General features: G+C 39.4%; 4 protein-coding genes across 12 annotated transcripts; 3 read left to right on the top strand and 1 right to left on the bottom strand.

Moving 5' to 3' along the window:
• The first annotated feature begins 20344 nt into the window (after window positions 1-20344).
• LOC102303333 (arfaptin-2) lies at window positions 20345-29332 on the top strand. 7 transcript variants are annotated; one of them, XM_005926471.3, is made up of 10 exons: window positions 20345-20672; window positions 20823-20931; window positions 21595-21703; window positions 22140-22202; window positions 23142-23228; window positions 23369-23469; window positions 23601-23822; window positions 23896-24053; window positions 24142-24316; window positions 27899-29332. In XM_005926471.3, exons 2-10 carry the CDS (start codon window positions 20833-20835, stop codon window positions 28052-28054), a joined length of 1170 nt encoding a protein of 389 aa, XP_005926533.1. In that variant the 5' UTR covers window positions 20345-20672; window positions 20823-20832; the 3' UTR covers window positions 28055-29332. The 7 variants fall into 7 exon arrangements, with proteins under 7 accessions (XP_005926533.1, XP_014190398.1, XP_014190397.1 ...); XM_014334912.2 differs by having other exon boundaries at window positions 20347-20476; XM_014334911.2 differs by having other exon boundaries at window positions 20348-20647.
• A 2896-nt stretch (window positions 29333-32228) lies between these two features.
• fhdc4 (FH2 domain containing 4) lies at window positions 32229-40501 on the top strand. Its single transcript, XM_005926469.3, has 12 exons — window positions 32229-32387; window positions 32787-33321; window positions 34206-34267; window positions 34950-35052; window positions 35169-35254; window positions 35336-35436; window positions 35535-35605; window positions 35697-35804; window positions 35900-35970; window positions 36082-36199; window positions 36284-36448; window positions 36540-40501. The coding sequence occupies exons 2-12, from the start codon at window positions 32980-32982 to the stop codon at window positions 37776-37778; spliced, it is 2466 nt and encodes an 821-aa protein (XP_005926531.1). The 5' UTR covers window positions 32229-32387; window positions 32787-32979; the 3' UTR covers window positions 37779-40501.
• Window positions 40502-41460: 959 nt separating this feature from the next.
• On the top strand, window positions 41461-59398 carry LOC102302341 (tripartite motif-containing protein 3). 2 transcript variants are annotated; one of them, XM_005926467.3, is made up of 13 exons: window positions 41461-41610; window positions 50229-50401; window positions 50907-51147; window positions 51344-51495; window positions 51618-51798; window positions 51896-52625; window positions 52816-52919; window positions 52995-53162; window positions 53261-53429; window positions 54306-54365; window positions 54593-54663; window positions 56685-56825; window positions 56916-59398. In XM_005926467.3, the coding sequence occupies exons 2-13, from the start codon at window positions 50256-50258 to the stop codon at window positions 57066-57068; spliced, it is 2316 nt and encodes a 771-aa protein (XP_005926529.1). In that variant the 5' UTR covers window positions 41461-41610; window positions 50229-50255; the 3' UTR covers window positions 57069-59398. The 2 variants fall into 2 exon arrangements, with proteins under 2 accessions (XP_005926529.1, XP_005926530.1); XM_005926468.3 differs by lacking the exon at window positions 54306-54365.
• A 245-nt stretch (window positions 59399-59643) lies between these two features.
• On the bottom strand, window positions 59644-109067 carry frem2b (FRAS1 related extracellular matrix 2b). Of its 2 annotated transcripts, none has more exons than XM_042219663.1 (24): window positions 103866-109067; window positions 102676-102765; window positions 85752-85898; window positions 82196-82426; window positions 80063-80188; window positions 79312-79563; window positions 71640-71789; window positions 70530-70739; window positions 70248-70445; window positions 69906-70070; window positions 69532-69714; window positions 69306-69436; window positions 69027-69185; window positions 68474-68777; window positions 68210-68341; window positions 67701-68032; window positions 65928-66120; window positions 65699-65803; window positions 65341-65468; window positions 65111-65245; window positions 63666-63792; window positions 62880-63067; window positions 62643-62789; window positions 59644-61818 (listed from the first exon to the last, which is right to left on the bottom strand). In XM_042219663.1, exons 1-24 carry the CDS (start codon window positions 108874-108876, stop codon window positions 61321-61323), a joined length of 9342 nt encoding a protein of 3113 aa, XP_042075597.1. In that variant the 5' UTR covers window positions 108877-109067; the 3' UTR covers window positions 59644-61320. The 2 variants fall into 2 exon arrangements, with proteins under 2 accessions (XP_042075597.1, XP_005926527.1); XM_005926465.3 differs by having other exon boundaries at window positions 69027-69182.
• Between the last annotated feature and the right edge of the window lie 6639 nt (window positions 109068-115706).

Genomic DNA, 115706 nt, shown 5'->3' with positions numbered 1-115706 from the left:
ACTGGACTAATGCTGTTTGCCCGCACCAAGGCCTGCCTCTTGACTGGTTATTGAGCTGAAACCCAAACCTGAGAAATTACAAATGCATCCACAGAGGTGAATTCGTGTGTGTACGGGCAGCACACTGGTGACACGCCCAGCACGAGTGTCATAGTGGACTCGGATTATGAGATGAAGTCTGTGCCCCAAACCGAGCACCTTGGATCAACGGCCAGTGTATACAAAACAGAACTCAGATGATATGAGTGAGAGGGCAAAAGGCGAGTCATTACTCAAAGCTTAAATTAAAGGCTCTGCATAAACCAAATGAAATCTATCATTTTCCCGTCAACACAAAGTGAATATACAGGAGACTGCTCTGTTAACATGCAATCTTCAGTGCCAGCCTGCCTTTTTTCCTTCACTGACTTCATCTCTTACAGGGATGTCAGTGCTGTCATGCTTGTATGATACTGAATATGGTAGCTCTTTTAGTGTCCTTTTATTTATTTAAGTTGTATAAAACGTAGAGTGTTAACCCAGACGATATTCCCATATTTTTGTCTGTTATGATTATTCATGCCAACATTGACCCAACTGTATGTATTTCCCCTGCCTGGGATCAGGCAAGCTTTAGTCAAGTACATAGACAAATTAGCAACATCTGGGATCACTGTCTATTAAAACAGAACAAAAAAACCCACAAAACACAAAGAAAAACTATGATGACTAACGGATGCATAATTCTGTTTTCTTTATTTACATTATACTAGGCTTTTGTGCAGCTCCTCAGGTCATCCAGTCTGAAGCAAGTTGTTTTAACTCCTCCCTCTTGAAGAGAACTTTTGTCTGATGGCTACCGCTCACTAACAAAAGGTGGGGTGTCTGTTCACAGCCACATCTGCGGAGCTAATACGACTATATCAATGGTATCAGCTCCCTTTTGGGTCATACAGATCCAAGAGTAACAAAAACGTATATGAAATGGTTTAGAGCTCACGGGGACTACTTGGACATACGCTAGCCTCACTGTTTGAAACTTTGGCCATGTTGAGCACCCACGTTTGCAACAGTAGACATGTGATAATCAGGAAATGACAAAAAACATAATAGATCTCCTCAGGTGCATGATAAAGTAAACCACCACCTAATACCAGTGCAAAAACATACATCTGTCTGCAGGACGACCCGGATGTGCATCTGTTGAGCTCCTGAGAAATATTTCCTGTGTGATACTTGTGATCTGACAATTATTAATACATTTTTTCAAAAATCTTTTGCCCATTTAACATCATCCTTTCCACTCAAATTTGCCAACTCTGTGCAATGAAGGTTGTTATGACTGATTGTCAACAAGGGACAAAAACATCAGAGTAACAACCAGGTTCACAATTACCATAAATTCTCTCTAAAATCTGATTTATATTTTCCTTCAGTGTTTGCGGTAAGCTGCTTGTGTTCATAATGTCGATGCTCAACAGTGCTTCTTCATAGAGAAAACAGCCAACCTTTGAAAGTTGCTGGAGTGCCAGCGTGTTATTATTCATATTGGTCACTTCTTCACTTTGATCAAAGACCATGCTAAATGACTAATTTCATGCGCTGTGGATTTTTTTCCTTTTGTTACACTGAATAGATGGGATATTTCCTTCTCTTGCAACATAATAAAAGAAGAAACGATTACTGCTTTATTAGAATTGTAGTCATTAATTACAGTTATAAATATGTAAACGATTTTGAGCTTCTTGTTTCAGTTGTACTGTGTAAGTAACACTGTAAAAAAAAAAAGAGCACAAGTCGCATATGGACGTGATTATCTTTTCTGATGGTGTCCCATGGGTAAACATCTGATAGTCTCGTTTATTTTTATCTTTCTCATTCAAGTTTCAAAGTCTATGTCTCTGAAAAAAAAAACAGCTTATGCCTGTCTGGAAAGGTTTTTTCTTCTTTTAGATGGAAGAACTTATTGCATACTATTTATTATGTAAAACCTCAAAAAACGTTCAGAATATTTGATTGGCAGTGGCTTTTTAGTTGCAGTTATGTCTACCTCCTCTGGTGTAAATCATCAGCTGGTGCTGGTTACTTTACTGTTAGTAAATACTTAGTACATGAAATGTGACACTATTTGCGTCAATCCTTTTCTACTCAAAGAACCTGAATTTTTCCTGACATCTGTGAGCTCAACATGATTATATTTCATGATTAACTGAAAAGCGTGCCATTTCATTGTCACGCTGGATTTCACTGGGTTTCTTTCCACCACTTTAAAATGGATGATGTGGCTCTAAAGAAATACTGGAAAAAAAACTTTCTTACTTACAAAGACTTATTCACTTTCAGTATGTTTTCTTTCAGAACAGATATTAGCAGGCGAGTAAAACAAATGCAAAATGTCACATTTTTAAATAATCTAAAAAATACCCACCTGTAATCATTTAGGTCTTGCAAAACAGTTCATTTTGTATCATTGTCCTCTGCAAAGTGGCAAACATCAAGAAATAATTAAAACAATGATGAAATTCTGGAAATTCTGACATTAAAACTCATGTATGTAGATGGGAAAGTTACTTTCTGCTTTGATGTGAAAAAAAAAGGATTACACAAAACATTCATATTTTCTTGATACGTTTAAAGTGAGAGCAAAGTAAAAGTGGATCTCAATACAGACTTGACCTTACATAAAGATGGGTATTAAGTGTTGAGGAATGCTAGAAAAAATCCCTCTGTGAAGCTGCTCAATGAAAAAGGCAGTGAAGCACAGAATGGGGACCACAGTATGACAGATTTTGGGGGGACCAGAGCTCTTTTAGCTTGCCTACCTTTTTCTATTGCCAAATTTAACCCTTACTCAGATGTTCCAAATAACCTCCATGCTCTTTAGCAGCAAAGGGCTAATGTTGCCTTGAAAGCATAATTACTATAACGACTGGAGGACATAATGGTTTTAGCATGGCTCCTGCAGAAGAGCTTTTGCTGTGGGCCCTTCTCGCTGTCTTATGTTCAAAAGCATTTTCTATAATGAAGCTCAAAAAACAGGCAGCCTTTCAAATATAACGCGTACTAGCCAGTGATCTCATCTTGATGACATAGTATATGATGTGGCAGATAAAAAGATGAATACCATCTGCAGAGAACAGGCAGTTGTGAAGTGAATCGCAGTAAAGGATATGGGCTTATAAGGAATGGGGACCTTTGCATTTGAGTGTGAAGTGCTTTGTGTGTAGGTCCTTTTGTAAGGATCAAACTCGTCCATGAAGGAGCCGAGGCTTCCTTCCAGTTAAAATGAGGCCAGAGCAGAGAGACGTCTCTCTGCTCATGCTTGGATTACCCATAAACCCCTCATACCTGGATCTTGCACGGAAGTCTCTGCTCCTTGTTCACTCAGCAAAAGTCCAGGCTCCAGGGATGCTCCATCCTCAGCTTACCATGATCTGTTCTCCAAACACACCAAAAAGACTTTTTTCTCCCCCTCCCATATGATCCTCTTGTCTATTTCAAATTCTGTTTTTCCCCCTGCTCACTCTTCAAGGTCTTGCCAGGCTACTTGCGTGACTAGAGGGAGTGGAAAAAAAGGTTTCAAAACCCATTGGCACGCGAGCCCCAAATCTATTTTTGGAGAGCGTTCTTTTTTTCTTTGAAAACAAAAAAGCCACAGGGAGAAATAGGCAATACTGGGGTGAAAGGGGTCTGTTTCTTATTTGGCCAGGCCTGCCTTCTGTCCTGCCCCGCCAGCGTCATAACCACAGCACTATGGGGAAAGAGGGTGGCTCAGACGAGGGAGGAGAAGTGTTTTTCCTGCAAAACCGCGGCCAAAACTATGGACCCTCTTCTTAGCCCTTGTCACTTAGCAACCAGCCCAACCTGCTTCCCATTACTAGTCCATCTGCTTGTGTTTCAGACTTTACTTTGTTTTGATTTGTTTCAACTCTCTCTAACTTTTGTCTTAAACTCGCCGTGATTAAATTACTCCATTTAAATTCGTCTTTCATTGTTAATTCATTTTCATCAGGCGCTGTTCAGGAGGCCTGCTGCAGAAGCATTTACTCCAATGCATCCCATAGTTTAATTCTATTCTGCCTCTGTGATTTGTTGCACTTATTGCATTTGTGGAGGAAGCAGAATAGGAATTGAATAAATTATGCATGAGGCGATTATTGTTTGACAAATGTGCAAATATTCTTCGCTGTTTTTGGCTTGTTTGTAGTGCATTATATGTAAAATACATGGTTACAGCAGCTCTGGCTTTTATGCCTTTAACTGGATTCAGTGCTTTGAAGTAACACTGAAATTTCCCATCTATTCCTTTGAAGCATTTGTTACAACCCCAAAACAATGATGGCACTGGATGACAACAAAATCAAGAGCTTTGCAGAACAAGCCCGGGGAGAAAAAAAAACAAAACACCCAGTCCCCTAATTTATTTGACAGTGTCACAATTAACATTATTCTGGCATCAATTTACAGCTGGCGCACATTTCCCGATTATTCATTGAAATCTTGTTTATGTCGATTTAAGATTTCTTTGTTTTGCTAAAAAGAGGCTTGAAAATGACACGGTATCGTGCCTGATTAATGCTGTAATTACTGCTGAAAAAATATGATGACATAACAGTTTTCACGACTTTCATGTAGGGATATCGGGGCTGACAACCAATCTTAGTTTATTATGGCAACAGCTGTAATTATGCCATTTTGAGCAAAGGATGCTGCAGTCTCTCAGGGCGAGGGGCCAAAATATGATGGCACCAATGAAAATAGAGAGTACTGCGGTTGTAGAGTAATGACTCATAACAGCGTGCTGCCATACTGATGACAAAGTATTTCCAATTACTGATTCTGTAGATGCTGTAATTTCTTAGGATAACAACCTTGAAACGATTCACTCAAACAAATGTATCTTTTCCGAGTTCTTTGTATTTTTACATTCTCGACAGTAGCATAGAATTACCTTAGTGTGTAAGAGGTTTACAATGCCTAAGCTCAGTACATGAAGTCCTATATCCCTTAAGAAATCTATCTGAATGTTAATGTCAAAAGTGATAGAGTGAGCGTAATTTCTGCTATTCCACATTAGCTTACATTTAGTCAAAATTTCAAATTTATGTATGTTCCAACAGTTAGAATTTTATTAATGTTTGAATTGATTTAACTGACTCCTGACCTTTGCAGTGCACTTTGTGTTTTCTTGTGAACCGGTAAATGAAATATTCATTTCAGTGTTGGGGTCATTATTCAAAAGAAGCAATGTATTAAGCATAACACTTAACTACTCCCGGGAACGCTACTTAACTACTCCCAGGAAAAAGTAATTTGTTTTACTACTCATTGTATTATTTTCATGTTTCTCCATAAAATTAACGGAAAAGGATTTTCTCATAATTACCAGTTAACTATAGAATCTTGTAGGCTACAATCCCACACATCAAGACAAATCCTTATGTAAATGAGGACACGCATATGAGCTTTCTCTTAGTATTTAGGAAGGAAAACAAAGCTGATGGCACAGAGCAAAGATGAAAACCAGCACAAAGTGACTTTAAAAGCAATCGCCACAGCAATTCTACCTTAGAGACATGAACAGGTAGAAAGTGTTTGCAGTCATGCAAGGCTGCAGCCTGCCTGCTCATCATGCTTTTTTACCTTTTGAAGATCAGGGTCTGGCTACTGGGCTGAGGTTGGCATTTACTCACCTTTAACATCACTCTGGGTTCTTGGCTAGCTTAATGTTAACATGTGTTAGGGTGTTTGCAAAGGTCCAAAGTTGTGTTACTGTAGCAGCAGTTCTCATCGCTACTAAAGATAGAATTTAAACTTGGTTCTTTGTTAAGCTGTTTGTCATGGGTAGACACAACACTGGTCCATTCCTTTCCAGGTGTATTTTTAATGCTTGAATGATTCATAGGTCAGTGTTAAATGGCTTAAGAAACCAAAAAGCATTCCTCTGAAAATGGCCGAAAATCAATGAAAATGTCCATTGAGAAACTTCGAAAGATCTTCAGAAAGCCTGCAGCACTGTTGCTCAAGACCACTTTAAAATGTTCCAATCTGTCTGGCTCCTGAGAAGGGAAATATGAAGACATGAGGGGCAGCTCAAGAGTTTTGCACAGCACTGTGAATCATTTAATGTAGTCTAAAATATTTTATAACAAATTGTTTTGTTGTCCTTGTTTTTGCTTGGGAACTTGGCGCGCAGACCTAAACTTGTCAGTTAGAGTTGGAAATGTTTTCTTTAGTTTCACATCTGTATACGAGTCTGGCTCAGTACTGGACAAACCTTTGGATAGCCAGATTTACTAAATGCAAACAGATCCCAGCTCCATTCTTGTTAGTGAATCAAATACACACTTGTAGTGCTCCTCACTTGCAGGCAGTTTCAGAGAAGAATGTTTAATATGAAGTTTCCCCGTACAATGGTCCGACAATCTGTATCTCCTGCAAAGTATACAGGTGGGCAGGGAGATTATATATATATGCATCCAAGGGGAAAGTAGTTTCGTAGAGGCACATAAACATATTTTTTAGACAGATTTGGTCAGATAAACCAACACTGACGTCCAACGGTTGTAACTGAAGAACTCAGCACTCAACACCTGTTTTAACAGACATCTTTACCTTCCAACAGATCCATCTTGGGGACATAAATCAGTGACTATGAAAATATGTGCGGACAGGTATAAATAAAAAGACCAGAATAAGGCTGAGTTATTTTCCTCTGTCTTCTTATTAAACCTTAAATTAAACCATATATAAAATAGTGCATGCTTTACTTTGGAAAATATTTGATACATCCAGTTTAACAAAGTTCTGACAACAAAAACATATGTCAGCTGAAAACTTGGTAATCATGCATGAAGCTTACTAATTATAAAGAATATGGAGATCCTGTTATGATCCTGGACATGTAGGATAGATGCATATCAGATTACACCAAATATGTACACTATATTAATTTGTGGCTCTAAATCTGAAAACACAAAACTCAAATAGTTTGAGTGGAAATCTGTTTTTAAAATCTGTTCCAAATGTAGCTTTCATCATGCTTTTATCAACAGACTCTCCAGACTTGCTTGGTTTCCAGCTGTAGAGATGTTAAATGTTTGACTCTGCTTTTTCACAGAGCTGTCTGAAAAGAACTTTTTGAAATCTTGAAAACCCCCCAAGATTTTCATCTCTCTTTAAAACTTTTAGTATAGTGTTTTCCCACAAGATTACTCTTTTTTTTAGACTGATTAACCCATTTGTTAGTGATCCCGCTACTGACCTTCCACAGACACAGAAAACAAGAGGACATTTTAACGTAAACTGCCTTTCTGACAATAAGCTTACTAACTTTTTAAAGTTGCAAACACTTTTCCAGTAAACCACCTGAATAAGAACATGGAGAAATATTTAATCCCTGCTACTAATTAACCTTCTGACATCAAAATGTACGAGGGCCAGGAAGGCCTTCCAGGCAATTTGGATTTAAAAGTAAGTAAGTAGCAGACTGATAAACAGATTTCCGCATCTTTATTAAGACCAACTGCTTTTTGGGTTGGCTTTTGATAACTATGTTTGTCTATGCTGATGGCATGTAACACAATAATATAATGCAATATTTGTGTTTTCTTTAGTCCCACAAAACATGAGCTTAGCCTTCATAGAGATTTGAACAGTGCAGTGACTTAATTAACCTTATCAGACAGTGTACACGTTATCTTCTTTGTATATGACAATTTGCAGTGGCAATAAGGTGGGGAATAATATTGAAGCTGCAGCTGAAGGGGGAATAATGACTTATGATGTATTTATAAATTGCGTTTATATCGAATGCTCATATGTTCTATTGAATGCTTTGAGGATTTATTATGATACACATAATCAGCCAATAACATATGGCAGTGCTTAGCTGGCAAGTGTTTTTTTTCACCCAAGGCTCAGCTCAGCTCAATGAAGAGAAGTAAGATTGCCAAATCTGAATGAATATGTTACCACTAAGTTTCTTGTTGCTCTGCACGCTCCCAGGGGAGTTGGTGATTAGAGTGGTTTCCTTAGCTAAAGCGCTTAAATTTCCCATTTTGTCATAATCATTTGTATTCAGTGCACACCAACGGACACCACATTTTAACTTTCACATAATGGCATAGTTATTCGAGGTAGTAGTTTGATAGCAGTTTGGCAATGTTTCTTCATTCTCTCGGACCCGGGGACTTTGTTGATTTTTACTCTAATCAAGAACTATTGTCGTTATCAACCATTTCCAATTCAATACACGGCGGATAACTGCTGAAGACTACTGTTCTCCCTCAACCAATCTGATTCCATTCAGATTGTTTGTGCGGTTTCTTTACAACACTACAAATAAAGAATGCACAGGGACACCTTGGAATTACTCTCTTAAATCCCCTCTGAGAAAATGTAAAACAACTTGCTTTATTTAGCTATCTAATTATTTGTTTCGAAGGCCACATAGTGCTTGCTAAGACTTACATCTAAGAGCAATGCATTTACTGATGTACCTTTTGACGAATTGGTTCCGATGTGTATGCAATGATTTTTTCACCTTTTGTTTGTGACTAACTGCTTCTAGTTAATTTATTTGCTTCTGTTTTAATTAGCAAACTTTAATGTCATCAGAAGATCAAGAACTTTCCTAGTTTGGAAAAACGAATCCAAAAGATGGTTATGATGACAATTAAAGCCACATAACAACATATTGTGAATAATTTGTTTTAAATTTGCTGCTTGTTTAAATAGAAGCTACCATGGGAAATTTTGCATGATTCTTGATGTTGTGCTTTTTTTATAAAAAATTAAAGAGCTGTGTGTTGTCCCAGTGTTTCGCTTGGTATTATTCAGTGATATAACAATCAAGTTTGAACACCACCAATCCTTTTAAAAAAGCTATTGAATTAGTAAATGCTGTGACATATGACACAGTACAACAAAAGGAAAAATAATACTGAATAATAATTAGAATGATTTCGAGTGAAGTCATCTAATTATCAGTGCACTGGCACAATTATCTGGCACAAAATAAAAAACGAGCCTCAGCAAACTCATTTTGAGGTTAGGTCAGGAGCATTGATCTCTTTTTTGCTAGTTGTTTACATGTGGGTGTCTCGCACAGGCGTGAAAGAGCCTTTCCAATTTTCCACTTCCCATTATACAATTATGTACCATGTGCTTTGTGTACTTAATTTACTTGTGAGCAGCTTGGAGATTTAAAGGTATACAGTGTTTAACTGTAGTGCAGTTAATGGGGGAAGATTGAAATATAACATTGTGCTTTGATGCAAAAAAAAGCAGCTGAAAAGAACCAAATTCACATAACTCTCATAAACCTAATTAGACAGAATAAGCAAAAACACCTGTGTTAGTGTGCAGTGTCGTAAATGTAGCTACACAGAACAAATGGTGCACATGTATAACAGCAGAAGTGGGGAAAAAAAAAGTACAACACACTTATTGGAAGCCTCCCAATAAGTGCATTATTTCTGACTTGACAATCAAGAACAAATATGCTATGAAGACTAAAACAAATACAACCTGAAGAAAACCTGAAAATAAAACATAGCCTATGAGTTTTTAATTATCCTAATTGTGTAAATGTGGTAATAAAATGATGTATGAACACCGGAAGGTTCTCTGTTTTGGACCTGGGATATGTCGAGCTGCATTTTGTACGTCATGTTTTCATAAGGAAAAGAACTACTAAGAAATCTCTTTAAAGATGGAAGAATCAGCTGAAACACAGTGCCAGAATGGTGGTGTATGCTGGGATAATACAGTTTTTAATAACTTCAAATGTAAGTGATGTATTGCATAGCGGTGTACTCACTTTTGATGTATACTGCAATGTGTATGAGATGTTATTTTCACACTGCTTTAGCTCTGGCTGAGGTAATTACTCTTTTATTATGCTAAATGGCCTTCTTGATGAGTGTTCCTCTCTCCTTTTCAGTTGTAGCAGCCATATATGTTTACAATATGGCAATTTTTTTGACTACTCACATAAATACACATTTGTATCTGGATTCTTGGGTTACCATTCTTCATCTCTACCCTGGGAAATGGACTTTTGTTGTAAAGGCTCTACCCAAGACAACGTGGTGAAAGCAGTGGGAGCCTTGTAGTTTGAACTTCACGTCTCCTGCCTGGTTTCTGGAATAAGCCCAGCTACTGAGAGCGCTATGAACAAGAGTGGCCTACTTTAAGTGGAAAGTATTTTACCCTCCAGTAACATCTGCTTTCACTTTGATTCCACATCTAAATAGATACTGTCTGTGTTTGAATGATTATGTATTTTACACTGCAATTCACTTCAAAAATATTGATGTTAAGGAGATTTTCTCTCATCATTATAATTTGTTCACTATACACAGTCTGCTTGGATGTTGGAGTACCACACTCAGCATCTCATAAAAGTTATGGCTCATAATTTCAAAACTTTTTACTACTCATAGGAAACCGAAACTTTAAGTTCAGACAAGAATGTAACTGATATCCTGAGAAATTGACTGCTTGTTCCTTTGAGTCCCCTACATTAAAAAAAAAATCTATTTTAGTGTTACCAAAAGAAAAATAAATAACCCACGCCATAAATACACTTTTATCTCATACAGAATTTATGTGTGTCTATTATGGTGCAGTATGGTTGCTGCATAGTACCACAAAGCTCATGCAGACATTCAAGAGCTAATGCACATTAATAAACAATAATTATTAACCAATAGTTTCAGTGTTAAATTTCTTTCTGTCTCCGTGGTGGGAGGTCATATGTGTTATCAGTTATCAGGTATCACTACCTGGCTTGGTTAACAAGTTGCTAGCCTAAACACACACACCTGCCAATTAGTGCTGAGTAACAGACTAATAAAATCCCAGAATTCCACTCACCGAAACTGAAGCACAAACTTCATTGAACAAGCTGTGAACTCAGCAAGCCATAATATGTACCAGAGAATTCTAATAAAAATCTTTCACAAGTTGCCAGCAACACAAATTCAATGAAGAGTTTTAGATCAATGATACCACTTAGTGCTGGTGAGGCCGAGCACATTGTCGCTCCAGTGGCCAGGCCCCATAATTTTATTATAAAAAAATCATATTAGATAAACCGAGTAAATATGACTTCATTTATTGGGGAACAAAAGCTGTCCAAAGCTACCCGGTCCTGTGTGAAAAAGCAATCCCCCTATTTGCCTAACATTGATGTTGTTACTGTAAACCATAATCTGATCAGTTAACAGAAAATTATTAATTACCTGGCATAAAGTATTTGATTATCTGAACATTTCTTTTTCTTTTCACACATTCTAATCATTTATACGTTTTTGGGGTTTTTTGTTTTACGTAATAGCACAAACGTTTAAAGGTCAAAACTCACAGCCATTTAATTGATTTTGAAAGAAGAAGGGGTATCTTTTCTCTCTGTCACGTTAGAAGCAATGTCAGAAAAAATGCTTTTGAAATAATTTTATCCATCCGCTTCGTCTTCTCCTTTTCAGGGTCGCTGGAGCTTATTCCAGCTGTCATACACTGAAAAAAGGACCATGTTGGATTTACTTAATTCAGTAATGGACATTGGTTGCACACAACTGTTTTGCTTTGGCAGAAACTTAAACAACTTAGTTAAATCAACACAACTTATTCATATTCAATAAACCTGTGCATTTTGTGTTGATGAAATGTGACTGAAACATGTTTAGATGAAGTAAGTTGAACTCTTGGATTATTTTAATCGTTCACGATTTTGTCATTTTATTCCAAAACTATTCAATAGCTTTTACCCTGATACTACTTGGTCACTTAAATACTACATGTTATCTTCATATTACATACTGTTCAACAAAGTCTAGAGTCTGGTTAACATAAAAAGTAAATGGATTTACAACAACAACTATCCTTCTATCTTTATCCGAGTTGCGGGGGGGCATAACCCTGAAGTTATAGATTTAAGAGGCAGGGTACACCCTGGACAGCTCATCACATAGAGACAAACAACCATTTGCATTCACATTCATGGGAATCACCAATTAACCTAACCTAACTAATAACTGCATGATTTTTAACTGTGGGAGGAAACCACAATACCCAGAGAGAACCCAGTGCAAATTAGCCAGGCTGCAGATTCGAACCCAGGACCTTCTCTGGACAGGTCGCCAGTCTGTCGCAGGGCTAACACACAGAGACAGACAACCATTTGTGCTCACATTCACACCTATGGGTAATTTGGATTAACAAACTGCATGTCTTTGGATGGTGGGAGGAAGCCAGAGTGCCCGGAGGGAACCCACGCAAACACAGGTAGAACATGCAAACTCCACACAGAAAGACCCCGGCCTGATGGTGGAATTGAACTCAGGACCTTCTTGCTGCTGCCCTGAAATTATTTTATATTTTCCAAAAATCTTTAAGTAGCCCTTTGTCAGTCTGAAAGAAAACCCATGCCGGAATGCAACAAAATGTGAAACTGTGCAATAACAGAGTCGTATACATACTTTGATCCTGTATTAATTTGCAAAATAAGAGTTGAACTTTCTAAAGTTGCTAAACGCCACAGTTATCCTCTCATGGATTGTGCTGATGAGAAAGTGATGCTCTGCTTTGCAAATTTGTTCTGAAACTTCAAAGAGCATTGTTTAGTATTCAGAGAGTAGGTGGTGAGATGTGATTCAGCCCTTATAGCTCAGGAAAGTAAAATAGGATCAGTTTTCTCTTACAAATAATGCGCTTGGTTCCAAAGGTTAGCACCTTATCTTTGTCATCTAATGCATCTTTACAGAGTTTTAAATGCCTGAATAAACAAAGCTCCTCAATGCATCCAATGTGATTCAAAACACATGCTAGAAACACTTTGTTTAAACCACAACTGTCTAATTTACACTGTCAGTCAGATTTAATTATTATTTGGAAAAAACAAAACAACCAAACAGAAAAACAAAAAAAAACTTTTCCACAAATGTACTCCTGCTGCATGGTGAATTCCTCATTTGTGACATGGTTTTTGCCCTTTCAAATAGTGTTGTGTGGGTAAAAAATATAAAATACACATAATCGGGTGGTTAGCATGCTCGGATACAGCTCAACATGAAAGAATGGAAAGACATACGTGGAGCTTTCACATGTTTGTTTTTGCTTCTGTGGGTTTTAGGAATCAGTGGGGAGCCCACAATCAACTCAGTATTTTTTTTATTATCTCTTATAGTGCCCAGTTGTGATTTCTACTTATCTCCTTTTGAAATGTCTTCTCTTCAGAAGATACACAAAATATTTCAGGCACAAGTCTCACCACATTTACATATCACTTTGAAGTCTGCGCGACACTCAAAATGTACTCCGCCTCATGAAAAGTGTATAAACCTTGCATAAGGTGCTGAGTTGAGCCATTAACCACTGTGGCCACATCTGTGAAGCAGCTTATACCTTAATGAGTGACAGAGTTACAGTAATATTTAGTGTGTAGCTTTGGAAATTATACCAGTTTCAGGGGACTCTGGGGTTTAAACTCAAGGTGACAGAGGGTAAAACTGTTGTTAACTCACAAATGTCACTTGGCTGCATGTCTGTTTTACCATATCTCGCCTGCTGCTGTGATTTAATACGCAAGACACATGCAGGTGTTGTTCCACTTACTGCATGCCAGAGGAATCATGTCCCGAGCGATAAGCAAAAGGAGAAAAAAACATGTTAGATACACAGCGGGCTTCTTTATGTGATGTTTACAGAAGATATTTTATTCAATATGCATAAGGAAAATTTCATTGATTAGTTTCTTTATGTCTGTCAGCAAAAAAAAAAAAAAAAAAAAGGCTAATGTGACCATGGGAGTCAGCCTTAGCAGGACTAAAGGCAGTTTATTAGGTACACCTGTTTAACTGCTCATAAAAGCAATCATCTATTCTGTCAATCTCATGGTAGCAGCTCAGCACAATTAGGAAATGGTCAAGACGGCCTGATGAAGTTCACACTGAGCATCAGAATGGGGAAGAAAGGTGATTTAAATGATTCTGAACATGGCATTGTTGTTATTGTCAAACGGGCTAGTGTGAGTATTTCAGAAACTGTTTATCTATTTGGATTTTCCCACACAAATATCTCTAGAGAATGGTCCAAAAATGAGAAAATATCCAGTGAGTGTCAGGAAACTGAGGCTACAATTCACACAGACTGACCAAAAAATTTGTCAATAAAAGATTGGAAAAATGTTGCCTAGACTGATGAGTCTTGATTTCTGCTGCAACTTTCAGATGGTAGGGTCAGAATTTGGCATAAAAAAAAGAAATCATGGATTGATCCTGCCTTGTTTCAAGGTTTTAGGCTGGTAATACTACTGCAGCGGTGAAGAGGATATTTTTCTGTCACACTTTGGGCCCAACTGAACATTATTTGATTGTCACAGCTTACCTGAATATTCTTGCCGACCATGTCGATCCCTTTATGAGCACAGTGCACTCATGGCTACTTCCAGTAGGAGTTCTTTATATTTCATTGGTCTCCAGTCCAATAGAGCACCTTGGAGATAAAGTTGAACGAAAGATTTGTATCACGGATGTGCAGCCCACAAATTTGCAACTGCATAAAAATATGTACCAATATCTCCAGCATCTTGTTGTATCTTAGCCATGAAGAATTTAGGCAATTCTGAAGGGGTCCCACCTGGTACTAGGATGATGTATATATTAAAGTTTCTTGTGAATGTATATAAGAGTAAGATATATTCTTATTTGGAGAAAAAACATGAAGCTACAGAAAGAAAAATGAGTCAAAATTGGAAGTCTGCAACAGAAAATAGCATGACAAAGTAAGTAAACAGTATAAAGAAACCAAACATGGCCTTTCGTGCATTTTCTAACCACAGCTTCTGTATACTAACCAAAGGTAGCATTCGGGAAAACAAATAACTACTTTAACACTTCAGTGAAAATGCCAACAAGCCCTTGTGGGATTTACGATTCTTAAATTGCCCTCTCGGTTTATTTGCGGCCTCTGACTGGTTGTCCCTCTGATTATGCAGGTGAATATAATTAAAAACATCAGAGCAATAGCTAACCCTGTATTTTACAGGGACCATCGCTCTCACGCCTCACACTCATGTCAAGTAGCAAATTGCCAGAGAATGGTTATAGAGAAGAAAAACTATGCCTTGAAAGACTGAATATAGCCTTTTAAAATCCTACTTTTAAAATCTTCTAGATGTCAAAGTAAATAATTCAATTAAGCTTGTTTTTGTCATGTGCTAAAATATGACTTTCTTCAGTTGTTTGGGAAATGAATAATATTTTCAAAAATGCTCTTGACAGCTCTGTGTTTATTCTTACATGAAAGCCTTCAAAAACAGGAGGCAGGAGGAACAAAGAGTCTTTCAGTAATAATTCATGTAAAAACATCTGTCAGTCAAAATAATGTTTCTCGTCTTTAGAAATTGGACGTATCGCTCTAAAACATATTCACACGGAACCATATCTGTTTTTCTTTGTAACCGAAACCTTTTCAAAGCATAAATTTATAATTACTCTGAGCGCAATATTCAGTAAAGTGAAAGCATATAAATATTTATTGTTCTTGATTATGTGTTGCCTTCTCAGACAATCTATAACTGACATTTACAGCATCCAAGGACCCATTACGATGATGAATTGCTCTGTCTCTGAGAGAGCATTGACTGAATCGCCAGTTGGGAAAGAGGTTGATAGACTGTTTGAAATGGCACATTAAATACACTATAAAAATCACTTCCATATGTTCTATAATGTAAGAATTGAGCAATGTTTGTAATTCCCATGAATTAAAGATGCAGGCAGCACTACTTTCCGTTGTTTTCTTGGATCTCCTGTATCACTCTGCTCTTGTTTTCTGCTGTAGAGCACAGGAGACTGTGTGAGGATGAATTTCCCTACCAACATCTGGAAGCATGCTTAATGATCATTAAAAACAAGATGAACTATTCTCTAAAATGACAGGGGGAGGGGTGCACTGTGGTTTAGGTCTCACGCTCTCCTCACATACATAAGCTGCCTTTGTGACATGCTCTACCGTCTCAGTGGGAACCCCGCCTGAGACCTTTAAAATTTAATTTGGCCTTGTTCTAAATTTATAGGCGACACTAAATTTACATTCACGTCTGTGAGAATTCGGTGTTCTGAAATTTCTATCCAAGGAAGGGTTTGAGTATAGATGGAAGTCTGACAACTGGTATAAACCCCCCACTGCTGCCTTGTTAAAATGTAAAACTCTCACGAAGCTACATCTGTGGAGTTTATAACATTAAAATGCTGAAACGTGAGAGAATTTGTGATTAAACTCTGCTTTAATTTGCCTTAATTACATCTCAAAATGACTAACTGCTGCACCTAATCTCTTTTACTTCCACTCAAAAAACAAAACAACTCATTTTAAAAGTCAAGTTTCAGCAACCGCACACTGTTTGTGGCCCATGAATAATGTGCAGGTCAAAGGTACCTATGCTAAAGGATGTTGAGTCAGTCACTCTTTTCAAATGGGAAGCCAAAACATACCCATTCAATTATTCACTCAAACTAAAAGAAAGGAAAGGAAAAAAAAGAAAAAAAAATAGTAGCTGGCTAACCATGAAAATGTTTAGCAGTGTACCTTTCGTTAAAAATAATACATTTATCTCTTATAGGTACTGACCTACAAGACACGTGTATATTTGTAGTTTTATGACTCAAAACATGCAGTTGTATTGGGTCACCATGTCAACAGTATGTACTGTAGATCTGTTAAGCTGCTGTCAATTAATCTTTGCTTTCCATCTTTCAGTGGCTTCACCAGATAAAGTAACGTTCTCAACAGAAGATATGAAGACATGTTGTCCTGAGGCGTATGCCAGGAATAAACACATTTGACACAGCTATGCTTCTCGACCAAACCTAAAGCTCCAGTTGGAGATAACGGGTATCGTGACGGTGGTTATCAACTGTCTCCATTAAGCTGGGCTCTCTGCATCAGCACGTTCATATAAAAAGGGTGGTTTCACGGGTCAGATGGCAAAATGATCTGCCTGAGTGCTGCCTACCCCAATCAAAGACATCCTTGGATGATTATGATGATAAAACAGTGATTAAAAATCTATAAAGAAGATTTAAAAAAAAGATAACATTAAAATGCAACACTGTTGTAAAAATGACAAGAGATTAATGCTACAGAAAATCCTTAATCTGTTAGTGCACAGAGCGGTAAAATAAACATTTTAATTACAGGTAATCATTTTATTGCTGAGTGGGCTCCTGTTTATTTCTAAGGTGTGGCTGCACATTAGAGCTCTGAAATTTTAAACTGGAGAAATTCAGACGTTAAAGGTTAATGTCCCGTAGCCTGATAAAGGATATTACTTTAGTTAGTCAGCAGATCAAAGGGAAATTAATTTTTTGGTTGACCAGGCAGATTGGTGACCTGTCCAGGGTGTCCCCTGCCACTCTCCCTATGGCAGCTGGGATCGGCTCCAGCTGGATTTGGATCAACAGAAGAGGATGTGCCTTATGTACAATTCCAGCAATGTAACACAGACTAAGCAGCAGATTATAATAAGTATAAATACATTTGTACATTTTCTGCTTCACCAAATTAATACATGAAAACGACCCATGACAATGCCACACACAGTTTGTGCATCATTCAGCGGCTTTAATGATTTGACAACGAATTTCACTTAAAACATGCTTTAAATGAAAGGATCAGCGAAAATCTGGTGCTTCCAGCCAATCTTAAAACAAAATTCTGAACATAACCTTCTCCTGACCAGGTTATATGGTCAGAGTAAGTTACCATGGTGATTCAGCCAGGTAAAAAGAGAGGCACTTTCATGACACAGATCCCTGTGGCTTTCAGCTTGACATAGCTTGCTAACCCACTAATCTCATTTGGTAGCACGCCCCTCTAGTGTGAAAGGAAGACAAAAAACATTTGTAATTTTTCTTTTACAAAGTATCTAAAACTATAAACATAGTATTCTTATTATACTTAGAACAGCTAAGTATACTATAGAGAGGGACTATGAGAGTTGTGAAAAGGATCCAAATATAGAACACCGATAACTGGCTTGCAAATGATTGGACAAAGACAAGTGATATTGCAGTGAGACAATACTGGGAATAAGGCACAGGTAAGACAATCAACAATAGTTGAAAACAATGAGGGTGGGGCCAACAATCACAGGAAAGACAAGGACAGGAAATAAAACTAGGGCAAAATACATGATAACCCTTACAGTAAAACATGAGGCATGAGGACTAACACTTAACAAGAGCTGCAAAAGAATAATACATTTGGTTTAGGAGGGTTCCTAACTCAGTAGGACCCAGCCAGAAGTAATTGTCTGTCAGCCATAATAAATGAAGGTCTTTAAATGCTAAGGAAAGGTGCTTTAATGCTTCCTATATTACCCCCTTTGAGAAAAGGACACACTGGCCCATCCTTTACGAATGGAAAGGAAATAAATTTCTTTCTTTTTTGTGTGCTTTTCATTTATATCACCTGCATGAAACAACTGTGTAAGAACATACTGGTGTGAAGTCGGATTTTGTAGTCTTTAATTAATATGACAGACATCAGCTGTCACATCATTAATGAGTATAGTGTAACAACAGTTGGATTCTCTGCATAACACCCTTATTTTTCCTAAGTCTTCATGAATTCTCTTCCACATTCCTCCTAGACCTCACTGATGTTTTCCATCAGGTCTAGGTTAAGGAAAAGCAGGTAGGAGGTAAGTCGAACGTACCCATGTTGTTAAAGAGGAGAACGCAGGAAGACAAAAGCACTAACAGAGAGATGAGACACAATGAGACAAGAGAAGGAAACACTGAGGGCTCTGCAAACACAAAAAAGCCATAACAATAACAAATGAAAGCTGGAACCAAAACTGAGCATTATCACAAGAACTGAAACTCCTCCTATGACTATGACACATTCATTTTTCCATTTCTGGAAGACACACTGGTCTGAGCTCACCTTCTTTTCCCAACTGTGACTATACAGATGCAATAGGCAGAAACACTGATATGCTTTGTTTGGAGTCGAGGTTTAGTTAGTTTGATCATTATGTTCAGTTTATTATTGCACTACTGCAACCTGGAGCACATCCCTTCGTTCAAAGCCACTATTTAAAGTTTGTGATAACTCTGCTCAATGTGTATTTATGATGCACATCAGAAAAGTGACTTCCGGTTTCAGGACCGCATGCAGGGCAGTTTTGCTGAATGCATGATTAATGGGACCACATCAAAAACTGTCTTAACTTTTCACACATGGCTGACTGCAATGTGGCATGGTCATGCTTGACAGATTGTCAGTTTTTGAAATACAAAAGTTTATGTAGGCAGAATTTCAACTGCAGTTTTGTGTATCTGGGATAAAAGGCTCACCTATACCGTTTGACCATCTTGACCTCGAGATTCCACCATGGTTCTACATACATCTAGTTCGTTTTGGACATGGGATGACATAATTGAGAATGTTTGAGGAAACAAGAAAATATACTTGGTGCAGCACGCAGTAGTCCAAGATGGTGCTAAAATAATATTAATTTGGAAGGAGAATCAAAGGCGGAGCACATACCCATGCCAGTCAAATCACTGCTGACAAGTGGATTGTTGATTAGGGGGGGGAAACATGCATAACCTACATGATTTGCCATTTTGCCTGCTTTGATCCTAGAAATGCGCTTGTCAAATTCATGCTGTGTAGAATACTGAAATTGAAGGAGGAGATTTTTAGAAGTCTGGAAAATATGTCACTTGTAGGTAATCAGTGCATGGAGGAAAATTAACCATTAGGAATTTGTGGGCGTGTGTGAAGGGTTGGTGCTCTGCTTCGAGCCGGAATAATTAGAGAAAAACTTCTACATTTGGAGGCCATGTGCACTTTGCTTGCGTCCCTGATTGAAATAAATGAGGCAAATAATTGGAAGTGCGGCCAGTTTGCTAGGGTGAGGTCTATCTCAAAGCCTTTCACAACTCAAAACAAACGACTGTATTTATACAGTTTGATTTCAGGAGATATTGCAATCAATGGAACGATTAAGATGTAACAACCTAGGCTTTAATGATTAATACTCACAACATTTGAGGGACCAGAGCCATACTACTGATTGAGTTACTCTAGATGTGCCATGTTCTAGTTTCTCTCTACTGGGCCGTGAAGTGCTACTGACATCTTCAGGAGAAATCAGGTACTGCAGGTCAGAGGAAAACGCTACGTCAGCACCGTACGACGTGGAAGATGGGGGAGGCTTGACGACGATGATACGTTATTATTCTTCAAAATAAGAGCATCAAATTACAGTATCCCTCTCAGCCTGCTTTTTGACACATAAAGTACATTTAAAAAACAGACATTGTGCATTTCACTTGAAGCACAGTGCTTTTAAATGGAACCTAATGTGACGCACAACAAAAATAAAAATCACGAAAACCTTTATTCCGAAGTCGTACTATTAAAGCTGCGACCTGGCTGGATGCAGGGATTTTCTGTCTGAATTCTATGGAAGCAGGTAGATGATCATGTGAACGATTCAGGATGAGTAATCATGGATGTAGTATGGGATACTAAGTAAAAACAGCGGTGCCTCCGTTTAATTTATGTTATATTTCAAGGCTACTGCCCGCGCGACTTGTTTAGTCTTTCTGGCGACTGAAACTTGGCTCCAGTCTCAGCTACAGTGGTGAGGATTTGAAGCTAGCTGTCAGGTAGTAGCCCACTAGCAAGCCACATCAGCACCGTTGCTATTGGTCAATCACGTTAGCATCAGTGTAAGCCAGCTGTTATTCTGTGTCGATGTAGGCTAGCATTGTTCTGTTTTTCTCCCCCAGCTTTATGTGCTATTGTCTTTCTTGCAGAGATTTCATTATGGCAGACAGTATCATGAGCAAGGCTGCAACCATGGAGATCCCCATTAACAGCAATGGAGACACAGGCACTCTCCCAGAGGATGACAGTCTGGAGCAGGTCAGTGATGCTTCATCTCACTTCACTCACTGTGGAAATGAATAATGCTATTTTGCTTATAACAGTATCTAGTTTCCCTAAATTTTGCGTGATTGTACAGTTCATGGCTGGTTAGGCCAAATGTTGCCCTACCATGTAAAGGCCTGTAGCTAGGGACAGTAGATGTGTACCTCCAACCCGATAGCGTTGAATCGTTCAGAGCACCTACAGGAGGAAACTGTGACATAAATGAGCGTTTGCATGACAAACTGTCAGTAAAATTAAAAGGTTGGTGCACCATTTGTAAAGCCCATTGGGATTAAGAAAGCTACACCAGCAATGACATTAGTAGCATTATAATAAGCAATACTGAGGCCTCTATAATGAAATGTATGACTACTACAAGTAATATTATTATTTTTAGCTCATAATCAAATGTTTTGTATGTTATCTGTCTGCAGGTCAGCTTTACAAAAAATAGATTCTGTTCATTTTAACTAAAAGTTATGGATGACATACATTTATGTTTATGTTTAAGATTACAGCTTTGTGGGTCTGACCAAGTTAAATAAAATTACATTGTTTCATAAAATTATCAAGTGTGCTCAGCATTTTTGTGCACCTTAACATCCATGCAGATACTTTGAAAAAGCTAATAAATTGTGTTTATCTGTTTTAACTCAGGATCTGCAGCAGGTGATGGTGTCTGGACCCAACCTGAATGAAACCAGTATTGTCTCTGGAGGTTATGGAGGACCTGCAGGGGGCATCATCCCAACCAGCAGTATCAAAGGTACTTTTAGCAAACCATGCTTCCATTCTCTGCAGGTATTGCTTTGTTGTTTATTCTTCTAAGTAATATCTGCAGGGATATTACAAATTTAAAGGTGCATTAAGTACAAGTTGCTGTTCAGTAAGTAATTTTCATGCTAAAACGCACACATCAGTTGAACAGGATTTTTAATAAGTACAGTTGACCCGGCAACTCCTTTTCCAGGGGCTGACAGACACAAATACCCTTAAAGATATTTTGTTTCACGATGTTCTGGCTGTTGTTAGATAAAGGCTGTGTCAGAGACCAGTGCTTGTACTGTCTTTCAGTTACTGAAAGAGGTTGATACTTAGTGCATCTTTTAAGAAACAATAGCAGGAGCTTTTCTTTGTGTGTCACAAGAGAGCTGCTGACCTGCAGTCTCCTGGTTTATGTCACAAACATCCATATTCCTTAGGACCCGCAGTTTACTTCAACCCTGAGTATCTGGACAGAAGACAAGCCCCTGCACCAGGACCAGGTGGCTGTGTATTCTAATAACCCCTTTCTTTCTTATTTAACCTTGATATGTTGGTCTTATTTGCCCCCTTGTAAGAGGTTTTGAGGCTTGATGAGCGGACTTGTATGTAACCTTGCTTGTACCTACCGAACTCTGCCACTGAACAGCTTCAGCAAGAAGTAATGTTTTGGCATCTTTCAAAAATAGGAATGAACTAACCAGATATTACAGGGCTGTCACATTCAATGTTGTGTTGATGTCTAAAAAAAATCTGTTCTGTTCTGTACTTTGAAATGCACTTTGACCATTTTGCCAGTATTTGGTACTTGCATCTCATCCCATGAATTCCATTTTCATCTTCTTTTTTTAATGCTTTTATTGTGCATGTGAAGCCTGCCTGGTGGATTATTATTTACTTCAAAACCCCTCTAACCCTGCTCTTTATGTGTCCTCCACTGCAGAGCATAACAGTTTTTAAGCTCCTTTTGGACTTTCACTCCTTTTCCGTGGGTGGCTTCATGTCTGAATGCACAGCGTATAGCAGCGCACTTTCTCCATGATCATTTACAAATCAAAGAAAGTGCACACATTTACACATGTTGTGTGAATGCAGTATGTCACATTTCATGACTTAAGTACCACTGACACAGGATTGATCTGGATATAAGAGCATTGTGTAACATAATATCCAGTCCAGTTACCATGGTTATTTCTACAAATATTGTGGGAATGCTTGAAGATTCACACAGAAGCTACCTGTGTCTGAATGACTGAATTACTTCAACAGATTAATGAAGCCAGCAATTGTACAAATCCCATGTCAGAAAGGGGCTTCGGTCTTCATGCTCTGCTGTTCTGCGGCATATCTCACTCCCAAGCTGCTCTGGCATGTTTCACTACAGTCATTTTTACATGTCTTCCTCTCATTCTTACTCTATATCACTGGCATGTTCATTTCAGACATTCGCATGAAATCCAGGGGTGTTAACTTGCCTAAAAGTCAATCTGCAGCAAGTCGACTTGCCCACCACACAGAGCAGCATCCAGGTATCACCATGCTCATCACCCTGTCCACACTGTCCTCACTTATTTTCCGTAAACCACTGCCTTAAAAACTTCTCCTCATAGAAGAAGCTCCAGTACTGTGTACACTGTGTGTTTATTTCTAGCTTTTATGTTCTTTTTAGGGTCGTCGAATCATAACACAAATTCAACTGAAGAAGTTTCTCGTGGTGTAGCAGTGGAGAAACTGGACAGTGTGAAGAAATGGGGCATAAACACGTACAAGGTATTCTGCACTAGGTGTGCATGCTGTGTTTTTAAAATGGAATAGATATGCTTGGATATGTCTGTGTTCCAAAGACTACATCAGGTTGCATTGACACAGTGTGCTGATCTCTGTTCATATTCATTGCACAGTGTACAAAGCAGATGTTCTCAGAAAAGTTTGGCCGAGGCTCACGGACAGTAGACCTGGAACTTGAGGCTCAGATTGACGTGTTAAGAGACACGAAGAGCAAGTATGAAAACATCCTAAGGCTGGCCACCGCTCTCACCGATCACTTTCAAAGAATTGTGCAGACGCAGCAGGCTCTAGGAGATGCCTTCACTGACCTCAGCCAGAAGTCCCCAGAGTTGCAGGTATAGTATTGCAGAATCTCCCCATATAACATGTCATGACATTGGCAGGTAAAACCTCTGTATTTCTCTGCAGGATGAGTTTGGGTATAATGCAGAAACACAAAAGCTGTTGTGTAAGAATGGCGAGGCTCTGCTTGGTGCCATCAACTTCTTCGTATCCAGTGTCAACACACTGGTCAACAAAACAATGGAAGATACTTTGATGACGATTAAGCAATACGAAAATGCAAGGTACTGAACTAATAAGATGTACAACCATTAAGTGGTTAAACTTGATGGTTGCCTGGAAAATAACTCACAGTCTTGTGTTTGTGTTCAGACTTGAGTTTGATGCCTATCGCTCTGATCTGGAGGAACTGAGTTTGGGACCAAGGGATGCAGCTGGCGTGGTTCGCATTGAGATGGCTCAGCATGAGTACCAGATCCACAGAGACAAATATGAAAGGCTGCGTAGTGATGTCACCATCAAGCTTAAATTCCTGGAAGAAAACAAGGTTCAGATTACAGTCTAGTTTTATTCTTGAAATCCCTGCATGTTTAAAGAGTGCAGTCCTCTGAATTATTATTCTTTTTAGCTCTAGTAGTGAAAGATAGTGATACAAGTATAACTTCTTCACTTTTTTTGGGCAAAGTTGGCACTTTTTTTTTCCCCCTCAGATTTCCTCGTTACACTGCACATGCAGGTTTTATGTCTCAGACCATTTCAATTAATTTGGGTATTTTTTTTAAGTCATTATCTAAAGAAGTGCTTGAAGCATTTCAAGATCGCTGCTGAATAGCAAGCCTTGCTTCTAGGAGATAATCCCAGTGTCCACACTCAGAGACTTACCAACTTTGTGGCACATTTGTGCTAAAGCCTTTGAGGGCTTAAGGCTGCCCTACTGTCAAATCAAGCGCATGAGGGCTCTCTGGCAGATTTCTTGAGGTCTTGTGCATACTTTCTGAATTTCTGCAGACTATACCTAAGGGTACCTTTAGGTTAAACTTAAAAAGAAAAGTATGAGGAAACAACAAACAGACACACAGGCAACCCAAAAGGTTGCAATAACATTTAGATTTAAATCAGGGCAGTACAACCTCTCCTTTATTGCACACAAATTTAATTCATTAATCTTTTTTATAGTGTTTAAAATGCTGTCCCATTCCTTTTTTCATACCATTTTTATTCCTTATGAAATTACACACTCAGGCTCTGCAGTTTTGCTTGCAGGTGATGACATTTACATTTTTGAGGGTTGAAAACTTAGGACGGGTACAGGGACTGGTTTTGGCTCCAGTGATTTTTACCTAATCATGCAGCATTGGCAACCACATGACATCAGTGTTGTTGACATCATTGTGGTTTCACATGAAGCAAAGCCTAGATTAAACCACACCCAAAGTCAGGGTTCATTCATGGATGATGTGGTTTTGAAACAGGCTAGGCACTTGCAAACATTAAGGGCACAAACAACTGCCTTTAGCAGTATGATATGCCTCCTTAAAAACAGCTGGTCGTAATAGTTTTGAGATGGTCATTCTGAACGTGGAAAAAAAACACAAGAAAAACCCCAATCATATTTAAAATATTTGGTACGGTACTGTGTCTTGCCAATGTCTCTTCTAACTTGCTTGAAGGATACCCATGTTACTGTGTTTAGTGAGCACAGTGTTGAATATAACTGCTATCATTACACAGCAAAAAGAAGGAATCTTTTGCATTTCTGCTACTTTCAAGGTAAAACCTCAATTAGAACTTATATTGGCAGAAAAAAGAGCTGCCCTTGCCGAGAGACTTAATCTCTCTAGTGTGTGCCTGCATCTGCTCAGGGGCCTCCTCTTGACAGGAATGACTAAAGCATCTCAACTATGAGATGTCCTAGTTGGATGCCCAAACGTCCTTAACTGGCTCCTTACTTGGAGGAGTGAAAGTAAAGCAAAGTAAAATTGAATATATAGCACCTTTAAAGATAAATATCACAAAGTGCTTCATCACAAAAACATAAAGTAAGTTTAACAATGAGTTTTTAGCTGCTTTTTAAAAGAGACCACAGAGTCCACAGATCTTAAGCTCAGTGGGAGAGAGTTCCCAGTGTCTGGGGAACACTGCTGAAAAACCTCAGTCGCCTTTAGTTCTCAGTCTTTTGTGAAGCAAAACCAATAGACCCTGATCACATGACCTCAGAGACCTGCTGGTGATGTATGAATGTAAAATTTGACTCATGTACACTGATGCTTGATCATGCAGAGCTCTAAAAGTCAGCGCTAGAATCTTAAAGCGCACTCTGAAGGTTAATGACGAAGCCAGTACAACTGAATTAGTATCAGTGTGACATTTGAGTACTTGGAAGACTCAGTCAGCAGTGTCGTAGCTGCATGCTGAGCAAGCTGCAGACATCTCCGGGAAGATTTGTTGAAACAAGTAAACACCGAATTGCAAAAATCTAAAAGTGATGAAATAAAGGCATGAGTATGAATTTCCAGTTTAGAGCCTGAAACTCACCTGGGAATTTTTTCTCAACTGGTAAAAGCAAGAGCGAACCACGTCAGCTTCCAGGGACAAAGCTGAGTCAAAAATGACCTCAAGGTTCCTGATGGAAGATTTATCAGATGTGACAAGGGGACCTAGAATCTCCATTGCCTTAAGCACAGATCTGACAGGGGCACAAACAAGGACTTCTGTTTCCTCTTCAGTAAGCTGGAGAAAATTGCCATCCATCCAACCTTTAATACAGTCTAATCATTTATGCATTTATGTCTAAGTCACAGTAGAAACATCTTGGGCTTAGAAGAGATATTTAACTGAAAGTCATCTGTGTAGCAGTGACAATAAATGTCATTTAAAAGTGCTCAAAATATGCTGAAGATGGAACAGATAGACAAAATAAGAGCCCCATAACAGAACCTCGTGACACACAGTAGGCAAGAGAAGTGGAGAATCATGTCATGGTCAGCAGTATCAAAGGCAGAGGTCAGGTCCAGCATCAGCAAAACAACATTCTCCTGCATCGCTTTGCATAGAAATGTCACTGGAGACTAAAGAGAGCTGTTTTGGTGGAATGAGCTCTATGAAAGCCAGATTTAAATGTACCAAGAATGCTGCATTTGTCTAAAAGAGATGTATGCTACTTAGTCTCAACCTTTTCTAAACTGCTACCAATAAACAGTCATTTTTAGATTGGTGTATAACTTTGAGGATGAGAAGAGTCAATTTTTTTTTTTTTTAAGAGATTGAATGGCATCTTTCTTAAAATAAGCAGGGACTTGGCCGAAGAGCAGTGGAGCACTAGTTATATAGAGCACACGGGGGCCGATAGACTGAAAGACAGTTTTGAACAAAGATGCAGGTAAAATGTTGAGGATGCTTCGAATCAACTACTATAAATAGTGGCTCAAATTAGTGACCCATATTTTAGAACCCAGCAACTCTCCAGAAGAAGCTAATTTCTGCTACTTGTATTCACAGTCTCCTTCTTTCAGTCAATACTCTGAGGTTGGGTCCCTAGGTAAGGTTGGAAATGCACATTGATAGCTTTGCTTTCACACTTAGATCTCTCTTTACCACAACAGACTAGTACAGTGTCAATCTCCTGCACCACTCTTTCCTCACTCATGAACAAGACTCCAAGATACTTAAAACCACAGGGCCTGGATGGGCACAGCCCAAAAGCAGTACATCAGCAATCCCTCCTGTGGGGCCATCACTTGCAGAAAGGGGCTGTAGGAGTTCGGTGTTTTGTGGATCAGACAGTTGTTGTGGTGAAGGTCCTGGCACTCTGATCCCTGGTTAATAAATCTGGCTTTAGGAAAATGAAATGTCACTCATGACAAGAACTGTTAAAAAAAACATGGAAATTCTTGCCAGATAAATGTAAAATAGCAAATAAATTCAAGTTAAACTTAAGATAGTATTTTCTGAGATCTTTAAAACGGCCTGCTTGACTCCTGAGAATAGGCTTCAGAGGAATGTGCAAGTTATTTTTAGGAATGTATTCCGAGCAGTTAGTGATCCAAATAAATGTCTGCAGGCTGTGCTTTCATGTAAACACCTGAAACCATGTTTGTAATGTCATTTTCTCTCCTCTCTTTTCTTCTAGGTGAAGGTGATGCACAAGCAGCTGCTTCTCTTCCATAATGCCATCTCCGCTTATTTTGCTGGCAACCAGCAGCAGTTAGAACAAACTCTTATACAGTTCAATGTAAAGTTAAAGCCCCCAGGATCAGATAAGCCATCATGGCTGGAGGAGCAGTAATATGCATCCAGGGTTCAGCATTTTGACATGTACAGTTTCATGCTGGCATTGTGGTTAGATGGCGAATTTAAATGGATAAAGGAGTATATTGTAGAATAAGTAGCAGCCAGATATAGCTCTTTTGTAATGTTTTTCAGTATGATTTATTACATAGATGGACAACTTTTTAAGTTGTTCTTATGTTGTTTTATGTTAAATCACAAAATTACCCCATGTTATTTTCTTACTCTTTAGTTAGCACAATCATTTCCATCTCTTATATATGTACAGGATAGTCAACTATTGTCGAGATTCTCCTTTGCAGTTTGCACATGCATTATTTTGATGTATTTGTATTGTTGTGTAAGGTTCCCTTTTAATATTTCAGTGTACATCAAATAGGAGGAATTCTTAAAAAAAAATAGCAAGTCACAATGTTCAGAAATTATATTTATTTTCCTTATGCACATGTGATCATGAGATCAATTTTAACACTTTTGAGTCAAACACATCAGAATATAGATTCATTTTTAAAATTGCCCCACTATGTTTCTACTGTCACTGTTAAAATCCCTGCCTGAATGGTCAGTTTACAGTTTCTGTAGAAGGGGAATATATATACAGTAAATATATATATATATATATATATATTTAGCAAACATGATTTTTCTCTAACCTAATATACAGTCATAATTATTTTACACCTAAATTTTGGATACAGTGTTAGATCAAGTCCAGCACCATTGCAACTATCTGTCTTTTTTACTCTGGAGTTTACACATGGAAACAAGCCTGAACAAACATGACATTTGTGTTTAACAGCAAATCCCCATCAATTCCTAATCTAATCAGATCTCAACAATCATAAAGAAATCCGTATCAAAACATGGCACGCAGCCAGTGTTGCAGTGACTGTAGGAGCTGGCATTGTGCAACTGCAAAACTTCCTTTTGAAATACTGAATGGGAATAGTGGATCAAGGTGCACTTTAGGTTACAGTACAAGTGTCAGCGTCATCAAAAACAGAATGTATGAGCTCATTTGTTATAGTTTGCGTTATTTATTTACCTGTTTGTAACATAATTTGTATGTTACTTAGATTGTTTTAGTCAGCTGATTGTCTTTATCTTCTGCAAATCCAATAAAGTCTGCTGGATGTTTTGTTTCACTTAGATGTGCTTTCGACACAGGGGCTGTCAGTTTCGTATGGTTACAGTTCACAGTATGTATGTAAAGAAAACTCACAATATTCAGTATGTAATTTTAATTATGTACATGATAAAATATATCTGCAACATGCTTTCAGTGGATTACCTTATTTCTTATTCCTTAAAATACACTTTTTTTTCCCTGAAAGTTCGCTTAAGGTTTTTGATGTTGGCTTAAAAGAATGAGACAGGGCGACCAGAAGTAGCCTAAAGAAACTGAATGTTTTCTTTGAGGTGGTGTATGCAGTGAATAAAGCCATCAATCTGTCAATATTAGAATCACAGACATGATTGCTTTTTCAAACTTCTCTGCCATTAATACAAATAGATTTTTAATGGTCACAGTGCTCTCAGATAAAATCAGAATAAGAGATTAAGGTTAAGAGATTAGATTATAACACACTCTTATCTAATCTTACCTTTATAAGTTATATAATATGATAGTTTGTTGTGGTCACACATTTGGTCTTGTAATTAAGTCTTAACCCTTGTGTGGTGTTCATATTTTTGTTACTCAGCCAGTGTTCATGGGTCTGGTGGACCCGCTAGAGTTTTGGCTTTCCAAATTAACACTATCAAACAATTTTATGTTAAATTGTAAGACAGGGGGAGGTGGTACACACACTTATCCCATACTGTCCTCATGACAGCTAGCTTGTCTCTCTGCCGTCGAGCTGGTCTGTCGTCTCAGTTATCAAAACGGATAATCCTGGAAATTTTGTGGAAGTTTTCCAGACACACTGATGCACGGAAAGGTTCTTGCCGGTTTCTGCATCCCACAGGGATTCTGTGGATTCCCCTTTGGACCTGAAAACTCCTGCAAGGATAAAAACCCCAAAGTAGGCCTTTGGGGTTCTTAGATAAATTTGGTCCATCTCCTTCCACCTCTCTCCAAAAAAACACCTTCCTTCTAGATTACTGCAATCCAGAATAATTTTCTGGATGGAATCTGGGATGAAAAGCTCAAATGAAGACTTGATGTCCTGCACATGAGTAACTTTCAGCCGTGTTGGCCCTGGATTATCACAGTAACAGCTCTGCAGGGTGGCTCATTTCTTGGGCAAGAAGACCATTCAATTTCACCAGTTATTGACATCCATATTTCTTCTCTTGCTGTCTGGTGGGCTTGTTCTGGTCCTGGAGCTGGCTGCAGATGGGGTACTCGTCTTCGTTTTGTTACTAAATGGTGCTCAACCTCATCCTCTTCTTCAAAGTCACTGTCAGACTCTGAATTTTCAGAAATGTGAAATATTCTGAACCCTCTTTGTCAACATCATCATCCGAAGCCCCTCTCTCTTCCAAATTCAATTGGATGGCCCTCGCAGCAGATAATCTTTTGCCATCTTGATCAGTTGTGATAAAGAACCACACTGGCAAAGTCTTATTTATAGTATTATGCCCCTAATTTGCAGGTGGGACAGGGTATGAGAAAATAAAATTTGGATCCCTCAAGAAATAGGGTAAAATGTGTGGGAATGTCAGAGCAGACGGTGTTGATAGTTGAATTTTCAACAATGCTGCAACTTTGTGCGGGAGCAGGAGGGGAAGAAAACACTATCAGCAGCACCAGAAAGGAGGAAGACAGAGTGTGGGAACACAGGACCTACACTTTCAACACTTTTATTAGGCCTGGGTCCAGTGGACCCGAACACCTTGTATGTAATGTAAATGCGTAGGGGGAGGTACAGTATGAGGTCATTGAAAATTAGTTCGGATTTATGTTCTTCACAGAAAATAAGCCAAAGCCAATGAATTTCAGGTTGAAAAAATAATTAATTGTTTAATTTTTCTTTTGAGAAAAACTGAAAACGGGTCTCACAGACCCGAACACCATACAAGGGTTAAATATATTCTTTACTGTCAGTCCCTTCAGACTTCCCTCAATATAGCTTTCACTTCCTGCTTAAAATCTTATTTTATCCCACAGGTCATTTTCCATTGGAAAAGGCAAACAACATGCAAGTTTTCCTCAGTATCTGAGAAAATGCCATGGCTTGCATACTAACACTGTTTAACGCATTGCAGATAATTTGCGGGATGATTTGAAGTATCGATCTTGAAAAATGTTTATGTCAATTTTCTATCATAATATGACTTGCAGTCCTGTTTTATTAATGGGACTAAAGTTTTTAAGTACCGAGTCCCCAGCTCAGGGGTCCGATTGCGTTGTACGGATTTCCTTATATGGTCATCAGAGCTCAAACTGAGGCATGTAGTCGAAGGCGAAATCCTGTGGGATTTTGATAAATATACACCACATAGAAAAAACAGTCGACTTAATTTGTATTAGTGGTGTTAAATGTACTCTATTACAAAAAAACAAATACACATTCTGGGCTTGTGACTGGTGAGCAATCCGTTATCGTTATCTGATAACGAGCATCTACGGAGCAAGGTTCAAGCAGTTTACCAAGAAGAAATGTTGGTGCTGGTCTCGGTCAAAATATGTACAGACAAATGTGAGAATTTAAGTTTTTCTTGTGCATTAAAATGTGAAATTATGCTTAAAAAATGGAGTGGGGGGGGGGGGGGGGGGGGGGTTGCGATTCCATCAAAGCGGCAAGTTATGTTTGCGGAAGTCAAACGACACGCAGCCAATCAGAGCTGGACTTATTATACCGCTTACCTTTGTGAGAGAACTCCCATAATATAGAATTAAAGCCTGAATATTAGTTGAAAATTAATATATATAATGAATTCAAATCAATGACGGTCTCACCGCAGGAATATTTACTAAAGTATATAACATTTAATTCATTTTTAATTAAGTTGATAATGTATTTATTACATTTTAAATATGTTCAATGGGTTTTCTCTCTGAGTCAGAATATTTGTCATTCTAGTTGACCGCTTACTCACGCAACTCATTGACAGATGGATAGAAACGCAGCGCCTCCCCAAACTCCAAAGGGAAAAGAAAGAGAGAGAGAGAAAGAAAGAAGCCAATCCCAGAGTGCCTGGGAAGGTGTGGGCTGTCATGGATTTTAAGTGAGTTCACCTGGGCGTGTCATTTACACGCAGGTAGTTTCGACACTCTATCCAGGCTGATGTCACTCTTTACTTTTGAAATTTCAGCAAGAGGGCCATAAGAAAAGAAACAAAAAGGGAAGCGGAGTAATGGGACTTGTGCTGAGTCCAACACAAAGGTGAGTTGACTTTTAATTTCTTTCTCTCCGGTCTTTAACTAAAAATAATGCTAAGTGTTTGAACAAACATTGGTTTTAGTAGTTTACCGATCACGGTGGACAAGCATAGCTCTGTACTGGATAAAACACCAGGAGCGTTTAGATCTCCTAAAGTGACTGTTATGGCAGATTTAAAGTAGCCACTATGCGTTTCCAAAGTGGATCATGAATTATTATAGTGTTTGCACAAGTTTCAGGAAACTTTTTATGAAAATAATCGGCGGCATCACTCCCATAATTAATCTTATGTACAGTAAAGAAAGTAAATTCTGTACTCTGTGCTAAACAAAGCTGCTCACTGTTGTAGAGTGTATGAAGATCTGTAGCTTATGTGTCCCCACCCTGCTTTGTTTCTTTCAGTCGGAATGCATCATCCTAACTGACAACACTTTGAACAAGTCACTCCAGGACTGACTGTTGCACCACATTCCTGTAAAAACGACCAGAATTGCTTCTACATTCACTGCATTCCAATATATGCTGAAATTCAGCTTTTATGCATGAATATGAGTGTGGATGCATTCAAAACCTGCTGAGAGGTTCTTATTAAAAGATGCAGCCAGGAGGTCCTCCTGCACCCCCACCTCCACCCCCACCACCTCCACTTCCTCCGCCACCACCTCCTCCACCTCCATCCCTACATGGCCTGGGTCCAATTTCAAGGTTGGAGCGCCGGCGCTCCAAGATGCGCAACTTCAACTGGGAGACCCTACCCAAACACACAGTTATAGGAAAGCACAACATCTGGACAGCAGATAAAACTGATGGGGAATATGAGCTGGATACTGATCATATGGAGGAGCTGTTCAGCCACAAGCAGGCCCAGCAGCAAATCAAAGCTCTGAACCGTCAGAGTCTGAGGGGCCTGCCAAGTTCTGCCACAGCAGGGGAAATGGTGAGTGCAGCTAGTCAGGCTATAAATGTGTCACTATCACCCGTTCATGTAGTGGAACTTTGACCCCCAAGGTTTGTACAATAGATTGAAAGGTTTTATATTCTTTCCTGTTTATTGCTGAGGTATGGAAGCAAGTTCTTTTGACCTGAATTAGCCCCCCCCCCCCCACCCCCAAGCTTACATATAAGAAAAAACAGACGTCCCTGCAATGTTTTCCTCTCCTAACATTTAAAACCAGAGTGACCGAAGTGGTGATTTTATGAACTGGGAATATAGTGATACTATAGGAACTTTATTACCCTTTATGTGAAACTTAAAATTGCAATTTACATTTGCTTATTTTACAATTTACATTTTATAGGCCCAACTTTGCAATATATAAATACAATAAATGACAACAATAGTATAATGTTTCTGTCAGAAACATTATGTAATGATGTAAAATCACTCAGTACAAGGGTGGAGTATTATTATTTTCATTTGTTTGCTGAAGGAAGGTCTAATTGTGTTCTCACTGACATCACTCTGTTGTCCATGCTCTGTATTTAAGCTACCGTCCTTAATAAACACCACTAGGCACATTTACTTAATGAAGTGTAGATCAATCATGGTTTGACTAACAACACATTTTAACTTTTTACTTTGACCTTTCACCTAGAATTTTGTAAGAGAAATGGTGAAAAGGTGCAAAAACTGCATCTTTGCCTGGAATGTTCAATACAATCAACTCAAAGAATTCTTAACCTTTGGATTCGACTGTCTCTTTGGAAAGTTGAGATGTCTGTGATACGAAATACAGAGCTCAAGTCAACAATGAAACCGTTTTAGCAGCTGACAAGCAGATTTTAATCCGGTCTCTGTTCTCCTTTTTTTTTGCCCCCCAGATTTCTGTCCTCAGCTCCAAGAGGAGCATGAACATTGGAATTTTCCTAAAGCAATTCAAGCGGTGAGTCAGTGGTAGCACTGTGAAGGTGTGAGTATTTTGCACAATAATCTTTCCATGTTACACTGTACTGAGGACAAGGTGAGACAGGCATATTTGTATGCAATAAGACTGCATCATACTCACAAAATCTCTGAAAGCCGACATGTCCTGGCAGGTCTGATCTATACTAGACTGTTCTACAGCTCTAACAGGTTATCTCCCTGATGTAACTTACAGATACACTTTTGCGAGGTATTGTAAATCTATTGCCTAAAGCTAGTTGTCATAAACAACAGATCTTAAAAGGAATGAAAACAATCCTGTTACTGTTAACATCCGTAAAATGTTTGTGATCAAACTACTGTGTCACCAGCAAAACAAGAGAACAACATATGGATACATTAATCTAACTACTTTTTTCTTTCTCATGCTGTTACCAAATATGTTTTTCTGCAATCTGAGCACATTTCCATTCCATCATTTTCATGTCCTGCACAGCATGTATTTTTCTGAGGGTTGAAATAAAGTGATTAGAGCAGGTAGAGGCTTGTATGTGTCAGCAGCTTTTTTTTTTTCTCCAAGTTTTTTTTACCAAGCATAGAAAAGTGTGATATGAAAGCAGACACTCAGAACTAATGAGATATTTCAAAGCAACAGTAAAAACATAATTAAAGATAACTGATTCACTTGACCTCTATTACAGGTCTATAAAGGACATGATTGAGGATATCAAATCAGGAAATGGCCTGGGCTTTGGTACTGGAAAACTGCAGGAATTATGCAAGATGCTTCCGGATGAAGGGGAGGTACTGTAGTTGCTTTTTGTTTTTTTTTAAACATGTCTATTGCGTCATGTGATTCTAAACCTTTGTTTATTTACTTTGCAAATACATAATCAGATTTTCTGATTTCACAAATGCAGGTAAAGCAGCTGGTTAATTTCAAAGGTGACATGTCTGCTCTCCCTGAAGCAGATCAATTTATGTTACTGTTGGTCAAGATCCCCAGGTAAGCCACCTGAGTGTAATTCAATGAAAATCACATGTTAAATGTCAGTGGTAATAATGATGGAAACGTTTTGTCTTTTAGCTATGAAGAGCGTTTGAGCTGCTTGGTGCTGAAGGAGGAATTTTTTCCCCTTATGGATGAAGTAAAAGAATTCATCTGTACTTTGACCACTGCTGGAAGGGGTAATGTCTGCATTCCTTGAGTTTGAAACATGAGACCCATTAAAGCAGAGTTGTACGCCCATTTGGAGTTGGAGTTAACAATATATGTTTTCTTTTAGAGCTGCTAGATTGCGATAATCTTCATGCTGTCATTCGCCTGGTCCTTAAGACTGGAAATTACATGAATGCTGTGAGTATATAATGATTGTGTTTGTGGAGTCTTGGATGACTTTTCTTTGTATTTATATTTGTTTGATCTAAATATGTTTATCTGATCATAGGGCGGCTACGCGGGCAATGCAGTTGGCTTCAAAATGTCTTCTCTGTTGAAACTAGTGGATACCAAAGCAAACAAACCTGGAATGAATCTTATGCACTATGTTGTGATGGCAAGTGGCTTTTACTTGTTTGAGAAGTCTGTGTTTCTCACCTTAAGATGAAGTTGCATAATTAGATTTTCAACAAACTTTCTAATTCATCACAGCAAGCTCAGAAGGTGGACACAGCACTGCTTAAATTTCCAGAACAGCTCAAACACATTGAAGCTGCAGCAAGGTAAGCAATACCTTTTTAAAAGCCATATAGGAGTGTCTTGTATGGCTTTTTTCTTCTTGTATTGCTGTATCATCAGAATAAGAGAAGAAATGCTTTCAAAAATTCTTTTAGAATACATCAAGGTGACATTGAAGGGGAGTATCGAAAGCAAATAAAGAAAGTGCAAGATGCCAATGCAAACACTTTAAAGCAGGAAGACCTAAAGGCACAGATGGAGGATTTTCTAATGGTGGGTGATTCGTTACTTGGTCCAGTTTGTGTGAATTTTAATAGAGAGTATATGCTCTAATGTTTTGGTTTTGGCTCCAATTAGGAAGCGGAGGTTTGCTTGAAAGAAGTAGAAATTGATCTTCAGGAGTTACAGTCTGTAAGTGACAGAGTGGCACAGTACTTCTGTGAGGATGCCAAGAATTTTAAACTGGAAGAGTGTTGCTCCATTTTCAACTCCTTTTGTGAAAGATTTTTGCGAGCTATGCAGGTAATAAACGTGCTATATGTGCTGGCATATTCCTGTACTGAGATAAAAGAAAAATTAAAGGGTTTGAACTGGGATTTTTTTTTTCCTGCAGGAAAACAAAGCTAGAGAGACTGCAGAGGTGAAACGGAGACACAGAGACAGACTGGAAATTGCAGCCAAGCGGAGATCCACAGCTACCTGCTCCAGTAGAGATAAGGAAATGGATAGTGTTGCATTAGAATCTGTGCTACAAAACTTTGTCATCAAACGTGGTTCTAGGAGAAGAGCAGAAAAGCCCTCATCGACTCGTGGAAGCCCAACTAATGGTAGTCCCAATAACGGGAGCCTTTCAGAAATTACTTCTCAGGAAACCCTTCCCCCAGTAAATCAAAAGATTCAAGCCTCAGTTAGAGCTAAGGACATGGGCAGAAAAGAGTGGAGTTCAGCAGTTGAACTCACTGCGAACTTACGGAACTCGCACAAAGCCCAGTCAGACATCGAGGACACAATGGCAGAGAGTGAAAATTCTAATGAAGAAGAGATGAAAACTTCCAAAGAAGAGGACTCTCGAGGACTTAGGAACCCTTTCAAAAGGACTGTTAGACTTATGACCACAGTTAGATCTTTTGATGATAATGAGGAAGATCTGCAAGATAATAATGAGGAGGAGGCCCAACAGCTGCGTGAAGCATCTAAAAAAGTTTTGCGTTTTCAGAACAGCCGTGGCAGCGTCTCATCTGGGGACTACTCTCTGGAAAATCAGAAGTCTCCTCCTCCAAATGCGCCCATACGCCGTCAGCTCACATTTGATGAGGAAGCGGATAGGTATCCTGATGACCCCAGCAATGAGGATTTGCTTCAAGTTTTGCTCAAACCTCAACCTTCCCCTAAACGTAACCTTGGACGCCGCCATACGCTGCCTACTAAAGTCCCAAAAACCGAGGCAGGGGAAAGTAATCGGTGGACTGAACTGCCCGTCAGAACTCCAAATCATGTGGCTAAAGAAAAAGGGACGATGCCAGAGCAAGAGGGCGCCGGACACCCTCCCTCCAAACCAGTGTTTGATTATACTGACATTTCTCACAACTTAAAACAATCAGGTGCTGAAGACACAAATGACACATCAGCAGAAAACACAATCAAGCCACCTGTTTCCTCAGCTCCTGTGATGCAGCCCACAGACAACGATGTACAGATAACTAGTGACACTGTTCCAGCCAGCAGCAAGCCTGTGGTGTTCAAAACTGAGACCACTGGACTATTTTTTAGTTTTTTAAAACGCCTCGGCGATATGAGCAAACTACAAAGCAGCAAGGACACTGTAAATAAGCCCACAGGCTCTGGTGTTTAGCCTTTGGGATATATTTTTACATGTATAAAAGATAATTTATCTAATTTAATGTTAATTGCAATTAATTCATGATGACAACAAAGTGTTAAGATTGTTCTATTTTGGTAGTTTTTCCTAAATTGTGAATATATTCAAGAAAGCTTTAAGCAAGTGAGGAAGGTTTCTTTGTTTAGGAGAAGGCATTTTGTATGTTGTACCACTAGATGGCAAAATATAGTTGGCTTAAAGTGGAGGTTTTCTGGTTGATGTAGAAAGATGGGCACATTCATTGTATTTGCATTTATATCCATATCCAATAAGACTATTTTGACTAAACTGTTCTCAAAAATGGGATAAATGGTTTAATGCCTACAGTGTGTGAACTTTGGAAGGATTGACGTGCAAAACGTGCAGAAGGTACTGAGAAGGTGGAGAGAGACAGAAAGAGAGAGAGGGAGACACACCAATGACTGTTTTCTAGTCATTGAGAGAGAGAGAGAGAATAAAATGGCTCAGAGGCTGTATTTAAATCCTGGTTAGATGTTTTTGTTTTTAAACTACGCGTGCTTGTAATGCATGCTTAAATACAGTATTTCCTTTTTTTTGTTTTGTTTTTAACTGAGTATATTTGTATTGCTCTGTTTTCAACTCTTTTTGTGAAACATTCTTGTAATTCTTTTTTTTCCACATTATCACAGAAGCATGTCAAAAATGCAGAAGAGTGTGGTTGCTTTGAGGGTCTTACTCAATTCAGCCATTGTTTGATCTTAAATGGGTCAGTGTTACAAAGGCAGCCTGTATTTGAGCAGAGCTGAACTATGAAAAGTCCAAATGAAGGGCGTTGATCCCAAATGAACTTAAGACATTACCACAGTTGAAGGCCCAGTACCTGGTGGCTGACAATGGTGGTACATTTCACTTATGGAAGACCCTCAGTACTTTCATTTTGTGGGAGCAGAGGCATTGGGTCAAAGAGGCCACAGCTTGTACCATAACATTAGAGCTTGTTTATTCAACTACCGGCAACCAGTGCTCTGCAATTGATGCCAGAGTTGCGTTAATTAGGTTTTTGGTACTCTATCAGGCTGTCTGACTTGAAATAATGAAGTAATAAAAACAGCCTCTTCTATATACACAGACTGGTGTATTTCAAATGTTTTTGTTTTTTATAATTCTCTATGATAAAATATTTATAAGGCTAGCATGCATGGATATGGTAAAGGGTCAGTGATAAATATGTTTCAGTACAAGACTCAAACCAGGCAACTATATTTATACTCCATTTATGTTTACAAACAAATAATCAATAGCAATTCAAAATGCTTATCTGCTCAAGCCCTTATAAGCTTGTGTTTGGGTATATAATAACAATCTGAAATGGACAGCTAACCTTTGATCACATTAAGTCCATTTGTGTTTAGACAATGGCAACATTTTTGTAATTTCGCCTCTCACAGCACTAGTTGTAGATTTTAAATCAAAGAGCTTGATTTAAAGCGTGAGCTTGAACCGCTTTTGAATTTAAGCATTTTTTTTAACAAACATAGTCCCTCATTTTCACCAAAAGGACTGAAAGCACATGGTAGTCAGCTAGATTTTTCCCTTTTCTAATAAAGCCTTTCCCAACATCTAAGCTAGTCAAAAAACTCTCATTGAGGTAGGCGTACTATTGTCAAAGTCTGTCATTAGATGCCTTCAAAGATACAAAAACAGGGAATTTACAACAAGAACAAAAGACCAAACTGGATTTCTTTAGAAAACAAAAGTGCCTGCAGATTTCTGAAGAACAAAAATCTCTGGACAGAATCACCATAAACCAGAACAGTAAGGAAAGTGTGTAGAGAAATAAAGAAACCGCTCATGATCCAAAAAATTCCACATTATTTGTCAAGTAAACAGTAAATGTAATGTTATAGCATTGGCGTGTATGGTTGCCAAATTGGGTCACTAGTGTTTAATGATGATGTGCCTGCTGATACAAGCAGCAGGATGAGTTTTGAAGTGTACATGGCTATATTCTCATTTTCAGCCACATGCTCCACAACTGAACAGAATGTGCTTCCCAGGGCAAATGGCTAACGACCCAAATCATTTTGCAAGACCCCAGAGTTTCTCAAGGCAAAGGCATGAGAGATTCTTCATCAGGCAAGTCAGTCATCTGATCTCAACACAACAGAGCTTTTCAGTTGTTAAATAACAAACTGAAAACAGACAGACCCACAAACAAGCATCAACTGAAAGCAGCTGCATTAGAGGCTTCTCAAGGGAGAAAATGCAGCATTTGGTGATGTTCATGGATTCTAGACTTCAGTCGGCCATTGACTGTAAATGATTTTCATCATCATTTTCATGAAAAACAATCCTTATTTAAACTTCTTATGCTGAACAGTGAAAAGGTCATAAAAACAGCGTCTGATGTGAAGAGCGGATGCACGGATAGATCTCTATTTATTATGCATTGAACCTGCTTTAAAGTTCTAGTGCAGTAATGGCTGTGTGATGGCTGGCTGCCTTGTTATTGTTGTTTTCATTGTTACATCATCCCTTCAAAGGGGAAGTCATGCTGTTTATCATTTGACGGCATAATATTGACCTAGATTTCTCTTACTAAGTCAGTCATAAACAAATAAAAATACAGATCAGTTCAATGAAAATAAATGATTATTTATTTAAATGTTTGTAATAGATTACTTTAGGGTTGTGTTATTTTTTGTTGAATTATCTATTTTAAACCATGTTGAGAAAAGCACTGTCAGTGTTGTCAGTCTGACCTACATTATGTATATCTGTTATAGTCACTGCTGCTGCCAGACTGCTGCAGCCATCTTGACTCAACTGGAAGCAGTCTCCATGGCAACTCCACCTTGCAGAATAAAACCAAGAGACAATTGTTTGCCCCTCACCCCCAAGCCCCACCCCCCAACAAACTCCTTATAGCCTGCAACACAACAGCCACCTAACACTGACGGCCTCCAGCATTTTATTATACAGTGAGCTCATTTTGTATTCAAAATTCTCAACCTGCATGAACACATACTCTCATTTCAAATAACCCCCCAAAGTGAAAGCTGTTGAATTCACCAGGAAAAAGCCAGAGTCTTTCTTTGTTCTCAAAAGCCTCTTCTAAGTGAAAACACACAGCATATCCCATTACATATTCCATACTATACCACCACCTGGCCTCTAGAGTGCTGTATTACTAAAACTAGCAAGACTCCTATTATTAAATGAACACACCTATCCCCTTCCATTCTCTAAAAAACAAACAAAAACAAAACAAAAAACCTCGTCAGCTTTCGAGCAACATACTCTTTATAATAATTAGCATTTTACATGTTTAGCGATTTTTACAAAAGTCTCTGGAAGGAAGGTTTAGGAAATGTAATATAATTAAATCACTATATTGCCGTCAGTTTTGCGCTTTTTCGTTTTACTCTGATCGTTTTTGTGTTTACATCCCCAAAATTCAAAGGGTAAAGAAATAAACGTTGTGCTTTTAAAGGAAATGGGTGGTACCCAAGGAAGCCAAACCCCTTTGCAGTAGTCAGATTTATCCCTCAGTCAGTTCTCCAGATTTTCCACGTCTTTTGCATATCCCCTGCCTCCTCCATATGCTATTGGGTTCTTTAACTCCTCCCATTAGCCCTCTGACCAATCCTGCGCATAAACCACTCCCCTAATCTCCTCCTTTCCCTTGTCCTCTTCCTTACTGTCCCCTTCTTCTCCCAGACAGACCCTGCCCTTTCCTTTCTGTCGCCCTGTCTGTGGATTCTGTATTGGAGAGGTTTGGGACACTGACAATGGGAAGCTTTCTTTACGGCCTGCAATGCTGACACTCCTGTTGGGAATTTACGTGAGTACAATGTAACCATTCACTTCTTTTTTATGGTGTCGAATTTCTGCTTTCTCATCCTGCTTGTTCCGTTATCCGGAGTCCTCAGAGATACAATGACTGGGCTATAAGCAGATGAATAATTGATTACTTCATCCCAGCAGCATCTGTGCACGGATAAATCATATCAGAGGGGGCTGTACTTTAAATAAAACAAACAAAAAAACATGATGTCCCCCTCTTTTGTGCTTTTTTTTAAATTGCAACAATCAACCAACTTAAAGTCAACGCAATTAATTCCAGCACCGTTTAAGACAAACTGTTGCACAGAAATTCTCCATTGCTCTGATTTTTTTAAAGCATTTTTTTTTCATTGCTTCCTCTTTCAGCCCACACACTTCTCCATTTTAGCTCCTAGCTGGCTGCCGGCTGGCTGCCGGCTCAGTAGCAGGTGGGCATCTCTGCTGCAGTCTGAGGGCTGGGCTCTTTTAACCAAGCATACATGCTCGTTTGTTAGAGGATTAGTGATCTTCCGTTGGTTTTTCTCATCTGAATATGTATGGAGTGTGCTGCTGAGAAGTTTTGTGAGCCACATGTGAATCGACATGTTGTTTTCTTGTGCCACTCTGTGGCTCCTTGTGTTGCACTGTACTGCAGCAACAGCAGCAGGCAATGCATCATTTTTGAAGACATTTTTTTTTAGTCTTCAGGCCTAGACTGTGAGCAGATGGTCCAGTGGTTTTGGTATTGATTGTCTTTGTTCTGAAAGGCTCGTTTTATATTTCTCATTTTAGGCTAAAAGTATCTCAAAAGTTTCATTTTTAAAATGAGTGCAGGTGATAGAGATGTTTGCCTGGTTTTGCTCTGTTGGCTGCTTGCACTGGGTCACAGGGAGGGTGCAGACGGTGCGGGATGCTGCGCCAGAGGGCAGATTGTTAGCAGAGCTTAGAGAGTCAAATTATATCTGTGCTCTTAAGGTATACAGGACAGGGAACATGTGCAAGACAACCAGGGGACCAACAAGGGCGTTGTGTGGGGTATACAGTACTACTCTGCAAATATTGAGCAACAGAGATTAAACTGTAGCTTAGAAGTGACCAGGAACAGCAACAGCTTTTGAATACTAATTCGATCAAACGCAGACATGTAGCATATATGCTATAGGCTATAGCCCTTACCTGCTAACAAAATCAGCCCCCAGTGCACCAACACAAGTGAGAGGATAGGGAACTTGATAAATATATTATAAAAAGATAGATTGCAGGATAATTAGATTTTTTTTTTTGATGTTTCATATTCAATGATTTATTGACCTGCTTTCCATATTATTATATCAGTATTTAAATGAGACCCATGGCAGTGAGTCAGTTCTCCTGGGTTTATTTTTCCTAATTTGTGTAACAACATCAAATGGAAACGATCTAATCTAATATAATGCAATATCAGTTTATCTGGCTCCACTGTTAATTGCTAATCAGTGTATGATTAACCTGATTTAATATAATACACAAGTTGGATCGTTCGCCCTTTCTAATCTTTCCTAGTTGTCATCATGAGGTTTGTTGAAACCCCAATTCAGAATAAATAGATTACTGTAGGTAATAACTATAATAATTATAATTATGGTTTAAAGCTCTAGAAAGCAATTAGAAAGCACTTATTTTGGAGTTTAGGACAAAATATTTGAAAGTTTAATCTCCATGAAAATGATTGTGCATATTTTGTGTTATTAATTCATTTATTGGATCAGATTATTGCTCACTGATCAACAGAAGAATGACTGTAGATGAGCCAGAGTTTTGACTTGAGTCTAATTGTCAGCTGGTGTCCCTGGTCAGTTCCTGAAACGGCAATCTAAAATTAGAATATAATGACTTATCACAGCCGGTGCATGCTGATAGTACACAGGCTACAGATGACCATCAACCAGTACAAGGCACATCCACCAAACTACCAATACAACAACCACGATGAGGTAGACTACATACAAAACAAAAGAAGGTAAAATGCTTGTGATTGGATCCTCTAATTCTGTGCTTACGTTTGAGTCGGTCCTCCTTTGAATAGCACTTTTATTATTTTTATTTTTGTTTAGTGGTTTATGAGGCATCGTCAGCCTTTCATAAGACATCATCAAGAGGGATGCAGTCACATCAAGATTACTCTCTATAGATAATAAATATTAGATGAGACTTTCTGAAGCAGCAGAGTGGTTTATTTCAACTAAAAAAATAATCAATATTTTCTGGAAAATACCTTTACCAGTGGACATCTGTAAACCTTCAGCTACTGAACTAAAGTGCTGTTGTTTCTTTTATTGAACAACAGTGCAAAGTTCAGAGATGAACGAAATTTATAGATTACAGACTGAGGCATTCACGCTGTAAAACATGTGACAGCACAAAATGGTTAAGTCAATAAAAGTAAATATAGCACAATAAAGTCAGTTTTTTTTCTTTACCTATTATAATAACATAGCAGCTCAGCACTGGTACTGTTCATTTTATCAAACCAACATTTGTGCCGCTCGGCAAACTGCCAAGCCGAAACCACATTCAGTTTCTTAAATATCCTGAACACGAACTACATTTTCTTAACAAAGAGTAACCCCACTAATGCTTCACAGTGTCTGTGTATCTGCAAAGTACAGCGTGTATGAGACCGTATTTGAACTACTGAGTCATAGTATGAGACATCTCAGTCCTCTTACTGCAGGTGAATAAGCATTGCAGGCACCGCTTGTGCGCCGATCTACCTTTTGTTAAATCTGCAGTGCGTGTTGTGCCTGCAGACAGGCTGCCCTGCGTGCCGCATTGTCTTCTGACAATGTTTAGGAGTGTGGGCTCACAAGGCGAGACAAAAATCTGCTGTTGTCAGATCTTATCAATCTAAACACAAAACAAAATGATGAAAAACTGCCACAGTGTTGGTTTTTAGTAGTTCAGTGTCTAATTGCAATCAGTAAGTGTCTATGCTAGGCCATTATTAGGCATGCAAATGTGTCCCCGCTCTTATGCTGGGTGTATCATTCTCAATAGTCTTACATATAATATACAGACACTGTTTTTCTTTTATGTAAAGCCCAGCGTTCCATGCTGTGACTGTTCTGTCAGAGATTGATGCATCGAGACAGATTTCTTCATCTGATGGAGTGTAAGGGGGGTGGGGTGGTGGTGGTGGTGGTGGTGTGGTGGGTGTATTAGTCTTAAGAAGTTTGTGTGAATAATGATTGATGAGTCATCACGGAGCCGGCATCTTTTCTGTCCCTAAAAACATATAAAACAGACCCTGTGCTTAGATCCAGCTGCCTTCGGTCCACATTAACTTTGGCATTGTAAAGAGTGTAACTGCTCCACATTGTTATTCCTAGTGCAGATATAACTGTGAATAGTTATTCTTGACCTGTGTTCACCTGAAAGTGCTACAAATTGAGACAATGATCACAAATGTCTTCTGAACAAAGTTACAAACAATGAGACATTCGCTGTGATGTAGACAATAGTTCAGATGCTTTGTGATTATGTAATTTATGCTGTGTCTCTGGAGCATATGCTTTTCTCACTTCTACTCTTACTTGTCTTTTCTCTCTTTATATCTGAGTCAAGCGTACAGATATTCCTTTGTAACAGTCTACCTTGTTCCTCATAACCCAGAAAAATCTTTCAACAGTGTGTTGGGTTTATTCAAAATTACATTTCGGGTAATTCTGCTCAGCCTGTGAACAATTACTGTGTGTTTGCACATGAGGAAGGACACAACAGATGTAGCAGAAAACATAAACTACAGTCTATATTTAAACACAACATCACTGAGGGCCAACACTTCTCTCTTCAGGTCAGTGAGGCTTTCACCAGTGTATGCTGGTCTAGTACATAAACAACTGCTGAAGACTCCTCTCTGCTGTGTCTCTTAAAAGTGATATCACAAGATGAAAACACGGATACAAAGTCTGTTTTCCAAGAGATGCTGTATGCAATTGTAGTTCAATAATACTGAGCTGGCTAAGATAGTAATGCTTAAAATAGATTTGAAATATTGGATACCATTGGAGAAAAAGATACTTGTCTGTTACTCAAATAAGGAAAGAGGAAGGGAAGAGGCAAATACTTTATATGGCCACTGAAGCACAAACATCCTGGAATCCTGAATAGTCACTGTTAAGGAATGGTATTAACAATCTGTAAATTACAGCCTTCTTAAAGGGCCAGTTTCTGATTTCTCATTATGTCGATTGAAGTAAAAATTTGACTTGAACATCAGTCTTTCATTTTATTTATCATGAAAGTATCATTAATGGGATCTATGCTCTTATTTGCTCTTATATTCTCTGTCCTACATATACTGTTAAAATGGTGCATGGTCATATTAAATATGGCCAAAACTTCAAATATTATTTATGTATAAGAAATAGAAATCGCCCAAAAGCTCCAGGCTGCTCTAAATGCTCAGAAGTTCAGAAAGATTTTCTTCTACTTGGCTCATTATGATGTTAGTGGTGCCAGATATTTCTATGCGGTCATCTCAGACACGCAGCTGAGACTGAGTACAATAGCCCCACCCATCCGCTGTCTAAACCTTCTGTTTGGGACGGGCAGCCAATCAGAATAATCGATTGATCGGTTGGAGAGGTGAGGGGCTGTACCAAGGTACAGTATGGTTAGCATACCCAGTCCAAGCATTTGGTCATGTGACAGTTCCGTTTTATTGGGCCAAATTCATTAGCTTATCATCTCCTGTATAAAATAGTTTTTTTGTTTAACTGTGTCTCTCTTAGTCTGCATAGTCCAGAGATATTTGAATGAAACTTCTCCACCAAATACTTTTTCTAAGTTAACAACAGTTAAATGAATAAATTTCAGCCTGTTTGTAATGAATGACCGACTTTATGATCCGTTCATTTCTTTAATCAAAAGTCTTATTCAGTGTTGCACGAAGGCTGGAGCACATCCAGCTGTAACCAGGTGAGAGGCAGGGGTACACCCTGAGTACGTCACCAGTCTACCAAAAGGCAATAGCTCACTATTCATTTGGAGTCATGATTTAACTTAACGAGTATATATTTGGATTGTCGGAAATGGAGTACCTTGAGGAAATGCTTGTAAGCACACGTGGAACATGCAGCCTCAACAGAGAAAGGCCTCGGGCATGTTTGAAACAAGAGTTTTCTGCTGTTGGGAGGTAACGGTGCTAATCACTTCACCACAGGGCCGCTCTGTACTTGAAAATCACATGTTGACATGCTGACACTGATAGTTTTATCCTGGAAGCAAGCTGAATTATAACCATTAACTGAAATTAGACAAGTAAAGTTTAATAACTTTAGGGGCTTATTTTGAGTTATTATTTTTAAAGACTTTAACTTGCTTCTGTCTCATTGACTATAACCAAGAGATGACATTTTGCATTAAATGTAATAATAGTTGGTCACATAACTGTGGGTCAAAGAATTAGTCATGTATTCAGAATAACATTATATTTTCCTCTATCACTGGAATTTTCCGTCTCAAAAAAAAAGTTGAAATTGCTCTTTCCTATTTATTCCAATTTCTTGAGGAGCAAAAAGCCCTGGATTAGGAAGCATGTGTAATTATTATTTTTTTTTGTTGTTGTTTCCATTATAGAGGACAGCATAACCATAGTGCTTTTTTTATTTTTATTTTTTTAAAAGCATCTACAGATATAAAAAGTAGCACTTCAATCGGTGGAGCAGTGAGAGGAGAGAAACCCTTACCTGCGCAACCGATTGAAATCTAAGCAGGTTAAGCTGAGGGCAATGTTTTCTCTGAAGGCGAGCTCCTGTTGCTAAAATCCAATTAAATCATTCATATTACATGTGTCTGTTTTCAAGAGAAAGGTTTTGAGCATACACACTTGCTTCAAGCATGGAATACAGCTGTATCATCTTCGGACAGCTAGTGACTAGCCTTCATTCTTTTATGTGGTCATGAAGCATTTTCTTCAAAGCGAATTTGAAGTGACTGGGCATGATGGTGTCATCTGAATCTGTGAGACAGTAATCCAGATGGCAGACAGGACCTGACCCTGCAGGAGGAGATTAAGGCACTTAACAGTAATGCAGGGTGAGAGTGGCAAGTGACGTTTTGCAGTGAAACGGCTGACTTTGCGAACATTCGCACCGTGATTTTCTGCAGTAAAAAGAGAGGAAAGGGACTATTGACCTCATCTGTATGAAGCGCTGACTGTGCACTTTTCATGACAAAGCCTTGTGATTGCTGTTTAATCACATGCTTCCTCAAGCATTAGAGTAAACTGCAGATTGAAGTCTTTAGTCTGTGTTTAACTAAATATATTACTATTTATGTTGTACATTAGGTATTCTCTAAATTCACACAGGGAAAGAAGGTTTTTAATGAAAGATCTGTCTGTGGTGAGGTGAGTGGGAGTAACTGAGCCGAGGAGGGCTGCTTGAAGAACAGACAGACAGGCAGGGAGAAGGGAAGGTGGGGGAGACTGTTGCAATCCTAAAGACAGTGGCCAGTCTGTCGAGAAGGGAGGAGCCTAGAGGTCTTGGCTCATCATACTTCCTCCTGATGTCACCGTTCAGCTGCTGCAATTCAGAGTCTATGTAAAGGGAGAACAGCCCAGGGAGGGGAGGGCTTTTTAGGGGAGACGAGGGAAGGGGAGGCATAGAGTTTTTTGGGAAGGGCTTGTTGTGAATGGGCTTGGCAGACCTCCTTAGTCAGTAGGCCTTCTAATCACTTGGGAAGAAACAACAATAGAGTCTGCGTGCTTGAGAAAATTCCCATCTGTCTGTGGCTGGGCTCAGGCATACTGATGTCATGAGTGCATTTATGTGGCCGAGAGAGAAAGAGAAAAATGACAGGATAATAAAAAAAACAGGGAGAATGAGGGAGGGGAAGAGATGTGGGGCGCTGAGCTGTGAGCAGAGCTGAAATGCCATTGTTATTGCTCGCTGCTCTGTGTTGCAAAAAGGGACAGCTGCCGCTGAGGCCTGCTTGCTCATGTGAGGCAGAGAGCCCAGCTCACCGTGAATTTTTCCCCATCTCCCCTCAGACAGAGAGACAGGTGGTTCCTGAACTCAGCCTGCTAAGAGTCAAGGGAAGGAACTAGAAGGAATTTGGGGAGTGGCATTTCAAAGCTTCCTCTTTCCTCTTGTTGCTCTCAAAGAAAAGGGGCCTAGTTATAGTTTTAAGGCATCAGCTGAAAGACAAAGTGTTGTTTGGTGAGACATGTTATAGTGACGCAACAAGGAAACTGATAGTAAGCTCAAATAGAGTGAATCCTTCTTTTGTCCGGTCTGTGTGCATTGTTTTAAACTGCAATGAGCAGGATGTTTTTACGCTCATAAACATGATCAAGAATTTTAAAAAATGTTATACATTGTCAGTTACTCAGAATATGACATCTTGCATTAGTGATGGTGTGCTACATTCATTTACATATTTTGAACTGTAATCAGGTTTAAAATGACGGCTCAAGGTCAACTGTCAGGTTTCCCCGGCTCAAAGGTTCACTTTGATTAATAGCACCATAGCAATTAACCTTCTCATATACATATCAGATAGCTGTTTTAAGCTTTCTTGGGCATTAATGAAGCTATTGGGTATCCTAACTGTTCATGATTCTACATAACAAGAACATATCTTGCTAGTGTTACAAAGAAAATTGAAAGAAAAAGCAAAAGAAAATAAATTAATTGCCTTGGAGTTCTTTTCCCATGTAATTTGACATCTCAGCAGTCGTCACGGAACTGTCTTTGTCAGGGGATAAATTTAGTTAATTTGTAATGAATTTTTTGAGCTTTAATTCAAGACGTGCAATGCAGTGTCAAGGTTATTAGCGGATGGTGCATTACAGAAAATTATAAGGACCCTAGAGTGTCAGTTACCTGACTGAAGGTGTTTTGCAGGACAGGAACTATAGAGGAAATAGGGCTCTTTACAGTGTTAGCCAAACCAAATGACAAAACACACCAATCCTCCCGCTGGAATTTTATTATCATATGAGTCACTCACTTTTGTAAGCGGTGTTTATTGACCAGCTTGTCTGTGTTTTTGGACTCCATGTAATCCTTTATGTGCTTATGTACACTATGTTGTACGGCACAACATTGGCATGCTAAGTTAATCCCTGCTTGACCTAGTGGTATAATTTCATGTAACAGCAACTCTGCCATCTGAACTGCAAGCCAGCAGGCATCTACTCATCTAGGGGTCATATTAAATAACAAAAGTGACACAGTACACCGAAAAATATCACCAAGAGTAAAACATCAGTATTAGTATCATGTTTTGATTGGCTTATACTGTGTATAACTTCTAACACTATTGCTGACAGCATAATTGTCTCCACTAAGAGTTCTACCCTGCAGTTTTAATCACATGTATATGTTTCTTTCCACTGTGTGAACTCAATTGGGGGTTTCACTTATAAAGTTAAACAGCCTCTGGTGAGGGAACTCATACTACTGACATAGTTTGATAAGCGAGACCATAAATTGCTCGCGGATACAGGATTTAGATGAGGTTTTATTGTGTTAGCAGGACTATGAGTCATTTCTTCCTTTGCTCAAGCAACTACACCCTGTTCACCCTGCCTGACTGTTTCCTCGAGGCTTTCTTGACCTTTCTTCTCTTTCTTTCACCTTGTTTGCACAGGTTAAGTGTTCCCAGTGTCCCCTTTGAATGTCTGTCATTATGGCGAAGCGTGAGACTGGCAGCACCAGCCCTGTGGTGAGGCAGATAGACAAGCAGTTCCTGGTCTGCAGCATCTGTTTGGACCATTATCACAACCCAAAGGTGCTACCCTGCCTGCACACCTTCTGTGAGAAGTAAGCTATGAATCACTTAGCTTTACAAGGTGATCGACACCAGGAGATCAAAGTGACAGTAAAGAGATAAGCAGACATAAAACATTTAGAAGCAAAATAAAAAGATGAGTCAGTGTTTGGCTATTATAGGATGCAGCGTGCTAGATTTTAGTGTACTTTAATGTCTTTTTTAGCAATTTCTAAATTTGGTATCACAGCTCCTCGCTTAAGCGAGCTATTCTGTCATCATCATGGTTTCTGCATGACGTAAGTCACCAGCTACTCTAAGCTTGGTCACAAGAAAAGCACACAGCCTTTTTTTTTTTTTTTTTTTTAGGGCACAGCTTTGGTAATAGCAAATACTGATTTCCACAGCTGTGTTGCTACAGTAGTACTGTTTTTACATCGTTGTGCTTAGTAACCACTCAAATCACATTGTCCAGTCTTCTAATCAGGTCTCACCCTGAAATTGGTGCTTGACTGCAGCTTTATTAACTGATTTCTTTAACATCTTATCTGATTGTAGATGTCTACAGAACTACATCCCTTCCCAGTCTTTGACACTATCCTGCCCAGTGTGCAGACAGACTTCTATCTTGCCAGAGAAGGGTGTGGCAGCCCTGCAGAACAACTTCTTCATCACAAACCTAATGGAGGTCTTACAACGAGACCCAGAGTGCAGCCAGCCTGAGGCGGGCAATGTTCTTGAGTCAGCCAACGCAGCTACAACCTGTCAGCCCCTTTCTTGCCCTAATCACGAGGGCAAGGTAAGCTTTAAAAAAAAAAAAAAAATGCTGATGAAAAATAGGTCAGAGCTGTCATACCTCATCTGCATGTTCATGACCAGGCTGCCGACTGTTATTGGATTAAAAAGAAATGCCTTCTGTATATATACATTTGAACTTCTGAGCAACCTTGACCTCAGAAATGTGACTTTACTTGCCTCAACTGCACCATCTGCAGGTGATGGAGTTTTACTGCGAGTCATGTGAAACAGCCATGTGTCTGGAGTGTACAGAAGGAGAACACAGGGAACATGTGACGGTGCCTCTAAGGGATGTGCTCGAACAGCATAAGTCAGCCCTTAAAGGTCAGCTGGACACTGTTCGCAACAGGTAAGATTTTTCACTGCTTTAACACATAATCTATTATGCGATTGCTTTTGGAAGACATTAGTAAAATTGGATGTGTAAAAGTATAAAGAGCTGTAATCTGCGTTTGTTTTTTGCTCTGGCAGACTACCTCAGCTGACAGCTGCCATTGACCTTGTGAATGAGATCTCCAAGCAACTTACAGAAAGGAAAAATGACTCTGTGACAGAAATCAGTAATACTTTTGATGAGCTGGAGAAGGCCCTACACCAACGCAAGACTGCTCTCATTACTGAGGTGGAAAACATCTGCAGCACCAAGCAGAAGGTCAGCGATCTTATTCATTTTAAATTTGATGCATTAAACAAAATCACGATATTTTTCATTTTTGTACTAGCTCTGCTGACTTTCTCCATCTTCTTAGGTGCTTCAAACTCAGCTTACCTCTTTGCTTCAGGGCAGAGAGAACATTCAGAGTAGCTGTAACTTCACAGAGCATGCACTGAGCCATGGGAGCGCCACTGAAGTCCTTCTGGTCCAAAAACAAATGGGTGAGAGGGTGAGTGCTCTGGCAAGACACAGCTTTCCCGAGCATCCTCATGAAAACGGACATCTGGAATGCCAGGTGGAGACGGATGGATTGAGGCGCTCCATTCAGAATCTAGGAGTCCTGATCACAACGGGGGCTGTAGGCCATACCAGCGTTGCCACCGGTGAAGGTCTGCGACACGCACTAGTTGGCCAACACACCACTATCACAGTCACCACTAAAGACAAAGATGGAGAATTGGTGAAGACTGGTAACGCGGTTCTTAGGGCAGAGATTATCTCTGCGGATGGGGTGTGTACTGAAGCTGAGGTGGTGGACAACAAAAACGGCACCTACGAGGTTGGATACACCCTCCGCTCTGAGGGAGAATTCACCTTTTCTTTGCTGCTATATGAACAGCCTGTGAGGGGGAGTCCTTTCCGTTTGCGTGCTGTCAAACCGTCAGATGTCCTGCAGTCGCCAGACGATGTGAAGAGACGAGTGAAGTCCCCAAGCGGAGGAGGAGGTCATGTTCGCCAGAAGGCCGTGCGCAGGCCTTCCAGCATGTATAGCACCACCAAGAAAAAGGAAAATCCAATAGAGGACGAGCTGATATATAGAGTTGGTGAGTGAAAAAGCGTTATTTTGGATATTAATCGTACTGTTGACTGTTCTTACAATCTTCCATCCATGCATATTTTTATGCTTTTAGTGCTTTTAATTTACTTTTAATGGCACAAAATGGTGACTTATCCTTAAAAGTTTTAATATTTTCATAGTGTTAAAAACATGGTGATGTTTTGTTGATTTGACAGGAACAAGAGGGAGAGATAAAGGAGAATTCACCAATCTTCAAGGCATCTCGGCCTCCAGTAATGGTCGGATTGTGGTAGCAGATAGCAACAACCAGTGCATACAGGTCAGTGGCTAACCTATTTAGCTTCAAAGAATTCATTTTTTGAAGTGTTTAATAATTTATTTTCTTTTTTTATAGGTTTTCTCTAACGACGGCCAGTTTAAGATGAGGTTTGGGGTAAGAGGTCGTTCACCAGGCCAGCTGCAGCGCCCCACAGGAGTCACAGTAGACATGAACGGGGACATAATTGTAGCTGACTATGACAACAGATGGATTAGCATCTTCTCCTCGGATGGCAAGTTCAAGGTTGGCATTCCAGTCAGTAAAAGAAATGTTTTTTTGTTTTTAAACCGCACGATTATAAAGTGAAACTAGATTTGAAAACAAAACTTTGTTTGTAACAGAATAAGATTGGTGCTGGAAGATTAATGGGCCCCAAAGGTGTGGCTGTGGACAAGAATGGACACATTATCACGGTTGATAATAAGGCCTGCTGTGTCTTCATCTTCCAATCAAATGGGAAGTTGGTGACAAAGTTTGGCGCCAGAGGAACATCAGACAGACACTTTGCAGGTACTGAGTGATGTTAAATCAATAAATGGGATATATATGTATATATATATATATTATATATATATATATATAATATATATATATATATATATATATATATATATATATATAATATAAATTATAGTATTATATAATACATATATATATATATATATGATATAAAGACTAGTGATAAGATATAGATAGAGTATAGAGATAGAGATAATATGATAGAGATAGAGATATATATAGAGATAGAGATAGAGATAGAGATATATATATAGAGATAGAGATATATAGAGATATATATATAGAGATAGAGATAGATAGATATAGTTATGAGATAGAGATATAGATATATATAGAGATAGATAATGATCATCATGACTGAATGATCATTTTATTAACAATGTGTCTTACAGAAAATGACAGAGATGAAGTTTCATGTATCAGGGCATGTGGTTGGGCCAGATTTACAAAATTGATTTCTGTTTCTTCACAGGAAAGTTGATTTGAACAGTGCTAGTGATCAGCATGTCTCTATGCACCCTTCATTTGTTTTAACTAATGAGTGCATGTATAGCTACTTGCTTAATTAGAGACATTAACACACAGTTAATGTTTTGGTTGTTGCACTGATTGTCCTAATTATAAATGATAAATTATACACCCTGTCATCATAGCACAGCTGGAGTCCGCAGTTCATGATGTACACTACTGCATGCCAAGTTTTGACGATCGTCCTTCCCTGTTGTTCAGATGTGGGGGGGGGGGACTAATTTGCATGCTTTGCTGGAATCCCTCATTGATGCCGCTCCAGTTGTACAGCAATATTTAAGTTGAACTCACCCGTTTGTTCACTTTCATTTCTCACTTATAACTTTTCTTTTCTTTTAGAGAAAAGTGGTGCAAACATTGCACTGGATACAAAGATTAGTAAATCTGGCCCTGTTTTCAGTAAGTAATATATTCACTGTGACTGTGAGCTAAAACAATGAATCTTTGTTCTCTTTTTCTACATGTTGGTGCTTCAGCCCTGTCATGTCTCAGCTCTGAGAGTTTCTCTGTGATCACTTGGTGTCTTGTTTTTGATGTCCAGAAATAGTATGCCGCTTCATCTCATAAACTCTAAACGGACGGATGACTCATCTTTGCTGTTCCCTCCCTGTCTCCTCTGCTTTCAGGTCCTCACTTTGTGGCTGTAAATAACAAAAATGAGATTGTGGTAACAGACTTCCACAACCATTCAGTGAAGGTATGGCTTGTTGCAAGTATGTGCGAACATTATGTTTGAAAACCTGGGACTTCTTCCAGAAAGTGTGTTCAATAAACCTGAGTTGATTAGCTCTGAGATCAGCAAGTCTGAGTTTTCGGTTCCAGAGCAGCTGAATTAAGGGTGTACATGAGTAGAAAAAGAAAACCATCATCGGTAGTGCTCCAGTATCAGGACTCACCATGGCAACGGGTAAATAAAGAGCAAAGCCTCCATTTGAATCCAGTAAACTGAAAAATATGAACATGCGTCAGTGCTGACCATGGTATTTATCTCAAATGGAAGGGCAGGAAAGAGTAACTTTAATCAGGTTGGTCTGCTCTGTCATCATCATAGGCAGACTGTGGTCATCATTATCCCAACTGGAATTTTCACTAGATAAATCTGTAATCCTGATTTTCAATTTGATTTTCAAATCTAATTATTCAGCCATAACCCAACAAGGGTAAAATATAAGTGAAAGAAACAAAAGATAACAGACAGATTACTTATGGACCGGTGATGTTAATTACCCAGATAGCAACAGACTACAGGGCAGATCCGCCTTCAGGGCATTTCGATTAATTAAATAAAAGCTGTTTTTCCTACAGGTGATGACCATTCATTGTCTGAATGATTATTTAGTAAAAACTGAATCTTCTAATGGAGTGTAAAAAGCTTAATTTTTTCATACAGAGAGTTTCATTATTTCTGAGATTACTGAATAAAAAAGTTTAATGAAATTTACAGAAAAAAAAACTGTTTTAATGTTCCCAGTTTAACCATTTATAATCTGATCTAATTTCAGCCTGCACTGATAGATGATGGCTTTTTCACAGTCATAGCAACGGTGTTTAGATGTTGCTGTTAATAGTAAAAGTTTAGTAATAGTTTCTAATATAATTGAAATGAATGTAAAGTTGTTGGGTTTTTTTTATAATTGCAAACAAGTTTAAATTTAAATGGCTTTTAAAACCATTATGTTAGGATGAGGTGTTTTAAATAAAGAATGCAGATTATAATCAGAAGAAATTAAGCTGTTGAACTGATTCAGATGGATGAGCTGGGAAATGACTGGTGCCAAACTGAGTCTGGGTCTGATCCTTATCCATTTTGGATCCGTCCCGCCGTGCAAGTGGACTCCAACATGGACACAGTTTGCTGATCTGTTACAGAGCATATGAATTTCAGACACTGTGCCTTTGACAGCATTTAATGACTGAAACGCAATCTGTGAACACATTGCTGAACATGAAACGCTCAGGACACAGGCTGTCTGTAGCTGCATTTAAAAACTCATGACTCAAAGGCCTAAAGAAAATCATTTCAGCCTGATCTTCACTCCTTCACTCAAATGTTCACATCCTCTAGAAGATCCAACTGTGACAGACATTTTTCACAGTGTGACCAATTACAGTGTGGGGAAAATGGCTGACAGTCTGACAGCTGCATTACTGTCTAGAGTGTGAGAGACAGAAAGATGGAGACTATAGATTTTAGTGTGAGCTGATTAAAAGTCTGAGTTGTAATCGCTGTCTCCATCCTTAACGGTTGACAAGGGAATGAATGAAAAAGTCTTTTTAACCACTGGTTGTTGTTAAGCTCAGAGTTCAAGTCAACTCTCTTTCTGGAGCCTAAAACCCAGACTTTCTCTTAATTCAGGTTTAACAAAGTCAGCGATGTTAGCTAAACTCTCTTCCTACAATACGACTGAAGTCACTTTAAGATACCAAAACTGAAGCAACCCTCTCCGATAGCCTCTTTATTTTGCAGGTTTTTTAAATCTTAAAATAGTGCTTAGCATTCTGATAAAGGCTGCATACCTGTTCCCCCCCATTGTTTTCAGCCATGCACTTGGACCGATTTTAAAATCAATCAGTTTCAACAGAACAAGAAAAGGCAGGCAGACTCAAACCAAACCAAACACTGCTGTACTTCTCATGCTGTGAGGATGTGACTGGCATTTTTCTTTACTTGTCAGCATCATTCACCCATTTTCTTTTATGCTTAATCTTACCTGACAGGTGTACAGTGCAGATGGGGAGTTCTTGTTTAAATTTGGCTCACACGGAGAGGGGAACGGCCAGTTTAATGCTCCAACGGGTGTGGCTGTGGATGCCAATGGAAATATCATTGTTGCTGATTGGGGAAACAGTCGGATCCAGGTTAGTTTGAGGAAATGAATAACTGGAACTGCGTTACACTTGCAGTAGTCACTCATCTAATCTGTCCTTCAATTCTCCATACCCATCCAGGTGTTTGACAGCTCAGGGTCTTTCCTCTCCTATATCAACACATCAGCGGACCCGCTTTATGGCCCCCAGGGCTTGGCTCTCACATCTGATGGCCACGTGGCGGTGGCAGACTCTGGGAACCACTGCTTCAAGGTCTACCGTTACCTACAGTAGATACCCGAGATAGCCATCTTAAACACCGCAAGCACTGACGACACAACCAATGTATTCCACAAGGTGCAATGATTTTTCCAGTACAGCCTTTTGTGTGTCGCCTCACCTTACCTTTATGATGTGAATTGACCATAGACAGCATAAAAGGTGGACGTCGCTGACATCATCCATCTCATTTCAAAATACCAGATGTGATGAGGAGGGGTGGGTTTAAATCTGAAACTGCTTGCTTCTTGGCTAATGACTTACAAGTGGTTAGCCAATGATTGGGATAATCATAGCACATTAATCAACAGATAATGATCCTTTTTAAAACACTGTATGACCAAGATTTACAAAATAGACTTAATTTTTTATTCAGTGTGCCCCAAAATGAGTGACTAAGTCACGAGGGAAGGGTTTACAGAGGTCAAGACAGAAAGCCATTTTCCCATAAACATCTATAGGGTCAAAGTCTTTTTGCAATTACATCTATTGCATTCTGATGGCCTTTAAGCTGCTGCTTGCACTGGCTTCCTTTTTGTTTACCTGGAAACTACGTCCATGTTTTATCCTGTCTGTGGAACTGACGGTTAACTTTAAAATTGAGTGACGTAGCGTAACTCGGAACAAGCGATGACTTGAAGCTATGGACTGGTTTTTGAAAATCTGCAAATACTGACGTGGATGGTATTCTTAAACAACACTTTCTGTGAGAGCTGACAAGGTAGGAGATAGTTGGAACTATTTAATCAGCCATAACTCGTCCAGATGCATGAAACTTTACTTTATCTTGATACCTAGACAATAACACAGTGCACCCATTAGTTGCTTTCTCATGAACTAGTTAATGCTTACAGTGAAATAAACAGCGCTATGCTTCTCCAGCAATGAAATGTAAAACTTCTCATTTACTGACATCTCACATAAGTGTCACCACCATCTGTGCATTGATTTGCTGTATGTACTGTATATACATGAATGTATATTGTGTATATTAGATCACTCCCTATGTATGTGCTATGATTTTTTTTTTTTTTTTTTTTTTTTTTGGGAAACACTCAGCCTTGTGGCAGTCCAGATCACAGGAGTCAAGGATTCCCGGATTTTAAACATGTGTATGGCAGCTGTTAAAGAGTGTGCTTTCAAACATACCCAGCACATGCTTAAATGAAGAATCGTCATATTTATTGCTATTGCAAGCAGCACAATGATCGTTTTTGTTATTATCTGTTATCTTGAAGGGGGAAAACAATGTAAAATGCTAATTTATTTTATTTTATACTAGCTCAGCATTTGCAAATTATTTTTCTAAATATTTTTTCTTTCTTTCAAGCTTCACACTTTCTCCCTTTCCCCAAATTAACCCCTTAAAGCAGAATTCAGTATCCACCCGCATCTGGGAAATGTAGATCAGTGTTTGTGCACTTGGGCAGCTCTTTTCCAAAGCTACAACCCTATCTGGTTTTTATTTACAATAACAACAAAGTATATCAGTATTTAGGTTTCTGTGTTTAGGATTTTGGGTTCATAGAAGCACTGGCTTGCCTTTAACAATTCAATAGCTTTTATTCAAGTGCTACCACCTGGATAGAAATAATACAGATATCTCAGGAAATCCATCCAAATTTCACAATATCAGTGGAAGAATATTAAATAGTTTTTTTTTTTTTGTTTTGTTTTTTTTAAATTCATAAACTCATAGACATAATAGTGGAACAGGCACATTGGGAGCTTTGCGAGAAAACTGTTAATTTGTGCAAATTTAATCTGAATCCAAGGTCATAGCTTATTGGGACGGAAGATGAATTCTGTTTTATTGTGTTTGTTGCTTTGTGGTTTTCATATTAGAAACTGTTACAGATGTATTACCAGAAATGACCGTTTATGAGAGGACATTGACTAGCAAGCACATTCACGCTTAAGAGTACACTATTTGTGATACTGTTCTAAGCTTTCTGTCAAATCTGAGTCTCTGCCTGGCTTCCATCATGCCATGACTCTAAATGAAGGACTCATTTGTTCATTCTATGTAATGTCAAACAAAAACACGGTGCCACGACAGAAGAAAGACCGGGTGCAAGTCTGACTTAATTAATCACAGTACTATGCTCAACACCCAGACACTTCCATAACCTTTCAGTGTGGAGCTTTTCTGAGCTGCAGGATATGACTCAAATTCTACCAGTTAAGTCAGCTAGGAAGCTGTGGTTTTCATGCACCTCGACTCGTTGCCAAACAGGAGCGAAGACATGCTCATCTTTTTGAGATGTGTCTAAAGCATTTTATCCGACCCAGTCTTGTTTTCTCTATGAATATGCACTGGTAATAAAAGCACATGATTTACTGAGCTGCCGTGTATGTGTGTGACTAACATTTGTTTGTTTGCTCTGCAGGGAAATTTTTTTTTCTCCCCAAATAAAACCAAATCGTTTAACAGTAGTGAAAATGAAATTGTAATTTACACAGGCGCTGGGGACACACATTTTGGGCTACAGTGGGTACAAATTTCAATTTCACTGGCTTGTTATGACGCTGCTTTTCCCAATATTTCTATATTTATACAGATTTCATGAAATCATTAAGTTCAATGCTATTTTCTTGAAAAATTATTTATTTGCAGACCATGTTGTCTTCCTGGTCTATGTTACAAATACTTACAGCACATACAGTATGCATCTTTTAACAATAACTGTTCCCAAAACATCCAAATGGTATATTTATATGTAATACATATGTGTATATACATAGATACATCAATGTGCATAAAAAATGCACTCAGCGTATTAGAGTATAGTAAAAGAAGCACAGTACATTGATACAGTGTCAAACCTAGATTAGCAAGCAAAATGTGCACCGAAAACAAAAAAAATCATACTGTGGATAAACATTTCATCAAGGTATTTTATCACAGGTTGCATAGAATTGTTTTCAATTTCAAAATAATAATAAAAATGCAAACAAACTTGACATTTATAAAGTGATTATGAAGTTGATGTTTATTATAGGATACACAGCAGTATGAGGTAATCAGATTTTATGGCAACATGGATAAAGTTTTTAGCATTTTTTTCTTTCAATGCAAACTGTTAATATCTACTGCAATATCACAATAATAAGCATGTCATACCGTTTGAGAAAAAAAGATTTGATGAATCAAAATCAAAGGTGGAAAAGGATTGATTTGTGTCAACAGAACAATACTTGGAAAATAAATATATTTAAAACCAAAAAATCAAAGAGAGAATGATTGCAGATTAAACATTTCATTCCCTTTAAGTGAAATAAAGCATTAAAAAAAGCACAGTCAACATGTAGCCCTGTTGAGAAAGGGATTTAGCAAGCTCTACAAAGCTACAGTAGGCAACACTTACAGTAGAATTTAAGCGTACCAGTTATGAATGTAGTTCCTGTTAAAAATAATGGAAGTGAAACCATTACTACACTACACTGTACACTGCAGACCAGCTATCCCGAAAGCTGCTGTAACACCACAGGATCCTTTAAGAGAACTGTTTAAGTTCCCCTATCTGATTCAGTGTCATATGTTAACTAAGAGAAGAACAATAACCATTAGATAAATACAGTTTCTCATGGGATATACTGTAAAATACAAACATGTGGAAGTACAGTAGATCAGACACATTTGCCACAAGCCAGTTTAAATCAGCAGTGAGACTTTTTTAAAATCCTAAAGTACAAAAATTAATTGCATGCAAGAACATAAGCACAAGAAAATTATATTCACTTGGATGATTTTCAATTGAGCGTTTTACTGAACACACAGGACACACATTTTACATCATAAAACCGTAAAGTCCTGTGACTTCTTAGGCACACACAGAATCGAATCATTCTCTGTAAGAACAGACAGGTTTTTCCAGTGAAAGCGTACTGTGGACAGTGTCAGCAAATGCAAAATATCCGGCCTCTCTAGACCTACTCAGCAAAACACCAAACGCCATTCAAGGTAAGAGGCATCTTCTGTAGCACCTTTGGAAACCTAATAACACCTTTTTGGATCAAGTGGCATCAAAGGCCAATTAATAAGTGACAACTTGGCAAGTGCCTTAAAACAGCTACTAACACTGTCCGTTTCCTAGTGTCCAGACCACTCTCCAGCATGAGGAGTGATGCAATATTTCAAGTAGATTTCTGAATAGAATCAAAGCTCTTGTAGTTTGTGTTGTTTCACACGCAATCTTCAGTTTTTTTTATGTAAATGTGAGGCACTTGCAACATAAAATAACTTTCTCGATCTTCAGTCTGTCAGTTAGACCTCTGAGCTGTCACTGATGTTTTGTGTCATCATGGGCTCTGCGCTGCTGGAGTTCCTGGGCACTTCTTTCTTCTCTTGTTTGGACCGAACTAGTAACACCACCACAATGATGACGAGAACGGTAAGTAGCAGCCCCACAAAGATACCAATCATCAAAACCAGGCTGTCGTCACCGTCCCTCTCTTTGAGCTCTCGAGGGATCTGTCCTTTGGTAAAGATCTCCCTGTCCGGGCTCGTCCTCTGTTGGCCACTGCGGTCCAGGGCGATGTGCAGGATGTTGGTGCCACGATTGTTACTCACACCAATGTCCTCTACTATATCTAGGACATCATTAGCTGATCTTCTGAGGCGATGTTGACTCTTCGGAAGCAAATCAGTGTGCTGACTCATCACGTGGTACTCCAGGCTTCTCTTCCCTATGCCACGGTTAGCATTGTCCTTGGACCGGACAGTGTAGATGGTGTGTATGTACCACTCTCTTCCTGCAGCCACCTGAAACGAGCAACAGCTATTATTTTAATGTCCATCCATGTGTCTCAAATTACCCAGGTAAAGAAAAGGACAGAATTGATAAAGGGGTTTTTGCTACCTCCTCCCCATATTTTAGTGGAAGGCTAAAAGTATATCTATTCTCAGAGATCTTTAACTGCCAGCTTTATTAAACTATACCCATTAGAGTCAGATCTAACAGTTCTGTGCAGAGAGTAGTACATATGTGCTATGAAACCTTTATTTTTTGACATTTTCTTGTAAGGAACAACTTCAGTTTTATTTTGTGATTAAAACAGAGCTAAACCTCACAGTCCAGTTCAGTCCAGTCACTGCATAAACTGAATAGAAAAGCACAAAACTTGTTTAACCATTGGAAAATGCCCTGCCAGTCTGCAGACTTAATGATACTGACTTTTCCTTGTTAACAAGCCAAGAAACATAGATTCCCTGACCAAAAGCAGCAATTTGGACATGGTGAAAAGTGGAGAGTGTGAGTCATACCAAAAATACATAACTCTGGTATCATAACCTCTATGAAAGCCAACCTAAGGAGCTTTTCATGAGGGCACAGACTGTTTCTGGTCATTAAGTCTTTTTCTCTATCAGCTTGTTAGGGATAAAATGTCAGTGCAATAAAAACCCATTAGTCTAGAGCTATTAGTCTGTGATCTCTACAGAGTGGGATACCATGCTCACACCATAAAGGCAGGTTAAGTTAGCTCTAAATAGTTTCAGTTTAATGTTTTCTCTGGAATGACTCATAGGTTTGTGATTTTAGATCGTGTGAAGTATTTAGTGTGTGTTTCCAATTTGTTTTTACTGACCTGGAAAAGAGCTGTAGAATCCATTCTGAAACCATCTGAACCAGGTTGTCTCACCAGTGCTAAAGCACCGGGGTCATCCACTGCCAGGAAGGCATTAAAAGGTACATCACCAAATACCCGAGCCTGTGTCTCCGGCTGGGCCTTGTCCTGAAGTCAAAGAATTACACAGGAAACGATGAAGTTTGAATAGGCCCAGAGTACACGTGATACTATAAGAAATATTCTTTTATTACTTACAATGATCTTGAATCTGTAAAGTAGTGATGGAGCATCAGCCAGACAGCCGAACTCAAAATTGCTCGGATTATATTTAGGGACGTATCCATCTGCTCCAGTGCACAGGAACACTTTTTCGATGTTACAAATAAAGGAGCTGCCCAAGTTCTGTACTGGATCCACCATCACTCTCCCATAAACTGCATCCCCTGATAAAAAAGAAGTAAAGATTTCATCACGAGTAAAACATCAGTCATTACAAGCATAAATTTGATGGTTTAATGAAAAGTTAGTAAAAGTGGTTCTATTATGCCTGCAGATTCAGTTCTCTCAAATGACTGTACTTTGCTCAGCTATATAATGAGGAAAAACCACTAAAAGCCCAGCTAAAACCACTCTCACTCTCTACACTGACTCAGACAGCAGCTTCAAGGACTTTAAGTGTTTTAAGACCTTGTTGATGGACACAAAATGCAGGCATTCTCATAATTAGCCTGTTTAGGAAAAAGATGTGGAAGTAGTCAGAATGGCACTTCATGAAGCCCTCATTTTCCTTTCATTTTGTTTTGTTGAGTCAGTAAATAATGGGGGACGTTTCTGCCAAATCAACAGAACCATTCATCACACAGGGATTTCTTTTTGATCTGTAGAATGAAGAGAAGTCCACGCAGCTGAGCAATGAAAACATTCACAGAAATATTTCGAGCTTGGAGCATATTTATTTCCTTTAATGTTATTTTTTCTTTTCATATTTTAATTTTTTTTTTTCAAGATTTTCAAGGCGTTTTAGAAATGTTACAGTATTACCCTCTGAGAAAGCAGTGTCACTCTCCTGTCCAAAGCCCATGGAGCCATCTGAGAGCCAGAGTGTCCGTTTAGAAAGTAAGATCATCTGTGTGTTTAGACTGAACTCAGCAGCCACTGGATCACTAACCTAAAAAGACACAGAAGACAGAAAACAAAAAAACATATTTACTATTTATTTATAGTTTAGATATTTAACTACCAAATGTGAAGATTTGAATGGTCTTCTTTTTTGTTTTTACATTCACAGGATACTTTGTTAGACAGACCCTACAAGTAACAGGTTGGACTCCCTTTTGCCTTCACAACTGCCTTAATTCTTCATGGCATTGATTCAACAGTGCTGGAAACATTCCTCAGAGAGGAATTTAATCCATATTGACATGAAAGCATCACATAGGTGCTCCACATTTATCAGCTACACATCCATGATGTGAATCTCCAGGTTCATCACATCCTAAAGGTGCTTTATTGGACTGAGATATGTTGACTGTAGAGGCCATTTAAGTAAAGTCAACTGTTGTCATGTTCAAGAAACCAGTTTGAGATGATTTAAGCTTCGTGACAGCCTGAACTGCTGGTAAAAGACAAGAAGAATCCATGCTTTCATGATATTTATGCCAAATTTGGACCCTACCACCCTTATATTGCAGGAAACATAGAGAATCATCAGTCTAGGCAACATTTTTCCAACCTTCTATTTTGTAATTTGTAAGTTTGTTTTAATTTGCAGCCTTATTTTCCTGTTCTTAGCTGACAGGCGTGGCACCTGGTGTGGTTTTCTGCTGCTGTAGCTGACAGGTTTGATGTGTTTTTGTGTTCAGAGATGATTGGCTCTTTGAGTTACTGTTCCCTTCCCATTCGTTTGGAGCAGTCTGGTCATTTTCCTCTGACCTCTAACACCTAGAAAAAATCTGCTAACTGGATATTTTCTCGTTTTTGGACCACTTTCTGTAAACCCTGGAGATGTTTGTGTGGAGAAATCCCAGTAGATTAATAGTTTGTGAAATATTCAAACCAGCCCATCTGACACCAACAAAGACAACGTTTATAGTCACTTAAGCACCTTTCTTCCCCATTCTAACGTCAGAGAGAGGATTGTATTATCTGAAATTCAATCTCCAAAACATGTGATGGTGATTAATTTTAATTTGCTTTTTTAAAAAAAAAAGAAAAATTTGCATTTGCAAACAATAGCCACAGAATTTAATCCAGAAACTGCAAAAACGAAATTATCCACTGGCACCATACTACCAAGTTCAGTATGCCACTTAATTAAGACATTTTAAAAAAAATAATTAGGTGTTTTGTAATAGTGTTTCATTGCTGTCATAGTAGTTAAAATGTTTATCACTTAAACAGTGTAGCCACTAAACACAAATACATTTCATTCTGAATAAATGGTTAAATCTGATGCAGGCGTAACTTGTTAGACAAGGTGGAATTACCTGCTGAAAGCGGATATCCAGGTCAAAGGTGAGAGGCTCTCTGGGATTGCAGACAGGAGGGACTGCGTACTCCAGGCTGGGAGGGGACGTACAGGGGAGGAGCTTCACTGTGTACATGCCAGAGTAGTCACGCACCTGAGTGGAAAAATTCGATTAATTAAGAATAAAGTGTAAGAAAAATAAATGAGAAAACAAATGCGGCTGTTTTTAAAAGCAAACTCTCTCCTCACAGCAAAATCAGAGATGAATATCCACTGCTGGATAGGCTGGCTGTAAGTTGGCTCAGTCCTGACAAGGCTAAGGTTAAAGGTTAAACCAGGGTGTTCAGGACACATAACCATGGAGGTGAGTGGTGAAGCTGTTGGGGAAAAAAGACATCAGTCATCAGAAGCAAACATAAAACAACCTTATTGGTTAATATCATTAGTTAAATATAAGCCACGGGTAAAATCTGCAAAGCCGTGGTCACCCTTTTTTACACTAAACATCTTCTAGAATCTGTTTATTTGACATTTTTGAAACATATTATGACGTGCTAAAGAGCAGCATTGCATTTAAACTGCATATTATGTAACTGATGTGACATACCTGGATGTGAAAACACAAACAGGCCTCTGAATCGAGCTTCTGTGCGGAAGTTGACAACTAGTTGTCCTTGACTATTTATACGCATGCTGGTTGGGTAAAGGGCACCTGCAAAGACAATGACAGACTACTTTAGGTTGCATACTTCATTAATTTACAGGGCCTTAGATTGTAGAAATGACATAAAAGTATTGTGTTAAATCGTTGTTGCAAACAGCAGCTCAAATCTTGCCTTGTAGTTCAGCTTCTGGCGGGCTACCGATTCCATCTCTCCATAAGATGGCAGTGTCGTACACAAATGTGAGCCTCAGCTCCGACTGTAAGTCAAAGTGCTGCCATCCTCCCGCTCCCACGGGGGAGTGAAAGACATATGACACATGTAATGGGACTCGTAGGGTCACAAAGGACTGGACCAGATTAAGCACCTGCAGTGACAAAGATTAAATTTAAACTTCAAAGGCGAACCTGGTCTTGTTCCTGAGGTTCAAAGACATAACAACATCACGACATCATCACATAGAATAGCTCACAAAGAAAATGAGGGATAATATTCTGCCATTGTGGCTGTTTTAAGGTATATTTTGAAAATGCTTCATGTTATTGAAGTTAATAACACGCATGTAGTCATGTGTACAGTATATGTGTGTGCTGTGGACCTAAAGGACACTTTACAGGGAAATCTGACACCAACAAGTCCAGTTTAAGATGTATAGTAGTAAGATATGACTGCATTTTTATGCAGTTTTATAACTGTCATGTGGCTGCAATAATGCTCTACATATGTGATACTGCTGCTGGAGATACTGACTCACTGGAAACATTCCTGCTCTAAAAGAGCTGTCTTAAAATGGTCAAAGTGGTGAAAGTGGGAGCAGTCTCTGGTATCTGCACTTTCCTCTGACCTGTGAGCGGTACCTGCCTGCACTGGCTCTGTGTTCATGTGGAGACGTGCCTACGCCTCTGGGCATTTAGAGCTCAGGCAAACGATTTGCAGAATGGCCTTCTGACACAACCTGCTGGGCTTTAATAGATTCCTGTGGCCTGTTAGGCTGGGCACTAAGCCCTGCACTGTGACATGACAGTCGCCCCGACCTGCACAGAGTTGTCTCTAATCAGCCAGCCTGCCCACTTAGAAGAGCACTTGGGTCACAGGGCAGCCACAAAAAAGACTGTTCCTTTTTCCACTGATGCTCAAAGTGAACCTGTGAGGCCTGACTCTATACGTTTATACACAGTACAAGTCCTGTATATAAATGTATACCAGTGAAAAAAACATCATTAATATCTTTTCCTAACTTATAAATGTATTGTTTGTTTTTTTAAATAATATCTCCGATAAATGTGGTCACTAATAAATAAAGAAATATGCAATCAAGTTTATGTTACTGGCAGCAGACTGCTTACTTGCTAAGACGTGTTTATTTCTGCTATGTTCACTTTTAGATCTCATAACTTAAGGCAACAAAGTTCCACTTGTTGAGAAAGGTTTTATCTCCTGGGTGATGCCCTTGTTATTAAATAAACCCGGAGCTATGTAAAATAAGTATCTCCCATTATAATAGCAAACCAATATACAATTCGACATATCCTCAGAGCCAAAATATATTTGCAAGTGCTGCAGGGCATGAATTAATAATCATCAGCATGGATTGTAGAGGAGGTTTTTACCATGATTTGCCCCCCCGTATGCTTCCAAACCATCTTTATCAACACTGTTTTAATTAACTGAACTTAAATTAAGAATATGTTGCCAAGGTGAAAAAAAGTGTTGATGCCTGTAAGGCATATGTGCCAATAGCAAAAAAAAGGAAAACGGGGAGACTTGCTACTTTAGCAAGACAAAACCATGGTCCTCTCAGGAACTGAAGAGATCTCCAGACAATGTCGTCTTTATCTGCCAGGATTTACCTCATCTTCAAAGTAAAAAACAACTAGGCAAATGGACAAGGCTTGTTTTAGCCACGGGTTCAAAGGTGAGCCAGACCTCCAAGGCAGGACTGCTTACCTGTCCGTCAGTTCCGATGGTGCCTCCACAGTCGCTGAGCAGCTCAGACATGTCATAGTAGCTTGTGAATTCCCACAAACAAGCCTCCAAGTTAAGGTTTCTGTAGAATCGTAGTGTGCTGGATCCCCTGAGGGAAGTGCTGTACTGGTAAGGTGCAGTCTCGCCAATTACTTCTGGATTTTTGGTGGCATCAGAGAGGAAGCCATAACGAGTCTTAACTTCAGTGTAGTCCAGCAAGTTGGAGCAGCGATGGTGCCCAACACGGGTACCGTCGGGGCTAAGCGTCAGCTCAAAGTTTGACAGAGGCCGTGTAGATACTACAGGCAACATACCTACAGAGACACACATGTAGCAGTTGGACAGCAGACACATTAATAATTGGTGAATAACTTAAGTAGCTTCTTATTAAAAGAATATGGTTGATCAGTGACACGAGTGATGTTTCAAAACAACATTCTGTCTCTGCATGATTTCCTATTAGTCTTAATTTTTAGTCAGGAATTGCTTACCATCAATGTGAGGCATGGTGACAGTTAGTTTGATAAGATTGGGGTGGTCTGTGTCTTCTGCTCCACTGTATCGCAGCTTAGCAGAGAAGGGCTCGGCCCCCACTGTGCCTGCAACACGGGGCTGGCACATCCCTGCAACCATGACAAATACAAAGCAACATCAAATATTCTATTTCTCTAAAAAACAGTTCAAGCTTTTGTTATGGTTAACTCTTTTTATGAAAGACACTAAATGTTCAAAGTTAGCAAATGGACTAAACTCACCCTCGTCCGTGCTGATGGATACTATGGGGCTTGTGAGTTCTAGACCTTCATCGCCATTAGAGTTCACAGCTCTTGCTGCACACTGAACCCTAGAACCAGCCTGGAAATACACTGAATCCAGAGTTATCATTTTAGACGAGGTGAAGAAGGTGTCAAAGTCAACTTCCCTCATCGGGCTGGTGACGCCGTCTGGACCAGTGGGGGCGCTGACGAGCCAACGATACCGAGTTAGGGTATTGTTGATGTTCTCGCTGACACAGATGGAGCCTGTTTTGTCGTAGTCTAGGTACTTAGGATTACAAGCCTGGAAATGGGAAAAGAAACAGTACATTTAAGTGAAATTCACCACCAAAACCTACAGCAAAATTGTTTCTTTATGCCAGCGAGGAGCCCTGAAGGTAGCTCGTAATAAAAAAAGTGTGCACATCTGTTAAATACTACCTCATTAAGAGATTTCATCTGGACTTGTGAGACACAAAGCTTTGTTAAATTAACCATTAACACAGAAAATGACAACAATTATCTATTTATCATAGCATCAGTTAGGACATACAGTGACACAAATGACTGGGTATCCGGCCACAGGCAGAGAGCCCCTGGTTCCATCAGGGTCATCGTAATGCAGCAACGACACCACTCTGGGCACTGAGGGGAATGTCACATCTGCCATGCTGTTGGTCTCCTCAATATAAATTATGGCTTTACTCATCTGCTGATTGACAATAAGAGCAATTAAGAGAGGTTCTTAAACGGGAACAAATTACTGATTGCAAAGTGATAACGTGGTAATTAGATGCTTTAAAGGTAAACACTAATTTAGTTTGGGTTTCACCTTTGTCTCTGCCACCATGTTCTCATCAGGCTTCAGATGCACAGTGAACGCCTCCCTCATTTCTCTTACACCATCATATAAAATCTCCACCTCCACAAAATGGTCTCTGTCACCTTGTTTGAAAATAATTTCTGCAGAGAGAAAGGAAAGACACTTGACAAATATATTTTCGAGCAAATTTCAGAATTGTGCTAGAGGGATAAAAGTGCCTGGCAGTATTATTTACCCTCAGATATGGGATGGTAGTCCTCCCCAGAGGTAGCAGATCCATCTTTGGTGTGAACTCGGACAACAGAGACCTTGGATGTGTCTCCAGCACGCAGCACTGGGATCCTTACTACAGACACTTGGCCACTTTCCTTGGGCTCAGTCACACTGAATTTGGTCTCTCCAAAACTAATAATTGCCTCTGAAAAACCATGAAATATTGACAGTAAAGTATAACTGTGACATTTCCACATACCATATATTACAGTCACAGTGGGCACAACCTTTGTGATCTGTTAAAAAACACTATTGTAGATCTAATCTAACTTTAAATGTGTTATAATGATATCAAAAGCCTTTACACTGTCTTTAGCCCAAAAAAAGGATTCTTACTGTCGCCATCATCTTTTATCTTAATGAGTGTTTCATTTTGCTCTCCAATGGATGCTCCAAATGGAGAGTCACTCTTAGGGCTTCCCAAAACAAGACGGAGCTCTTCCTCTTCCTCATGTTCAGTGTCATCAACCAAAACCAGTAAACACGGTTTTTCAATTTCTCCTGAAAAAAAGTACAAATGAGTAATTAACCATTCCAACTATATTTCAGAATTGAATGTTCCAATTTAATTCATTTTTTTTATATAGCACAAGGTGTTTTATAATACTATGGGCAGGTAAGAAATACACACACACACAAACCATGTAAGAGGACATGTGTAAGGTTTTACTACACAACCTGGTAAGAAGGTGATGATAGAAGCGTCTGTGTTAGGCCTCTCATTGAAGTCCATCATGACCTGTGCTGTTCCCTGTCTGCTGTAACAGCGTACTGTGGACTTGTAACTGATATCACCGCTACGGTATACAGTGGCTGAGATCTGCCCCAAGTTCTCATTGCCCACATACGTAGCTTCACGGAACTGCACTTTTGGCACTAAATCCAAAAATCAGAAATAATACATAAAGATAAGTGTGACCATGTTAATAAGCTCTCATTGCATCCCATATTTTCACTCACAGTCAGAAACTGAGTCGTTGATGATGATAGCAGTCTTGCTTGGCTCCCCGAGGATCCCATTCATTGGCATCCGTAGTACCAGTTCAAACTTCTCTGGCCCTTCCAGCACTGGCTGACCCAGATCATCCAGGATTGTCACACGAACTGTCTGCATGGTGACCCCTGGTGCAAAGTCTAGATTCCTGCTGATCCCCACGTAATCCACACCAGCTTCCCCACAACACAATATAGGTCAGACGTGTTTCAAAGAACAGTGTTTATAAAACGTAGTGCATATAGCAAAAATCAACTACAGTACATGATCATATTTTTCTTGACAACAGCTCTCATGTTCATAATGCATTTGTGAATCTCAGGCTGCAAGCAAGTTGAAAAGTTCTATACTTCATGCTAGCAAAATGCCTGTTTCTATTTCATGTTTCATAGGCATGAACAATTGGAATTTGTTGTGATATTAAAGCAGCACTGCTAGAATCTGGACATCTCCCTGAGTGCTGACAGGTTATTCATCTGCTATTCCGTGAAGAGTCTGAGTATTGAGAGCTCAAACTTTGCCCCCAGGCTTTTTTTTTCATGTACTTATGACCCACTTATGTGTGTAAGTGTGAGTCTGAATTTCTAACATGCTGCATATGATTAGATTTTGGTTATTTTTGCAGTTAAAAAGCAAGCAGGAGTAGAGATATTAGGAATCTGTGCAAAGAAGAGAAGACTGCCTGGGGGAACCAGATAATAGACGCTATAGGGCAGACTTGAAGGGATAGCAACCAGTCTTACAGTCGAAAGCAGTTAGGAACAAGCAGAACAATTGGCATGCATTCCTGAAGCTCTATTCTCAGTCAGACTGTCATTATCCTCACAACAATGTGTAGATCCAGCGCGTATAAGACATGGTCCGAACAGAAAAGCCCTAGCTCCCCTCCCCCCACCTTTAACCAGTGTTTACATTCCCCTAGGCCATCCACTCAACATATTCAGTGCTGAAATCTGTTTGCACAGTTGAGCTCAAAATGACTATCAATGTGACATCTTAAATCTTTTGTTTTTTGTTTTTACATTTATCTAAGAATAAACTAGACAACGCCGTTAGAGAAGGGGACCAGCAGATACCTTCAGCTGAGACAGGATCTGTCTTTCTGGAGCGCACTGTGACAGTTCCTCCTTTGGAAAGATCAGTCCCTGTCCTCCACACCTGCACCTCCACGTAGCCATCACTCTCATCCACGTGGTAGTCTGTGTTGCCAAAGTAGAAGACGGGATCTGGAAACGAGAGAAAAAAAACATGAGGAAAAGCACGTGGGAGAATGCAGATCATAATAACCTTCAACCTGAATCACAACAGGATATCTGAATGTCTGGTGTAATTGCTGAGTTGAATCTTTTAATAGGTAGCATAACCTGTAAAATTATCTCTGATTACAGGAGATTTTAAAGGAACATTTCCATTGAATAAAGCAGCAGGTAGCGAACACAGTAATTGTAGACCTTAAGTAGCGCTTTCTAACTTCCTGGCATGATGTTTTGGTGGCATTCCTATAACTGTGACAAGTATCCAAAGGGAAAAAAAGAAACCTGATGGCTGGTTTTGTACTGGTGGAGCTCACTTTGATAGCGATGGGTCTGAGAGCCAGACAGGAGGCCTGACAGAAGGTCTGGGGGGTTGTAAAGCTCCATACGCCAGCCCAGGCCTGCCTGACTGCAATTAGTGTTTCTATGAGCTGAGCTGAGATTCCACTGCAGCCAAACTCACCCACTGTTATTCTAGTTAACTCTTTCTTGGTGGACATTCTCCTAAGAAAATGCTGTAAGAATTTTGGGGGGTTTAATACAGATTGCTGTAGACACTCCCTGTAGTACCGCTCACAACTGAACATACTGATAACGACATGAATGAACAAAAAGTTTTACATTTGGATTCCATAAGACCTTTTGCCACTCAGTCCAGTTTTTGTTTAACCTCCTAGGACCTGGTGTCCACATATGTGGACATAACATTTTGGGTTGTCTAGACCAAAATACAAATTTTTGCTCTACAAGGGCCTGATATCCACTTACGAGGACATTATACTGCCACCCTTCTATTAAAATTTTAAACAAATATCCTCACATGTGGCTCTCATTTTTCTTAAAAACAAAAATCAGGTAAAAAAAAATTCCCCCATTTGTCCAGTTTGCTCACTGTTTTTAAGGACACACTGCACAGCATGTCAAGACATGCAATGTTTTCAGCTAATAGCTCTTTGGAAATCATCTTGTTGGTGCACAAATAATAGTTGCTGTCAAATGCCTGTGCAGACTGTTTTTGCAAAAAGGTGCTAGTAACAAAGTACCTAAAAATACATTTTGACAATGTAAATTGTTTCTTTGCCAAGCTGTCTGTTATGTGTAGATACAACAAAATATAAAGGAATGAGAGGTGGCTCAAGATTTTTGCACAGTACTGTAGTTAATATCACTAATGAGAGCCACAACTGAGCAGTAAAAACCTTGGAGTTTCAAAAGCTACTGTGACCAAATAATGAATAAATTAAGTGAATGTCAGTGGCCATGGGCAGAGTTGTGGTTTCCATGACAATACACCTACAAAAAGGTACTTAGCTGTTTCTCATCACACAGTATGGGGCAAAACTGAATATGTGGAACGGAGCGATAAACGCAATGAAAAAAAAGAAAACCTAACCAAATCCACGCTGTTATGCGTTATGATTATGTTATCTAGTGAAACCAAAACGCAAGACCAAGGAAACAGAGAATTAGTGACAGAGATTAACTGTCAACAGTGCTGCCAGGCTCAATTACAGATCAGGGAAAAGTGTTTATTATTTTTCACCACATTATACTTCTAAGTAATCTGACTCTTAGAAGATCTTGAATATTTTGATGCAGTCTGCCTAGGCAGCAACTGCTCGATGTTAGCAAGAAAAGACAAGTTCAAAAAAGGAACGGGTCTTTTAAGCAAAGCCTGGGGTTTCATGGTTCTTAGAGAAACCATCTCTGCGATTGAAGTAATATTATTCCTAAGTGTAAGCAAAGGACATACGACTTTTATGCTTTAATCTGTTCTGAGAGCATGGCCAAGACAAAGAGTGGTGCATCAAGAGTCTTGCAGCTGCCAGAATTTCTACCCACAGAGAGAACAAACAAAGATGGTTTTGGCTGCCTGCAGTGGGACCTCAACTGGAAGAGTAATCAGATCTACTAACCTGAGGTTAGCAGCCAGCAACTCAGGCCCTGTTGTACTAGTCCAGTAATCAGATAAGGTTTGTGCAGCAGACAAACACTGAGCTTCAAAGAACTATGACTCATTAAATGAAAGGTAAGCCACCGTATCCTTGATTCACGAGCAGTAGCCTCCCATACCTCAAAGCACATCTAAGATTACATGGATGTTAGTGGTGATGATGCACATTTAGACCTATTTGTATTATGCAAAATCATGTAAACTATTGAAATCCCATATCTTTGTAAACAGAGGAACAAACTTTAAATGTGGAATAGAAGCAAAAAGCCACAGGGCTTCTTCTTTTGAAATTAAACATAAAAATGTAGATCAGAAGTAAGAGGCCCTTTGATTTAATCATTGTGCTCGTCCCATTATTGTGTAATATGCTGGAAACACAATAGCAAACAAAGAAATATCCTTACTGTTGCATATGAGTGAACATAGTATAAAAGAAGAGGCACAAGGAGAGACGCAGACATCCCTAAGGAGACTGTTGCGCTCCCACTGACTGCTTGATTTCACTTGAACTTTGCATGACATTCCCACAGCGTTAAGTGGCTTGTCTAATGGTGAGATTCAATTGAGCCCTGGCAAATGCACTTCTGCCCACTGTGTGCTAGACAAATCTCTCTGCAGCAGAAAATGCATACAAAATCAGCTCCATATTCAATACAGGAAAATCAACAACTTTAACAACGGCTGACAGCAATGCACGCTTGAAAATTCAAAGCAAGGTCTAGATTGAGCCTCTTAAGGCCGACGACTGAAGTCAGCACTTCTCTGCTTAAGTGCTTTAAGACATCTGTTTATATCAGAACGAACGGGAATCCAGGTGAGACATAATGACAGGGTTTGAGAGGTCTTCCTCAATTCATCCCCATCCAGGATGTACAGCACATGCACTGAACCCGCCCATCTTTCAAACAGGTCATAATCATACCTTCAGAACCAGTGCGAAATTTACAGGCCAAGTGACACGAGATGATAAACACACCAGTCAAGTCTTGCTGTACAAGCATTCTCATGTCTTTCACTCCCAACCACCAAAATATTTTCCCGGATGCAAAGTCAATATCAAACAGCAATTACCGCTGCAAGAAAGGACAAGTTTCTCCGAACCATCACAGGAAAAGCCAGAGTGGAGTCTGTAAGGATGTGGCCGTTTATGTGCAGATGGTCTACTGCTGGGAAAATAGCAGGTATTCTATGGTTTGCAGATGTTCCTGTTACTGCAGAATACCCGGACAGCTTGAAAACCTTAATCCCTTTCAGTGCTAATAATCTACAAGATTTAAATGTGTCCAGGAAAAGTAGTAATCATATATATTTATTGTAATTTATTTATGTGGTTTCCAACCAGAATATACATTTATTTTACTAATTAGCACACTTTCACCCACAGAGAGCGAGTGAGAGTAAGAGAAAACCACCAGACTAACATAGAAATATGTAAAATTGTACAACTCCAGAGACCACCTGGGGAGACTTTAAGTGATGGATCAGTCAAATTTCCTTCAAAAACAAGAATATCAGTTTCTGTGCCGTCTCAGAGTCTGGCGGTATTGCCTTACTTTTATTCCCTCTCTGTGGGTGAAGGTGTGCTAATTAGTAAAATGAATATTTTGGTTGGAAAGAAAACATGTCTTCTGTCAGTGCCACAGGTCTTTAACAATAAGCTGACGTTTAACAATAAGCTCAGAGCCGAAAGGGATTTTTCCAGTTTTTTATGACAGGGCAGTAGCTCTGTAGTGTGTATTTTTTTTTTGCATCAGTGTGTATTTCTGTTGATGAGAAGAGAACAGAAAAGGATTGTGAAACGCTTTGCATTTAGATCTCAGTATAAGTAATAGAAACCACCTGAACCTTTCTGAGCATATGCAGGCACCGTTTCATGTTAATTACCGCGCTGCCTTTTAAATTTCTATAGAGCTTGTCAGTTTGTAGCTTCTTTTGTTGTTTACCATTTCCTTCATTGTTACGTTCTGCTGTCTTCTCTTGGCTTCAGTTTGCTAGTACAGTCTGTCCTCACTTGTTATTAGGACATTTTGGCTTCTGTTTAGCTTTTTAATTTGCTGCTCCTCAGTATCTGTTTCATTTTTATGAGTGATTTTGGTTGTTGTATTTCCACCTCTAGCCTGACAGTTTAATTGTTTCTGAAAGGGAGCCCGATGCCATTTGCACAGTACATGCATATTATACACATTGAATATATGTTTCTGTGCCATCTCTGCATCGGTGCTAATTAGTAAAATGATTTTTTTGGTCGGAAAGAAAACAGGTCTTCTCTCTGTGCCACGGGTCTTTAAACCTGGTTATTACTGCAGTAAACTTCACCTCATTTAGGCATAAAAGCTGTAGACATAATCAATTTAGAATTCCAGAAACTGTCAGATTAATATCAGACTACTGGCAGACAATAGCAACTCCACCTTCTACAGCACGTGTGGTTTCTTGCACATGCCACCGCAGTAGGTGGCCAGGATTGTGTTTGCACAGAGCAGGGAGTGCATATATTGGTGCGTGCTTCATATTTCACTGCAGCACTAAAGCTTTCCAGCTTGGAAAGAAGACAGCTGCTTTTCCCCTCCTTTTTTTCTCTTCAGTTCTTTCTTTCTATTTTTTTTTCTTTCTTTTTTTTTTTTGCAAATATCAGTAGTATATGTTTAATAACTGTCTGACCCCACAAGCTGGCAAACCTACTCTGAGCCCTCCTGGGAAGTCCTTGCGCGGACCTCTCACAGGCAGGGGCAGGTGCTTAGCCAGGATCTGACTCCTACCTCCCTCCTATAGAACCCGCTTGACAAGCATTCCTACAAGAGGGATAACAAAGAAGGATGCGATGCTCCCATTTGCCTCAAGCTCTTATATACTGAAGCAAACCTGGATTGCATACTTGAATTTAATACCTAGCTAGAAAAGCTAAATTTGAAGTGGAACTGAATCTCCCGCCGCCTCTCTGCTCTTTCAGATATTTCATTGGTCTTGTTCTGCTTGACTCAGAGCTACTTACCATTTACTTCTCCATCAACATTAAAGGCATTTAATAATCACCTCCTTCAGGCAGAAGTGAAAGGTCAACATGACCTTATTTCTCCCTGCTCTTGACGTTCCATTTATACAGTGGTTGCTGGTAACATTAGGTACCTAATCCTGAAATTATACTCGCTGTGTCTACTTTACACGTATTATGTGCATAAGCACCTTTTGTGTGTATTTGCATGTGCAGGTGGTTGATCTGATGTCAGGTAATGGTGTCATTGTAATAAGGTGCAAACCTGTCAGACAGGAGCTCCAGGCAATGTTTCGCTGCATGTGGCACTAAAAGATTCCACAGTAAGAACCAGATCTTAAGAATAACAGCAAAATGAACACAAAGGAACTTTCTTCAAAAGTGTGCTGTGTACTGTACTCCATACAATTATGTTGTATAGGCGCACTACTGTGAGTTCATTGCTTTCTGACAACTGATATGCATAAGAATATTTTGACTGTCACAAGCCAGAGGCAAAGAGAACATGACAGCAGATAGAGCGCAGACTGTTAATTCTGGCTGTCAGTCTGAGTCGAGTTAATCCTATGATGCCCTGAGCATCCTTTTCTTCTTTTCTCTGTTTGATAATACACTGAGGACTTATAATGTAGGCAAAGGCAGGTGTCAAATTAGCACAGTGACTATTTTTTTGGATATTTTATAATGAGACCTCTGTTGGTGATACGAGAAAGGATTATTTAGGTAAGAGATGAGTTTGTAACAGCTAAGATAACACACGCAAGATGGATAATTTCAAAGCAGGAATTTGCCTTTCACAGCTTTCAGTAATGCACCAGCACAAACATGTTGTTCATCAGTTATAAGAAGCTGTGCAGCACTAGATGACTTTGGTCTTTAGAGATCGCTTCTAAAGCAAACTAAGTTTTCTTATCTTATCCTGTGTGATACCTGTTACAATCCAATTGCTTCATTTGCCACACAACCTGTTTTTTTATTTAAAAGACAAGCAACAGCATTATGAGACTTTTTCAGACAGTGAGTAAAAGACAGATATATTCTTTCTTGATCTCCAATCGGTAGAATCTCTGGTGGTTGTTAAGACATGTATGTCTCATACTGTTGGAGTCAAAGACGTCCACGAAGACTGTGACAGTGTAATTCAATAGCTGCAGTGAAAGAATATCCCTTTGTGAAGCAGGATGGCTGCTGTGAGGACTAACTGTTGTACATACAGTTAAAAATTTCTACCTCACAGCAGCTGTTTTGGCAGTCTCGATTCAGTACCCACAAGCAGTAGAGGTCAAAATACCTAGTGCTCACTCTCAGGTTACACCGCACACTGCTACAGTATAAAAACTTTCTAATTTAGTAACTTCCTCCATCCTCAAGGAGGTCAAAGAAACACACTTGAAGTGTGGCTGCCTCAGGTACCCTGGGAACTGAATGGGCGAAAAAGTCTTTGACACAGATTGAGGCTTTAAACTGAATTGAAAACTGCTGCTGGAGTCACCGTGACACAGGTTCATGCACTTGTTGGCAGTGATTTTTGGCCATGATCTAAAACAAAAACTACTACTTTTTTTATTGTCGAGAAATGGAACACTGAATATTTCTGTGCTGCTAAACATTTGAGGTCACAGGTAATATTATTTCAGAAGCTGTCTAAACTAAAGTCAACAGCGTGAATGACAGGACTGTTATCAAACATAAAAAACATGCGGGTTTGAACGCATTTGAGGTTTCACTAATGGGAAATGAAACTAACTAAAAGTAGTAAAAAAAATCTCAGTGACGCTAACTAACTTTAGCCACACACAAAATAAATGGTTGGCTAAGTTTTCTGACTATTAGAATTCTAAATTGAATGTTACATCACATTTGCAATTACATGGCTTCAGATAAATTTTCATTCAAGGGAAGACCCTTCTGCAAATGTGCTGCTTTTTTTTCAGCTGCGGTGTTGCCTGCCTGGCATCATAGAGTCTTGAATTCACAGCAGTGCTTGTGGAGATTGTTGAGCGATAGAGAAGTGTGGATAAGGCCATCAGGTGTTGGGGAACAAAGAGGCGTCAGGAAGATATGGGAGACTATCAGACCTCCAGTCTGAGCCTGCAGATATGAGATAAAGGCTTTGCCTTCAGGAAGAAGGATCGCACACTCAAATGCTTTCTCTATGAGACACTGGCAGGCAAGCACAAACACATACAGGGAAAAAAAAAAAATCAAACACATGTTCACATCTATACCAGCATGTTTGCAACCTGCTTATCTGTTTGAATTTATCTTTTGGAATCAGTTTATGCAGTGAAAATTTGCATTTACAAATATTTTTTTTAAATTAAAGCCCACAAATAAAAAACACACTGAAGATACAATAAAACTTAGTTAAGGAACAAATTCATGCTGACTTTTTTTTAGGCTTTAATTAGACGTGAAAAAGTGAAGATGAAAAACAGGCAGAAATTGCCTTAAACTGATTCCGCAGTCAAATTTCTTAACCTGCACTGATTATTTGAGACTGGATTGCATTCAACTGCATACTTACGACCAGTGTAATGTAATCTTACCATCATCCATATCAGGAATTATTGTGATTCTCGCCGTGGGAAACTCGGAGCCCAGACAGCCCCCCATGGGCATGCTGAGGGTGACATTGAAGCTCTCCTCGTCTTCGTACAGGGAGTCGTCGATGATGACAATGCGGCAGGATTTTTCTATCTCTCCCTTGTCAAAGCGCAGGATGCTGTGATGGTCCTCAGGCCTGGAGATGTAATCGGAGTAGGACAGCACGGTGGTGGGGATGGTGCCTGTTGCAGAAACTGAGCAGACAGAAAACAGAATTACAGGAAGAAAAATGACGCAACAGTGTACTTTTCGTCACATTAAAGATAATTATTTATGTATGATTTTCATGAACAACGGACCTAAGTTCAAACTAAGACTTAATGTCACTCTTTAATGAAAACTTTTAATGCAACATTGATCTTCATCAAGTCAAGTCAGTGATTAAAAGCAGATCAGCATATGGCCTTTATTTTTCCTCTAATGCATTAAGTATCACATTGCACCCACTTTTGATGTGCAAGGAGGAAAGTCATTAGCACTCCAGATGTATTATCAATATGACAGCCTTCATCTTCTGCTTTAAAGATGCCATTTATAGATATTCAGCCTCAGCCTAAATTAGATTTCACCGAGAAGAGGTGATCAGACTGAGTACTGAGAACAGGGATCCTTCTGATGTGGAGGACAGCACTAACTCACTCGAGAAATGACACAATTTATCACAAACATTTCAACACAAAGTTATTGTGTTACCTTGCTGGGTGTAACATATGACCATGAGCTCCTGGCTGACATCCCCGCTTCTGCGTACAGGGATAAGCAGCTCACCTATGTCTTCCTCTATGTTGTAGACGGCGGAGGGTATAAACACTGTCGACTCTGCGCGTGAAAAATAAAATCATCAATAAAGATATTAGATCATTACTCTGACACGGTGTTTTGTTATGATTTAAGCTAAGTAGCGTCAGAATTGATATGAGGAAATCTCTTATGTATGATCTAAGCATGATAAGAATAATCTGAAGTGAAATAAAAATGCACTGGCGATAATGAAAGGGGAAACGCTTCAGAATATCAAAGTATGGTTTTGATTATTTGCATCAAAACCCTTCATTAGACAGACGTGTGCGCTGGGACCAACAACAGCTTTCATTACAGCTCTGCTGATGGTGCTTCCATCATGTTTTATCAGACACTATTTGTTGTTTATCCGCAGTAAATATCTCACCTATAATTGGCTTCCACAGCATAATAAACAAACAGTTCTGCTTATTGACCTGGTAACTGATGCAGATGAATATGGAATTTGTTACATGAAGAATTAAGCTGTTTAGAAAATAATAAGCCCGCATAAATTGGCTAGAAGACGTGAAAGTATAACCTTTTGTTTTCCTTTAAAGTTTTACGGGCATCTCTCTATCTATTTCTCTCCATCTCTTAGCCATGTGTGACATTTAGCGAGATAATGAGTTTTTATCATTTCGGCCATGAAATCCACAGACAAATGGTTTGTATTCTTCTCAGTAAGTGTCATGTTTGGCCACATTGAAAAGCTATTAGAACTTGAGCTGTCCTTTCCCTTCCTATGCAAACAGTTGCAATGGATTATGCGGTTGCTCTTCACCTCTGGTCCCTCTGAGCTATTTTAGTCAGTATGGTCTGAAATTATTTATTTTTCACCAACACAAGTGATTCAATTGGTGCCCTTGGGCTATAAAATTTTTCTGCTCTCAGTTAAAAGAAACATGAAATATAGTTTTAAAAGCCCGCAGAGTATATTTGACCTTCAGAGGTTAAAACACATATTAAAACTTTAGAAACCATGAACAGTGTAATGATATGATAATGGACATGGGCGTATGAAGACGAAGAAGATGTCTGTACAAGGCATGAAGATACAAAAATAGAACTGCAGATAGATAGCTGTCAGGTTTTTGGAGGGTTTCTTCTTGTTTTTTCTCGTGTCTCTGGAGGGGGGGATTGCACTCCAGAGACACGAGTTTTGCAAAACAAGCTTCACCTAAACACGATCATTAGCTTACACTGTTGACAGCAAATGCTTTGCTTTCACTAGCTGAAGCCCTATGGGATGAGGAGAAACATTATCCATATTTATATCCACATTTGTATCATGCTGTTCTCCGTGTCATCTCTGTTACTGACAAGCTGTTTTAAGAAACATCTGTTCAGTTCTTTAGGCAGTGCCTCGCGCATATTTACAGTACGATAACTTCACATTCAGGTCAGTGCGGCCATCTCTATTTCATATCCCTCTGACACTATGCTACATCTCTAGTGGAAAGAATATACTTTTCTACTTTTTATTGTCTGCCAATCTTCATTTTTGATTCAAGATAGAGTTACTTCATCTATAATTTCAGTGTACTTGAGATTAAATGCTACATTTAAAATGCTCTGATGTCTTTTTCCAGACCTTAAATTTCCCAAATTAATCCCCTAAACATAAGCATAGCTTAGCATTTGAGCATTTAAGTATTTATTGTCATTGTCAGAGAACAATGAAATTGCGTTGTGTTGTCAACTTTAACCACTTTTGTGCAGTTTTAGTTTACCTAGTTATCCTGTAAATGCATTATCTCGCTCTCTCTTTTTATTTTTTTGAAATTACTTTTTCATGTTCCAACCTGCAGAGGCAAGGTGCGTATTATTATGCGTTGCTATGTGGCCAACTAGTTTATCATGGGTGTGATCAACACAACCATGACAACCACGACATTATTTTTTCTCTGCAAAAATGACAGATCAGCGTTAATGTTCAGACACGTGATATCAAACACTCAGTTACATCAGACATTAATGAAAAATTTTCAGCCCCCCAAAAAAAGAAAGAAAGGAAGAATCTCTGGAAGTAAAATCAATACTGACCATCATCGGGGTCCAGGATCTCTACAGTAGCTACCTCTGGGAATTCAAGGGCTGCCATCACCGGCTCAGACAAAACAATCTGAAATGTCTCGGACACTTCATACTCCCCGTCTGACAGGATCCTGACCTTCCAGGTGGCTTTGGTCTGGCCTGGGTTAAACTGCACCTGTTTTTGAGATTTCCCCCGGAAATCTTTGTCCTTTTCTGCAGTGCCATCCTTTGTGCCAATACCTTAGAAAGGGCATTACAAAGTTATTGTTAATTAACATTTGAAAATTCTGTAAAAATGACCTCACCATCTGCCGGCTTTTGTGTTTAATTTTAACATTTTGCTTTGTTTACTGCATGCCCATTTACAAATGTAAATATTTATGCGATTATGAATAGCTATATAAAAGCTGAAAAACCAAACAAACATACAATTAAACTGCTTTTCACCTCCCGTAACACCTGGAAAATCTCACACACCCCAGTTGGTCTAACACAACAATATCTGTCCATATCCAGGGTGCAGTTTCCCGCCACCGTTCTTTGAGATGATCATGGTGGAAATAAACACCATTATCCCTCATGTCAGCCCAGCCTCAGCAGAAGTGGTTGGAGGCTGACTTGTGCTGTCTGACCTTCAGCATGAGAGCTGTTTGATGGAGCTTACAGTCACTACTGCTGTGACACTGGCTGGAAGCCTGTTGAGCAGGAGCGCTGAAGCTGGTGAAATGTCACACAGCCATTCCATTGTGTTTGCTAACTGGCCACACAACACACAGCAGGGTTCTGGCAATAAATTTAAAAAAAAAAAACCCCTAAACAAAACAAGGAATTCCTGCGAGCTGCTGTAAATGCAGAAAACCATAATATCACTGGAAATTGAACCTTTGAGATTACAGGATTTTTTTAAAATACTGAGCAAGATAGAATTAGGAAAAATTAAATTTCATGTAGTGTTTTTAAATGAAAATAAGAAAGAAAAATGAGTGGATACAATGAAAAAAAAGGTTTAGTGGATCCTGAAATATCGCCAACATTCAAAGAGTATGAAAAGAGACACAATGATGTACTGTTAAGTCAATCTCCTTCAAGCTGGATTGGTTGGTCCCATTCACAGCGGTCACTCTGAGCCTTCGCAGCAGCTGGGCTCACTGTAGCCTCCTTACTGGTGTGAACTGCACTGTGCACATTGGTTAGAGATGAAGCAGCCCATCCTTTGGGTCCTCAGATCAGTGTTCACTCATGCAGGGTTAGGCAAGATAAAATATGCTGTCTTCACTTGAAGGCACTGACCTAAGATCAGGTGGTATTTTATCACATTACCGAGGCAGAGAGTCTGAGGTGCCACATTGCTCTGGTGGCCTGCTTATGCCAGTTAATCCGAACAGTTTGCTACTTTTGCTCTGCTATCCCCATCACAGCAGAGGAGGCAGGAAACTATAAATGATCCCTGTAAGAATGACATGAATGCTCTGGGATTTTTTATGTTTTCCGTTACAAGGAAGGACACTACCTTTCTAAGACAGGATATTTGTTATTACGTGTGTGCCTGGAGGCGGAATAGTGCAGAGATGTTGAAGCACCAGAATAACTGATGAATAAAATAAAAATAGATATTTTTAACTGAAAAATATAAAGTTCTAAATTGAAACCAATGGCAAGTGCGACAGCAAACCTTGTCATGGATGTTATTGTTGAGAGATGTCAATAAGGTTGTCTAAATGTCTGATGAACTTGAAGCTACCTATTTTTCTTTTTCATGGCTAGAAATTAAAAAACAGAAAATCCGTCCAGGACTATTTGATCAGACAAAAATAGAAGAGAAGATTGCAAATGTATAGATATGGGAAACAGAGACAATAAAAGCATTTATGATATATATTCAGTAAGAGAAACTATTGCTTTTAGTTCTCGTAATTTTTTCTGGGTATCATAAAAGCACGATGGCAAGCTTTGCCTGTACCCCTCTACGGAGAGGTACATCATCCTCTCCCGTCCATTATCATCCACCTTAATGCTGCAGCAGTAACAAGAAAACTTGTTTTTTAAAACCTTAGCACGCAATACCAATAACACAACAGCAATTTTGGACATAATGCAAGCCTTGTTTTCTTTAGGCAATGAAAACAGTTCATCCAAAGTTCAAAGGAGAACTTCTTTAATTGATAATGAAGTCATTAATAAATCAGCACCAGTGCTCCAGAAAATCAAAGCAAACAGCAACTATTTGATTGTTTGCCCAACCTCCTTATAAACAATATTTTACTTTGTTGTTTAAAATCATCCCACAGACAGATCACTATTGGGTTACCACACACACACAATCAGTTTTGCATCTTTTGTTCTGCATCTTATCAACGTGAACAGGAAAATTACATTAATTCTTGTTATAAGTTTTATATTTACTTCTTACTCTGAATCCTTATCTACCACATGTATCACATCTTCACTGCAAGTTTTCTCCTCCTCCTTTTCTCACTCTACTGCACCTCTCTAATAAGCGCAAAAGGCCATAAAATAACATTACATAACATATACATTTTATGGCATTTAGCTTTATAATATAAAGATATTATATTTTTATTTCACTGAGTCCCTAAGGTAGAGCAGTTATGCCGTGCAGTGTGAGACACTGTAAAGGTCAGTAAAATTTGCATATCCCCTCAGAGATGTTTCATTAGTCTTGGGGCTCTTGAGCGTACGAAGTTGCAGTGACGGTACAGTAAATGATCCTATGGGGTTTGACCTTCAGCATGAGGCCATTTAATTACACCTCATCTTTATGGACAGAATAAATGGCAGCACTAAAACAGGCTACTAGTGCCAGCTGTAAGAATTCCTGCCACTCATAAATGCTTACAGCAGCTCTTTTTTTAAAAACAGTGTTAACAGTTATTGCTCGTTTAGTTCTGTACACTAGATTGCCTCGACTAACATTTGCAGTGGCACCTCTCCATAGGCTCTAACTCCAGCTGACCTTTCTCATGAGCATGCCGAGTCCCTGAGGGAACATCCTCTGCTATTGTGTGACTGGAACATAAATACCGTCCAGAAAAGAGAGGTAAAAGGTCACGACCCGTGTGACCCTATTGGCTATCTAGGCCAGCTTTGCAATTGTCCTGAAATATAACAATGCTCGTTCGTGTGGGCTTTTGAGTCGGTGAATGCTTGACGATATGGTGGCCTGCGACACTCAAGTAAACAGACTTAAACAAACGGGTGTTGAAAAAGTGAATATCTTCCAACAAGGGCTATATGTTTGCTTCCCTGTGTATTTGAATTCAACTGCAAAACAACTTAACAGACTCTGTGGAATTTGGTGAGTTAATCTTTAGTTAATCCTGGAGCGAAGCAGCAAGCAAATCATCAGTGGTTGACCAAAGAATGCACAAACATGTAACATGTTCAGCATTTATTCCTTTATTATTTTGAAAATATCCAGAATCAGAAAATGGGGAACATTTTTTGTTAAGATAAGATGAACATATTCAACTCCTCTCATTGCTTTTTGGTAACATTTAAGATGAATTAAGGACATTTTAAGTGACTTGATGTAAAATCTGCTTACTGATGAATGATGTCTCTCCCAGGTAGCCCCTACGCTTCAGCACCACCTCCAGGAACTTGGCCTCCTCGTTCACCACGTAGTGTTGTTTCTCTAAGGAGATCCAAGCCCAGTTCAGACGGAACTGTTGGTTCTTCAGTTTGTTGCCGCCTGTTACAAAAAGAAAAAGTTTGTTTTTTTTCTTCAAAAAGGACTACTGAGAAATCCTAATACAGAAACACAGAAGAAGACGAATTAAAAACCCTAACCAGGACTAAATGGTCCAAAAATGGGCACATCATTTTGATTCAGAGGTGATACAGAAATTTCAATACCCTCTATTAGGATGGGTATGCATACCCCCAGGTTTTGACTTTGACTTCTAGCCTGCTCTCAGTGAGGGGTATGCGGTGTGCACAGCCCTTAAGCAAAAGGAAAACAGTTTGTGCCATCTAATTGCTTCATTTCTGATTAAGATAAAAGGTGTCTGTTTCTTGTCTGAACTGGGTTTTTTCATCCATGCCTTTTGAAGCTGCACTCAAAGGGCGACGTTATAGTCCTGGAGGGCATGTCTGCAACTATTTGACCGTAAAGACTCAAAGCAGAACCACATAGACAGGCATCAAACGCAGATACACAAACTCCGGCAGACCAAAATGGGCACACATGCACGCACGGACTCATACAGGAACGCATTTTAATATGGTCATTTCCAGTGCGATGGCTGGGAGTCTAAATAATGAAACACAGGTTAATAAAAAATCCAAATGCATCCACCAGACTGCACAGTTAAATTGTCTGGCTGGTGCTGTAATGGTTGAGGATGGTGAGATGGAGATGCATGAGCCACAGAACATTTGGCAGTTCAGAAAGTAGTGAAATAAAAGTGAAATTGTCAGGAGGGTACCGGGACATTGTTCAGAGATTTTAAAGTGCTGCCTTTGCAGATGTTAGGCACAACTGAGAGTCTCAACTCCTCCCTATTCTTGTCGGTACAGCCAGTAAATCTGTCACGTCCAGCAGACCACTCTGCTGTGTCCATTTCCTTCCTAACTGTGAAGGGTAAAACCTATATACATTCACCCTGGGTGTTTTATTATGTGTGAGGGTGCATGCATTATGAGGTTCGGTGACTCTGTGCATGCTTGAGTGGGTGCGCGCACATATTAAATATTCTCTGCACCTGTTACTTTGGATGTTATTGTACATGTTTTCTCGCACTGAGCAACACCAGGCCTTTAATACCCATGTGTTAAATACCCATTTGACAATATGCGGCATTAACTGCTTGAAAGTATAAAAAGTCAGTGTGATGCATGAGGACAAGTAGCAAAAAATATTTATTTTTCCCTCATCTCATAGAAAACTCGTTGTATTATTTATGTCATTAAAATATAATGAACACACTGATTTACTTTGATGTTTTCAACCAGACAGGGTGTTTAAAGTTAAGAAGATAAAGAATGCAGTAAATTCCGAAAGAAGACAGAAGACAAATCAAGACAGATGCTGAGGTTCCTTAAAATTACAGATCCAGATGGAAAGGACTGAACTGTGAACCTTGAGTAGAAAGCAGATTTTCTCTGAGTATTTATTTCTCTGTTTGACAACAGGCATATCTAGTTGACACACAAAAAATGGCCTTTAGTTGACACACAACTTCAAAGCACGGCTGTTTCTCACCTCATTCTGATTCAGAATCACGTTTTGAAAGTTCAAATACTGTGGATTTCCCTCTGTGTTTAAATTATACTTAAATATGAAAACTGTAGCTATCTAACATTGATCAAAAGGTCTATCTGGCAGTGTAATAACATTTAATCATTTTGTAATGCTAGCATTCACTTGTTTGTCTGCTCAGGCACTATGTCACTGTGGAACACCTCGCTTTTCTGTTTTAGTAGGCAAAGCCACCGGTGCTGATGATGAGATCAAGTAGCTCACAAGGTAAGTGCAAAACATTTGCACCACATTATGACAAAATTTCCATCACTGATCTCAGGACACAAATGACAATTCCAGAGTGAAAAGCTGTTTGGGAAGTCAATGTGGCATTAAATTTGAACTAATAAAATCAAGCTGTTCAGCTCTGTTATGCTTCTCAGTACACTAGCAGTACAAAAAACAACATCATTTAAAATATAAAATTTGTGTGCAGAGAAAACATGCTTTTAAAGAAAACTATTGCTGGCAAAATACATCAAATATTACATATGTAACATGTAACTTTTATTAAGTGACAGTACAACATCCTATGGGAACCTGACACACATTCTTGAGGTTTACCACAGTGTAGGCTTTCTGCTTCCTGTGTGTTCCGCATTATTCTTCTGGAGACAGGTGACCTATGTATGACAGGGCCTCCCTACACTATTTGGATTAAAGCCAGCAGCATGTCACTCATGCCACCAATAAACACTGTGTGTGTGATCTCTGAGCTGTGGCGCCTGTTCTCCAAGGAAGCAATGGAAGCAGAGGTTTTGGCTAGTCTTCTGCCACCATTTGTTTATCTGAACCTTACATTAGATAGAGTCTATGTAGGTATAGAAAATGAAGGCAACAGATTATTTGCACACTAAAATATTCAGCTAGAGAGTGGAACAGAATATAGTCAGATGCACACCAATTCATGTTCTGTTTTGCATAAGTATTCACATGACACTCAAAAAAGTGCCTACGCAACAAACCGAGCCTCAAGGAGGATTTTCTTCCCTTCTTTTTCAGGATCACTCACATTAAACACCTGTTCACCTTCAGCGTTATTCACAAACTTGAACAAGCTCTATTAATTATTCACTTTCCCTATCCATAAGAGACCGAGGACGACACAGCACTGACCCGCACTTTCAAACATCAGAAGAAAAATATTTATGTTCACAGTTTATACCAGAGTATATTATAGGTAGAGTCCCAGAATGACATTAGAAAACGTTAAGTTTAGCGTTCCTCAAGGTCTTGTTAAGCTTTAGTATGGGCTTCAGGGAGTGGAGGTGCTCATTTCCAGAAGACCACTTCACTCCCCTAGATTTCTTTCTAATTAAGATAAGCAGGGGTTGGACTAATTCCACTTCAAAGAGGCCCAAAGGAAAACATCCAAGTTAATCTTTAACTAGGTCTCACAGTAGTGAGACTGAATTTAGTGAATATCTGTATCACTTATGTTTGGGTCTGCTCTGCAGCGCTAGTCTTAGATTTAATATTAGACCATATTTTCACATTATCCTTATTTTTCCTGGATAATCTTAATGAATTCACCAGATTGACAAACTGCCTTTGTTCTGTCTTTGTTAGTTTCACAGTATGCCTTTAAGCGCTGGCAGTGGATGTCACTCTAAATATTAGAGATAACTGTCAGACTCTGCAAACAAGCACTTAACTACAGCCAACCTCATACATGAACCATCTGAGAAACCCTCTTGTACAGTTCATGTAGCTGCTGTCCGTTCACATAGTGGATGCGTGATGAAGGACAGAAGCCTTTTGAGTGGGGCCAAAGAATGTGAAAGGCTGCACTGTGCCAACTTACAAAATGGTCTCCTCCCTGCATACATGTTGCAGTCAGCCCTTATTTGGTCACCGTCAAGCATTGCAGGCCAGAGTGCCCCATGGATTCAGCCAGGCAGACAGATAGGCGGCTCTTTGCCCGCAGAGTTGCACTGCGCTGATTATGAAGGATAAACTGGGACTAACTGATGAATCCTTTTAGACTCAAAAGACAAAATGTATCTAAAAATAAATGTACTCTAAATTCACTGTCATGTAATGGAATAGACTGGCATTTATACAGTGCTTTTGAGGTGTTGCTGAGCAATTTACACTATAAGCCACATTCACCTTTTCACTCATATTTATAAGGCATTTTATTCTGTGTATTTAAGCACTAGCTGTGTCTATCTTACATGCACGTGGCTAATTTATAATCTAAGATGCAGATTTTGGAAGCAGAAGCCAAAGGACCTGAGGGAACTCCAAAAGGGACATGAGGAACATGAAACGTCAACATAGACAGTCTGTGCTAATCAATCCTCCTTCTCTTTCATTCTGCACATTTCAGCACTGCAATGTTAATAAAAATATAGCTCGATAACTAATTGTGCACCAAACCTGCAAAGTAATTTAAGTGTTTTGGTTTGTTGTGTTTCAAAGCTTCCGAGTGCAATTAGACCCCACTACAAGAAAAAGCCACAAGAGCTTTTCAATTTATTTATTTATTTTTAATTTATTAATAAATGCATGAAATAACTTGTAAAGTATAACTTCACAGCTCTGTACAGCTATCAGAGACTGAAGGCAGAGCATGTTTAAGTGCAGAATAACATTTTATTTGACTTTTATGCATTTATATGTTGGAGAAAAGCCAAGAAATAAATATTTAAGGAATGAGTTCAAATGTATTTCATATGCAGATGTTTCCAACTACAAACTCTGCTTCAGTGTTGCACAGATAATGTTTTTCTACACTTCATTTGTTTGTGCTGGTGTGGATAACAAAATGATGTTTCCACACCTGCAGTGCGAGGCATAAAGTCTCCTGAAGCAATTTGCTAAACCAAATTCATTCATACTATTAATCAGTGCCTCTAAAACATTATCATGCAGTCCTATTTTTCTTAAATCACCAGCAGCAAAAGAAAGAAAGAAAAAAAAACAATAACAAAAAAAAAACCCAACTACTGTTCGTGCCATCTTTTAATTAGCATCAAAAAATGTCGGTAAGTGTAAATCAGTCTGTCTATTCAACATGTGGATCATTAGCAAGACACCCCATCTAATGATCAGGCTGCCATCAAGCTTTGAGGTAATTGGCTACATTTGGTGAATATTTATGGTCACACTGAAAATTGCTTTGAATAATTTGCGTTGCTTTCTCAATCTTACAGCTAGGTTAAAATTTCATCAGAATCCAATGTGTCCTCAAAGATGTAATCATGCTATTTAGGGTCTTCTAGTGTGTAATCGATTTTATGCATCCAGGGTTTTAGCGATTTTAGTATAATCGTCTTTAATTAATTTGCATAATGGAGGCAATGTCGCCTTTGAGAACATATAAGTCAAGAGACAAATCAATACCTAATTTTCTTTCAATGGTTAATTTCTGTGATGGAAAGCAAACATGTTATATAATCATTTCCTATAAAATGACCTTTGCTTTTAGGTCCATGGTGTGTGAGACTATACCAGCATACTTTTCACCTCTCCAATTAAGGGAAAAGGGATTTAATAATCCTGTAGAAGGAAAAAAAAGCACATGGCAGAGTAGAGAAAGAGAGAGAGAGCGATATGGTCTAATCTCCCTAAGCCTTGTATGCACAGTAACGAGTGGAGAGCTGGCCATGGCTTGAAAGATTTAGAATGGTTATGATTTCACAGGTCCTAAACCCTTTTCTATAAGCACAGACTTTCAGGGAACTGGTCTGCCATAAATCTGGCCACTCCAGCAGCGTCCCTTCTGGCTGCTGTTGCCTCTGTGTCCACTCCAACACACGGTGGTCACTCTGGGGCAAGATTTGTGAATGCTGAAAGAAAGGCGAGAGGTGCTTTTGTACAAAGGTGCCAGGTCAGAGAGCCATGCAAGGCTTAAAGCAAGCAATGCTTTGCTCTCAGTAGGGAAAGTTCTTCGAGATTAACATCTGAACCCAAAGGTGATTAAATTCTCAGAGCTCTTTCCAAATTTGAAGTGTAGCAGTCAGAATTACCTGTCCTTAGTGACTAAATCCTGATTTTTTTTAAAGCTGTTTAGAAGGTCAATGTCTCCTTATTGCATTACATCTCTGCTCTGAGACTTTATGGGGTGACAACTATAACTATGTTGGCCATGATTGGATTACACTTAAAGGCATTTTTTTTTAGTTTCATACAACATTTTACAAAATCAAAACAGAATCAAATTATCAGCTCCTCACAAGAATCAGAAAATTAAAAAAAATTCTACCCAGCATCTGCAGAATGAAATTCAAAACACTTAACATCATGATTTCAATACTCTCTTCTACCCTGTTCTTGACACTAAGGATCCTTTTAAGCAGTCATCCTGTTTACACTTTTTGATTCCTAATTGCAGCACCAGGTTGTTGTGGAAACTGCACAGTGAGCCACTCGCATGTGTAAAAAGGCAATGAGCAATTCCCAGAGCTCCTATTTCAGATGAGGCTCCTTTATTCATCCCCAGGAAAGAAATGTGGCAGAGGAAGTACAGTTCAATGTGACTGTAGGGAAAGGTCACCCATTCCCTGGGAATCTTCTTCACACTCCAGTGTCTTCACACACTGCCACAAATGATGTCATTTGTGGGTGCAGATATCACAAAGACACATGAGAATAACTGGTAAGAATACATTTTTGAAATAAAAACATCCGTCATAAAACGTCTACTGTATTTCCAATTTCAAAGTCACAAATCTGCCTGTATAAATTCAGATCATTTATACATTTATATGTTGGCAGTTATGTTGAGAATTAATTAAAATCTAACATCCATCTTACAAATTAAATGTTAGCAAATTATCGCCATCATTTAAAGGTTTATTACTCTCAAATATGTAAGTTCATAAATTATTTACGAAAACATTTAAAGAGTTATCAAGTTCAGAGTATAGACTTGCATGGGCAGCTCCAATTTCCAGTTATCCTGACAATAGACAAATGTACCGTTTCTAAAATTTACAAACCACTGACATCTCATACTGCAAATGAAAACATTCAGGCTTTTTTATATCAATCCTATTAGCCTTGGGAGGAAATATTAGTTCAATTAGAACATTTCCAGAAATCTTAAGAAGCAGCATGAAGCCAACTCTGCAGTGCATGTCTGCACTTTGTGATTTTACAACATGGGGCACTGTGCCAAGCACTCAAGGTGAGGACTTATTTCTATATTTTTAGAGGAGGTACTTTTTGTGTTTAGGCATGTTGACAGGATAGTAAAACAGACAGGAAAGTGAGGACACCCAGGCCGCTGCAGTAGTCTTTCAGCATATGGGTGAGCTATACCAGTGCCCAGGACCTCTATCATGGCTTTACGGCTAATATTTTCTATATTTTTCTTATATTTGATGAAAATACAATGCGTAACAAAATCACGATCGACATAGATTTCAAGTTATAAATTTCAATATATAAAGATTTAACAAATGTTTAAAGATTTAACCATGAAAGTTAATACACAGGGAATTTAAAGTGCATCACATTTCTGAAGGATATCTCTTTCCAAAAGAGGTATCAAAGCCTCTTCTGAGGGCTTTGTATATTTTGATTGTATAGGTGAGCTCAGACAAAGTATTCATTGATTGCCCTTGAATAGCATTCCAGCCTGTCGAAGAGGACGTGGCCTCGAGTGTCTTAATTAACAGTCAGCCACACGGTTTACGGAGCATAAGCCTGAACTCTCAATAGCAAGGGAAGTTACAACAAAAGGCTGAATTAGCAACTACAGGGCTTTTTTTCAACATTCACAAGTAAAGGTCACAGTGGATTTCAAATCAGGAGTTCTTTGCTCATTACCAGTCAATTATGTACAGTATGAACACCGTGGCGCATAAGCTGCTGAGGTAGATGTGCAAATCTTCTGTGACCTGCTGAAAAAGCTGCGTGAAGTGAAGCTGGTGCCAAAAATTGTTTTAGCAAGCCTTTGAGTTTCGTTTACATGGAGTTATTTAAAAAAAAAAAACAACACCTTTCCAAATAGCATGCTGTAAAGAATACAAGAATAACATGCCTTTTGAGCTTATCTTAGCCTCAACCTCAGGCAGAAGAAAATGTGTCTGCCTGAGCTTACATTGTTACAGGTGCATATGCAAAATGTATCCCAACTCTCAAATACTGCTGGCGACTGAACAGAAGAACAAAGGTAGCAAAATAACAAGGAGGTACAAGGCTAAGTGCGAATATGGGAGGGAAAACAAAGAAACATAAGGATGCAGGAAGACAGGAGTTGACAAAGAGAGGGGGGGACGTGCTTTTTCTTGACCCTTGAATGCTCAGTGTTTGCTCTCTTGTCAGACCGAATAATGGTGGACTGTTTGCTGAAAGCAGCAGTGTGAGACCACAGAATAAAAAACCCCATCCCAGTCCCCCAGACTCATGCGCTCCATACTAATAAAGCCGGGCATTTCTCGAGTCTGTTGGGCCGGCCTCCATTGGCTTCGACTATAACAACATGTTTCAGCTGCATTTCACAGTTGTTACTTGCAAATCCTCACATGTAGTAAAGCGTTTGCCTTGGAGCGAAATGCTCCCTAAAAAGCTGAAATGGTAATTCCTAAAGAAGTGTTAAATAACTGTTGGCCCTTTGTTTATGATGGATGAAAAGAAGCCATTGAGTAGAACTGTGCAAACCTGCATTTTAAAGATAAGCATGCTGTTCTGCATTCATGAAAAGAGCGAAGAAAATGTCTAAGGACTTAGTGTTGTTATTGTCTTCTCCTTTTAATATTGGACTGAAGATTAGTCTGTGCAGCAGAACAAGCCCTGGGTTCAAAAATATTTGCTGGCATGTTAAAAGAAGAGTACTTCTAAGGATGCAACATTTAATTTAGGCAATCCAATGGATTTTTCTTTTTTTTCCCTGGCCTTTGAATCATTGTCAAAATAGCTTCTGGAAGTCTTTGTTGGCGAAAGTGAACCTTATGATATGAAAACCGACTTCTGGTACAAAGTCAGATACACTCTTGTCGTTGCATGGATGAGTTCTGTGCTGCAAGACCTCTATTCGGAGTATACCACATTGCATAATACTATCATTTAAATTTATTCTCTTCAGAGACCACTGTGTTGTGTGCTACCATAAAGGCACTCAGTGTTGTAGGGAGCACAATTACCTGGCATCCCATGGAATGGAATAAAGTAATGCGATGTAATGAATCTGAATATTTCTCAGACTGAAAACTATTAGACATGAAGGACAAGAGATGAATGTTGGAGTTACAAGAGAGCAGAAATGTCATTCTTACGTTCAGATTGCTTTGTTAAATTTCACACTGAATATCCTTTAAAACATTATCACCTCTTTTTAAAGTTGAAATTAAATCTGCACCTGATGTTTCGAAGCTTTAATCGCACCAAATGTTCTGCTCATACATATGACTTATTAACCACTGATCACGTTTGAAGTAATGTTTGGTGGCGAGGGTAGTGGCTTTAGCCAGTCGCCTGAAAAAATAAGCAGTAAAATGCAACCTCTTTACCAGACTGCTCAGTTGTCTCAACTTGCTTCCTTTGGCCTTTATTTCTGTCTCTTGTCCCATTTTCTTGCTAATATGTAACTCTTCACTTCACTCCAAGCTCATGTGCTGGAAAACCAAGATAAGCCCATGCATGGTCTAGTTAATTTCTGGCAGCAAGACATTCCTGAGTTTTCTTAATGGGGGGAAGGGTTCATCTGAGTGCTGGACATTTCCACGGCTGTCTTTGAATTATTTTTGTACTTCTCAAACTGATATAAGCCAAAACAAATTTTAGAAAATGCAATGTAAGACAAGTAACTAAGAATTGATTCACATATCAAATGCAACTTTTGGTGGGACATATTACTTGACCAGTAGTGGAAAAATACTGATATGCACTGCCTTCAGCTCTGTAAAAAAATATAAGAGAATAGCTGAAGTGAGCGACGGGAATGTTGTCTGAATTAAATAACCATAGTTTGAGGCTGTCATACATTCCTTGAAATGGAGAGAAGCTTGATACTTACTGACTACATAACATTTCTTCACGGCTAATCAAATCTATAGCAAACTCTAAATCATTTATATTCATATGTAGATCCAGCTGAACTCATGCAGAGTTTACCTACTACATTTGCGCTCTCACACCTTGTCAACACAGGCAGTGTTTAGAGAGTGAAGTGCACATCAGCACATTCATGCCGTCGCTACAGGCGACAGGAAGCAGCTTGACGCCTTGCCCTCACCAATACAGGGACCAACAAAGCACTTCAATCTTTCATCTCCTATGACTACCCCCCCACCTCCCAATCCATTTCTCCACACGATGACTCCTCATATCCTGAGTATCAGGCTACACTTATAGAAAGGAGGTGATGGTGAGTGGGAGCTTGATCAGAATCCCCAAAGGGTTTCATCAGCACCTTTCATGAGACGAGAGCCCAGAGACACACTCCTACCATGTGTGAAAATAAAAACCTTCTCAAGTGAGTCTGTGTCTAAATGCGTATCATCTTCAGTTCCTCTCTACTGTATATAATTCCCTTGCATATTTATATACTAAACTTCTTCTTCTTCTTCTTCTTTCGGGTGATCTGCCTCCTCCTCACCCTGTCCCTAATATCCTCTTCTGTCACACCAACGCTCTGCACGTCCTCCTTCTACTACATCCTTGAATCTTCTCTGTGGTCTTCCACTTTGCCTCCTGCCTGGTGGTTCCATATTCAACATATTGTGTCCAATATATCCACTATCACTCCCTTGCACCTGTGCAAACTATCTCAGCCTTGCCTCTCTAACTTTGTTTTCAAACCACTCGACCTGAGCTGTCCCTCTGATGCACTCATTTCCAAAGCTTGGCCTCCTGTCTTTTCATTAGTGCCACTGTCTCTAAACCAAACATCTACCATCAGACCATCCTTTTCACTGTTGCTTCTATCCATCACAAATCACAGCTGACACTCATCTCCAGTCACTCCACCATGCCAATACGCTCTTCTTCACCTCCCGTGTACATGGTCTGATTTGGATAGCTGACCTCACCTATTTAAACTCATCCACTTTCATTATTTCTACTCCTTGTAGCGTCACTGTTACATCCGTCTCTCTCTCTCTCATTCACACATATGTATTCTGTCTTGCGTCTACTACTTTTCATTCCTCTTCTCTCCAGAACATACCTCCACCTCTGCAGGCTCAGTTCCACCGTGCCACTACTCTCGTTACAAATTACAATTTCATCTGCAAACAATATAGTCCAAAGAGACTCCTGCCTGACTTCATCTATTAATCTGTCTATCACCAGTGCAACCGATCCGTGATGTATTCGCACCCCTAACTTGAACCCCTCTGTCCCTCCTCAATAATATGCTGATGATATCACAATGAAAGAAGCTGGTGTTGTTTCTGCTCTACATCACAGCACTCTAATCAAAAGAGACAACAGCTTGAAATCAAAGACAAAGCCGTTATCAATTAAACTGTAGCTGATGCCAAGCATCTTGATGAAACATTTTAGCAGCGCCAGTCTCATCTCTGATTATGAAATCAGACAGCTGGCCCAGTGATGGAAAGACGGTCAATGCTTTGTGTACGCGAATGTGAACGTGCATGAAAAATGTGTACAAAGGAGGTGCAGCGTGCAAAGGGCTCCAATCATGAAACCCAAGTATAGCTGGAGAGAGTTGTGACACACTACAGCCTCGGCCCAGCTGTCAGTGGCTTATCATGCGGCAGGGCGGAGAGGAGCAGCTCTGGTCCACTGCTGGGATTCAGGGGCCAGAAACACATTATCCAGAGTGATTTTTCAAAAGTGAACAAAAGCTCTACTCCTGTGAAAAGAGAGTTGTTACAGCAGCAACTGTAGCATCACAAACACTCAGATTCCCTGCTGTTTGTCAAAACAGTCCCATCGGGCGATTTCATGAGGCCAAAAATCACACAGGACACATCGCAGAGCATGAAAAGAAAGTGATATTTTATATTGTGACATAATAACGCAAAATAAATTCCTGAATAGTTTAATTTGACCTAAAGTTTATTTCCTTTTTGTTCTGCCCCTGTTATATTTATTTTAAGTATGACTCAATTTGTCTGGGGCCGTCCTAAAACCCGATGACACAAACTTTAACCCTTTTTTTCCACATAATGGGGATTTTCACCAGAGGAATCTCAGTTCTGCTAGACTGATAACCTAAGGCAGCAATGACGACACACATCATCATTCGGAGAACAAGCCTGGGCCTGAGGTTTCTATACTTTTGGGAATTTGCCTTTGCTTTGTTAACCTTGGCAACATACACTTTGGCAGCACATAAAGACAGAGAGAGCAAAATCATCAAACAGGGTTTCCCTTCTGTTTTCTAATGGGAAAATTAAAGCACATCAGAATAAATCAGTAAGTTCCCTAGATGTTTAAGCAACAAATCACCCACATTCTTTGCTGTAATCAGCACAAACACCACAATGAAAAATAAATGTGACATTGTCATGGCTGCTCCAAATCATTATCTATCATTAATGGATTTGGTGTTCTCTTTTTCTGATGCATTTGAGGCAGCAGAATATGCCTTTTGGACTAAATATAGATTGTAAATACGGAGCTGTAATCTGCACTCAGGAGCAAAATGAACAGCAATAAAAAAAAAGAGGCACAGCACTAACAGACGGCCTGAAAGTGATCCAACAGACTTGGGCAAAGAAATCTGAACAAAAAAAAAAAAAGAGAATTCATTGGCTTATTCAGTGCCTAAATCATTTCAGAACAATGAAACCTCTTGAAACATATTTAGGCGTTCCTGCCTCGGAGAATTCTACTATCATCTTTTCATCATCAATAAAAGCATTTTAATCTTTTTTTTTTAAGTATTTCGCTGGCTCAAGACTGCTAGATAACAGCGAATGTTTGATCCCCTCACAGATGAGCACAGGTTTTTCATCTGTTTGGTTAGTCGCAGCAGCTCTTTGCGGATATGCTTTCATTTAAGTCGTCTCTACGCTTCACACACACATTAAAGGAAAGCAAACTTGCACATACACCTCGTTATGCTGTGCTGAATAGAGAAGGCTGCTGCTGGGTGGTAAACATTGCAAATATAACTGCAATGCAGACTAGTGAGAAAATTATAACACAAAGTTAGCTGCTGACGACATAAGGGACCGGTAAGAGACGCAAATCACTCTCCAACTAAAATGATTAGTCTAAATCCATTCTGTAATTCAGTTTTTCAGCCCCAAAGTGCAGCAGCTGTGCCTCAGGAACAGCTCTGTAATCAAAGCCCAGATGTTTTATCACTAAATGCTTTTTCCATAACAATAAAACGACTTCACCTATTTTATTGTCTGCAGCACAGCTGGACTGTGAAGAAAACCGAACACCCTGAAACCCCTTTAAACTATCACTACAACGAGACCAGCTATGTAATTTGCTGAAGCTTAAAGCATACTTTATGAATATGATTCATACCAGTGGTCCCAAGGACAGAGGAATGTTATACCCCACAAGAAAGTATAGAAGAGACAGTTTCATTAATAGCAGGCTAGAAACGCTGCAAAACTGCAGAGTCATCTCCTGTGCGGTGATGGGGATATTATAGCATATAGCTATACTAACCTCACAACTGCATGTGAGTGCATGTTCTACACTTACTTTTGTTGTACTCTAGCACGCAATGGGGAGTAAGATAATCCCCCCCCCCAAGCCTGGAATTAGGAGGGGAGACAAAGAAGATGGAGTATGCACCCATTGTCACAAGAGATTACACACCGATAACATGGAAGTTATGTTGACAACATACATATCAGATGTTACTGCAGGTGAAAAATGGTTTGGAGGATTTATTAGGTCGAGGTATGCACGGTGACCTGAACTTATCTTGTTACACGAAGCAGAAATAACAAACAAAACACGCTTGTAGAGGTGGGCTCTGCAGACATGCACCCTATTGTCTCTTTCCATGTGAGAAAATGTGTTCCAGACAGAAAGTGATTCTATTTTTCTTTTCACTGCTGACCCATTTCACTAGAAATTATTGACTTACATACTCTATGCTTCTTACAGCGAACGAGTCTCATTAGTCAAATGAGGAAAACATGGACATTTTGTGCATGCCTGCAGAGTTTGACCTTAAAAATACGTTTCTTTTCCCAAACTATTAATGATCTTTTGCTGCCTTTTTGTAGCTCACTTAAATAAAAATAAAAAATAAAAATGCACTGAGCGCCTGGAATAAAAAACAAAGAGTACTACATTGTGTCTGTCATTAAGAACATTTGTGAGGTTGACTGACTGGCTGGAAGCAGACAGGGAATCAGCTCCATAAACAACTGCCTGGGAATGCGAGGGCTCGTGTGTGCTCAGGTAAGCTCACCTGAATGCAACTGAATCCCTAGGAGACAAGGGGAGAGCTGGAGTCCATCAAAACACAACAATTAACTGAGTTAGAATAACAAGGGCAGCACACATACAGGCACACAGATACAACCCCCTCTCCGAAAAAATCGACATTCCATTTGGGCAACAGTTTCTTCAAAACAGCAGACATCTCTACAAGTTAAAATGTGTGAATTTAGTCATTTGGAATGATTAATTTAAAGCTCTGACAAGGATGACAAAAAATTATACACAAGCATCACTGGTAACATTCATCCTGTGGTCTCCTTTTTGGCAAAAACACCTTAAATGCAGCTTTAAAAGCCGGCAGTATCAACTTTAAGATGCTAAAGAAATTCAAGAGGAAAATAAATCAGATAAAAAAAATGCACAAATCATTTGTAGACCACTGCACATAAAATGCAGCATGATTTGAAAGTAAATTCAATATTATTCTGTTTTTTATACACTAACAGGATTAAAAGTTGTACTTTGTAAGAAACTCTATTCACTAATTAAAAATGCTAAGCACTTTGGGATGTGGCCCAGTTGTTTTTACTTGTAGTAAAAAGCCCATCTCCTCTCTTTATGTGGCCGAGTTAATCAAGTGAAACCGCCTAAATTGCACAAACATAATTAATCAAGGTAAACAAAATATCTGCCTGCTTAAAGCACAGGTCATTACTTTAGTCGATACTCTAATACAACTGTGCTACACAATGGATGAGAGCGAGTCAGGTCTAGCACAGTTTCACATTTGGGCTCTGAACTCACCATTTACAATTAGAAACATGTAGAAGTCAGAAAATACATTGTTGCAAAGAGGAACTGACGCTCTGGCAGCTCAGATTAAAATCCAACACTGTACCCTGGTTAACAAGACAACCCATCTATTAGGAAAACTATGATGTCAGCTTCTACAATTAAAGCAAGCTTGTGGTTAGAAGTGAGACTGCCATAAGTATTTAGATGGAGCACAATGAATGGCTTTGCACTTTCCATTCATCCTCCTTTGTGAGAATACATGCCGGGAGTAAATTAGCGTACTGCCCTGTAATAAGTGCAGACAGTCACTTTATGTTTGGACTGACAATGGAACCAGAAGAAATCCTATAGGCCTTTGTGTGGTGTACTAAAACCCAATACATGACCTCACCTGGAAGAGGGAAAAACAGTAAATAAATAAATCCAATAGCTTTGCACATGTGCTGTTTAAACAATGACCAGCACGCTTAAGCACACAAATTATGGTAATCAGAAGTCAGCAGCAGGCGCATACTCGAAAATGTGACTACATTCACAGTTCGTCACAACTATTGGCATAAACCCGTGGAATCTCACTGAACAGCTGCAACATGAAAAGCAACTTTTCACACTCATAGCATTGCCAAGTGCATTTGGTAAATTTCCCAATGAACTTGAAGCGAGAAAGAGAATGTTTTCCACTGCTGAACATGACATAGTGCAGCTGTGTGCCAGTGTACGGCATTCAGCTCCTCCACAACACGGCTGTTCAAAGAGCTGCAGGCTCTGTCTAGGGATTTAGGGCAGCCACCAGCCCAGCTTAAATCTTATTAAAAAAAAAAAATCTTCACTGATTGCCTCAAAAACTGCACTGCAGTACGTGGTGAGTCCTTATGGATCGGCCATCCAATGAGATCATTCATCAATTTGTTAAGCTCTTTAGGTGCCACTATAAAGTACAATTTTCATATCAAAGAATGACATTTTAGAGAGTTGCACTGTATCTGATAGTTGCCATTTTATGCTTTGTTTTGTTTGAGGACATAACTATGATTGAGGACGGAATAAGACAAAAGCTGTTTTGAAGTCTCGCAGTGAGCGCTGAAAGGAGTGAATCTAATTGCCAGTCTGGAAGATAAACTACCAGTGTGGGGATATGTGTGTCATCAAGCATCAAGCAAGGTACACAGAGAAAGAAAGTGACAAAGAGGGAGAGAGGCCCACAGAGATCCATTAAAACAAAACAAAAAAAGAAAGCCCAAGTGAGACAATAATAAGGGACTGAGCCCTCACTCAGCAACAAAAAAATCTGCATGGGCTCAACTGCTGATATTCAGTACCAGCTCCTGCATTTGAGTCATCTCTTATTAGCGCCCCATCCACCTGTTGAGATTGATTTTAACCTGTCAAATATCAAACCGAAGGCACGGAAAATGAGAAATGAGAATGGGAGCTCGCCGAGGTGCTTGTGGGAAAAGAGGGCCCCTATTAGAGCCGTCCTTTGTGCTCACTCATCACAGCTGAAGGATAGCAGAAAGGACACACTGTCAGGCACACTGCTTCTGCTAATCGGCAACACCGGCATGATTGCCTCAAACCATTCACAGAGCCTGCGTCTGATTACATATCTACAGCTCTACTAATTAGTAACTGGCTAAATCAATCATTACTTTCTAAAAAATAATGAGCGACTACATTAGGTGCTAAAAGACTGACCTACCTATGGCATCATTTGCAGTAGGACAAACTAATGAATATACTAATAAATATTTGAATAAAATTTTAATAGGCGTAAAAGATCTAACATTCCTTTTTTCTCCGAAATGCTGGTGGAATGAAATTCACCAGAGCATAAACAAAAGCTACCCAGAAACAATACATCTTTCCTTCTATTTCACTGCATGCCTGTTATCTCACTTACTTAAGCTGAAATAATGGAAATCTCTGCAATCTTTGCAGATGCCTTTTGATTTGTAATTCTGCCTAATTAGGCACATTGTTGAGTGGATTCAAGCCTTACCCTTCTTAGAGAAATCTGAATTTATTAAACAGCAACAGCGTGACAAATTCACTGTAACGTCCTCAAACGTGAGCGTGTCACAGACTCATTTCAAATTTAACGGCTATCACTCAATATAACTCCAAGAGTGGATGTTTAAATTGAGGAACTTACCGCTGTCCTCAATGGAGAAATGAAAGATGTCGTTTGTCGCGTTGTCCCCATCCCTCAGAATATAGCATATGCTCATGTCGTCAATTTCAGCTGAAAAAGAGCACATTTACATAAGTACAAGAAAAATCCTGCTCACAAAATTTTGCATCAGCTATTTGGCAAAAACAACTAACAAAATATGTTCAGTTTGTTCCTATCTACTTGTCAGTGTCTTTGTGCCTGTGTGCCTAAATGTGCACGCTGACAGCACCAGGGGAATCTGAGCAAAAAGAACTGCCTGAAAGGGCTGTAAACAAATAAGACTCTTGAATGATGCCGGACATTAAGACCAGCTTGACTCGTGGGATGCCATCACAGCAGTCTGTCTGCTTGCCATCTTGATAGCGTGGTGCTAGACAAGCTTCCTTATAGCACTAAAAACTGCAAAGTTTCCACTTGCTGCGTTCAATATTTTATGTCAGAATATCTCCCTTCAAAGGGACAGATGCATACAAATGTGTAGCCTAAACTTTCAAATGCCCAGGAGATAGTGTCTTTATTTACTGCCTGTTTACTCTTGTGAGAACTCTTGAAATATTGAACAGGCCTCTAGGGGAAAGCATCTCACAGTGGCTTAGTAAATAAAAGCAGGGAATACGTGGATATTGACTGTGGCTGCTATCCTGATATTTACCATTACCAAGACACCCCTCTGGTCTGTTTGAAATGTAACTTCTGTACTGCACCATGTTATTTACAAAGCCAGTGATTTGCTGGGAGCTAGAATACCACATCTCTCTCCCTCTGACATGTTTGCATGTTCACATTGTTTATCATCACGTCTGTAATTCTCTTGTCTACTGTTATATTCCTCTGGTAAAGCACAAACCACCCTAAGTTTCCTCCAAAGTGAAATGTTTTAGGCACTGTTTGAAAAATGCTCTCCTCCAGAGCGAACTAGTCAGCCTGAGGCACTAGCATACTTCTTTCTGTAAACAGGTGCTCTCTAGAGTGAAAACAAAAAGTTTATGATTTTTAAGACCATTGGAGTAAGGCCATTTAAAAGTCTAAGTAAGAGCAGGGTAAGATTAAATTCACATCAGACTGCTCCGAATATTTTGAAAAGTCTTCTATGTGAGTTTTACTGCAGCAGATTGCAAATCCATCAGAATGTCACAGGACTGAAAAGTTTTAAAGAGCAGCCTTCTTACCTTGCGTGAAGCTGTTGATAGTTGCATTTCCTCTGGCGTGGTTGATAAGGTAGCCATGTTTTGGGGCTACAGTAATCCTAAAGGTCACAGAGTCCTGAATGCTGTCTCTGTCCTCTGCTTTCAGGGTCTTACTAGTGATCACAAAGCCTAAGTGGCCTGTCTCCAAAACCCGCAGTGTTGGAGCACCTTTATTAACCAGAACCTGTGGTACACCATTATCCACGGAGAGGATGGTAATCTTCATCATTTGAGGCTTTCGGGTCTCAAATACAGTATCGGGGAAGACATAGAAGTCTGTGTGAGTGCCATCGGTGACAGTGAAGGAGAAACTGTCCTCTGTACTCTCTGTGCCATCGTGCCTGTAGCTGATCAAGTTCTCATTCAAGTCCTGCTTTGTGAATGAGGTGACAGGCCGGGTGTTGTTAAAGAGCAGGCGACCATGAACTGGAATCTGAGTGACTGTGAATTTCAAGAGACGGTCAACGGTGTCCCTGTCTTCAACTGTTAGCTCAAAAGGTGTGATGAGTTTGTTTTCTCCCTCAGTCACTGCCAGACTGTGTACCGTCAGTACAGGCTTTTTATTATCCACATCAGCGATGGAGATGCGGAAAGTGCGGAACACGGGATTATAGCCATCAGTCACTTCAAATTCAAAGCTATCCATTTTCACTTCGTCATCCGATGTGTGAATGTAGTAGATTTTGTTGCCAGCCAGCTGGAGCTGTGTAAAGGATGAGATGGGCATCCCAGGTGTGTCTGTGCACTCCAGGTGTCCTCTGACTGGTGCTCGGGTGATTGTGAAAACTAAGTGTTCATCTGGGCTGTTGAGGTCACTGGTACTGAGGAGGTCTGTTGTCAAAGTAACCCTGCCACCCTCTTTAAGAGATACACCTTTACTGACCACATCAGGGAAAACCATGTCTATGCTGCCGATTGTAACATAGAAGTATCTGTCAATCAAAGGGTTGATGCCATCAGTCACATCAAACTTGATGAGGTCTCGAATTCCCTCTTGTCCATTGTGGATGTACACAATCAGACCCTGATCCACCTCGCTTTGTGTAATATTCATTCCAACTGTGATATTTTGCAACGTCCCCGAAGGCGTCGCTCTTTGCAAATACCCTTGACCGGGTCCGTATCGAATTATATATGTTAGCGTGCTATCCTCAGAGTCCAGATCAGTAGCTTTTAAAACATCGCTGTTAATGACTTTCACATCACCTATCTCTATTTCAAGGCCATCATTGATTGCCATCCTTGGGGTTTCGTCGTCCACAGGGATAATCATAACAATGACTGTTTTCTCCACACTGAACTTTCCATCTGTAAGAACAATATCAAAGCTGTCCTCTGTGGTCTCTGAGTCATCATGCTCATACACGTAGCTGGAGGCCTCCCTGATCTGATCCAAGGTAAAGTTAGACACAGGGACGGTGCCAGTAGTGAGCTGATTGAGAATAAATCCATGCTTGGGGGGTTTGGTGATGATGAATGTCAGCTGATCAGAGGGGAGATCAGCATCAGCACCATTCAGAATGGGAGTGTCAATAACTATGTTCATGCCCTCCATAACCACAAACTCTCTCATGTAAATCTCTGGCTTTTCATCATTAGAGGGGATTATGGAGATGGGGAAAAAGTGCCTTTCAGAGAAATTGATGCCATCAGAGCATCTGAATGTAAACCTGTCTTCTACTGGCTCGACTCCTTTGTGAATGCTTTGAACATAATAAATGTGATTCTGTTTGATGTCCTTGATGGTGAAAGCACTAATAGCTGTTCCAGACCTGGATTTCTCTGAGCCTGGGGCTGGGGAAATATTTTCCACATACCCTGAAGTCGGCTGTACGATGATTGTACATAGAAGGTCATCGCTGGGGGTGTCGACATCATCTGCGCTTATGTGGAGAATCTGAATGGCATGCTTCTCTCCCTCAACAACAGTGAACTGCGGCCCCACAAAGACCTCTGGAGCCTGGCTGTCCAGAGGAAGAATGGTGACATGCACTCTGACACCTGTGATCTTATTTCCTCCCACAGTCCACTCATCAGACATGTCTGTCAAAGTGAGATTGAAAAAGTCCTCCTTTGTGCTTGAGCCTATCTCCCCACTTGTGTGAGCATAGACCACAAAGCCATTAATAATATCAGCTTGGGTGAATGTGCCCGATGAAACACCTCTAACCAGGATTTCACCCAATGACGGCGGGTCTTCAACTATGAAGGTTAATCTGAGGTCATCTGTGTCCTCATCTCTTCCTTGAATGACATTACTTGTGATTTCTGTTGCTCCATTTTCCAGTACATCTATGTAGGAGCCAATTGTGCCAGCAGGAAGACTTATAGTTGGAGCCTCATCATCAATTGGCTTCACATTGATCTTTATAGTAATCGGGACTATGTGCACCCCATCGCTGACATCTATTTGTATGGAATCCACTGTTGATTCATCTCCATTATGAATGTATGAAATTAGGCCATTTGCAATATCCTCTAGACTGAAAGCATTTCCTTTGGTCATATCAATGAATGTAAACTGGACCTGACCATGCAGTGGTGGCTGAGTTAAGGTGAAGGTTATCATTTTCTTTTCCGTGTCTGTGTCAGAGGTGTCCAGCTCAGCACTCGTAAGGATATGTCTGCCACGCTCAAGCACAGTAAATCCAGAGTTCTTTATTTGAGGCGGCTTGTTGTCCACAGGCTTTAAAAATATAGTGAAAACCCCTTCTACAGTATTCCCAGAAACATCCTCAACAGTGTATCTAAACTGCAAAACATGAGTGGTAATTCCAAGCTCAAGATCAGGTGGTTTGTAAGCTATTTTGTGGTGATTGATTTGAGCCTGAGTGAAAGTTGTGACTTCAGTGTTTGGATTTTCAGTCAATACCAAAGCTCCCAGTACAACAGGGCTGTTCTCATCTGTGTCTGTCGGTGGCTGCACGATTGTATATTTGAGATCACGATCGTCTGAATCGAGGTCAGTGTAACGGAGGAATTTCTTTCGGAAGTAAGTAAGCTGATACTCATGCACAGTCATTTGCAGCGTCGCCCCAGGGTACAGTTCAGGTGGAAGGTCATCAACAGGGAGAATTTTGATGACAAATGAGCTTTGACCTGATTGATTTGGTGGGTCATTGTCATCTTGAACCGTAAACACAAACTGATCCATGACTGTGCTGGTACTGTGAGGTCCAATGTGCTTGTAAAACAGTTTACCATCAGTAATATCCTGCTGCAGCCATTCAGTCACTACTTTCTCATACATTTCGTCCTCTGTATTAAACTTCCAGGTTGATGGGTCTTCTGGGGCCTCAGACTGACGCAGCATCACCTGTCCCAGTGTGGAAAAAGGAGGCTCGATTGTGAATTTAATTGTGGAATCTTCTGAGTCGATGTCTGCTGCACTGAGCATAAGCGAGGTGATAGGCATCATTTGGTTTTTGAATAAAACCAAACCAGTGTTGGCATTTATAATGGGAGGCTCGTCATCTGTCGGCACAACAGTAATAGGAAACAGAAACTCCACCTCATTTGTGCCATCTGTCATTCTGAAAACAATATTATCACTGTACGTGTCACTGCCATCATGTTGATAAATTACTACACCAGCATCAAGGTCAGCTGGGGTGAAAAATTTCCTCCTGGAGCCCAGAACAGTCAATTCACCATGCCTCAGGCCATCAATAACAGTCATTTTGACTTTCTCTAAATTATCCTCATCACTGATTTCCAGATTCTGTGAACTGGACAGAGGCCTGGACTGACCCTCATACAGCAATTGTCCAGTATTCCTAGTAACCACAGGGGCCAGCGTGTTCATAGGCTTTACAACAATCATGAAAGCAAAAGGATCTGACACAGCTCCCTCTCCATCCACAACCTCAAACTCAATCTGGAAAATCCTCTCAGTGTCCGAATCCACAGCAGGGGGCTTGTAGGCAATTTTCAGCTCTTTGAGGTCTCCTTGGTAAAATGAGGTTATTGGCAAATTCCTATCATCAGTGCTTACTATGTAGCCTTCCTCAAAGGACAGGGGAGATGTAATATTGAAGATTAATTCATCAGGATTAGACTCAACATCCTCTGCAGCCAGCATATCCGTGGTTATTGCTGTCATTACAAACTGATCTACTTCCATCATCATCATGGCAACAAAGCTGGGTTTAGGAGGTATGTTGTCTTCACCCTCTTTGATTCTGACCAGAATCTGGAAAAATTCCTGCTTGAGCAAATTGCCTTCTTTATCATGTAATTCCACAACCATCGGAATGTAATCTCTGTTAGGTGACTTCAAAGCGAAAGTGTGCTGATAACGGGTGTTCATTTTAATAAACTCATCACAGTCCACCATTGTTCCGAGGCTCTCTTCATCCACAAGTTTTCCATACCTGGGCAGCACATTGCCACTGGAGAGGGAAGCTATTTTGCACTGATGCGCACTTCTATCATAGGTGAATTCTAAAATTTTCTTATCGATGGGATTACTTGTGCCGAGCAGTTTTTCAACAGTGAGCGGCATGTTTTTCGTCAGCACCTCCAGCTGTGTAAAAATAACCTCCACCTCCATCATAAAAGGTATTATAATTGTATCCGTTTGCGTGTCGTACCTGAGTTGTAACCTCACTCTATCCTTCGGGGGACTCCGAGAGCCAAAGTGAGAATACTTCACGTCATTGGGACCAAATTCACACGGAAACTTTTTCGGAGACAGGTGTCCAGGCCTTTGAGACAAAGGATCGTTGTCTAGGACTGTTATACTGCATCTATCACCGGGCTGAACTTGGATAACCAAATCGTTGATGGGATCAATGAAGACTGATCTCCCGAAAGGCACGCGTATCCCATTATTGGCAACCAATATCGTGTCTTCTGACAGCTCAGCCCTCAAAGCGTATGATAATCCATAGCTGTCAAAAACCTGTGCAACCACATCACCTGTCAGAATCACTGCGAGCAGAATCAGAGCGGCGCCAGTCCCGTGCAGATGCGGGTGAATAATCCAAGCCATTTGTAGAGTGGAACTGCAGAGGAAACACCTTCAACTTTGTGCATGCAACCTTGTAAACCGCGTACCTCGGTTAAAGTTGCAAGAGTACAAAATCGGAGTTGGATAATATCACGCACCTGTGAGCACTGAGGTGCACCATTCTCTCACAGTAGCTGTGCACTGATAGCCCAAACTTCATACTCCTGCCTAGCTGGAGTAAGGAGAGCCACGCCCTCCACTCAGCCAATTGGTCGATATCTCTCCTCCGGAACGCGTTTTAAATGGACGTGGTTTGTGTCATTCTGGGTGGAAAAAGAATGTCGCGTCGGATAAACGCTCAGTTTCATTTAGTAAAAGAATGTGGTGCTATTTATGTATTAGACGTGACTTTGCGTATGTCCCCAGCAGAACTTGCAATAAGATATGTGAGCAAGTTACTTCGTTTAAACACGCCAAAAGCAGACTAGCGGTCTTTATTAAATATACATTCAAATATAGTTGAATTACTCCAAAAATATCCACATTAATAAGGGAATGAGAAGTCCAGCTGTATCAATGTGAGTGCAGAAGAGCTTTGTCTCCCTCTCCTGGGTTGCGCTGGAGTGAATATGCTCTGCACGTCTTCATTACCCTCCAAACTCACATTTTTTAATACTCCCTGTGTTTGTTTGTTTTTAATCCATTTCGGAAAATTTGGTCTATGATTATATTAATATCTCGTGCAATTTGCAATTTGCAGGATTAACTGTCTTAATGTTTTCTGTTTTATTTAAGAAGTCACTGTTTTTGTCACTAGCGATTCAAATTATGCTTTGAAGGCAGTCCTCAAGTTTTTTTTTTAACCCTGCTCACAATCCACTTCTAATGGGATCAAAAGTTCTATTTATCCAAATCATGTGGGAACATTGTCCTGCTTCTTGCTAGGGCAATCTAATCGCAGAGGTCCTCCAGATGTCAGGTGCTTTCCCCAGCAGAGCACTTTCCTCTGACAAGCTGACAAGCCCAGTCATGAACCTCTCTCTGTACCACTTACCTGGAGAACCAGTGTTGATGAAAAGAACACCCACAAAGATACTGCACTACACAGCAGGGCAGGACAGAATGACTGAATTTTATTCCAAGTAGGGTTGATTTTGGTGCCATGAGCACTGCTGCACAGTCAGATAAGAATTACAAATCTGGTAGATTAAGAAATTTGTCTGGTAGAATCAGACATACGTCCAAAGGGGAGTGTATGGAAAAGAAAAAAAAAAAAGAAAAATCTTGAACATGTGTGGTATTTTACTGTTCTCACATTCAATTAAAATGTCAGCAAGACAGATTTCTACAACACAGCCGTGGTATTCATTGAGCCCACCTGCAGGAATAGCTGCTCATCTGTGTATATAGTATGTATACAGATACCTAAGATTCCCTGTAAATAGGCAGCAACTCTAGAGCTTTACAGTGCCTGGAAAAATCTGACTTCATTTGCGTTCCCTCTCTTTTGATCCCCTTTAGATGATTTTTCATTCCATCCACAAGCTTGTGGACGCACACATTGTGTCTGCACTTACCAATGGTTATGCATTAATGACACACAAACCATCTTGCAGCTGGCATGTGTTGAAATCAGTACACAGTAGCTGCCATAACAAACGTTGCACTTGAGTTGCACTGGACACTGTTGACAGGGTCCAATTATAAATCTAGCCCAGCAAACTGCAAGGCAAAGCTCCCAGTCCTTGACAGCTCCCAGTTACAAGAGAAAATGAAAAAGAAGATGAATAGGACTTTCTGACAGCAGCAATGGCAGAGAAGGTATTGGATCATATCCAAACCTTCAGGCTTATTTTGGGGAAGTTTGATGATATTCTGTCATATCACATTTATATCAAATTTATTGAAAATGACCAATCATTCTTAGTAGATAGAACTGTCAGTCCATGCAGCAACTGAAGACTGTAATCATGCTCCTGATGTGCAGAGGATTTATTGCTGGGTAGTAACACATGGCCCAGGTGGGACTGAGGTTTAAAAATTGCACTTCGGCTCAATTTCACATACCACTTGTGTTTATCAAAGTAGGAGCTGATTTCAGGTTGCTCAAGTTTTCACACTGCTGACAGCTGACAACAAAAGTTTCCAGGCTCTTTGTTCGGGAGTTCGACTACTCTTTGTTTGTCGCTGTTAACACTCAAACCTTGGTTTACTTTGTTTCGAGACAACTTTGGTGACAGCTAACTACACTTCTACCAGCCGTCCAAAGACAGTGTCTATGTAGAACAAAAAGATACATATATTTACACTAGGTGGATCATATATCCAAAAATGCCATGTTTTTGCTTGTTGTTTACTGAAAACCTAGCTTCCAGTTTCCTCTCAGCTGGATGCCCTCCCAACAGGCTAAATACTGGAAGACTTGTATTCCCTCCTGTCAGAAACAACACTGTTATTTTAACCATTTTCACAGAGATATACATCATGTAAGGCGCCTTGAGCTCTGAGAAGTGACATCAAGTCAACCTGATACTTGGATAATGAGGCGCTGCAGGATGGACCATCTGTGCCTTCAGCCTGAGCTCAAATCTGGAGCCAAACAGACTCTTCACATTGTTTTGTTATGTGTGTATTCTGTCATTATTAACATTAACCACTATGTCTGGGATTAACATCATTTGAGATTTATACCCTTTAAATGTGGGTGGAATGCAACTGTTAAAAAAGCAATATTGTAATTAATAGACCACACAATGCATTAATTAAATCGAAATTAATTAAGCCGCTTCCCTTTCTCCCTTGTGCTCTTGATAAACGTCTCCTTTGGCACTACTGTGTTTGCTTCAGAGTTCATAAGTGACTCTGTTCCAACAATTGCCTTGACTTATCAGGACTATTTTTGCTGGTGGTCATTCCCTAGAGACAATGCAACCCTGGACTCAGTGATCTCATTAGGGCTATTTTAGCTCATCATTTCTCTGTAACACTGAGTTGAACCTCTAAGCTGAAAAGATGCCAGCTTCTCTGCCCTTCCCTATAAAAGTAAATAGTATAACCCACAAAAGCACGATGCACAGCCTACCAGCAGCCAAATCCATCTTCTCTCGTTTATTTTACTCTTGGGATACTAAAGAACAAAAAGGCGGCTGATCTAGTGAAGTGTAATCATATTCTTTATTTGCACTCCCAAATTCCCCAGGTGTCTGTGAACCCATGAATTAAGACTATAAAATATGGCCCGAGCACACATACTGCTTGCAAAACAAGTCAAGTATATTTATAGCATTCTTTTAAATAAATAGCTACAATGCAAAGTACTTTGCAAAAATCCAGGGATAATCAACAGATAGAACCAATTTTATGAACTGAGACATAATTTTATGTGTATGTGGAGCTACCTTCGTGTGTATAAAATATAGGTTGACCACATTATGTTGACTTCCACTTAAATCAGGAAAACTGCAGACTATAGCATTTTAGCCTTAGCAGGTTGGATACATGGGTGGAAAAGTGGTGCCAGTGTGACTGATGTATTTGTAGAAGAACGTCATTCTCCACCGATTTCAGAATGAAGTTTGTTGAGCAATAAAACAATTCAGAAAATTAAAGAATTATGAATGAGATCATCATTTATTAATTGTGTAATGAAAAAACAGACTTTAAATGTTCTTTTAGTCAATAGCAGTGTTTATATTTTGTCTTTTTTAAAATTATAGCTATTCGTGGATATTGATTTTTAATGAAACATGGTATTTCAGGTGACTTTAGAAAAAAATTGCATAATAGTTAAAATTTAAGTTGAAGATGTTTGCAAATGAGGCAAATCAAGAAAGAAAAATTTTACTTTTTATTAATGATCATAACCAGGTTTGTCTATGGGGCAGGAAAAAAAATCTATTTCAGCAATGCAGTTGGTTCATTAACCAGTAATATGTCAAAAAATGTGCAAAAATCATGCAAAGAACCTGGAATAAGGAATAAGGGATAGTGGCTGAAAAATATATGCATGAGAAAAATAAGAAATGGGAAAAGGAATGAATAAAACAATCAGATGAATCACGAAAAAAAAACCGGATATAGTATTGTTAGTGGTCATGTTAGGATAAGTGTAAATGACAATATGTATGCAGTGTGGTGTGGGGAATCCTTGGCCTATGGAAAAGTCTGATGGCATGTGGCCCAGTGGAAAACGTCTGGTCTGGAACATGTGAACCAACAGAGTAAAAGAAACAGAGCTTGGATTAATAATAAAATGTCTGATCTGAGTTCACAAGTCTCCAATCTACAATAAAACCATTTCCTCTATGTGCTGCTAATTGTTTGATGTAGTTGCCCTCTTGTAAGTAACCATTTTATAATGAGATTTTAATCAAGTGTGATGTGTAACTCTGTGTTACAAATCCTCCACAGTGCAACAATGCTAAAGCAATTGAGGGGCACCAGGTTACTGTCAAAACTGCCTTCATTATGGCTTGGCTCGATATAGTGCCAGTTAAGGACACAAGCACATTTACCCATTCATCTGTAACTGAAAACTGTGTGCAGTCTTTTATGTGTTATTAAAACTCAAAATTATGGGCTTCCTGTAGAGATGTGGTCGCCTACAGGTCAAAGGTTACATCAGTTAATCGGATTGCTGCCGGATACCCCACAGGCCTTCCTACTCTTGATGAGTTTTCAAGCTACGAGGCACTTAACATTTATGCCCACCGTGTGGGCTGAACTCGTTTATGCTGCACAAGAAGAAAGAGAAATGAGATTTCAACTGGTGAGAGTCACTGCGTGACTTCTGCACATCATTTTGTCATGAGCGGAAAAAGTTGAGCAGAGTAATCGGTGTGGGAAATTGCAAATTTTAGTTCATGATCTTCTGCACTGATTTTATTTTATTTTTTTAAGTGCCAGATCTTTTTTGAAGTGGACCAAACACTTCATTTTAGGCAGTCTTTTAAGGTTGTTAAACTTTTCAGGTTCCACTTTATGATGAGCTGAATGTGTTTTCCCTCTCGTCTCTGTTTGATCTAAGTTGGGGACTAAATCGGCGATACCATCAGGACGAAACAGAGAGCAATCACTAGATGCTCGTGAAAAAGCTGCATACACAGCACATGTGGAGATAATAACAATTTAACTCTGTCTGCATTTCAATGTTGTGATTGTTGTGATATGATCCAGATTAATCTATTTTAGAAACCGAACTAAGCACATTTTTGTTTTATTTACTCTGACATAATGACATTTACTGCCTTAGAGTGAGAGCACATATGTAGATGCCTATTGTTCCAATATGCTGGGGAATGTCTCAAATATTTCTAAGTCCCCCTGCCAAGCTGTAATTGACTTAATCTTTCCATTAGCCCCTAGTTGCCAAAGCCAGCTGTCATCTGTTAAAGTTAACTGCTGTAACAAGGTGCTTTTCATGCTTTCTGGTAGATGTGAAGACTCAAGGGGGATTTTTAACCCCCTGACCGCCGGCACAGCACACAAACACACATACTCATGCATACCTCCTCATGCGTACCTGTATGTTCCCTGCTGACAGCTCTTATAAGCAGCAGCACACAAACTGACAAATTCTTCATTTTTTTCAGGTTATGGGGCACTGCTGATCTCATTGAGCTTGTTAATACTCCTGTAGACAGAAATAAACAGAACCTATAACCTACACGCATCATCACTTCTCCACAGGTAGCAAACAGAGATAACAAGTCCCTGCAGCTTGCTAGGAGACAAAACCACATATGTAGAATGAGAGAAAGCAGAACTGTTTCTTATTTTTCCTTAAATTATTTGAACATGCAAAATTAGCTTACAAAATATAAATTATTACAAAGTTGAATATATATATATGCATGAATACATGTCTATTTACTTCACTGCCACTACCAGAAGATGGCAACATCACATTATACAGTAAAGCGTACAGTATTGCATCAGAAATATATTATTGTGTGACAGCATGATACAGTGTTAAGAAACACAGACAAAAAAGTCTTTTTCTAGTGCAGAACTGATACAAAAATGTAGTTTATTTTTAAGTCTTGATGAATTAAAATTAAGCTGAACAAGGCAATTACAACTTACTATGTTTTACATCACAATTTCATCCACGTGCATACAGTGAAAACGTACATGCATGGATCTTTCAATAATTACATGGGAACCGTGCTACAATGAAATTTTCAGACGTGTTCGTTTTGGTTCAGCTTGTCAGTCACGCTATTTTCCATAGTTGTGTTTTCTCACTACTGAAAGACTGCCGGGCTTAATTAGTTCAAGATCTCAACAAATGACTTTGAACTTCTATTGCTAGCTTGACTATTGCATCAGTGTTCAATTTTAGAAGCAGGGTCAGAACCTGGCCAATACATACCACATCTAATTGACAGAAGCTGGACTGCAATGCCAAATGAGTTCTACACCCACAGGCACAGCAAATGCCCTGAGGTCCTGTTAAAAGTGAGCATATGTAACGCACAATAATGGGAAACGGTGTACCTATAACTATGTATACTTTGTTTATTTCAGTTTTTCTTTTATTTAATCATTTATTTTTGTTCTTATTTAATTCAGTCATGACTTTTAAACAGACTGAGGAAACGTCCACCAAATAGTGACTGACTAATGTGAGGTAGAAGGAGGGCTTATATATGTCTGGTCTTCTGTACCAGGCAAAGTTCAGTCAGTTTATCAAGTAATGACTAAATAGAAGCAGGGTCAAAACCTGGTCATACAGTAGCTTTCTCATTAAAGCAACCAACAACAAAATCAACAACTGTAACCCTTAAAACAGATACAAAAAAATCTATTGATATATTGTTATATCAATTTATCATAGTGGTACAATTTCAAAGTGATACAGCAATGTGTGT

Source organism: Haplochromis burtoni, unplaced genomic scaffold (assembly GCF_018398535.1).
Source record: "Haplochromis burtoni strain Fernald_Lab_line unplaced genomic scaffold, NCSU_Asbu1 Contig_36, whole genome shotgun sequence".
Lineage (NCBI taxonomy): Eukaryota > Metazoa > Chordata > Actinopteri > Cichliformes > Cichlidae > Haplochromis > Haplochromis burtoni.
Note: the sequence above shows the minus strand (reverse complement) of the source record. Positions and strands in the feature narration are given on the sequence as shown.

What these genes read in the sequence shown, in the direction of transcription:
- frem2b (XM_042219663.1), bottom strand. Translation starts at nt 108,876, where the DNA reads ATGGCTTGGATTATTCACCCGCATCTGCACGGGACTGGCGCCGCTCTG. An exon ending in ACATGGTGGCAGAGACAAAG is followed by an intron (nt 69,186 to 69,305) that starts GTGAAACCCAAA and finishes ATTGTCAATCAG; the next exon opens with CAGATGAGTAAAGCCATAAT. An exon ending in ATTCTACAGCTCTTTTCCAG is followed by an intron (nt 61,819 to 62,642) that starts GTCAGTAAAAAC and finishes TGCTCGTTTCAG; the next exon opens with GTGGCTGCAGGAAGAGAGTG.
- LOC102303333 (XM_005926471.3), top strand. Translation starts at nt 20,833, where the DNA reads ATGGCAGACAGTATCATGAGCAAGGCTGCAACCATGGAGATCCCCATT. An exon ending in AAGCAATACGAAAATGCAAG is followed by an intron (nt 24,054 to 24,141) that starts GTACTGAACTAA and finishes GTTTGTGTTCAG; the next exon opens with ACTTGAGTTTGATGCCTATC. An exon ending in AATTCCTGGAAGAAAACAAG is followed by an intron (nt 24,317 to 27,898) that starts GTTCAGATTACA and finishes CTTTTCTTCTAG; the next exon opens with GTGAAGGTGATGCACAAGCA.
- LOC102302341 (XM_005926467.3), top strand. Translation starts at nt 50,256, where the DNA reads ATGTCTGTCATTATGGCGAAGCGTGAGACTGGCAGCACCAGCCCTGTG. An exon ending in CGAGCTGATATATAGAGTTG is followed by an intron (nt 52,626 to 52,815) that starts GTGAGTGAAAAA and finishes TTGATTTGACAG; the next exon opens with GAACAAGAGGGAGAGATAAA. An exon ending in ATCAGACAGACACTTTGCAG is followed by an intron (nt 53,430 to 54,305) that starts GTACTGAGTGAT and finishes CTTTTCTTTTAG; the next exon opens with AGAAAAGTGGTGCAAACATT.
- fhdc4 (XM_005926469.3), top strand. Translation starts at nt 32,980, where the DNA reads ATGCAGCCAGGAGGTCCTCCTGCACCCCCACCTCCACCCCCACCACCT. An exon ending in CTGGAAATTACATGAATGCT is followed by an intron (nt 35,606 to 35,696) that starts GTGAGTATATAA and finishes ATCTGATCATAG; the next exon opens with GGCGGCTACGCGGGCAATGC. An exon ending in TTATGCACTATGTTGTGATG is followed by an intron (nt 35,805 to 35,899) that starts GCAAGTGGCTTT and finishes AATTCATCACAG; the next exon opens with CAAGCTCAGAAGGTGGACAC.